We start from the raw sequence: 132,993 nt of genomic DNA, 5'->3' as shown, positions 1-132,993 counted from the left end.
AATTCATGGGGTTGCAAAGAGTTGGACACAACTGAGTGACTGAACTGAACTGAAAGTAAGAAAATAATGATCCCACTTTTTGCTGTGCGATTATTGAGGTATACGTGGTATCTCTTCAACAGATGAGAAATTCCTAAAGGAGACACCCTGTATTTTGGGGGGTTCTCAGTGTCTGCTTATCCATGGATGTGTGAAAAAGAGTAGTTCATTTGTTCACTGTGATTCTTCTCCTCATCTATGGAGAGAAGTTCCACCTGTATCTGAAATGATGCCCACAGTTAGTCCTATGTCTTGTGCTGTTGTATAAATTGTAAGCTGAGTCAAACTACCTATCATTGTGGAGTGAAGATTACATGTGAATGTTGGGACTGGACGTGCATGTGCCATGTGCACATGGAGCAGGTATCTGCAGGTGTGCTTGTCAAGGGAGAAGGAGGGACCTGCTTGTAGATTTAGAGTTTTAGACCATCCTGACCACATTCACAGAACAATGTTCTCTATGACAACATGGCTGATTTAAGAAATGAATCCTTCTTCTCTTTCATTGGTGTTGGTCACCCAGATTATCCATTCTCTGAAGAATATTGACTCTCAGCTCTCACCATGGTTCTTTGAGAATGTCTTGCTTCTAGGGCAGTGGAGAAGATTTTTATACTTTGTGAAGGTGCTTAAATGAAGTCTCTGAAATTTTGAAAGCTTGCTTTTCCTTTTAAAACATTTAACACTTTATGAAACAATAAAGACTTCAAAGTAAGAATACTTCTACTTTTCTGATGATTAAGGTAATACATACAAATTACAGAAAATTAGGAAATAGAGGGCAAAGGATAAAAAATAAAAATAAGCTGTGGCTAAACATTTTAATAATACTTTGGTGCACTTTCCTATGGAGAAGGCAATGGCACCCCACTCCAGTACTCTTGCCTGGAAAATCCCATGGATGGAGGAGCCTGGTGGGCTGCAGTCCATGGGGTCTCTAGGAGTCGGACACAACTGAGCGACTTCACTTTGACTTTTCACTTTCATGCATTGGAGGAAGAAATGGCAACCCACTCCAATGATCTTGCCTGAAGAATCCCATGGACAGAGGAGCCTGATGGGCTACCATCTATGGGGTTGCACAGAGTCGGACACGACTGAAGCGACTTAGCAGCAGCAGCAGCAGCAGCACTTTCCTATACAAATGTGAGTTTTTATTTACAAAGAGAAGGAATCTTCAATCTACAGGATGTATACTTACTTTTTAAACTTAGCATAATTATCTTGGTAAGCTAAAAATACCATTTACAAATCCAGCATTATATTTTGCTTACTATAAGGCAGCAAATCTTATTCACTTAATTACTTAATTGTCTGCCTAGAAATTGTTTTATCAATAGATATTAATAAAAATGAGACATTCTTGAGTTGATAGTCTAGTGGAGGCTGAGCCTGTGAACAAAATCAGGAGTATTTAGCTGTTAGAAATGGGCCAGGGCCTGTAGGAGATATTTCTACACAATCTCTCCTGTTTCTGTACAGCTGTTGGGCAGAGGAGCCAACTACACTTTATCCCACACAACTTCTCATTTGTACAAGAAAGAGCCTTGAAACACAGAGATAGTACTCCCTGCATTTCTCTGGAACAGAAATTGCTAGTCAAGGAAGTATGAGTATTCATGTAACATTTAAGGGCCAGCAAGTCAGTTGATGTGGGTGGAGTTTAGTGAGGTGGGGAGAGAGGAGTTGAAGAGAAGGCCAGAGAGCCAGTGGGGCCAGGGGGCTTGTGTCATGTAGATTTTTGAAAAGACTTTATTCTGAGAGAAATGGAGATTTACATTTTTGGTTTTGAGCATAGTAGTTACATGAGCTGATGTTTTTTGAAAAGTCACTGTAGAGGAACAAGATGGCAGATGAGTAGTTGGATGGGGAGTACATCTCTCTCCTCAGATACAACAGGAATACACCTTCAGACACAGAAGTGCATACAGAACACCAGCTGAGAGCAGACAGGAGGACTGGATCAGTGGAAAAGAATATAAGAAACTAGGGGGAAAAACTGGAGTGTTAGTAGGACTGGACCTGCCCTCAGCACGTGGGGGAACTGAAGCAGGTGTCCAATCCCCACAGCGGGGCAGTTGTCTGAGTCAAAGGAGAAACATTTAAGGCTGAGTGTGAAACAGTTGATCTGTGGCAGCCTGAATAGAATGAGAATCAGACAGTTTTTGCCGCAGACATACACACCCCGGACAAGGATGCAAGTCCCCTAGAAGGCGCAGTGGCTGGGAGCTGGAGCTTAGGGATTGTGGAGCAATCCCAGGGCAAGAGTTTCTGTGGAGAGACGGATGAGGAGATGTGAGGGAGGAGACTGTAATGGGAAATGCCTGTGGAGGAAAGCCAGGCAGACATGGTAGCAAGGAGATACTGCTGAGTCATGCATAGGGGATGGAGCCATCACTATAGCCTCACTCCCCACACACCAGCATGCGCAGCTGAACAATAGAGAGGCTGACCCATCAAGCACCTGAGGCAGGGACCTACAGAGGAGGACCCCACCCAGAGTGCCCCTTTAAGTGCCTGATTGCTGATCTACAGAGTAGGACCCCGGCCCGGGGCAGGAAGGGGGGCACTGGGAGGGGGGCCTTTTATGTGTCTGATGCATGGAACAACAGAGAAGGACCCCAGGTAAGGGAGCCCTCTAAGTGCCTGAATGGGCAGAGCTATGGACAAAGACTAGCCGAAGAGGCCTTCTGATCATCAGGTACCAGAGGCTTGAAAAAAGACTCTGATAGGGCCAATACTCCAGTGGCTGAGGCAGTCCGTTTCCCTGCACAGTTGGCGCCACCATGGTCCCCACAACCCAAGCAGCTCTGTCACCTTCATGCTCAACCCTCATTGGGGCAGAGCTGTCACAGGCAAAAAAAAGTCTTGTATCTACGCATATGGGGTCCCTTTGGTCGTGTCCAACTCTTTGTGACCCAGTGGACTGTGGCCTGCCAGGTTTTTCTATCAGCGGGTTCTCCAGGCAAGAATACTGGAGTGTATTGGACAATACTGATTGACATACCCTTCTAGAGCACTCTATTTTCTGATGCCCTGGCTGCCAGCTCTCCTGAGTACCTGGTGCTGCCAGAACCCCTGCAACCCAAGCAGTTGCACTACCTCCACACCCAGCCCTCCCTACAAACCCAATTCCTACAGGGCAGCCTCAGGAGCAAATCCCAGTGGATGACCCACATGCAGAGGTGGAAATAAAACCACAATTGAAACCCAGGGGCAGTGTGGCTAAGGAAAAGACCCAAAACCTTCTCACCAGCTGTATAAGCTGCAGATTAAGTCCACACAATCAACTACTCAGACTCTGTGTCTATGGAATATATAAAAGGACATTGAGAGCTCCCACAAAAGAAAACACACTAGCTCTGATAGCTGAGGACATTTGAGGCAAGAACACACAGGAGTAGGAACAGATTAGAATCTGAACTGCCCCCACAGCAGGTCCAGAGACCGGCACAGTGTTGGGGGGGCATCCTAGGGAGGTGAGGTGGACTGTGACTCAAAGTGAAGGAAAGGATCCTGATAGCAGTGACTTAAGAAAAACATTTATTATTCTTATGTTTTGACTTGTTCTGTGGTTTCTTTTGGATCTTGTTGATTTTATTGGCATTATGAAATCTAATTAAGCTTTTGAGTTTTTGTTTTGTTTTGTTTTGTTTTCAATCTCACTCTTTATTGTTCTTATAAACCTCTGCTTCTATGTTGGGCTTTTTCAGTTCTTTTCAGTTTTCCTTTTTTTTGTTTTTTTCTTCCTCTTCCTTTTTGTGTTTTTTCTTTTTAATTTTAATTTTTAAAAACCTTCCTTTGTTTGCTTTTCCTACTGTTCTTTTCCCCTTGCAGTTAAACTTTAATGTATATAAATCTTCTTCATCTATATCTATTTAACTTTGCATACCTATTCTTTCTTTCTTTTCTTTCTTTCCTTTCCTCTCAACATATTTGTTAGTTTTGTTTTCATTGCTTTATTCCCCACTTGGCACCTTGCTTTAGTTTAGTTTTCCAGTTTGTGCTTTTGTTAGTTTTGTTTTTAACTGGTAGATATAATTTTTCGTTTCCTTTGTTCACTGGGTCAATCGATCATACTTTATTTTTGTTGGACTCTCTTGATTTTGCTTATGGATGTATGTGTATATGTGTATAGTCCATCATTTTAATTATTATTTGCCTGATTTTGTAACTCCCATTTGTCTAGAGTTCATCTTTAGTTTCTCATTTTTGAGTATGTGCTTTAATCTCACTTAATGCTGTAACAAACCACTTGTGGAATCTTTGTTCCTGACCAGAGATCAAGCCCTGAGCCTTTGCCATGGAAGTCCTGATCCAAGACCCTAGACTACCAGAGAACTAACCTTAGGGAGTATCAAATAGTGAGAATTTCCACAAAGGAAACCACTTGAATACAAGACTTGGCATCACCCAACCACCAGTAGCACTCTGTGCAGGACACCTCATCCAAACAACAAACGAAACAAAAATACAAACCTAATCATCAGCAGACAGGATTACCACCTCACTCACCCTTGCCCAACAGAGGAAAAATAAACAAACAACAAAAAATAGCATAAATCTCACCCTATATGAAGCTTACACAAACCACTGCACCAACCTTTGGGGGGGTGGGGTAGGCAGAAACCAAAAGGAAGAAAGAATTCAACCTTGAAGCCTGGGAAAAGGAAACCTCAAGAACAGTAAGTTAAAAAAAAAAAAAAAAGAATGAAAAGGCAGAGAAACAGTGCACCAATGAAGGAACAAACTTTCACAGAAGTCCAAATAAATGAAGAGGAAATAGGCAAACTACCTACTAAGGAATTCAGAATAATGATAGTAAAGATGATAAAAAAAAACCCTTGAAAACAGAATGGAGAAAATGCCCAAATCAATTAATAAAGACCTAGAAGAATTAAAGAATAAACATATAGAGACAAACAACACAATTACTGGAATTAAAAATACTATAGAAAGAATCAATAGCAGAATATATGAAGCAAAAGAACGAATCAGTGAGCTGGAAGATAAAATGGTGGAAATAACTCCTGAAGAGCAGAATAAAGTAAAAAGAATAAAAAGAACTGAGGATAGTCTCAGAGACCTCTGGGACAATATCAAAAGCACCAACATACAAATTATAGTGTTCTGAGAAGAAGAAGAGAGAAAGAAAGGGTATGAGAAAATTTTGAAGAGATTATAGTTGAAAATTTCCCCAGCACAGGAAAGGAAATAGTCCAAGAGGCACAAAGAGTCCCATACACAGGATAAACCCAAGGAGAAACACATCAAGACACATACTAATCAAACTAACAAAGATTAAACACAAAGAAAGTATATTAAAAGCAGCAAGGGAAAAGCAACAAGTAACATAAAGGGAAACCCCATATGTTTAACAGCTGATCTTGCAGCAGAAACTCTGAAGGCCAGAAGGGAATGGCAGAATATTTTTAAAGTACTGAAAGGGAAAAATCTACAATCAAGATTACTCTACATGGGAAGGATCTCATTCAAAATTGATGGAGAAATCAAAAGCTTTTCAGACAAGCAAAAGTTAAGAGAATTCAGTACCACCAAACCAGCTTTACAACAAATGTTAAAGGGACTTACATAGTCAAGAAATATAAGAGAAGAAAAAGATCTACAAAATCAAACCCTAACAATTAAGAAATTGGCAATAGGAACATATATATCAATAATTACTTTATGTGTAAATGGATTAAATGCTCCACCAAAAGACACAGATTGGCTGATGGGATACAAAACAAGACCCACATATATGCTGTCTACAGGAAACTCACTTCAGACCTCAAGACACATATAGACTGAAAGTGAAAGGATGGCAAAATATATTCCATGCAAATGGAAAGCAAATGCAAGCTGGAGTAGCAATCCTCACATTAGACAAAATAGACCTTAAAATAAAGAATATTTCAAGAGATAAGGAAGGACACTACATAATGATCAAGGGATCAATCCAAGAAGAAGACATAACAATTGTAAATATCTATGCACCCAGCATAGGAGCACCTCAGTACACAAGACAAACAGTAACAGACATAAAAGGAGAAAGTGACAGTAACAGAATAATAGTAGGAGACTTTAACACCCCACTCACACCAATGGACAGATCATCAAAACAGAAAATTAATAAGGAAACATGAGTCTTAAATGATACATTAGATGAGATGGATCTCATTGATATCTTCAGGATATTCCATATAAATGCAGAAGAATACACCTTCTTCTCAAGTGCATATGAAACATTTTCCAAGATAGACCACATCTTGGGTCACAAATCACATCTCAGTAAGTTTGAGAAAATTGAAATCGTATCAAGAATCTTTTTGGACCACAATACTATGAGACTAGATATCAATTACAAGTAAAAACTGTAAGAAACACAAACACATGGAAATTAAATAATACATTTCTAAATAACCAACAGAACTGAAGAAATCAAAAGGGAAATCAACAGATTTCTAGAAACAAATGACAATGAAAACATGACAACTCAAAACCTATGGGATGCAGCAAGAGCAGTTCTAAGAGGGAAGTTTACAGCAAGTACAGCCCTACCTCAAGAAACAAGAAAAACATCGAATAGACAACATAACTTTACACCTAGAACAACTGGAAAAAGAAGAACCCCCCCCCTCCAAAAAAAAATTAGTAAAAGGAAAGAAGTTATAAAGATCATAGCAGAAATAAATGAAAAAGAAATAAAAGAGTCAATGTAACTGGGTTGTTAACTTTTCTAAGAATCTGTCCATTTCTTCCAGGTTATCTGTTTTATTGCCATATAGTTGTTCATAATAGTCTCTTACAATCCTCTATATTTCTGCACTGTCTGTTGTAACCTTTCCTTTTTCATTTCTAATTTTGTTGATTTGATTTTTCTCTCTTTTTTTCTTGATGAGTCTGGCTAAAGGTTTGTCAATTTTGTTTATCTTCTCAAAGAAACAGCTTTATAAACAAAATTGACAAACCTTTAGCCAGACTCATCAAGAAAAAAAGAGAGAAAAATCAAATCAACAAAATTAGAAATGAAAAAGGAAAGGTTACAACAGACAGTGCAGAAATATAGAAGATTGTTAGAGACTATTATGAACAACTATATGGCAATAAAACAGATAACCTGGAAGAAATGGACAGATTCTTAGAAAAGTTAACAACCCAATTACAAGCACTGAAATTGAAGCTGTGATCAAAAATCTCCAAAATAACAAAAGCCCAGGACCTGATGTCTTCACAGGAGAATTCTATCAAATATTTAGAGAAGAGCTAATGCCTATCCTTCTAAAACTCTTTCAAAAAATTGCAGAGGAAGGAACACTTCCAAATGGATTCTATGAGGCCACAATCACCCTGATCCCAAAACCAGACAAAGACAACACACAAAAAGAAAACTACAGGCCAATATCACTGCTGATCATAGATGCAAAAATCTTCAACAAAATTTTAACAAACAGACTTCAACAACAAATTAAAAAGCTCATACACCATGATCAAGTTTGGTTCATTTCAGGGATGCAAGCATTCTTCAGTATATGCAAGTCAATCAACGTGATACACCATATTAACAAATTGAAAGATAAAAAACACATGATCATCTCAATAGATGCAGAAGAAGCCTTTGACAAACTTCAGCATCCATTTATGATTAAACTCTTCAAAAAATGGACATAGAAGGAGGCTATCTCAACATACTAAAAGCCATATATGATAAGGCTTCAGCAAACATTATTCTCAATGGTGAAAACTGAAAGCACTCAGTTTTCCTAAGATCAGGAATAAGACAAGGGTGTCCACTTTCACCACTATTATTCAACATAGTTTTGGAAGTCCTAGTTACAGCAATCAGAGAAGAAAAAGAAATAAAAGTAATCCAGATCAGAAAAGAAGAAATAAAGCTCTCATTGTTTGCTGATGACATGATACTGTACATAGAAAGTCCTAAAGATACTATCAGAAAATTACTAGAGCTAATCAGTGAATTTAGCAAAATGAACACACAGAAATCACTTTAATTTCTATATACTAACAATGAAAAATCAGAAGGAGAAATTAAGGAATCAATCCCACTCTCTATTCCAACAAAAAGAATAAATTATCTAGGAATAAACTTACCTAAGGAGACAAAAGAACTGTACACAGAAAATTATAAGACACTGATGAAAGAAATCAAAGATGACATAAACAAATGGAGAGACATTCCATATTCCTGGATAGGAAGAACCAACATTGTGAAAATGACTATACTACTAAACACAATCTACAGATTCAATGGAATCCCTATCAAATTACCAATGGCATTTTCCACAGAACTAGAAGAAAAAAGTTCACAATTCAAATGGAAATACAAAAGATCCCAAATAGCCAAAGCAGCTAGGAGAAAGAAGAATGGAGCTGGAGGAATCAACCTTCCTTACTTCAGATTATACTACAAAGCTACAGTCATCAAGACAGTATGGTGCTGGCACAAAAACAGACATATATACTAATGGAACAATATGGAAAGTCCATAAATAAACCCATGCACCTGTGGGTACCTTATTTTTGACAAAGGAGGCAAGAATATACAATGGGGCAAAGACAGCCTCTTCAATAAATGGTTCTGGGAAAACTGGACAGGTACATAGAAAAGAATGAAATTAGAACATTTCCTAACATGGTACAAAAAGATAAATTCCAAATGGGTTAAAGACCTAAATGTAAGGCCAGAAAACATAAAACTCTTAGAGGAAAACATAGGCAGACACTCAATGACATAAATCAAAACAAGATCCTGTATGACCCACCTCCTAGAGTAATGGAAATAAAAACAAAAGTAAACAAGTGGGACCTGATTAAGCTTAAAGGCTTTTGCACAGCAAAGGAGATTATAAGCAAAGTGAAAAGCCAACCCTCAGAATGGGAGAAAATAATAGGAGATGAAACAACTGACAAAGGATTAATTTCCAAAATATATAAACAGCTCATACAATTCAATACCAGAAAAACAAACAACCCAATCAAAAAGTGGGAAAAAGACCTAAGCAGACATTTCTCCAAAGAAGACATGCAGGTGGCTAACAAACAGATTAAAAGATGCTCAACAGCACTCATTATTAGACAAATGCAAATAAAAACTACAATCACCTCACACCAGTCAGAATGGCCATCATTGGTGATGGACAGGGAAGCCTGGCGTGTTGCGATTCATGGGATCACAAAGAGTCGGACATGACTGAGTGACTGAATTGAACTGAACTGATGCTGGCTTGGGCCACACAATGAACAATAAAAGTGGTCAGTGTTGTTAGAATAGGGATACACTTTAAGGGCAGCATCCACTAGAGTTTCTAACATATTGGATGAATGGTGAAAGGAAAAGGGGAATCAAAGTTGACTCCTGACGTTTGTGATTAAGGGACATTTTCTCAGATGGATACAATGGTGGGAGAGCACATTTTTTGTGGGATGATTATGAGTTCAATTATAGACATGTATCTTTGAGATGCCTTCAGGTACTGAAGTGAAGATGCACACATACAGTTGGACATAGAAGTCTGTTAGAGCGAAGATTTAGACAAAATATTTATATTTGTGGTTTGTCAAAGTTAGTTGCCATCTAAAGCCATGAAAGTAGACAATCAGAGATATTATATTATACAGTGAGTGATGTAGACAGGGAAGTCAAGTTTCATGAGGAGCCAGCATTAAGAAGTTGGGTTTTTACAATGAGGTACCATCTCATGCCAGTCAAAATGGCTGCTATCAAAAAGTCTACAAACAATAAATGCTGGAAAGGGTGTGGTGAAAAGGGAACCCACTTACTGTTGGTCGGAATGCAAACTAGTACAGCCACTATGGATAACAGTGTGGAGATTCCTTAAAAAACTGGAAATAGAACTGCCATATGACTAAGCAATCTCACTGCTGGGCATACATACCAAGGAAACCAGAATTGAAAGAGACACATGTACCCCAGTGTTCATCACACACTGTTTACAATAGGTAGGACATGGAAGTAAGCTAGATGTCCACCAGCAGATGAATGGATAAGAAAGCTGTGGTACATATACACAATGGAATATTCAGTTCAGTTCAGTTCAGTCACTCAGTCGTGTCCGACTCTTTGCGACCCCATGAATCACAGCACGCTAGGCCTCCCTGTCCATCACCAGCTCCCAGAGTTCACCCAAACTCATGTCTATCGAGTCGGTGATGCCATCCAGCCATCTCATCCTCTGTCGTCCCCTTCTCCTCCTGCCCCCAATCCCTCCCAGCATCAGACTCTTTTCCAATGAGTCAACTCTTCGCATGAGGTGGCCAAAGTATTGGAGTTTCAGCTTCAGCATCAGTCCTTCCAAAGAAATCTCAGGGCTGATCTCCTTTAGGATGGACTGGTTGGATCTCCTTGCAGTCCAAGGGACTCTCAAGAGTCTTCTCCAACACCACAGTTCAAAAGCATCAATTCTTTACTCAGCTATTAAAAAGAATGCATTTGAGTCAGTTCTAATAAGGTGGATGAAACTGAAGCCTATTATACAGAGTGAAGTAAGTCAGAAAGAACAACACCAATACAATATATTAATGCATATATATGTAATTTAGAAAGATGCTAATGATGACTCCATATGCAAGACAGCAAAAGAGACACAGATATAAAGAACAGACATTTGGACTTCGTGGGAGAAGGTGAGGGTGGGAGGATTAGAGAGAATAGCACTGAAACATGTATATTACCATATGTGAAATATATGATGAGTCCAAGCTTGATGAATGAAACAGGGCACTCAAAGCTGGTGCATTGGGATAACCCAGAGGGATGGGATGGGGAGGGTTGTGGGAGGGGGTTCAGCACAGGGGGACATATGCATACCCATGGCTGATTCATGTCAATATATGGCAAAAACCTTTACAATATTGTAAAGTAATTAGTTTCCAATTAAAGTAAATAAATTAATAAAAAAGGAAGCTAGGTATTTTTTTTTAAGTGAAAGAACCATCAAAAGAGGCTGAAAAGGCAAGGCTAGTGAGGTGCGAAGGACTGTTCTTAGAAGGCATGTGAAGTAAATGAGTGGAGGAAAGAAGAGTCCAATGCTTCCAAAGGGACAAGTAAGAGAAGACTGAAAAATGACTACTGGATTTGGCAGTTAACCTTGGCAAGGTCAAGTGCAGCTTTGATAAGAGTGGTAAAGGCAAACCCTGAGTAGAATGGATTTAAGAAATGGCGTGAAGAGACCAATGATAGAGTATACACAGTTTTCAAAGACTTTGCTGTATTGAGGACCAAGAAATTGGGCAGTTGCTGAAGAAAGTGGAAAAGGCTCCTAGTTGGGGGAGATGATCACCTGGCTCTGAGGTCAGAGGAATGATCTAGCAGAGAGAATAAAACCTATGATGCAGCAGACGGAGGTGGGTTGACTTGAACCACGTCTGTATTAGTTACTTCTGCTGCTCCAACAAATGGCCAAAAATTTTGTGGCTTGACACATCAATTTGTTATTTTACATTTGTGGAGGTCAGAAATTCGAAATCAATGGGCTAAAATCAAAGGCCAGCAGGCCTGCATTCTTTTCTGGAAGGTGTAGGGGGCAATCTATTTTATTACCTTTTCCAGTCCCTAGAGAACAGGTCTTGTGTTGTTGGAAGAGGGTTTTTGCTATGACTAGAGTGTTCTCTTGACAGAACTCTGTTAGCCTTTGCCTTGCGTTGTTTGCACTCCAAAGCCAAACTTGCCTGTTACTCCAGGTATCTCTTGACTTCCTATTTTTGGATTTCAGCTCCCTATGATGAAAAGGACATCTTTTTTTGGTGTTAGTTCTAGAAGGTCTTGTAGGTCTTCACAGAACCTTTCAACTTTAGCTTCTTCAGCATTTGTGGTTGGGGCATAGAATTCAATTACTGTGATGTTAAATGATTTTCCTTGGAAGTGAACCAAGATCATTCTGTCATTTTTGAGACTGTACCCAAGTACTGCATTTTGGAATCTTTTTTGACTATGAGGGCTTCTCCTTTTATTCTAAGGGATTCTTGCCCACAGTAGTAGATATAATGACTATCTGAATTAAATTTGCCCATTTCTGTCCATTTGAGTTCACTGATTCCTAAAATGTCCATGTTTCCTCTTACAATCTCCTGTTTGGCCACATCCAGTTTATCTGTATTAGAGACCTAACATTCCAGGTTCCTAGGCAATATTATTCTTTACAGCATCAGACTTTACTTTCACCAACAGATACCTCTACAACTGGGCATTAATTCTGCTTTGGCACAGCCTCTTCATTCTTTCTGGTGCTATTTCCCCCTCTTCCCTAGTAGCACATTGGGCACCTACTGACCTGGGGAGTTCATCCTTCAGTGTCATATCTTTTTGGCCTTTTCATTCTATTCATGGGGTTCTCACAGCAAGAATGCTGAAGTGGTTTTCCATTGCCTTCTCTAGTGACCACATTTTGCCGGAACTCTCCACCATGACTCGCCCATCTTGGGTGGCCCTGTATGGCATGACTCATAGTTTCATGAGTTACAGAAGACTGTGATCCCATGTGATCATTTTGGTTAGTTTTCTGTGATTGGGTTTTTCATTCTGAGGGCCATAGGATTGAAATTCTTGCTCCTCTGTCTGCCATGTGATGGATTTTCAAGCTTCCTGAAGGGAGGGACTGACTGTGGGGAAAACTGTGTCTTACTCTGGTAGGTAGGGTCATGCTCAGTAAATCTTTTATCCAATTTTCTGTGGATAGGTGGGCCTGTATTCCCTCCCTGTAGTAGGAAAATCACTAGACCATTCACATATGACCTAAATAAAATCCCTTTGATGGTATAATAGAAATGATTAATAGACTCAAGGGATTAAATTGATCGAGTGCCTGAAACTATGGGTGACGTTTGTAACACTGTACAGGAGGTGGTGACCAAACCATCCCAAAGGAAAAGAAATGCAAGAAGGCAAAAAGGCTGTCTGAAGAGACCTTGCAAATAGCTGAGGAAAGAGGAAATGGGAAAGGCAAATGAGTGAGGGAAAGATATACCCAACTGAGTGCAGAATTCCAAGAAATAGCGAGGAGAGATAAGAAAGCCTTCTTAAGTGAACAGTGCAAAGAAATAGACTAAAACAATAGAATGGGAAAGACTAGATGTCTCTTCAAGAAAATTAGAGATACCAAAGAAACTTTTAATGTAAAGATGAGGACAATAAAGGAAAAAAATGGTAAGGACCTAATAAAAGCAGAGGAGATTAAAAAGAGGTGCAAGAATACACAGAAGAACTGTACAAAAAAGGTCTTAATGACCTGGATAACCACGATGGTGTGGTCACTTACCTCTAGCCAGAATCCTGGAGTGTGAAGTCTAGTCATCCCAAGGAAGCATTACTATGAACAAAGTTAGTGGACATGATGGAATTCTAGCTGAGCTATTTCAAATCCTAAAAGATGATGCTGTTAAAGTGCTGCACTCAATATGCCAGCAAATTTGGAAAGCAAAGCAGTGGCCACAGGACTGGAAAAAGTCAGTTTTTATTCCAATCACAAAAAAGGGCAATGCCAAAGTATGTTCAAACTACTGCAAATTGCACTCATTTCACATGCAAGCAAAGTAATGCTCAAAATCCTTCAAGCTAGACTTTAGCAATATGTGAACTGAGAACTTTTACAAGTTGGATTTACAAAAGTGGAGGAAGCAATGATCTAATTGCCAATATTTCTTGGATCATAGATAAAGCAAGGGAATTCCATAAAAACATCTACATCTGCTTCCATGACTGCTTTAAAGTCTTTGACTGTGTGGATCACAGCAAACTGTAGAAAATTCTTAAAGAGATAGGAATAACAGAAAACCTTACCTGCCTCCTGAGAAACCTGTATGCAGGTCAAGAAGCAACAGTTAGAACCAGACATGGAACAATGAACTGGTTTAAGATCAGGAAAGGAGTATGTCAAGGCTGTATATTGCCACCCTGCATATTTGACTTATATGTGGAGTACATCAAGCTAAGTGCAGGGTTGGATGAATCAAAGGCTGGAATCAAGATTGATGGGAGAAATATCAATAACCTCAGTTATGCAGATAACTCCATCTTTTGGGCAGAAAGTGAAGAGGAACCAAAGAGCCTCTTGATGAAGGTGGTAGAGTGAGTAAAAAACCTGGCTTAAATTTCAGCATTCAAGAAAATAAGATCATTGCAATCAGTCACATCATGTGCGAATGCATGTTAAGTCGCTTCAGTCATGTCTGACTCTTTGCGACCCTATGGACTGTAGCTGGCCAGGCTCCACTGTCCATGGGATTCCCTTAGCAAGAGACTGGAGTGGGTTGGCATGCCCTCCTTCAGGGGATCTTCCTGACCCAGGTGTAGAACCCATGTCACTTATGTCTCCTGCATTGGCAGGTTCTTTACCAGTAGTGCCACCTGGAAGCCTATCCAGTCCCATCACTTTATGACAAATAGATGGGGAAAAAAAATGGAAACAGTGACAGACTTCATTGTCTTGGGCTCCAAAATTGCTGTGAACCATGACTACAGCCAGGAAATTAAGACACTTGGTCCTTGGAAAAAAAACTATAACACACCTAGACAGCGTATTAAGCAGAGACATCACTTTGCCCACCAAGTTTCATATGGTCAAAATTATGATTTTCTCAGTAGTCATGTATGGATGTGAGAGTTGAACCATAAAGAAGGCTGAAGAATTGATGCTTTTGAACGGTGGTGTTGGAGAAGATTCAGTCCCTTCAACGGCAAGGAGAACAAAGCAGTCAACCCTACAGGAAAACAACCTTGAATATTCATTGGAAGGACTGATGCTGAAGCTGAAGCTCCAATATTTTTCACCCTAATGCAAAGAGCTGACTCACTGGAAAAGACCCTGATGCAAGAAAGACTGAGGGCAGGAGGAGAAGGGTGCGACAGAGGATGAGCTGGTTTGATGGCATCATTGACTCAATGGACATGAGTTTGAGCAAACCCCAGGAGATAGTGAAGGACAGGGAATCCTTGTGTGTTACAGTCCATGGGGTGCAAAGAGTCGTCCTCGACTATGTCACTGTACAACAAGAGAACGCTTCATTTTCTGTCTTGGACACTCTTCCAACATCTTCAGAGACAGCATATAGTGTCTTTGATTCTCTTATCTAACGCTCCTATCTTGCCACCTTCTCTTCGACTACAGCCCTCCCAGGTCCCACATATAAGGACTCTGTGAATATACCAGAGTGATCTAGGTAATCCAGGAATATCCCCCATCTCATGATTTTAATCACCTTTGATAAGTGGTTCCCCAACCAGGTTCGGAACCTGTGCCCCGTGCAGTGGAAGCACAGAGTCCTGACTGTTGGACCACCAGGGAAGTCCTAGGTTAAGAGAATTTTAGCCATACTTTCATCAGATACATTTTCTGCCCCTTTCCTCCTCTCTTCTGCTTCTGGAACCCCTACACTGTGAATGTTAGTATGCTGCATTCCCTAGTTAAGGTAACATTCTTCTTATGTTTCTCAATTCCTATAAATTATTGGTAAACTATCAATGTCTATCTCATAGCTGATTTTTTTTTCAGGTGTTTATTCTTATTGTTTCATTTGACAAAAATTCCTCTCTCATTAACTTCCTCTCTCCCTCTGAAGTGAAAGTCGCTCCGTCGTGTCCAACTCTTACAGTCCATGGAATTCTCCAGGCCAGAATACTGGAGTGGGTAGCTGTTCCCTTCTCCAGGGGATCTTCCCAACCCAGAGATTGATCCAGGTCTCCCACACTGCAGGCAGATTCTTTACCAGTGAGCCACCAAGGAAGAATCCTTATGAAATTAGGTGAAAAACTTACCTGTTCTGGTCTTGCAGGCGTGTCCATGTGTGGACAGGACCCTGTGCAGTCTTTGTGCCTGGAGGATCTGGGGCAGAGCTGGAGCTGATGCTGACAGGGTCCAGGGTCCACACTTCCCCAGGGAATGCTGGCAGCTTGGTGGGAGGGGAGAGAGGCTACACCAGAGCTAAGTGTGAGCAGAGGCTTCTGGACCGTGTGGGTCCCAAGGTGCTGGAGCAGAACTCTGATGGCTGCGTCCAAACTCATTCCATCCCTTATAAGTGTGCACTGCCCCATCCAGATGTGTGTGTGTATGTTCCTGTGTGTGTTGCTGTGTGTGTGTCTGTGTGTATTCCTGTGTGTGTTCCTGTTCATCACTGGGTACTTGAAACAGCAGGTAAAAATTTGCTCTTGGCAGATTTGTTTCTTGTCATGATTTCTTCATTAGTTTGCTCATCATGCTCCTAGTCCTGGGATCAGCCCAACAGGAAAGCTAAGGGGTCTGTCATTTCTGAGTCATCATTGTGCCTGGCCCAAGAATTGCTTTCTGATTCAGGTAAATTTATGACTGTTTTTGAATGCCCTATGTCCCCCAAAGCCACACCTCAGTTCTATTCAGGGTTTTATTAATACATGGTCTAGTCTATGTCTCCACCTTTATTCCTTTGTCCTTGAGTCCCTGTGTGTGTACATATATATATATTCCGCCTGTAGCTGTAATAGCCACTCTAGCTGCTCTTCAGTTTAAGTTTAGAGTTAAGTGGAACAGACACCAGTCTCCAGACAGTCCCCAGGTAGGTTGGAACATTGCACATAAGGTTTTCTCTGATCATTCTGGTTTGAGGGAGGCAACTGGAACTGATCAAGACTGCACTGCCCCAGGCAGGAAGAGGGTACAGGTGAGTAATACATGATGAAATTTTCTGTCATTCTGTTCTGGACTTTTCCTAGTTCCTGTTCACTTTTTTGTGCTATAGATCTTTGTTTGACTGTTTTCCAGAGCTCTTATGAGGTTTTCAGCTGCCTTCTCTTTCTTTTCTTGTTTTCCCATGGGAGTCTTCTGTCCTCCCATCTCACCATTTATCTGACATCACTGCACATGTTAAATTTTATTTGTCTTCACAATATCCTTGTCTATAAGTGCATCACAATTTTCATTACTCTTTCCAAATTTGTTGTATTTTAATTTGTTTATAGGTTTTTCTTTTATGAATAATGTGGAACAGTTAGTAAATTATGTAAAATATGTGTCAGTTACATTATGAGAGTACTATTAAAGTTACATAATTAAGTACAAGGTATGATCACTCAGAGTTTGCACACTGCACATGATATCCTAAAACTATTAATAATTAACCTCCAATAAGCACTTTGGCAAAATGTCTGGTTTCCATATCATGTTCAGGATTTCACCAGTCAGGTCTGTAAAGCATAATAATCTTGCTGGCGGAAAATGAAAAAAGGCAAATTTATTTTCATTTGAAGTTTTGATTCTTTATTAAAGGGTAAAATTTTCAGAAATGCTTATTAAACACTTTTGGATTGTGTAATTTGAGTATGCATATATGTTTGTACTGTAAGACTTGTTTCAACTGATGTTTGATCGAGATTGGCTTTGTAATAGAAAAATAAAAAATATTGCTCTTGTGGAAGTTTCTAGTCTAAAATATGGTCAATAATTATTCAGCACATATCATCATTATATAATAGTGTTTTACTGCTAAAAAAAAAAAAGCAAACAAGCTAACTGATTTCAATCCTGTTCTTACTCAATGGGCACTGGTTTAATCATGCTCCTCCTACAATATATCTGCTAACACTGGATGGTGCAGCTGGGGTGTTACCTTCCTGTTATTCCTAACCTGTGAAGGAAGAAGAAAAACATCAGTCTTCTTACTCCAAGGAGAAATAGGCAATGGATCCCAAAAGCCAGAGAGTGAAACTTAATGACGGCCACTTCATTCCTGTCCTGGGGTTTGGAACCTATGCACCTCCAGAGGTAACAGTAGCAGTTGTAGGTCGAGATATAAGCAGTAGTGGATGCAACATGAGTGAAAAGGACTTGGGTTGTCAAGCACTGAGCTCCTGTGCAACTCTGGGAGGATCACATTGTTCCATTAACCAGGCCAGAACCATGCCCTATGAAAGAGGAGAAAACATTCAGTCTTCACTCTGCATCAGGGTATGAAACTGTGCTCACCTGTAGATTACTCTGGGTCTGGGTTCCCCTCCAGTTTCTGTCTCTTTTCCAGCTTGACACAAGAGGTGAGACTTGGCTGTCAAGATCACTGTCAGCTGCTTTCCTTTGTGGGTGACTGCAGTTGCAAGGTTTCTCTGTACGTTTTATTAGTTCAAGAGCTCTTTCCTGCTTCCAATAATACATGACCCAGAGAAGTATTTGAGGTGGAAGATCCTGAAGATGAAGTGACTGAAAACTAATGGGAGAGAATTGCTTTTCTACTGTGGGATACCTGCTTGGTGCCAGGCAAGAAACACTCCAGCTGTGTTTTGCCTTGTGCTTCTGTTTCTGCTTGAAAACTTCTGATGGGAATCTTAGTATCACTTGAGGGGATAAGATACAACCTTATAGGCCAGGTTTTGTAATGTATCCTGGGGTTTTGTAATGTGTTTTTATTAGAGTATAGTCTGCAGTGCTTGGTCAAAGAGGGGTTAATGGACAAGTCTCTGGACTGCAAGCCAGAAAGTTTTCTATTTTGTCTTTAGAATAGATGTGACAAGGGACTGGACTTATACTTTGAGGCTTACTATGCTAATTTATAAAATGAAAAAATTATTAAGAGACATTTTGCAGACAGAAGACAGAATTTGTTTACTTCATAGAGCACATTGGGTTGAGGGGAGGAAAGGGACAGGGCTGTTACTGAAGCTCATGGGCTCATTCCCAGATACATCCCCGAAAGTGAACATCACTCAGTCGTGTCTGACTCTTTGCGATCCCATCTACTGTACAGTCCATGGAATTCTCCAGGCCAGAATACTGGAGTGGGTAGCCTTTCCCTTCTCCAGGGGATCTTCCTATCCCAGGGATCGAACCCAGGTCCCCTGCATTGCAGGCAGATTCTGTACCATCTGAGCCACCAGGGAAGCCCATTCCCAAATGTCCATGCATTTAAGAAAAATCAGAACTAGACTCAGCAGAACTGTGTTATACCAATTATCTACCTCCTTGAAATGGGAAAGATTCTGAATCACATAAAAAGAAATGGAATATTATTGAGCACTGAAGACAAAGTTAATCCATTTGCAATCACAAGTGAAGTAAGCCAGAAGTAGAAAGACAAATACTGAATGATCTCTTTGTAGGTGGAATCTAAAATAGTGGTACTCATAGAAGAGAGAGTAGAGGTATGGTGAGCAGAAGCTGGTGACAAGCCTGGGAATAATGGAAAGATGTTGGTCAAGGGTACAACCTTTTGTTATAAGAGGCATAATTCTGGAGACCTGATGTACAGCAAGTTGACTATAGTTAAAAATAATGGGCTATATCTTGAGATTTTGTAGAGACTAGATCTATATCTTCTTACAAGCACTTCTAAAAGGTAGCTATGTGAGGTGATGGTGTTAACTAGCTTGCTTGTGGTAATTGTTAAGAATGGATACTTATATGAGTAAGTACAATCCAGAGAAATGCCAGGCTGGATGAAGCTTAAGCTGGAATCAAGATTGCCTTGGGAAATATCAGTAACCTTATATATGCAAACGACACCACCCTAATGGCAGAAAGTGAAGAGAAATTAAACAGCCTCTTGATGAAGGTGAAAGTGGAGAGTGAAAAACCTGGCTTACAACTCCACATTTGAAAAACTATGATCATGGCATCCTGTCCCATAACTTTATGGCAAATAGATGGGGAAACAATGGAAACTGAGAGACTCTATTTTTTTTTTGTCTCCAAAATTACTGTGAATGGTGTGTAGCCAGGAAATTAAAAGACACTTGCTCCTTGGAAGAATAGCTATAACAAACTTGGACAGTGTATTAAAAAGCAGAGACATTACTTTGCCCACAAAGGTCCATATTGTCAAAGCTATGGTTTTTCCAGTAGTCATGTTTGTGTATGGATGTAAGTGCTGGACCATAAAGAAGGCTGTGCACCAAAGAATTGATGCATTTGAACAGTGATGTTGGAGAAGACTCTTGAGAGTCCCTTGGACAGCCAGCAGATCAAACTAGTCAATCCTTGAGGAAATCAACCTTGAATATTCCTTGGAATGACTGATGCTAAAGCTGAAGCTCCAGTACTTTGACTACTTGATGCTAGTGACAACTCATGGGAAAACACCCTGATTCTGGGAAAGATTTAGAGCAAGAGGAGAAGGAGGGGACAGAGGATGAGAAGGTTTGATGGCATCACTGTTTCAATGGACATGAGTTTGAGCAAACTCTGGGAGATGGTGAAGAACAGGGAAACCTGGAGTGCTGCTGTCCACGGGGTTGCAAAGTCAGACATGTGAATAACAAGAATAACTTATATGAGAATATCACATTGTACACCTTGAAAAGATACATTTTTTTGGGGGTGTATTCTGTGTGGCTTCATTGGTAGATAGACGTCTCAGAAGCTTTCACCTTGGTTCTTGATACTTTTACCAGGCACCTTGTAACTTTGAGCATTTTGCTTCAAACACCTAACATTATAAATCATATTCATGACTACAACATTTTGTTGAGTCCTTTGAGTTCTTTCATCAAGTCACTGAACCTAAAGGTGATTTTGCCATCCTCTGATACCAGCAATCAGCCACTGATCACCTGAAGTTGAAGGGTTCCTGGGTAGTGTTCATTTAATTACTTATTAGGAATGTTAAGGGAAACTGTCAGGGGTTCATCACTATACATACAGAACTAACCAAGGACACAGAAAAAAGTTGATTTTTGGAAAGATCAAAGCTTGTGCCTAGCCATATCTTATGTGGATGTTCAACTTCTACCTTTGTTGCTTATGTAGGTTGCTAAGAAGGAAGCTCTGGAATTCACCCCATTCGCTATAGAGGTTGGGTTCCGCCATATTGACTGTGCTCATGCCTACCAAAATGAAGAGGAGATTGGCCAGGTCATTCGAAGCAAGATTGCAGATGGCACTGTGAAGAGAGAAGACATATTCTGCACTTCAAAGGTACTGTGTGTATTGTGTGTGTGCACGTGTGCAAGTGATTGTGCCCAGATGACAATTACATAATAGGATCCTTTGGTGGAGTTGTTTGGGGAACTATGCTTACTGGTATATTCCCAAAGTGTTAGAGTTCCCTGGTGGTTCAGTGTGCTTGGTGCTTTACTGCCATGAGCCGGGATTCCATCCTTGGTAGGGGAAGTAATATCCCACAAGCCTCAAAAAAAAAAAAAAAAAGAAAGAAAGAAAGAAAGAAAAAAATTACCTTGTGTATTATTAATGCAACTTTCATTCTTTAACCTCTACAGCTTTGGTTGACTTCCCTTCGACCAGAGTTGGTCCGACCAGCCTTGGAAAAGTCACTGAAAAATCTTCAACTGGACTATGTCGATCTCTATATTATGCATTATCCAATGGCTCTGAAGGTTAGAAATTTGTGTGATCACATCAATGTTATATCTTGTGTTAGAATGTGTATCAACTTGCATGGATAGTTGAATAAAGATTTCCCTTAGTAGGTTGAAAGGATGATTATACTAGAGTAGAATCCCCCAAATAATCCTTTGTGATATTTTTACTGAGTTTTTTTGAAAGGAGTTAATAATCTGAGGCTCTGCCTGAAAAGTTAAAGGAAATAAAAATCGGCCAGTTCTGCACACAGTCCTTGTTATGACTCCTGAGTGTCTGGGGATTTCATGAACCAAGAGTTTGGTACAGCTGTGGTGAGCATGACACTGCCTTACATTGAACATGATGAGTTAATCTTGTCTTTTACTCTTTTGAGTTGAGCAGATTTGGTGGTGCTTCCTCTGGGTGAGTCAAACCTCTTAACTGTATAGGAAATTGGGAGACATTGCCTACACTCTTGCCTGTCTTCACGATGAGGTTTGTAGACTGCACTTAGCCATTAAGAATGATGGTTTACTTAGAACTGTTGATTTCAAGTTACAGAAATAAACTCAAGCTATTAATGCAGAATCACTTAGTGGACTATGTAGATGGCAAGTCTCAGACACAGAGAGTTTTGAGGATTTGCAGCAGTGTTCAGAAATGTCTCCTTTCTTCTATCCCTTATCAGGACATTACTCATGATTTAGTTTATTTTTTACTGAACATTTTCCATTGGAAGCAAATATGACCTTGGGGCGGTTTGAGGCTCATGGTCATGACTATTTGAGAGCATGTGTGGATTGTCCACATTCCATATCCACCTGAAGATAGCCTTGCTGGTTCCCATGCCTGCCCTAGGGCGCCTGATGCTCAGAGGGGAAAGAAAGTCTGATATCTAGCCATATGAAGACTGCAGTTTTTATTCTGGAAATTATGTCATGTAACTTGCTGCCATTCCCAGTCCAGAAAAGGATTTCAAAATAGGCAAGTACAAGGAGCAGACAAAATTCAGAGAAGTCACTATGAGTCCCTTTTAGGACCTAGAAAAATTGTATTTATTACAACATATATTGAGTGTAAGAGTTTGGAATAAGCCTCCTTCCTAAAGGAGGCTGACAACTCTATATGTGCAAATCACTTTGCAAATATTAATATTTAGAAATTTGTGAACCTACCTGATGGGGGTTTACTCCCTGGTGCCTGGCAGTCTGTAAATGCAGAGAAATTATTTTGTGACATGTCTAAAATGACTTCTTCTATTCCAGCCAGGGGAGGAATTATTTCCAAAAGATGAAAATGGAAAACTGATATTTGACTCAGTGGATTTCTGTCGCACGTGGGAGGTGAGTCTGGGGAGGAGAGAACCAGGGGAGGAGCCAGAAGAGGGGGAACTCCCTTTATTTCTTCCACCTGTGAGAATGGGCTGTGGACCATCAGACTCAGCAGTTCATGAATCTAAGGGCATGGATGCTGGGGTTGTGTGGAGGAAACCATTGCTTAAATGGTCACAGAGAGGAATGGAGGAGGAGAATTTGGGACAGTGTAGACAGGTATCTTTTCCCTCCCGTGTGATATATCTTCTCTGGAGTTTTTCTAAGGCGGGGGCAGTAGTTTTTCTTTTTATATCATGACCTTCTTCCCAGTTTTTCTTCTTGATAGTCAAAGGTAATTCTTGATGGATGAGTGTGATTACTGATGCTTTTCAGCATTTATTCTTATTCTATTGCCCATTCCAAGTGACTGTTCATGACTGTTCACCACCCCTCCCTCCCAGGCCCTGGAGAAGTGTAAGGATGCAGGGCTGGCCAAGTCCATCGGGGTGTCCAACTTCAACCACAAACAGCTGGAGAGGATCCTGAACAAGCCAGGGCTAAAGTATAAGCCTGTCTGCAACCAGGTGAGCAGCTCTGCTCCTCTCCCTCCTGCTCTTCAGAACCTCCTTCTTGCCCTGGAGCCTGATGTCTGTCTTTCCTCCCCTCCTGTTCATCTGACCTTTGTGGGTCAGAGGATTCTAGAGAGCAGAGCCTCTCTGGATGGTGTGAATAGAATCTGTAGCAGTATCTCTGCTTGACAGTCTGGGTGGAAAAGGTGGGATGCCTTCCTTCTAAACTGTGGGTAGAACTCAGAACTAGAGGAAGGAGGCATTTCCCTGAGATGAAAGGATAAGCCGATGGAGGGAAAAGTGCCCTGAAGAGAACTGCATACAGGAAGGAAGATGATGAAAACATGGAATCAGAAGTAAATTAATAAAGAGTCAAAACAGCTGAGATGGATTTTAAGGGTTTGTGTGGGGTTCTGGTGTCTGAATTCTTGGTCTAGTTGTTTCAGCATTTATGAGTCTTAAACAGGGAGCATGGTTCAGAAAAATGTGTTGGGGGTGATGAAAATCATCCAGGTTAGAGGGTGAAGTTAAAGGTTCAAGGTGATACTAGTAAATTATGAAATATTTACTCAGGAACATCTACTCAAATGTAGAGCGCAGCTTTTGATTACTCAATATTGGACTGGTTCTCCCATCCATGTCTATCATAAAATTAACTGTATAAATACACTTTTCTCTGTTTCTCTGTAAATGTTGACATTTCCCGTTTTCATTTAATGTTCTAGTCTTCCCTTTAGCCTTTGAAAACTTTTAATCTTTCTCTGTCATATTAGTATTGCCTTTGCATATAATCTGACACTCTTCTCTTTGGGCATTCTACAGGTGGAATGTCACCCTTATCTCAACCAGAGCAAACTGTTGGATTTCTGCAAGTCACATGAAATTGTTCTTGTTGCCTATGCTGGTCTGGGATCCCAACGAGTAAAAGAATGGTATTGAATCCTAATGAAGACATCTGGGAGTTTCCCTGAAATTCAATTTTTGATGAAACAATTTAAATAACACAGTACTCAGAAAACTCTCATAGGCAGAGGGGAGAGAGAGGTGGGATGAAATTAATCCTTCTCTTTTATCTTCCCATCACCCAGACAATTTTTATACATTGTATTGACTTGTAGACTCATCAATAACAAATGCCTGCATTGAAATCTATATATAATCCCCCAGTTGAGACCAGGGACCCAAGCTGATGTAATTATTTACTTATTAATTATTAACACATTTGTAAAAATAGATGTTGCAAGCCTCACTTAGCTCATATCTAAAATTTGGATAATATGTAACTGCTTGGTATATGATGATAGAAGAAATTTCAATTTGAAGCATTTCTGTGAACATCCTAAAAAAATAATGATGAAATAAATGTCTCTTATTTTTGAGACTACTCAATTTTTATCAATGCCTTAAAAAGTGAAATTTATAAAGAATTCCTGGGCTTTCCCTACTGTTTCTCTATTCATGCCCTTGCCTGCAGAAGAAAAACATCCCCAGAGAATTAAAGAAAATAATCCACAATTTGGCATTCTGGTCTCAACTCAATAATGCACCCAAATCACCTGCAGAGCTCTGTAAACACAGAATGGGAAGTGACTCAGTTGAGGTTCTGATTCAGTTTGTCTTCAGCTCAGCCATGGAATTTATATTTCTAAAAAGATTCCAAGTGATGCTGATGCTGCTGGTCCCTGGACCAGACTTTGGGAAGCACTGGTCTAGAGTGGACCTACTTGGTCTGTTTGAGGAGCCTCTTTAGAAACTGCTTGGTCTCAGCTCCTCAGCATTTCTGAAATTCCTTCCAGGGTGAACCAGAACCACCCCGTTCTCCTGGAGGACCCGGTTCTCTCTGCCATTTCCCAAAAGCACAAGAAAACGGCAGCTCTGGTTGCCCTTCGCTACCAGATACAACGTGGGGTTGTGGTTCTGGCCAAGGGCAACAACAAGAAGTGGATCAAAGAGAACATGCAGGTGATGAGCAGGGCTGTGGGCAGAGGGCTTCTAAGGAAAATATCATAGTTTCTCTGTTTTCAATTGATAAAATTGCATCATGTGATTTTTCTTAGACTGTTTGAACTGCTCTAAGAAAACACTACAGGATGAGTGGCTGTGAAAAAAATTAAATTTGTTTCTCACAGTTGTGAAGCTGTATATCTGAGATCAGGGTCCGTGTGCTTGGGTGAGGGCTCTCCTCCAGGTCACAGGCTTCTCCTTGTATCTTTACATGTTGGAGGGGAAACAGAGCTCTCTCAAATCTCTTATATGAATATGATATTCTTGAAATCTCATTTGTGAGGGCTCTGCCATCATAACCTACTCCTCCGTCAAAGGCTCCATTTTTAACACCATAACATGTGAATTTGGGGGCAGAAAAATTATCTTTAACTTCCAAAGCATTGTGGTTTTATTTAGTATTTCCCTGAGTACTAATAGGCTTTCATCTTCATACATTTAATCTTTTTGAGTTTCTGTCTTTGTGAAGTTCCTCTTAATGACTTTGTCCACTTTAGCTAGGTTGTTTCTCTTTTGATTTACTTGTAGGGGACCATTATTGTGCCCTTAGCTGTACAGGAAACTCTCCCCAGTTTCAGGATTTAATGCAGAGTTCATGTATGTATCTCTGAATCTGTGGTTTGAAAATCAGCCTGCCCTCAGCTAAGCTCTTGTCCTCCAGGCTGGGCTCTTTTGTGCATTTGCAGTTCAGTGCTGAGCAGCTCGGGAGTTCTGCTTTAGCAGGTGGATGTGGCTCTTGTTGGAGGAGCCTGAAGACTTCTCTGTATAGTTTTTATTGGCTAGAATAAGGCCACTAACCTAGTCTTCTTTTCAGCACAGTGATATGATTCTCAGTCAGTGAGTGGGGAGAAAAACCTCTTCCTTTGGGGTCACAAAGAGTCAGACATACTAAGTGACTGAATAACAAAAACAACTGTCCATTTCCACATTTTCATTGTCAACTCTGCCACATATCAAGTGTCCATAAGTGCATTTCTGCCCACTCTTTTCTATTTAACGATTTCTGTACTGTGTTACTGAAGTAAAAAATAGGTTTTGCTTTTCAGTATGGTAATTTCTTCTATTTTAAGGATGTCTTGGCTGTTTTTGACTAGCTCTTCTCTTATTTAAAATTCAGTACCACTATACCAACTTTCACAACAGAATATGTGTTTAAGTCTTTGGTTCATGTTGCATTGAAACAAGAGATCACTTCGGAGAAAATGAATTTCTCTACAAAATTAAGCTTTCCATTTCCTTGTTATGATGTGAATTTTTAATAATTTGTTGTTCCTTAATGTTCAAACACTTCTCATAACTTTCTCCAGGAAGGCATATACATAAAGTTTTTTTTAGATTCAGTCATAGATAATGAGTAGTTTGATATCAAATTCCTGAACAGGCTTTCTCAGGGGAGCCTCCTTCCCGCATTGCTTCAGCTGAATGCTGTCACCCTTAGGGTATGTTGGTGAGAGGCAATCAGTCTAATGTCAACTCAGGTTCAGGTATCAAGTCAGGTGTGTCTAAAAGCAGTGTGTTTGGAAAAAAAAACAATTTTAGATTTCTTGTTTTTTGTCTCAAGTGATTCACTTAGAAAGATAAGCGACTGATGCGCTGTAATGTTTGTGAGGTGGACAGAGAAGAAGGTGTGGGAAGGAGAGGTGAGAACTCAGCAGAAGGTCCCAGGCTTATTCATCTGGAAACTGAGGACAAACATGTCTTCCCTGTCCCCTCTTTCTGTCTCCATCCAGCTGGAAAGTCCTCCAGTCCCCAGGGGGAGGCCAGCTCCTTGGGGGAGAGGTCAATGTGATTCTTCTTTTCTTCCAGGTGTTTGACTTTGAACTGACTCCAGAAGACATGAAAGCAATCGATGGCCTCAACAGAAATATAAGATATTACGAACTTCACCTGTAAGTGACTTGCCGATGTTTCCCACAAATACTGTTTTCTGTAGCAGGCAGGTCAGCAGGAGAGCTTAGCTTTTTAAAAGCTTAAACCTAGGAAAACAGTGTTGATTTCTAGAGTAGGAGTAAACTAGGGGCTTCCTGCAGTCCTCAGACCAGAGGTTTCCTCCAGGGCTCTGTCTCTCACCAAGAGAAATGTGATGGGGCCCAGGCCAGCCCATCAATAAAATCACTGAGTTGACATCGTGGTGAATTCACTACTTTGTGCCCCTAATTCCTGTGCCTGGTGTACCTGCTTTCAAGGCTTAGGGACCCAGGAAACACAGAGGGCAAGGTGCCTGCAGCCCTGTATTCTTTCAGGGTCCTGTGAACATGTTTAATCTCTATTTCTTTCTACATCAGTGGAAAATTATTATATTAATAATAACTGTATAGTAATGAATCCATCATGAATTGCATTCAAGTTTTGTTGTTGTTATTTAGTCACTCGGTCATTTCCAACTCTTGGTATCCCATGGACTGTAGCCTGCCAGGCTTCTCTGTCCCTGGGATTTCCCAGGCAAGAATACTGAAGTGAGGTGCCATTTCCTTCTCCAGGTGATCTTGCTGACTCAGGGATCAAACCCATGTCTCCTGCTTTGCAGGTGGATCTTTACCACTGAGCCACCTCGGAAGCCCACAATCATGTTAACCCCAACACAACTCTAAAATGTACTGTAGATGTTTTTTTTTTTTTTTATGGAGGAGGGCCCTAGAAAGGCCAACATCTATCAGTGCTACGATGTCACATGGGCCTGCCCTACCCTGTCCCCTAAGTGTCTGGTGGACATTCTCCCTAATGGACATTTCTTCACCAAGACACCATCTGCTTCCTACAAATCGATCACTTTACTGCCCTTTCTTCCCTATTACAACTCCCATGTCTTCATCTTTGTTATCCACAAAACTGAATTACAACTAGATCATGAGCTTAATTGACCCTCCAGTGAGTGACTGCTTAGCAGGACACACTCAGGTAAGATCATCTGAGTCTCTGCGATTTCTTGAGTCAAGACTCACGCCATTGTTATATTTGTCCATCAGGTGTCCATCCCCTGGGGAGCCCCTACCCTCTTGATTTTGAATTAGTCACTAACATTGAATTCCAGCTGCCCAGTTACTGCAGGAAGATGTCAGGATTGAAGGGACAGAGGGCTAATCATACAGGGAGATGTTGGAAGGGAGTTTAGAGAGAAGGGAATACAAATTATTGGTGAAACGAAGATTTTGTTTCCAGTGAAAGGTTTCAAAACTCTCCCTATTGTTTTTATAGCTATCATGCTTCTGATAAAAGACATGAAAATTGAGAAAAAGGTGGTTAGTTACTTTTCTGTACTCTGTGTGGGCTCAAGTAATGACCTGAGCCAGGCTCCTCGTACTTGGAATTGCTCAGAAGGCACTCTTTTATGAGTCAAATTGAAAAAGACAAATTCTGAAAGAAAAGTAGAAACATAGGGAAAATGAAAAAGCAGTAATAGTAATTACTGCATAACCAATGTTTGACTAAATTAAAAAGGTAATGATCCCACTTTGAACTGTATGCTTATTCAGGTGCGCATGGTAGCCTCCTATAGATGACAATTTCCTTACTGGAGGTACTCTGTATTTTTGGAGTGCTCAGTATTTGCTTATCCATGAATGTGTGGTAAAGGGCAGCTAATTTGTTCACCTTTTCATCAACTAGGGACTGAAGAAGTTCTATCTGTGTTTGAAAGGACCTCCACAGTTAGCCCTAAGTCTTGTGCTCTCATATAAATTGTAACCTGAATCCAACTACCTGTCACTGTGGAGTGAATATCACACGTGAATGTTGGGACTGGATGTGCAGGTGCCGTGTGCACATGGAGCAGACACCTGCAGGTGTGCTTTTCGGGGGAGAACGAGGGACATATTTCTAGATTTAGAGTTCTAGCCCACCCTGACCACATTCACAGAATAATGTTCTTTATGACAACAAGGCTGATTTAATAAATGAATCATTCTTCTCTTTCAGTGGTGTCAGTCATCCTGAGTTTCCATTCTCTGAAGAATATTGATTCTCAGCTCTCACCATGGTTCTTTGAGAATGTCTTGCTTCTAGGGTGGTGAAGAAGATTTTGTACTTGGTGGAGGTGCTTAAATGAAGTGTCAGAAATTTTGAAAGGTTGCTTTTCCTTTTAAAACATTTAACACTTTATGAAACAATAAAGACTTCAAAGTAAGAATACTATTTTTTCTGATAATTAAGGTTATACATATAAATTACAGAAAATTAGGAAATAGAAGGCAAAGGATTGAAAACTAAATAAGCTGTGATTAACCATTTTAATAATACTTTTGTGCATTTTTCTGTGCAAATGTGAGTGGTTTTTTATTTACAAAGAGAAGTAGTCATCAATCTACACGTTGTATATTTATTTTTTAACTTAGCATAATTATCTTGGTAAGCTAAAAATACCATTTACAAATCCAGCATTATATTTTGCTTACTGTAAGGCAGCAAATCTTATTCATTTAATTTCTTAATCATTTGCCTAGGAATTGTTTTATCAATAGATATTAATTAAAATGAGACATTCTTGAGTTGATAGTCTAGTGGAGGCTGAGCCTGTGAACAAAATCAGGAGTATTTAGCTATAAGAAATGGGCAAGTGCCTGTAGGAGATATTTCTACACAATCTCTCCCATTTCTGTACAGCTGTTAGACAGAGGAGCCAACTACACTTCATCCCACACAACTTTCATTTGTACAAGAAAGAGCCTTGAAACATAGTAATAGTGCTCCCTGCATTTCTCTGGAACAGAAAATGCTGGTCAAGGAAGTATGAGTATTCATATAATATTTAAGGGCCAGCAAGTCAGCTGATGTGGGTGGAGTTTAGTGGGGTGGAGAGAAGGCCAGAGAGCCAGTGGGGCCAGGAGGTCTGTGTCATGTAGATTTTTGAAAGGACTTTACTCTGAGAGAAATGGAGAATTACATTTTGGGTTTTGAGCATAGTAGTTACATGAGCTGATTTTTTTAAAAAGTCACTCGGTAGAGGAACAGGATGGCAGATGAGTAGGTGGACATGGAGTATATCTCTCTCCTCGGATACCCCAGGAATACACCTTCAGACACAGAAGTGCATACAGAACACCAGCTGACAGCGGACAGGAGGACCTGACCAGCGGAAAAGAATATATGGAACCACACAAAACTCCGTAGGATGAAGGAACTAGAGGGAAAAACTAGAGTGTTAGTAGGACTGAACCTGCCCTCAGCGAATGGGGGAACTGAAGCAGGAGTCCAATCCCCACAGCGGGGCAATTGTCTGAGTCAGAGGAGAAGCATTTAAGGCTGAGTGTGAAGTAGTTGATCTGTGGCAGCCTGAATAGAATGATAATCAGATAGTTCTTGCTGCAGCCATACACACCCTGGACAGGGATGCAAGTCCCCTAGAAGATGCAGTGGCTGGGAGCTGGAGCTTAGGTATTGTGGAGCAATCCCAGGGCAAGGGCTGCTGTGGAGAGACACATGAGGGGATGTGAGGGAGGAGTCTGTGGTGGGAAATGCCAAGTCACGCACAGGGGATGGAGCCATCACCATAGCCTCTCTCTCCCCACACACCAGCATGCGCAGCTGAACAATAGAGAGACTGACCCATCAAGCACCTGAGGCAGGGAACTACAGAGGAGGACCCCACTCGGAGTGCCCCTTTAAGTGCCTCATGTGCCGATTTACAGAATAGGACCCCACCCTGGGGCAGGGTGTGGCACCGGGAAGGGGGCCCTCTATGTGGCTGATGCATGGAACAACAGGGAAGGACCCCAAGCAAGGGAGCCCTCTAAGTGCCTGAGAGGGCCGGAGCTATGGACAAAGAGTCGCCAAAGAGGCCTTCTGATGGCTAGGTACCAGAGACTTGAAAAAAGACTCTGATAGGGTCAATACTCCAGTGGCTCAGGCAGTCCGTGTCCCTGAACATTTGGTGCCACCATAGTCCCCATGACCCAAGCAGCTGTGCTACCTTCATGTTCAACCCCCACTGGGGAAGAACTGTCACAGGCAAAAAAAAAAGTCTTGTGTCTATGCACATGGGGTCTCTTTGGTCGTGTCCAACTCTCTGCCATCCTGTGGACTGTGGCCTGCCAGGCTTTTCTATCAGGAGGCTCTCCAGGCAAGAATACTGGAGTGTATTGGACAATACAGGTTGCCATACCCTTCTAGAGCACTATATTTCCTGATGCTTTAGCTGCCAACTCCTCTGAGTACCCGGTACTGCCAGAATCCCTGCAACCCAAACAGCTACACCACCTCCACACCTGGCCCTCATTGGGACAAACCCAAGTTCTCCAGGGCAGCCTTAGGAGCAAACCCCAGTGGATGACCCACATGTAGAGGTGGAAATAAAACCACAATTGAAACCCAGGGGCAGTGTGGCTAAGGAAGAGGACCCAAAACCTTCCCACCAGTTGTACAAGTTGTACAAGTTAAATCCACACAATCAACTATGCAGAATCTGTGTTTATGGAATATATAAAAGGACATTGAGAGCTCCCACAAAAGAAAACGCACTAGTTCTGATAGCTGTGGACATTGGAGGCAAGAACACACAGGAGTAGGAACAGATTAGAATCTGAACTGCCCCCACAGCAGGTCCAGAAACCGGCACAGTGTTGGGGGGGGATCCTAGGGGGGTGAGGTGGACTGTAATTCAAAGAGAAGGAAAGGATCCTGACAGCAGTGACTCAAGAAAAACATTTATTATTCTCGTTTTTACTTGCTGTATAGTTTCTTATGTATCTTTTGTATTTTTTTCCTCCCCCCCACCCCCATTGTAGTTGCTGATTTTATTGGCACTATGAAATCTAGTTAAGCTTTTGAGGTTTTTTTTTTTTTTTTTTAATCACACTTTTTATTGTTGTTATAAACCTCTGCCTCTATGTTGGGCCTTTGCAGCTCTGTGGAGTTTTCTTTTTTGTTGTTTTGTTTTTTCATTCCTCTTCCTTTTTTGTTTTTCTCTTAAAATTTTTTTTAACTTTAATTTTTTAAAACCTTCCTTTGTTTGCTTTTCCTACTGTTCTTTCCCCCTAGCAGTTAATCTTTAATGTATATAAATCTTTTTTATCTACCTCTGTTTAGCTTTGCATATCTATTCTTTCTTTCTTTTCTTTCTCTCCTTTCCTCTCAACATATTTGTTAGTTTTGTTTTCATTGTTTTATTCCCCACTTGGCGCCTTGCTTTAGTTTAGTTTTCCAGTTTGTGCTTTCATTAGTTTTGTTCTTAACTGGTAGATATCATTTTTGGTATCCTTTGTTCTCTGAGTCAGTCGATCGTACTTTATTTTTGTTGGACTCTCTTGATTTTGCTTATGGATGTATATGTATATGTGTATATTCCATCATTTTAATTATTATTTGCCTGATTTTGTAACTCTCATTTGTCTGGAGTTCATCTTTGGTTTCCTATTTTTGACTGTGTGCTTTAATCTCACTTAATGCCATAACAAACCACTTGTGGAGTCTTTGTTCCTGACCAGAGATCGAACCCTGAGCCTCTGGCATGGAAGTACTGATCCAAGACCCTAGACTACCAGAGAACTAATCCTAGGAAGTATAAAATAGTCAGAACTCCCACAAAGGAAATCACTTGAATACAAGACCTGGCATCACCCAACCACCAGTAGCACCCTGTGCAGGACACCTCATCCAAACAACAAACAAAACAAAAATACAAACCTAATCATCAGCAAACAGGATTACCACCTCACTCAGCCTTGCCCATCAGAGGAAAAATAAACAAACAACAAAAAAATAGCATAAATCTCACCCTATATGATGCTTACACAAATCATTGCACCAACCTTGGCGGTGGGTGGGGGGAGGGGTGCGGGGGGCGGGGAAGAAACCAAAAGGAAGAAAGAATTCAACCTTGAAGCCTAGGAAAAGGAAACCTCAAGCACAATAAGTTAAAAAAAAGAATGAAAAGGCAGAGAAACAGTGCACAAATGAAGGAACAAACTAGAAACACAGAAGTCCAAATAAATGAAGATGAAATAGGCAAACCACCTGAAAAGGAATTCAGAATAATGATAGTAAAAATGACACAAAACCTTAAAAACGGAATGGAGAAAATGTACGAATCAATTAACAAAGACCTAGAAGAATTAAAGAATAATCATACAGAGACAAACAACACAATTATTGAAATTAAAAATATTCTAGAAGGAATCAATAGCAGCATATATGAAGCAGAGAACAAATCCATGAGCTGGAAGATAAAATGGTGGAAATAACTCCTGAAGAGCAGAATAAAGTAAAAAGAATGAAAAGAACTGAGGATAGTCTCAGAGACCTCTGGAACAATATCAAATGCACCAAAATTCAAATTATAGGAGTCCCCAAAGAAGAAGAGAAAAGGAAAGTGTAAGAGAAACTTTTTGAAGAGATTATAGTTGAAAATTTCCCAGCATGGAAAAGGAAACAGTCAATTAAATTCAAGAATCACAAAGAGTCCCATACAGGATAAACCCAAGGAGAAACACATCAAGACACATACTAATTAAACTAACAAAGATTAAACACAAAGAAAAAATATTAAAAGCAGCAAGGGAAAAGCAACAAGTAACATACAAGGGAAACCCCATACATTTAACAGCTGATCTTGCAGCAGAAACTCTGCAGGCTAGAAGGGAATGGCAGAATATTTTTAAAGTACTGAAAGGGAAAAATCTACAACTAAGATTACTCTATGTGGAAAGGATCTCATTCAAAATTGATGGAGAAATCAAAAGCTTTTTAGACCAGCAAAAGTTAAGAGAATTCAGTACCACCAAACCAGCTTTACAACAAATGTTAAAGGGACTTCTATAGTCAAGAAATACAAGAGAAGAAAAAGATCTACAAAATCAAACCCTAACAATTAAGAAAATGGCAATAGGAACATATGTATCAATAATTACTTTAAACGTAAATGGATTAAATGCACCAACCAAAAGACACGGATTGGCTGAAGGGATACAAAAACAAGACCCATATATGTGTTGTCTACAAGAAACCTACTTCAGACCTCAAAACACATATAGACTGAAAGTGAGAGGATGGAGAAATATATTCCATGCAAATGGAAAGCAAAAGAAAGCTGGGGTAGCAATCCTCATATCATACAAAATGGACCTTAAAATAAAGAATATTTCAAGAGATAAGGAAGGACACTACATAATGATCAAGGGATCAATCCAAGAGGCAGACATAACAACTGTAAATGTCTATGCACCCAACATAGGAACACCTCAATACATAAGACAAACAGTAACAGACATAAAAGGAGAAATTGACAGTAACACAATAATAGTAGGAGACTTTAACACCCACTAACTCCAATGGACAGATCATCAAAACAGAAAATTAATAAGGAAGCACGAGTCTTAAATGATACATGAGATGAGACGGATCTCATTGATATCTTCAGGATATTCCATATAAATGCAGAAGAATACACCTTCTTCTCAAGTGCACATCTTGGGTCACAAGTCACGTCTCAGTAAGTTTAAGAAAATTGAAATCGTATCAAGAATCTTTTCGACCACAGTGCTATGAGACTAGATATCAATTACAAGTAAAAAACTGTAAGAAACACAAACACATGGAGATTAAATAATACATTTCTAAATAACCAATAGGTTACTGAAGAAATCAAAAGGGAAATCAAAAGATTTCTAGAAAGAAATGACAATGAAACATGCGAACTCAAAACCTATGGGATGCAGGAAAAGCACTTCTAAGAGGGAAGTTTATAGCAAAACAATCCTACCTCAAGAAACAAGAAAAACTTCAAATAGACAACATAACTTTATACCTTTATACTTGAAACAACTGGAAAAAGAAGAACAACCCCCCGCCCCCGCCCCAGTTAGTAGAAGGAAAGAAGTTATACAGATCATAGCAGAAATAAATGAAAAAGAAATAAAAGAATCAATAGTAAAGATTAATATAACTAAAAGCTGATTCTTTGAGAAGATAAACAAAATTGAGGGCTATGGTTTTTCCAGTGGTCGTGTATGGATGCGAGAGTTGGACTTTGAAGAAAGCTGAGCACTGAAGAATTGATGCTTTTGAACTGTGGTGTTGGAGAAGACTCTTTAGAGCCTCTTGGGCTGCAAGGAGATCCAGCCAGTCCATCCTAAAGGAGATCAGTCCTGGGTGTTCATTGGAAGGACTGATGCTGGAGCTGATGCTGGCCAATACTTTGGCCACCTGATGCGAAGAGCTGACTCATTTGAAAAGACCCTGATGCTGGGAAAGATTGAGGGCAGGAGGAGAAGGGGACGACAGAGGATGAGATGGCTGGATGGCATCACTGACTCGATGGACTTGAGTTTGGGTGAACTCTGGGTGTTGGTGATGGACAGGCAGGCCTGGCGTGCTGCAGTTCATGGGGTCGCAAAGAGTCAGACAGGACTGAGTGACTGAACTGAACTTAGCCAGACTCATCAAGAAAAAAGAGAGAAAAATAAAATCAACAAAATTAGAAATTAAAAAGGAAAGGTTACAACAGACAGGGCAGAAATATAGAGGATTATAAGAGACTATTATGAACAATTATATGGCAATAGAATGGATAACCTGGAAGAAATGGGAAGATTCTTAGAAAAGTTCAATCTTCCCAGACTGAACCAGGAAGAAATAGAAATTATGAACAACCCAATTACAAGCACTGAAATCGAAGCTGTGATCAAAAATTTCCAAAATAACAAAAGCCCAGGACCTGATGTCTTCACAGGAGAATTCTATCAAATATTTAGGGAAGAGTTAATGCCTATCCTTCTAAAACTATTTCAAAAAATTGCAGAGGAAGGAACACTTCCAAACTGATTCTATGAGGTCACCATCACCCTGATCTCAAAACCAGGCAAAGACAACACACAAAAAGAAAACTACAGGCCAATATCACTGCTGATCATAGATGCAAAAATCTTCAACCAAATTTTAGCAAACAGACTTCAACAACAAATTAAAAAGCTCATACACCATGATCAAGTTTGGTTCATTCCAGGGATGCAAGCATTCTTCAGTATATGCAAGTCAATCAACGTGATACACCATATTAACAAATCGAAAGATAAAAACCATATGATAATCTCAATAGATGCAGAAAAAGCCTTTGACAAAATTCAGCACCCATCTATGATTAAAACTCTTCAAAAAGTGGGCATAGAAGGAACCTACCTCAACATAGTAAAGGCCATCAGCTTTACATATAGTAAAGCCTTCAGCAAACATTATTCTCAATGGTGAAAACTGAAAGCATTCCCCCTAAGATCAGGAACAAAACAAGGGTGTCCACTTTCACCACTATTATTCAACATAGTTTTGAAAGTCCTAGATACAGCATTCAGAATAAAAAGAAATAAAAAGAATTCAATCGGAAAAGAAGTAAAGCTCTCACTGTTTGCTGATGACATGATATTGTACATAGAAAACCCTAAAGATACTATCGGAAATTACTAGAGCTAATCAGTGAATTTAGCAAAATCAATACACAAAAATCATTTGCATTTCTATATACTAACAATGAAAAATCAGAAGGAGAAATTAAGGAATCAATCCCACTCACTATTCCAACAAAAAGAATAAATTATCTAGGAATAAACTTACCTAAGGAGACAAAATAATTGTACACAGAAAATTATAAGACACTGATGAAAGAAATCAAAGATGACATATCAGATGGAGAGACATTCCACATTCCTGGATGTGAAGAATCAATATTGTGAAAATAAGTATACTACTAAACACAATCTACAGATTCAATGCAATCCCTATCAAATCACCAATGGCATTTTCCTAGAAAAACTAGAAGAAAAAATTTCACAGTTCATATGGAAACACAAAAGACCCCAAATAGTGAAAGCAGTCATGAGAAAGAAGAATGGAGCTGGAGGAATCAACCTTCCTGACTTCAGGTTATACTACAAAGCTACAGTCATCAAGACAGTATGGTACTGGCATAAAAACAGAAATATAGACCAATGGAATAAGATAGAAAGCCCAGAAATAAACTCATGTACCTATGGGTACCTTATTTTTGACAAAGGAGGCAAGAACATACAATGGGGCAAAGACAGCCTCTTCAATAAATGGTTCTGGGAAAACTTGACAGGCACATATAAAAGAATGAAGTTAGAACACTTCCTAACATGATACACAAAGATAAATTCCAGATGGATTAAAGACCTAAATGTAAGGCCGGAAACTGTAAAACTCTTAGAGGAAAACAGGTTGAAGACTCGATGACATAAAACAAAGCAAGATCCTGTATGACCCACCTCCTAGAGTAATAGAAATAAAAACAAAAGTAAACAAGTGGGACCTGATTAAACTTAAAAGCTTTTGCACAGCAAAGGACATTATAAGCAAAGTGAAAAGTCAACCATCAGAATGGGAGAAAGTGAAAGTGAAAGTTGCTCAGTCGTGTCCGACACTTTGCGACCCCATGGATGGTATACTCCATGGAATTCTCCAGGCCAGAATACTGGAGTGGGTAGCTGTTCCATTCTCCAGGGGATCTTCCCAACCCAGGGATCAATCCAGGTCTCCTGCATTGCAGGCTGATTATTTACCAGCTGAGCCACAAGGGAAGCATCCCTATGAAATTAGGTGAAAATTATGTGTCTTGGTCTTGCAGGGGTGTCCATGTGTGGACGGGTCCCTGAGCAGTCTTTTTGCCCAGAGGACCTGGAGCAGAGCTGGAGCTGATGTTGGCAGGGTCACCCCTTCTCCAGGGCGTGCTGGCAGCTGGCAGCTGGCAGCTTGGTGGGAGGGGGAAAGAGAGGTTGCCCCAAAGCCAAGTATGAGCAGAGGTTTCTGTGCTCACTGGGTGTCCCGACCCTACTGGGCCATGTGGGTCCCAAGGTGCTGGGGCAGAACTCTGATGGAGGGGTCCAAACTCATTCCACCCCTTGTAAGTGTGCACTGCCCCTCCTCACCCTTGCCCTGTCCAGATGTCTCTGTGTACGTTGCTGTGTATGTTGCTGTGTGTGTGTGTGTTCCTGTGTGTGTCTGTGTTCATAATTGGGTACCTGAAACAACAGGTAAAAATTTGGCTAGATTTGTTTTTTGTCATGACTTTTCTTCATTAGTTTGCTCATCATGCTCATAGTCCCGGGATCAGCCCAACAGGAAAGCCGAGGGGTCTCAGTCATTTCTGAGTCATCATTGTGCCTGGCCCAAGAATGGCTTTCTGATTCCCGTAAATTTGACTGTTTTTTGAATGCCTTATGTCCCCCCAAACCACACCCCAGTTCTATTCAGGGTTTTATTAATACATGATCTAGTCTATATCTCCACCTTTATTCCTTTGTCCTTGAATCCCTGTGTGTGTGTGTGTGTGTGTATATATATATATATATATATATATTCCTCCTGTAGCTGTAATAGCCACTCCAGCTGCTCTTCAGTTTAAGTTTAGAGTTAAGTGGAACAGACGCCAGTCTCCAGACAGTCCCCAGGTAGGTTGGAACATTGCACATAAGGTTTCCTCTGATCATTCTGGTTTGAGGGAGGCAACTGGAACTGATCAAGACTGCACTGCCCAGGTAGGAGGAGGGTACAGGTGAATAATACACAATGAAATTTTTTGTCATTCTGTTCTGGACTTTTCCTAGTTGCCTGTTCACTTTTTGTGCTATAGATCTTTGTTTGACTGTTTTACAGAGCTCCTATGAGGTTTTTCAGCTGCCTTCTCTTTCTTTTCTTGTCTTTCCATGGGAGACTTCAGTCCTCCCATCTCACCATTTTGCTGACATTGCTGAACATGTTAAATTTTATTTGTCTTCACAATATCCCCGTCTATAAGTGCATCACAATTTCCATTACTATTTCCAAATTTGTTGTATTTTGTTTATAGGTTTTTCTTTTATGAACAATGTGAACAGTTAGTAAATTATGTAAAATATGTGTCTGTTACATTATGAGAGTACTATTAGAGTTATATAACTAAGTACAATGTATAAACACTAGAGTCTCTTTGCACACTGCACACGATATCCTAAAACTATTAATAATTAACTTCCAATAAGCTCTTTGCCAAAATTTCTGGTTTCCATATCATATTCAGGATTTCACCATTCAGGTCTGTAAAGCATAATAATTTTGCTAGTGGAAAATGTAAAAAGGCAAATTTATTTTCATTTGAAGTTTTGATTCTTTATAAAGGGATTACATTTTCAAAAATGCTTATAAATGCTTTGAGATTGTGTGATTTGTGTATGTGTGTATGTTTGTACTGTAGACTGTTGTTTCAACTGATGTTTGATCGAGATTGGCTTTGTAATAGAAAAATAAAAAATATTGCTCTTGTGGAAGTTTCTAGTCTAAAATATGGTCAATAACTGTTCAGCTTATATCATCATTATATAATAATGTTCTACTGCAAAAAAAAAAAAGCAAACAAGCTAACTGATTTCAATCCTGTTCTTACTCAATGGGCACTGGTTTAATCATGCTCCTCCTACAATATATCTGCTAACATTGGATGGTGCAGCTGGGGTGTTACCTTCCTGTTATTCCTAACCTGTGAAGGAAGAAGGAAAACATCAGTCTGCTTACTCCAAGGAGAAATAGGCAATGGATCCCAAAAGCCAGAGAGTGAAACTTAATGATGGCCACTTCATTCCTGTCCTGGGATTTGGAACCTATACACCTCCAGAAGTAACCTGGGTGGTTGTGGGTCAAGATATAAATAGTAGTGGATGTAACATGAGTGAAAGAGACTTGGGTTGTCAAGCACTGAGCTCCTGTGCAACTCTGGGAGGATCACATCATTCCACTTACGGGGCCAGAACTATGCCCTAGGAAAGAGGAGAGAGCATTCAGTCTTCACTCTGCATCAGGGTATGAAACTGTGCTCCCTGTAGATTACTCTGGGTCTGGGTTCCCCTCCAGTTTCTGTCTCTTTTCCAGCTTGGCAGAAGAGGTGAGACTCGGCTGTCAAGATCACTGACTGTCAGCTGCTTTCCTTTGTGGGTGACTGCAGTTGCAAGTTTTCTCTGTACATTTTATTAGTTTAAGAGCTCTTTCCTGCTTCCAATAATACAGGACCCAGAGAAGTATTTGAAGTGGAAGGTCCTGAAGATGAGATGACTGAAAATTAATGGAAGAGAATTGCTTTTCTACTGTGGGATACCTGCTTGGTGCCAGGCAAGAAACACTCCAGATGCTTTTTGCCTTGTGCTTCTGTTTCTGCTTGGAAACTTCTTCTGATGGGAACCATAGTATCACTAGAGGGGATAAGATGCAATCTTACAGGCCAGATTTTGTGATGTATCCTGGGGTTTTGTAATGTGTTTTTATTAAAGTATGGTCTGCAGTGCTTGGTCAAATAGGGGCTAGTGGACAAGTCTCTAGACTGGAAGCTAGAAAGTTTTCTATCTTGCATTTAGAATAGATGTGACAAGGGACTGGACTTATACTTTGAGGCTCACTATTCTAATTTTTAAAATGGAAAAATTATTAAGAGACATTTTGCTGATAGAAGACAGAATTTGTTTACTTCGTAGAGCACACTGGGTTGAGGGGAGGAAAGTGAAAGGGCTGTTACTGAAGCTCATGGGCTCATTCCCAGGTACATCCCCAAAAGTGAATGTCACTCAGTCACGTTTGACTCTTTGCAACCCCATGGACTGTACAGTCCATGGAATTCTCCAGGCCAGAATACTGGAGTGGGTAGCCTTCCCCTTCTCCAGGGCATCTTCCCAACCCAGGGATTGAACCCAGGTCCCCTGCATTGCAGGCAGATTCTGTACCATCTGAGCCACCAGGGAAGCCCATTCCCAAATGTCCGTGCATTTAAGAAAAACCAGAACTAGACCCAGCAGAACTGTGTTATACCAATTATCTACCTCCTTGAAATGGGAAAGATTTTGAATCACATAAAAAGAAATGGAATATTATTGAGCATTGAAGACAAAGTTAACCCATTTGCAATCACACAGAATAACTGGGAGAACATTAAGCTAAGTAAGCCAGAAATAGAAAGACAAATACTGCATGATATCCTTGTAGGTGGAATCCTAAATAGTGGTACTTGTAGAAGAGAGAGTAGAGGTATGGTGAGCAGAGGCTGATGACAAGACTGGGAAAAACGGAAAGATGTTAGTCAAGGGTACAGACCTTCAGTTATAAGATGCATAATTCTGGAGACCTGATGTACAGCAAGTTTGAAAGTGAAAGTGAAAGTGAAGTCGCTCAGTTGTGTCCAACTCATTGCGATCCTATGGACTGTAGCCTACCAGGCTCCTCCCTCCATGGGATTCTCCAGGCAAGAGTACTGGAGTGGGTTGCCATTGCCTTCTCCAGGGCATCTTCCCAACCCAGGGATTGAACCCGGGTATCCTGCATTCCAGGCAGACGCTTTAACCTCTGAGCCATCAGGGAAGCCCATAGTTAAAAATTATGGGTTATATCTTCAGATTTTGTAGAGACTAGATATAAATCTTCTTACAAGCACCTCCAAAAGGTAGCTATGTGAGGTAGTGCTTCTGTTTACTAGCTTGCTTGTGGTAATTATTAAGAGTGGATACTTACATGAGTAAGTACAATCCAGAGAAATGCCAGGCTGGATGAAGCTCAAGCTGGAATCAAGATTGCCGTGAAAAATATCAATAACCTCAGATGTGCAGATGACACCACCATAATGGCAGAAGTGAAGAGAAATTAAACAGCTTCTTGATGAAGATGAAAGTGGAAAGTGAAAAACCTGGCTTACATTGAAAAACTATGATTATGGCATCCTGTCCCATAACTTTATGGCAAATAGATGGGGAAACAATGGAAACAGTGACAGACTCTTTTTTTTTGGTCTCCAAAATTAATGTGAATGGATGTAGCCAGGAAATTAAAAGACACTTACTCCTTGGGAGAAAAGCTATAACAAACTTGGACAGTGTATTAAAAAGCAGAGACATTACTTTGCCCACAGAGGTCCATATTGTCAAAGCTATGGTTTTTCCAGTAGTCATGTTTGTGTATGGATGTAAGTGCTGGACCATAAAGAAGGCTGTGCACCAAAGAATTGATGCATTTGAACAGTGATGTTGGAGAAGACTCTTGAGAGTCCCTTGGACAGCCAGCAGATCAAACTAGTCAATCCTTGAGAAAATCAACCCTGAATATTCCTTGGAATGACTGATGCTAAAGCTGAAGCTCCAATACTTTGGCTACCTGATGCTAGTGATAACTCATGGGAAAACACCCTGATTCTGGGAAAGATTTAGAGCAAGAGGAGAAGGAGGGGACAGAGGATGAGAAGGTTTGATGGCATTACTCTCTCGATGGACATGAGTTTGAGCAAACTCTGGGAGATGGCGAAGAACAGGGAAACCGGAGTGCTGCTGTCCACGGGGTTGCAAACAGTCAGACACGACTAAGCAAGTAAATAACAAGAATAACCTATATGAGAATATCACATTGTACACCTTGAAAAGATACAGTCATTTTTTTGGGGGGTGTATTCTGTGTGGCTTCACTGCTAGGTAGAAGTCTTAGAATCTTTTACCTTGGTTCTTGATACTTTACTAGGCACCTTGTAACTTTGATCATTTTGCTTCAAACACCTCACATTATAAATCATATTCATGACTACAACATTTTGTTGAGTCCTTTGAGTTCTTTCATCAAGTCACTGAACCTAAAGGTGGTTTTGCCATCCTCTGATACCAGCAATCCAGCCACTGATCACCTGAAGTTGAAGGGTTCCTGGGTAGTTTTCATTTAATTACTTATTAGGAATGTTAAGGGAAACTGTCATGGGTTCATTACTACACATACAGAACTAATCAAAGACACAGAAAAAAGTTGATTCTTGGGAAGATCAAAGCTTGTGTCTAGCAATATCTTATGTGGATATTCAACTTCTACCTTTGTTGCTTATGTAGGTTGCTAAGAGGGATGCTCTGGAATTCACCCCATTCGCTATAGAGGTTGGGTTCCACCATATTGACTGTGCTCATGCCTACCAAAATGAATAGGAGATTGGCCAGGTAATTCAAAGCAAGCTTGAAGATGGCACTGTGAAGAGAGAAGACATATTCTGCACTTCAAAGGTACTGTGTGTATTGTGTGTGTGCACGTGTGCAAGTGATTGTGCCAATCACTTTTGACAATTACATAATAGGGTCCTTTGGTTAGGAGTTGTTTGCTGAACTATGCTTATTGGTATATTCCTAAAGTATTAGAGTTCCCTGGTGGTTCAGTGCTTAAGACTTGGTGCTTTACTGCCATGAGCCAAGATTCCATCCTTGGTCGGGGAAGTAATATCTCACAAACCATGCAGTAAGACAAAAAAAAAATTTACCTAGTTTATTATTAATCAACTTTCATTCTTTAACCTCTACAGCTTTGGTTAACTTCCCTTCGACCAGAGTTGGTCCAACCAGCCTTGGAAAAGTCACCAAAAAATCTTCAACTGGACTACGTCGATCTCTATATTATTAATTTTCCAGTGGCTCTGAAGGTTAGAAATTTGTGTGATCACATCAATGTTATATCTTGTGTTAGAATGTGTATCAACTTGCAGGGATGGTTGAATAAAGATTTGTCTTAGTAGGTTGAAGGGACGATTACACTAGAGTAGAATCCCCCAAATAATTATTTGTGATCATCTTTTTACTGGGTTTTGAATCCCTTACATGGATCCCATAGAAAGGCAGTAATAATCTGAGGCTCTGCCTGAAAAATTAAAGGAAACAGAAATCAGCCAGTTCTGAACAAAGTCCTGGATATGACTCCTGAGTGTCTGTGAAATTCATGAACCAAGAGTTTGGTGCAGCCATGGTGAGGTTGACACTGCCTTACATTGAACATTATGAGTTAATCTTGTCTTTTACTCTTTCAAGTTGAGCAGATTTGGTGGTGCTTCCTCTGGGTGAGTCAAATCTCTTAACTGTATAGGAAGTAGGGAGACATTGCTTACACTCTTGCCTGTCTTCACGATGAGGTTTGTAGACTGCACTTAGCCATTAAGCATGGTTTACTTAGAACTCTTGATTTCAAGTTACAGAAATAAACTCAAGCCACCTAATGCAAAATCGCTTAGTGGACTATGTAGATGGCAAGTACCAGACACAGAAAGATTTGAGGATTTGTAGCAGTGTTCAGAAATGTCTCCTTTCTTCTATCCCTTAGAGGATACTACTCATGATTTACTTTATTTTTTACTGAACATTTTGCATTGGTGGCAAATATGACCCTGGGGCAGTTCAAGGCTCATGGTCATGAATATTAGAGTGCATGTCTGGATCGTCCACATCCCATATCCACCTAAAGATAGCCTTGCAATTCACATGTCTGCCCTAGGGCACCTGATGCTCAGAGGGAAAAGAATTTCTGATATCTAGCCATATGAAGACTGCAATTTTTATTCTGGAAATTATGTCATGTAACTTACTGCCATTTCCAGCCCAAAAAGGCATTTCAAAATAGGCAAGTACATGAAGCAGACAAAATACAGAGAAGTCACTGTGAGTCCCTTTTAGGACCTAGAAAAATTGTATTTATTACAATGTATATTGAGTGTAAGAGATTGGGATAAGCCTCCTTCCTAAAGGTATTGCTGACAACTCCATATATGCAAATCACTTTGCAAACACTGGTATTTAGAAATTTGTAAACCTACCTGATGGAGGTTTGATCCCTGGTGCCTGGCAACCTGGCTAAATGCAGATAAATTATTTTGTGACATAAATGACTGCTTCTATTCCAGCCAGGGGAGGAATTATCCCCCAAAGATGAAAATGGAAAACTGATATTTGACTCAGTGGATCTCTCTCGTATGTGGGAGGTGAGTCCAGGGAGGTGAGAACCAGGGGAGGAGTCAGCAGAGGGGGAACCTCCTTCATTTCTTCCACCTGTGAGAATGGGCTGTGGACCATCAGACTCAGAAGCTCATGAATCTAAGGGAATGGATGCTGGAGTTGTGTGGAGGAAACCATTGCTGAGATGTTCACAGAGAGGAACGGAGGAAGAGAATTTGGGACAGTTTAGACAGCCATCTTTTTCCTTCTATGTGATATGACTTCTCAGGAGTTTTTCTAAGGTGGGGCAGTAGTTTTTCTTTTTATATCATGACCTTCTTCCCAATTTTTCTTCTTGATAGTCAAGGGTAATTCTTGATGAATGAGTGTGATTACTGATGTTTTTCAGCATTAATTCTTGTTCTATTGCCCATTCCATGTGACTGTCCACCACCCCTCCCTCTCAGGTCTTGGAGATGTGTAAGGATACAGGCTGACCAAGTCCATTGGGGTGTCCAACTGCAACCACAAGCAGCTGGAGAAGATCCTGAACAAGCTGAGACTCAAGTACAAGTCTGTCTGCAACCAGGTGAGCAGCTCGGCTCCTCTCCCTCATGCTCTTCAGAACCTCGTTCTTGTCCTGGAGCCAGATGTCTGTCTATCCTCCCCTCCTGTTCATCCGACCTTTGTAGATAGATGATTCTAGAGAGTAGGGCCTCTATGGTGGTGTGAATAGAATCTATAACAGTATCTCTGTTTACAAAATTCTGGGTGCAAAAGTGGAATGCTTTCCTTCTAAACTGTGGGTAGAACCCAGAACTAGAGGAAGGAGGCATTTCCTTGAGATGAAAGGATGACCAGATGGAGGGGAAAGTGCCCTGGAGCAATCTGCATACAGGAAGGAAGATGAGGAAAACATGGAATCAGAAGTAAATTAATAAAGTAACAAATCAGCTGAGATGGGTGTTAAGAGTTTGTGTGGGGTTCTGATGTCTGAATTCTTGGTCTTGGTGTCTCAGCATTTAGGAGTCTTAAACAGGGAGCACAGTTCAGAAAAATGTGTTGCAGGTAATGAAAATCATCCAGTTTAGAGGGTGAAGTTAAAAGCTCAAGGTGATACTAACAATCTATGAACATCTACTCAGGAACATCTACTCAAATGTAGAGCCCAGCTTTTGATTATTCAATCTTGCACTGGTTCTGCCATACATGTCTATCATAAAATTAACTGTATAAATACACTTTTCTCAATTTCCCTGTTGATGTTGACATTTCCAATTTACATTTAATGATGTAGTCTTTAGCCTTTGAAATCTTTTCGTCTTTCTCTGTTATATTAATATTGCCTTTGAATATAATCTGACATTCTTCTCTGTGGGTGTTCTACAGGTGGAATGTCACCCTTATCTCAACTAGAGCAAACTGTTGGATTTCTGCAAGTCACATGGAATTGTTCTTGTTGCCTGTGGTGCTCTGAGATCCCAACGAGTAAAAGAATGGTATTGAATCCTATTGAAGACACCTGGGAGTTTCCATAAAATTCAATTTTTGATGAAATATTTTAAATTATATGGTACTCTGATAACTCTCATAGGCAGAGGCAAGAGAGGGGAGGGATGAAATGAATCCTTCTTTTTTATCTTCCCATTACACAGCCATTTTTTCTATGTTGTATTAGATTGTCAACTTATCAATAACAAATGTCTGCATTGAAATCTATATAGAGTCCCCCAGTTGAGGCCAGAGACACAATCTTATGTCATGATTTACTTATTGACTACTGAACATATTTCTAAAAATATATATTGCAATCCTCACTTATCTCATATCTAAAATTGGGATAATAATATGTAACTCCTATGTCTATCATGTTATAAAAAATTTCAATTTAAAGCATTTCTTTGACATCTATAGAAATATAATAATAAAATAAATGTCTCTTATTTTGAGACTACTCAATTTTTATAAATACTTTGAAAAGTTAAATTTTAAAACAATTCCTGGTCTTTTCCATCTGTTTTTCTATTCATGCCCTTGATTTTAGAAGAAAAGCAATCCCTGAGAATTAAAGAGAATATACGAAATTTGGCAATCTGGTCTCTACCCAATAATGCATCTGAGTCACCTGCAGAGCTTTGTAAACACAGACTGGGAGGTGACACAGTTGAAGTTCTGTTCAGTTTGTCTTCAGCTCAGCCATGGAATTTATATTTATTACTACATCCTAGTTGATAGTGATGATGCCAGTCCTTGGACCACACTTTCAGAAGCTCTGGTTTAGAGTCTACCTATCTGGTCTGTATGGGAAGCCTACCTACAAACTGAGTATTCAGTCTCAGCTCTTTGGCATTTCTGGATTTCCTTCCAGGGTGAACTTGGACATGCCCATTCTCTTGGAGGAACCAGTTCTTTGTGCCATTACCAAAAAGCACAAGAAAACGCCACTCTGGTTGTCCTTTGCTACCAGATACAACGTGGGGTTGTGGTTCTGGCCAAGGGTAACAATAAGAAGTGGATCAATGAGAACATACAGGTGATGAGCAGGGCTCTGGGCAGAGGGCTTGTAAGGAATATCTTTCCTAAGGGTCATTCTTTGTCCAGCTCTCAAGACTATACTTGAGTCAAGACAAGTTATTTGTTCTTCCCTGTACATGAATACCTTGTGTATATTCCTGATGGTTTTCTCCTCCAGATTTGGCAACAGGAGAGACAGTATGGCTAGATAGGGTTAAGGTTGGACAGAAAATAGAGATCTTAGTTTCAGAGTTATATAAACAATTTATTCTGTTACCTCATGTAAATGATATCTTATTTTCTCTGTTCTCAATTGATAAAATTTCATTATGTGGTTTTTAAAGACTGTTTGAACTACTGTAACAAAATACTACAGATTGAGTGGCTGGGAAAAATACTAAATTTGTTTCACACAGTTCTGAAGCTGGAGGTCTGAGGTCAGGATGCCCGTGTGATCAGGTGAGGGCTCTCCTCTAGGTCACAGGCTTCCCTTGTATCTTAACATGGTGGAGTGGACAACAGCTCTCTCCAACATGTCCTTTATGAGTATGATATTGTTGAAATCTCATCCATGAGGGCTCTGCCATCATGATCTAATCACCCCCAAAGTTTCTATTTATAACACCATCAACATGTAAATTTGGGGACTCAAAAATTATGGCAGCATTCTTTAACCTCCTAATCATTATGGTTATATTTTGTATTTCCCTGAGTACTAATATATTTTCATCTTCACACATTTAATATTTTTGAGTTGCTGTCTTTGAGAAATTTCTCTTCAAGACTTTGTTAACTTTAGCTATGCTGTTTCTCTTTTGACTTCTGTGTAGGAGACTATTATTGTACTTTAGCCATAGCTGTAGAGGAAACTCTCCCCAGTTTCAGGATTTAATGCAGAGATCACTTCTGCATCTCTTGATTCTGTGGTTTGGCAAACAGCCTGCACTCAGCTCTCTTGGCTGGGCTCTCTTGTGCATTTTCAGTGCAGAGCAGCTTGGCAGTTCTGCTTTAGCAGGTGGATGTGGCTCTTGTCAGAGGATGCTGAACACCTCTCTGTGTAGTTTTTCATATACAATTGGCTAGAATAAGTCTCCGTCTCAGCACTGTCATAAGATTGCCAGTCAGTGAGTGGGGGAATATCTCTTCCTTTGGGGTCGCAAAGAGTTGGACACACTGAGCGACTGAATAACAGCAAGTGCCCATATTTCCCACAGATTTTCATTGTCAATTCTGTCATATATAAAGTGTCCATAAGTACATTTCTGCCCACTCCTTTCTATTTAACTACTCAGCTTTCTGTACTGTGTTACTAAAGCGAAAATAAGTCTTGCTTTTCAGTATGGTATGTTCTTCTATTTTAAGGATGTCTTAACTGCTTTTGACTAGCTCTTCTCTCATTTAATATTAGTATCACTATACTGACTTCCACAAGAGAATATGTGTTTAAGTCTTTGGTTCATGTTGCATTGAAACACGAGATCACTTTGGAGAAAATTAATTTCTTTATAAAATTGAGCTTTTCATTTCATTATTATGATGTGAATTTTTAATAATTTGTTGTTCCTTAATGTTTAAGTACTTTTCATAGCTTTGTCCACAAAGGCATTTATATAGTTTTTGTTAGATTTCTTCATAGATAATGAGTAGTTTGATATCAGATTCCTGAACAGGCTTTCAAGGGGAGTCTCCTCCCCAAACTGCTTCAGCTGAATGCTGTCACCCTTAGGGCGTGTTGGGGAGAGGCAATCAGTCAAACGCCAGCTCAGGTTCATTATCGAGTCAGGAGTGTCTAAAGCAGTGTGTTTGGAAAAAAACGAGTTTAGATTTTTCGTTTTTTGTCTCAAGTAATTCACTTAGAAAGATAAGCAACTGATGCGCTGTAATCTTTTTGAGGTGGACTGAGAAGGAGAAGGTGTGGGAAGGAGAGGTGAGAACTCAGCAGAGGGTCCTAGGTTGCTCACCTGGAAGCTGAGGACAGACATGGCTTCCCTGTCCCCTCTTCTTGTCTCCATCCAGCTGGAAAGTCCTCCAGTCCCCAGGGGGAGGCCAGCTCCTTGGGGGAGGTGTTTGACTTTGAACTGACTCCAGAAGACATGAAGGCGATTGATGGCATCAACAGAAATATGAGATATTATGAATTTCTACCCTCAGTGACTTGCAGGTGTTTCACACATACACTGTTTTCTGTAGCAGGCAGGTCAGCAGGGGAACTAAGCTTTGTAAAAGTTTAATTCTAGGAAGCCAGTTCTGATTTCCAGCTTAGGAATCTACCAGGGGTTTTCTACAGACCTCAGACCAGAGGTTTCCTCCAGGGCTCCATTTCTCACCAACAGAAATGTGATAGGGGCTCAGGACAGCCTATCAGTAAAATCCCCTGGTTGACATCATGGTGATTTCACTACTTTGTACCCTAATCCCTGTGCCTGGTGTACCTCCTCTTAGGTTTGAGGGACCCAGTAGACACAGAGGGCACAGTGCCTGAGCTCAGTATTCTTTCAGTGTTCTTTGAACATGTTTAATCTTTATTTCTTTTTATACCAGGGGAAGATTATTGTATTAATAATAACTGTATAATAATGAATCCATCATGAATTGCATTCAAGTTTTGTTGTTGTTTTTAGTCACTCACTTGTTTCCAACTCTTGGTACTTCATGGACTATAGCCCACCAGGCTCTTCTGTCCCTGGGATTTCCCAGGCAAGAATACTGAAGTGAGTTACCATTTCCCTCTCCAGGGGATCTTGCCCCCCAGGGATCAAACCCATGTCTCCTGCTTTGCAGATGGATGGTTCCTTTACCACTGAGCCACCTAGAAAGCCTGCAATCATGTTAACCCCAACACAACTATAAAATGTATGTGGATGTTTTTATGGAGGAGGGTCCTAGAAAGGCCAACATCCATTAGTGCTACGATGTCACATGGGCCTGCCCCAGCCTGTCCCCTAAGTGTCTGGGGACATTCTCCCTAATAAGAATTTATTCACCAAGACACTATCCATTTCTTTCAAATTAATCTCTTCATTGTCCTTTCTTCCCTATTACAACTCCATGTCCTCATCCTTGTTATCTCACAAAACTGAATTACAAGTAGATCTTGAGCTTAACTGACCCTCCAGTGAGTGACTGCTTAGCAGGACACACTCAGGTAAGATCATCTGGGTCTCTCTGGTTTCTTGAGTCAAGACTCACACCACTGTTGTATTTGTCCATCAGGGGTCCATCCCCTGGGGAGCCTCTACCTTCTTGACTTTGATTTAGTCACTGACATGGGATTCCAGCTGCCTATTTACTGCATGAGGATGTCAGGATTGAAGAGACAGAAGGCTAATCAAACAGGGAGAATTTGGAAGGGAGTTTAGAGAGAAGGGAATACCAATTATTGGAGAAATGAAGATTTTGTCTCCAATGAAAGATGTCAAAACTCTCCCTATTGTTTGTATAGCTGTATCATGCTTCTGATAAAAGACATGATAATTGGAAAAAAAGGTGGAAAGTTACTTTTCTGTACTTAAAGAGTTTTACTTATAGTTGTATGTTTTCCTTCATTAGGCTGTGAGTGCCTAGACTTATTTATCTTTGTGGGCTTGGGTCCACAGCCAGGCCCCTGGTGCCTGGAATCTCTTAAAATGCATTCTTTAATGAATTGAATTGAAAAAGACAGATTCTGAAAGAAAAGTAGAAACATGGAAAAAAGGAAAAAAGTAGTAATAGTAATTAGTGAGTCACCAGTGGTTTCCTCCATTATAAATAAAAAAAATAATAATCCCACTTTGAGCTATCTGATTGATTATTCAGGTGCATATGGTAGTGCTCTGATTGATGACAAGTTCCTTAGTGGAGGCACTCTGTATTTTGGGGGCTGCTCAGTATCTGCTTATTGATAGATGTGTGAAAAAGAGTCAGGCGTTCCACCTGTGTCTGAAATGACTTCCACAGTTAGCCCTAGGTCTTGCGCTCCCATATAAATTGTAAACTACCTGTCACCATGGAGTGAATATCACATGTGAATGTTGGGACTGGACGTGCGGGTGCCGTGTGCACATGGAGCAGACACCTGCCTGTGTGCTTGTCAGGGGAGAAGGAGGGATGTGTTTATAGATTTAGACAAATATATCCTGACTGCATCTATAGAGTAGCAGCTTTTGACAACATGACAGATTTGATTAATTAACCCTCCTCTTCTCTTTCAGTGGTGTTGGCCATCCTGAGTATTCATTTTCTGAAGAATATTGACTCTCAGCTCTCACTCTGATTCTTTGAGAATTACATGCTTTTAGGACTATAAAGAGGATTTTTGTACTTGGTGAAGGTGCTTAAATGAAGTGTTTGAATGTTTCAGAGCTTGCCTTTCCTTAAAAAAATAAAAAGTTTATGAAACAATAAAGACTTCAAAGTAAGAATACTATTTTTTTCAAAATTAAAAAATACAAATTGCAGAAAATTTGGAAAACAGAATGGAAGTGATAGAGTATAAAGATAAGCTGTGATTAACCCATTTAATAATACTTAAATTTGGTGCCTTAACTTTATGATTTTCCTGTAGAAATACGTGTGTATTTTGATTTACAAAGAGAAAAGATCTTTAATCTACAACTTGTCTACTTGTTTTTAACTTAACATAAGTATCTTGATAAAATAAAAATATGACTTAAAAAATCCAGTATTATATTTTGCTTACTATAAAGCAGCACATCTTATTAATTTATTTAACTTTTTAATTGTTTGCCCATGTTTAGCGTTTTGATGAGTTTTTATATATTTTGCCATTGATTCACTTGTTGCAATTCATTCATTAATTCAGCAAAACTTTACTGAATATTCTTTAGAAACACATGGTTTTATCAATAAATATTATTTTAAATGAGAAATTCTTGAGTTTATAGTCTAGTGGACCAAAGCTGTGAATGACATCAGAAGAATTAAGCTGTTAGAATTGGGTAAGTGCCTGTTGGAGATACTTCTGCACAATCTCTCCCACTTCTGTACATCTGTTAGGCAGAGACACCAACTACTCTTCATCCCACACAACTTTTCATTTGTACAAGAAACAGCCTTGCAACATAGAGATAGTGGCTCACTTCATTACTCTGGAACAGAAAACACCAAGTTCAGGAAAATCGAGCGTTTATGTAACATTTAAGGTCCAGCAAGTCAGCTGATGTGGGTGGAGCTTACTTAGTGAGGTGGGGAGACAGGAGCTGAAGAGAAGGCCCAGAGAGCCACTGGGACCTTGGGTCTGTATCATGTAGGTTTTTGAAAGGATTTTACTCTGAGAGAAATGGAGAATGATATTTTGGGATCTGAACAGAGTAGTTACATGAACAGAGATGCTTTTAAAAAAAAATTACCCTGGTTGCTATATTGAGAAGAAAGAGAGAAAAAAGAGCCCTCTTTTAGGACTCTACAGGAATCTAGGTGAGAGATGATGCTTGCGTGGACCACAGAAGGAATAGTAAGTGTGGTCAAAGTTGTTAGAGTAGGGATATATTTTAAGGGCTGCATCAACCAGACTGTCTAACGTATTGGGCATAAAGTGAAAGGAAAAGGGGAATCAAAGCTGAACCCCAACATTTGTGCTTAAGGGATAGGAAAAGGAGATGCCATTTTCTCAGCTGGAGACAATGTGGGGAGAACACATTTTTGTGGGAAGATTAGGAGTTCAATTATATATATTCAATTATAGGTATCTTTGAGATGCCTTTAGGTACTCAGTGAAGATGCATGCATACAGTTGGACATAGAAGTCTATCAGAGAAAAAGGTCAGCTAAAATATTTGTATTTGTGGTTTCTCAAATTTAGTTGCCACTTGAAGCCAAGAAACTAGAAAATTGGAGATAATATGTCATACAGTGAGTGAGTATAGACATGGATGTTAAGCTTCATGACAACTCAGTATTGAGGAGCTAGTTTTTCCTTAAAAAAAGAAAAAGTGGAGGAACCAGCAAAAGAGGCAGAGAAGGAGAGGCTAGTGAGGTGGGAGAGACTGTTCTTAGAAAGCACATGAAGGGTATGATTGGAGGCGAAAAGAGTCCAGTGCTTCCAAGTGGACAAATAAGAGAAGACTGAAACGGACCATTGGATTGGGCAGTTAACCTTGGCAAGGTCAAGTGGCGCTTTGATAGTGGTGAAGGCAAACCCTGAGTAGAGTAAGTTCAAGAAATGGTGTGAAGAGACCAATGAGAAACAGAGTATATACGGTTTTCAAAGACGTTGCTGTAATGAGGACCATGGAATTGGGCAGGTGCTGAAAGAGAAAGTGGAATTTAAGACAAGGTTCCCTGTTATGGGAGATGACCACCTGCGTCTGAGGTCAGAGGAACAGTCCAGCAGAGAGAGGAAAACCTATGATACAGCAGATGGAGGTGGGATTGATTTGAACCACATTTTAGTTAATACTGCTGGTATAACAAATGACCAAAAATTTGTGCTTTGAAACAACAGCAATGTATTAGTTTACATATCCTGAGGTCAGAAATTCAAAATGCGGTTCAATGGGCTAAAGTCAAAGTGCCACCAGGCCAGCATTCTTTTCTGGAGGTTATAGGGGAAAATCCATTTCCTTGCCTTATACAGATACTAGAGAACAGATCCTGTGTTGTTGTAAGAGGGTGTTTGCTAAGACCAGAGCATTCTCTTGAAAAAATTCTGTTAGCTTTGGCCCTGCTTCATTTGTATTCCAAGGCCAAACTTGCCTGTTAGTCCAGGTATCTCTTGACTTTCTACTTTTGTATTCCAGTCCCCTAAAATGAAAAGGCCATCTTTTTTCAGTGTTAGATTTAGAAGGTCTCTTAAGTCTTCTAAGAACACATCAACTTCAGCTTCTCTGGCATTTGTGGTTGGGGCATAGACTTGGATTTCTGTAATGTTGAATGGTTTGCCTTGAAAATGAACCAAGATCATTCTGTCATCTTTGAGATTGCACCCAAGTATACTGCATTTTGGACTCTTTTGTTGACTATGAGGGTTACTCCCTTTCTTCTAAGGGATTCTTGCCCACAGTAGGAGATATAATGGTCAGTTGCATTAATTTCAACTATTTCCCATCCATTTTAGTTCACTGATTTCTAAAATGTCCATGTTTACTCCTGCGATCTCCTGTTTGACCACATCCGATTTACCTGGATTCAGAGTTCTAACATTCCAGGTTCTTATGCAATATTATTCTTCATAGCATCAGATTTTACTTCCACCACTAGACACATCCACAATTGGGTGTTGTTTCTGCTTTGGCTCTGCCTCTTCATTCCTTTTAGAGCTATTTCTCCACTCTTTTCTAGTAGCACATTGGACACCTACCAACCCAGGGGGTCTCATCCTTCAGTATGATATACTTTGGCCTTTTCATACTGTTCATGGGGTTCTCAAGGCAGGAATGTTGAAGTGGCTCACCATTCCTTCTCCATCATCAGATCTCTCCATCATGACTTGTCCATCTTGGGTGGCCCTGCATGGCATGATAGTTTCATGAGTTACACAAGGTTTGTGTAACTGATAGTTTCATGAGTTACACAAGGTTTGATCCATGTGATCACATTGTTTAGTTTTCTGTGATTGTAGTTTTCATTCTGGAGGCCATAGGATTGAAATTCTTGCTTCTTCTGTGTTGCCCTCTGATGGACGAGGATAAGAGGCTTGTGCAAGTTTCCTGATGGGAGGGACTGTCTGTAGGGAAAGTCTTTCTCTGGTTGGCGGGGCAATGCTCAGTAAATCTTTAACCCAATTTTTTGCTGATGAGTGGTGAAATGAAGCAGAATCTTTTGTTCCTTGCCCCTGTACCATGTCCTTTCCCTGCTCTTTGTGGAAAACTTCAAAGAATAAGTTTAATCAGAGAATTGAGAAATGTAGACACAAAGGAAAAAGGTCAAAAGAGACTAAATAATAACCGTGTGGTCATTAAGCATAATCAAGGACCTTCAGCTCTTTCTCAAGGGCTAGAGATAATATTGTGAACCATATCCTGTGAGCTGCCATATAGATCCTAGAACACCAGGTGGAGAAGTTAACCACATGATGACCAGAATATATCCATGACATAAGCTGCCACACTTCTGAATAATGGCCTCAAGAAATGCAAACAAATGGGTCCTGGAACTGAAGACTAATGTACATAAAACAGTCAAGATGACACGGGTCAGACCACTGATGACCAATTTGAAGATGACTGTCAGAGCTGACTGTGCTGTTTCTGCATATAGCACCACTATCACTTCTGTCTATAAGGGCTCTGGCCCCACTGGGTGAAGTGGAGGGGGGTCGGGCTTTGGATCGATGTCTGCCACACCAACAGCTCAGTTGCTGGAATCTGAAATCAAACAAACTTTCCTTTCCACCAGCCTGGCCTGATTATTGGATTTGAAACAACGAGCAGCTGCACCCCACCGACACACACACCGTTTTGGTAACAGTGGGACTGCTCCCTCCAGTAGAAGGGAAAACCACTAGGCCATTCTGGAATGACCTAAATGAAATTCTTTATGATTATACAGTGGAAATGATGAAAAGATTCAAGGGATTAGATCTGAAAGATTGAGTGCCATAGAGTGCCATAGAAAAGAACTAAGGGTGGAGGTTTGTAACATTATATAGGAGGGGGTAATCAAGACCATCTCAAGAAAAGAAATGCAACAAGGCAAAATGGTCATCTGAGGAGACCTTAAAATAGCTGAGAGAAGAGGAAAAGCAAAAGGCAAAGGAGAAAGGGAAAGATTTACCTATCTGAATGCAGAGTTCCAAGGAATGCTGGGAGAGGTAAGGAAGTCTTCTTAGATGATCAGTACAAAGAAACAGAAGAAAACAATATAATGAGAAACACTAGAGATCACTTCAAGAAAATTAGAGATACCAAAGGAATATTTCATGCAAAGATGAGGACAATAAAGGACAGAAAGGTATGACCTAAGATAAGCAGAAGAGATTAGGAAAAAGTGGCAAGAATACAAAGAAGAACTATACTAAAAAAGGCCTTAGTGACAGGGATAACCATTATGGTGTGATCACTCACATAGAGCCAGACATCATGGAATGCAAAGTTAAGAGGGCTTTGCATGAACAAAACTAGTGGAGGTGATGGAATTCCAGCTGAGCTATTCAAATTCTAAAAGATGATGCTGTAAAAGTGCTGCACTCAGTAGCCCAGCAAATTTGGAAGACTCAGCAGTGGCCGCAGGACTGGAAGAGGTCAGTTTTCATTCCAATCCCAAAGAAGGGCAATGCCAAAGAATGTTCAAACTGCTGCACAATTGCACTCATTTCACATAGTAGCAAGGTAATGCTGAAAATCCTTGATGCTAGGCTTCAATGGTATGTGAACCAAGAACTTCCCGATATACAAGCTGGATTTAGAAAAGGCAGAGGAACCAGAGATCAAATTGCCAACATCCATTGGATCATAGAAAAAGCAAGAGAATTCCAGAAAAAACATCTACTTCTGTTTCATTGACTACACTAAAGCCTTTGACTCTGTGGATCACAGCAAACTGGGGAACATTCTTAAAGAGATGGAAATCCCAGACCACCTTACCTGGCTCCTGAGAAACCTGTATGCAGGCCAAGAAGCAACAGTTAGAACTGGACACGAAACAATGGATTCATTCCAAATTGGGAAAGGAGTCCATCAAAGCCATATATTGTCATCCTGCTTATTTGATTTATATGCAGAGTACATCATGTGGAACATTGGGCTCGATGAATCACAATGTGGGCTGAAGATTGCTGGGAGAAATATCAGTAACCTCAGATATGTAGATGACATCACCTTAATGGCAGAAAGCAAAGAGGAACTAAGGAGTCTCTTGATGGAGGTGAAAGAGGAGAGAGAAATAACTGGCTTAAATCTCAATATTTGAAAAATTAAGTTCATGGCATCTGGTTCCACCCCTTCACAGCAAATAGATGGGGAAAACTTGGAAACAGTGACAAAGTTTATTTTCTTGGCCTCCAAAATCACTGCAGATGGTGACTGTAGCCATTAAATTAAGATGCTTGCTCCTTGGAAGAAAAACTATGATAAATCTAGATAACCTGTTTAAGAACAGAGCCATTACTTTGTCGACAAAGTTCTGTAGAGTCAAAGCTATGGCATTTCCAGTAGTCATGTATGAATGTGAGAGTTGGACTGTAAAAAAGGCTGAGCCCTGAAGAACTGATGTTTTCAAACTTGGTTCTAGAGAAGACTCTTCAGAGTCCCTTGGACAGCCAGGAGATCAAACTGGTCAATCCTGAAGGAAATCAATCCTGTATATTCATTGGAAGGACTGATGCTGAAGCTGAAGTTCAATATTTAGCCTCCTGATGCTAAGTGCCAACCCATTGGAAAAGACCCCGATGCTGGGGAAGACTGAGGGCAAGAGGAGAAGGGGATGCCAGATGGTGAGATGGTTGGATGGCATCACAGACTCAGTGGACATGAATCTGAGCAAACTCTGGGAGATAGTGAAGGACAGAGAAGCCTGGTGTGTTGCAGTCCATGGGGTGGCAAAGAGTTGGACACAACTGAGAAACTGAACAGGAGAACTCTTCCATCTTCATCTTGTAGACTCTACCGAGATCTTCAGAGACAGACTATAGCATCTTAGAATCTTTTATCTAATGCTCCTATCTTCCCACCTTCTCTTTGACTACAACTCTCCCAGGTCACACATGTAAGGACTTTGTCATTATATTAGGGTTACCAGGGAAACCAAGAATATCTTGCATCTCAAGATTTTAATCACCTTTACAAGATTGTTCCCAAACCAGGTTCAGAATCATACCCCCTGCAGTGGAAGCACAGAGTCCTCACCACTGGACCACCAGGAAAGTCCCAGGTTAATGGAAAATTTTAGCCACAATTTCATCACACCTACATTTTCGACTCTCTTCTCCATCTCTTCTGCTTCTGGAACCCCTACACTGTGAATGTTAGTATGTTCTATTCCCTAGTTAATGTAGCATTCTTCTTATGATTCTGTATTCTGGTAAATTATTTTGGTAAATTATTAATCTCTGTCTCAAATCTGATTTTTTCATGTTTTGTTTTTTTCTTATTGTTTCATTTGACACAATGAAAATATCATTCCTCTCTCTCCTCATTTTGCTTAGCTTCCTCCTTCTCTATGAAGTTAGGTGATAAAAGTTACCTGTTCTGGTTTGTAGGGGTGTCCTTGTGTGGACCTATCCCTGTGCAATCTGTGTGCCCAGAGGCTTTGGGGCAGAGCTGCAGCTGAGGAGGGCAAAGCCACCCCTTCCCAGGGCATGCTGGAAACTGTCACCTCGGAGGGGCAGGCTAGAGCCAGAGGCTCTCCTGTGCTCAGTGGCTGTCCCCACACTACTGGGCCAGGTGAGTCCCAAGATGCTGGAGCAGAACTCTGAGAGTTGGGTCCAGATTGGTTCCTCCTTGTAAGTGCGCACCCCCCCCCCCCCATCCTCCACACTGGCACCTTTGCCCCAGAGGGTGGCAGAGCTGGAGGAAGGTGTGCAGGAGCAGCCCCTGGTGTGGGCAGCTGTGCATGTGGTGCAGCACTGGCACACCGTCAGAGCCCCAGACCCTGCTCCTAGGGCCTCTCTCTGAGGCCGCCCTGCCCCGTCCAGATGTGTGTGTGTTCCTATGTGTGTGCATTCAGATGGATCCTTGAAACAGGCAAATGCTCACTCTTGGTAGAGTTGTTCCTTGTCATGACTTTTACTAGTTGGCTCGTCATGCTCCTAGTCCTGGGATCAGCCCAACAGGAAAGCTCAGGGTGGCTCATTTCACTTTTGAGTCAACAGCTTATCTGGTCGAGACTGGCTATCTGATTCTGGTGAATTTATGACTGTTTTTGAATGCACTATGTCCCCCAAAGCCACACCCCCATTCTATTCAGGGCCTTTTAATACATGGTCTAGTCTATGTCTCCACCCTTATTCCTTTGTCCTTGGCTCCATATGTATGTATATATACATATATATATATACACACACACACACACACAAACATATATATATATATATATATTTCCCCTGCAGCTGCAATAGGCATTCCAGGAACTCTTCAGTTCAAGCTTAGAATTAAGTGGAACAGATACCAGTCTCCAGGCAGCCCCCAAGTTGGTTGGAACCTCGCACATAAGGTTTCCTCTGATCACTCTGGTTTGAGGGAGGCAACTGGGAGCTGATCAAGACTGCAGTGCTCCAGGCAGGAGGAGGGTACAGGCAAGTAATACATGATGAAATTTCCTTCTACTCTGTTCTGGATTTTTCCTAATTGCCTGTTCACTTTGTTGCTGTCAGTCTTTGTTTGACTGTTTTCCAGAACTTCTACGAGGTTTTAAAATTAATTTCTCTTTCTTTTCTTGTCTTTCCATGGGAGAATTCAGTCCTCCCATCTCACCAGTTTGCTGACATCACTGAACATGTTAAATTTTATTTATCTTCACTACATTTTTGTGTATCAGTGCATCACAACTTCTGTTTTCTTTCCAAATTTGTGGTATTTTAATTTGTTTATAGTTTTTCCTTTTATGAATAATGTGGAACAGTAAATTATGTAAAATGTGTACCAGTTATATTATGAGACTACTCTTTTTAAAAAAGTTAATTTACTTATTTTAATTGGAGGTTAATTACTTTACAATATTGTGGTGGCTTGTATGTGTCCCCTTGTCCCGAACTGCTGTTCCACCTCCTTCCCTATCCCATCCCTCTGGGTTGTCCCAGTGCACCAGCTTTGAGTGCCCCATTTCACACATCGAACTTGGACTGGTCATCTATTTCATGTACAGTAACATACATGTTTCAATGCTAATCTACAAGAGTACTCTTAAAGTTACATAACTAAGTACAATGTATAAACACTCAAGAGTCTCTTTGCACAGTTCATATGGTATCCTAAGGCTATTAATAATCTCCAATAAGTATTTTGCCAAATGTCTGGTTTCTGTATACTGTTCTGGATTTCACCAGTCAGGTCTATAAAGCATAATAATTTTCCTGGTGGGAAATATAAAGAGACAAATTTATTTTCATTTGAGGTTTTGATTCTTTATTAAAGGGTAACATTTTAAAAAATGCTATTAAACACTTTCAGATTGTGTGATTTGTGTATGTGTGTCTGTTTGTACTGTAAGATAGCTTTTTCAATTGATGTTTGATTGACATGGTGGTCATAATAGGAAAACAAAAAAGATTGTTGTTGGAAGTTTCTAGTCTAACTAATGGTCAATAATTGCCCACCCAATTTCATCAGTATATAATACTTGAGGTTATGCTAATAAAAAAAAATCAAACAAGTTGACTGTCTTCAAGCCTCTCCTTATTCCACGGACACTACTTTAATCACACTTCTCCTACAATATATCTGCTAATGTTGGACAGTGCAGCTAGGGTGTGAACTTCCTGTTATTTATAACCTGTGAAGGAAGAAGAAAATATCAATCTGCTTACTCAGAGGAGAAACAGGCAATGGATCCCAAAGGCCAGAAGGTGAAGCTTAATGATGGCCACTTCATTCCTGTCCTGGGATTTGGAACCTATGCACCTCCAGAGGTAACAGTAGTGGTTGTGGGTTGAGATATAAAGAGTAAGTGAATGTAATATGAGCAGAAGGGACGTGGGTTGTCAAGCACTGAGTTCCTGGGTGACTCTGGGAGGGTCACGTGGTTCCACCAACCAGGCTAGAACCATGCCCTGTGAAAGGGGAGATAGCATCCTGTCTCCACTCTGCATCAGGGTCTGAGGTTGTGCTCACCTGCAGATTACTCTGGGTTCCCCTCCAGTTTCCATCTCTTTCCCAGCTTGGCAAAAGAGGAGACTTGGCTGTCAAGAAAATTGTCAGCTGCTTTGCTTTGAAGGTGATTGCAACAGTGAGGGTTATCTGTACATTTAATTATTTCTAGAATTCTTTCCTCCTTCCAAAAAGTCATGACACAGAGAAGTATTTGAAGTGGGAGGTCCTATAGATGAGGTGAATGAAAAATAATGGGAATGAATTGTTTTTCTACTGTGGTGTGCCTGCTAGATGGCAGGCAAGAAACATTCAAACTGTGTTTTGCCTCATATTTCTGTTTTTGCTTGGAAACTTATTATTAGGGAAAATATAATCTCATTTGAAGGGAAAAGGTACTCTCTTACAGGCCAGGTTTTGTAATGTTTTCTTGGGCTTCCCTGGGTAGTTCAAATCGTAAAGAATCTGCCTGCAGTGTGGGAGATCTGGATTTGATCCTTGGGTCAGGAAGATCCCCTGGAGAAGGAAATGGCAACCCACTCCAATGTTCTTGCCTGGAGAATCCCATAGACAGAGGAGCCTGATGGGCTATAGTCCATGGGGTCACAAAGAGTTGGACACGATTGAGCGAATTTCACTTTCAATGTTTTTTTTTTTTTTTTTAAATTAAAGTACGGTTTGCAGTGCTCAGGCATAAGATGGGCTGGTAAGTCTCTAGTCTGGAAGGGAGAAAGTTTGCTGTCTATCTTGTCTTTAGGGTAGACATGAAAAGAGATTGGTCCTTAAACCTTGAGTCTCATTATTCTAATTCATAAAATGGAAAAACATATTCAGAGACATTTTGTAGATAGAAGACAGGATTTTTATACTTTGTAGAGCAAAGTGGGGTGAGGGGAATGAAGGGGCCAGGATGTTACTGAAGCTCACTGGCTCATTCCTTGGTGGTGGTGGTGGTTTAGTCGCTCAGTTGTTCTGACTTGTGTGATCCCATGGACTGTAGCCTGCCAGGCTGCTCTGTCCATGGGATTCTCCAGGCAAGAATGGAGACGACACCACCCTAATTTCAGAAAGGGAAGAGGAACTAGAAAGCCTCTTGATGAAGGTCAAAGAGGGAGTGAAGAAGCTGGCATAAAACTCAGCATTAAAAATACTAAGATGATGGCATTCAGTCCCATCACATCATGGCAAATACATGAGGGAAAAATGGAAACAGTGGCACACTTTATTTTCTTGGACTCCAAAATCATTGTGGGTGGTGACTATAGCCAGGAATTTAAAAGATGCTTGCTCCTTGGAAGAAAAGCTATGAGAAGCCTAGACAGTGTATTAAAAAGCAGAGACATTACTTTGATGACAAAGGGCCATATAGTCAAAGCTATGGTTTTCCAGTAGTTATGAACAGATGTGAGAGTTGGATCATAAAGAAGTCTGAGTGCAAAGAATTGATGCTTTTGAACTGTGGTGTTGGAGAGGACTTTTGAGAGTACCTTGGACAGCAAGGAGATAGACAAAACCTGTCAATCCTAAAGGAAATCAACCCTGAGTATTCCTTGGAAGGACTGATGCTGAAGTTGAAGCTCCAATATTTTGGTCACATGATGCAAAGAGCCAACCTATTGGAAAAGACCCTGATTCTGGGAAAGATTGAGGGCAGGAGGAGAAGGAGACAATAGAGGATGAGATGGTTGGATGGCATTATTGACACAATGGACATGAGTTTGAGCAAACTGCAGGAGATAATGAAAAACAGGGAAACCTGGAGTGCTGCAGCCCATGGGGTCAGAAAGAGTTGAACAGGACTGAGCAACCAAACAGAAACAACAACTTATATGAGAACATCACTTTGTACACCTTGATTGCATACAGTTTTTATGTGGTGTATTGTTTGTGGCCTCACTGGTAGACAGAGGTCTTAGAAGCTTTTACTTTGTTTCTTGATGCTTTTACCAGGCACCTTACACCTTTGTTCATTTATCTTCAAACATCTCACTATATAAATAATATCCATGACTACAACTTTATGCTGAATTCTTTGGGTTCTTCCAGAAAATCAATGAACCTGCATGTGGTCTTGAGGTCTCTGATGCCAACAGTCAACCATTGATTGCCTCATGTTGAAGGGTTCCTGTGTTTCCACTTAACCACCGACCAGGAATGTTCAGGGAAATCGTCAAGCATTCATCACCACACATACAGAACTAACCAAAGGCACAAAGAAACGTTTATGTTGGGAAGGTGAAAGCTTGTGTCTAGCAATCTCTTATGTGATATTCAGCTTCTATCTTTGTTGCTTATGTAGGTTGCTAAGAGGGAACTCTGGAATTCACACCATTTGCTATAGAGGTTGGATTCTACCATATTGACTGTGATCATGTGTACCAAAATGAAGAGCAGATAGGCCAGGCCATTCAAAGTAAGGTTGCAGATGGTACTGTGAAGAGAGAAGACATATTCTGCACTTCAAAGGTACTGTGTGCGTTGTGTGTGTGCACATGTGTGCAAGTGATTGTGCCCAGGTGAAAATTATATAATAGGATCATTTTTTCAGTGAAGAGTTGTTTGGTGAACTATGCTTATTGGTATATTCCTAAAGTATTAGCATTTCCTGGTGGTTCAGTGCTTAAGACGTGGTGCTTTACTGTCATAAGCTGGGATTCCATCCTTGGTAGGGGAAGTAATATCCCATAAGCCACATGATATGCCCCCTCCCCCAAAAAAAAATTAACTGAAGTTTTATTATTACAAATTTTATTTTTTAACCTCTGAAGCTTTGGTGCTCATCCTTTTGACCAGAGTTGGTCTGACCAGCCTTGGAAAAGTCACTGAAAAATCTTCAACTGGACTATGTCGATCTCTATATTATGCATTATCCACTGGCTCTGAAGGCTGGAAATTTGTGTGATCACATCAATGTTATATCTTGTGTTAGAATGTTCATCAACTTGCATGGATGGTTGAAGTAAGATTTGCCTAGTAGGTTGAAGGGATGATTACACTAGAGTAGAATCCCCCAAGTAATCATTTGTGATCATCTTTTTTTTTTTTTAATTTTATTTTATTTTTAAACTTTACAATATTGTATTAGTTTTGCCAAATATCGAAATGAATCCGCCACAAGTATACCTGTGTTCCCCATCCTGAACTCTCCTCCCTCCTCTCTCCCCATACCCTCCCTCTGGGTCGTCCCAGTGCACCAGCCCCAAGCATCCAGTATCGTGCATCGAACCTGGACTGGCGACTCGTTTCATACATGATATTATACATGTTTCAATGCCATTCTCCCAAATCTCCCCACCTTCTCCCTCTCCCACAGATTGATCATCTTTTTACTGAGATTCTTTGAATTCCTTACACGCCTCCCAGAAAAAGGAGTTAAATAATCTGAGAGTCTATGCTTGAAAACTTTCAGAAATAGAAATAAGCCAGTTCTGCACCCAGTCCTGGTTATAACTCCTGAGTCTCTGGGAATTTCGTGAACCAAGAGTTTGGTGCAGCTGTGGTGAGCATGACACTGCCTTACATTGAACATGATGAGTCTATCTTGCCTTTCACCCTTTCTAGGTGAGCAGATTTGGTGGTGCTCCCTCTGTGTGGGTCTAAGCCTCATACCTTTACAGGGACTTGGGAGACCTTGCCTACACTCTCTCCTGTCTTCAGATGAGGTCTGTAGCCTGCACTTAGCCTTTAAGAAAGGTTTACTTAGAACAACCGATTTCATGTCACAGAACTCAAGCCATCTGATGCAAAACAGTTTCATGGACTATGTAGATGGCAAGTTCCAGCCACAGACAGAATTGAGGGTTGCAGTACTCTTCAGAAATGTCTCCTTTTTCCTATTCCTTGTCAGGGTACTACTCATGGTTTGCTTTATTTTTACTGAACATTTTCCATTAGTGGCAAATATGGCCTTGGGGCAGCTCAAGGCTCATGGTTATGAATATTTGAGAGCATGGCTGGATCTTCCACATTCCATATCAACCTAAGGAGAAACTTGCTGGTTCATATGCCTTCCCTAGGGCACTTGATGCTCAGAGATAAAAGGAAGTCTGATTATCTAGCCCAGGTCAAGATTGCAATTTTTATTCTAGAAATAAAGCCATGTAACTTATTGTCATTCCCAGCTCACAGTAGCACTTCTAAAGAGGCAAGTGCAAGAAGGGACAAAATTCACAGAAGTCACAGGAAGTCCGTTTTAGAAAGTAGAAAATTTGTACTTATTGCAACATATATTTAGTATAAAAGAGTAGAGTAACCCTCCCTCCTGAAGACATTGCTTACATAGACAAAATCACTTTGCAAATATTAGTATCTAGAAAGTTGTAAATATACCTCATGGAGGTTTAATTCTTGGGAGCTTGGCTAAATATGGAGAAATTACTTTGTGCTATCTCTAAAATGACTGCTTCCATCCCAGCCAGGGGAGGACATTTTGCAAACAGATGAAAATGGAAAACTAGTATTCGACTCAGTGGATTTCTGTCACACATGGGAGGTGAGTATGGGAAGGAGAGAGACCAGAGGAGGAGCCAGGAGAGTGGGGACCTCTTTCATTTCTTTCACCTGTGAGAATGGGCTGTGGACCATCAGACCCAGCAGTTCATAAAGTCTAAGGGCTGTGAGGCTGGGTTGTGGGGAGGAGACCATTGCTGAAATGTTCCAGAGAGGAAAGGAGGAGGAGATGTATGGGACAGTGCAGACAGGAATCTCTTTCCTTCCATGTGATATGTCTTCTCCAGGGTTCAAAGAGGAGATGATAATTCTTTTTGCATAATGTCTTCCCCTCTTTTCTTCTTGATAATCAATGTTAATTCTTGATGGATGACACTTTTTACAGATTTTTTTCCCAGCTTTTATTCTTGTTCTATTGCCCATTCCAAGTGACTGTTCACCACCCCTCCCTTCCAGGCACTGGAGAAGTGTAAGGATGCAGAGCTGACCAAGTCCATTGGGGTGTTCAACTGCAACCACAAGCAGCTGGAGAAGATCTTGAACAAGCCGGGGCTCAAGTACAAGTCCGTCTGCAACCAGGTGAGCAGCTCAGCTCCTCTCCCTCCTGCTCTTCAGAACATCCTTCTTGCCCTGGAGCCAGATGTTTGTCTGTCCTCCCCTCCTGTTCATCCTACATTTGTGGACAGAAGGTTCTAGAGAGTAGAGCCCCTGTCTGGATGGTGTGAATAGAACCCATAATGGTATCTCTGTCTGATAAATTTGGATGGAAAAAGTGCACAGGGCTTCCTGGTAAATTGTGAATAGAACCCAGCAGTAGAGGAAGGAAGCATTTCCCTGAGATGATAGCATGACCAGTTTGGAGGTTGAAAGTGTCCTGGAGCAAGCTTTGTACAGGAAGGAAAACCATGAAAACATGGAATCAGAGGTAAATTAATAAAGCGTTAAATCAGTTGCGATGGGTATTAAGGGTTTGTGTGGGGTTCTGATGGCTGAATCCTAAATCTTGGTGTCGCAGCATTTATAAGTCTTTAGCAGTGAACACAGTTCAGAAAATTGTACTGGACATTATGAAAATCATCCAGGTTAGAGGGTGAAGTTAAAGGCTCATGGTGATGCTAACAGTCTATGAAATATTTATTCATGAATGTCTACTCAAATGTACAGTCCATCTTTTGATTAGTCAATCTGGGACTGGTTCTCCCATCTATGTCCATCATAAATTAACTGTATAAACCCACTTTTCTTTGTTTCTCTGTTGATGTTAATATTTCCAGTTTACATTTAATGTTATAGTTTTTCCTTTATCATTTTTTAAACTTTTTGTCTCCCTCTGTCATATTAGTATTACGTTTCCATAATATCTGACCCTCTTCTCTATTGGTTTTCTACAGGTGGAATGTCACCCATATTTCAATCAGAGGAAACTGTTGGATTTCTGCAAGTCACATGATATTGTTCTTGCTGCCTATAGTGCTCTGGGATCCCAAAGAGTAAAGGGATGGTACTGAAGTATAATGAAAAAAACAGGGAGTTTATGTAAAATTAAATTTTTGATGAGATAGTTTAAATCATACAATACTCAGATAACTCTCATAGGCAGAGAGGAGAGAGCGGAGTAATGGAATGAATTCTCTTTTATCTTCCCATCACTGAGCCAATTTTCCTAGATTGTATTAGCTTGTTGACTCATGAATAACAAATGTCTGCATTAAAATCTATATATGACCCCCAGTTGAGACCAGAGACACAGCTTATGTCATAATTTACCTATTAACTAATGAACACATTAAAAAAATATGTGTTTCATTTCTTTGTGTTGATTTTATATCCTGCAACTTTAATATATTCATTGATTAGCTCTAGTAATTTTCTGGTGGAGTCTTTAGTGTTTTCTATGTAGATGATCATGTCATCTGCAAACAGTGAGAGTTTTACTTCTTCTTTTCCAATTTGGATTCCTTTTATTTCTTTTTCTGCTCTGATTGCTGTGTCCAAAACTTCCAAAACTATGTTGAATAGTAGTGGTGAAAGTGGGCACCCTTGTCATGTTCCTGACTTTAGGGGAAATGCTTTCAATTTTTCACTATTGAGGATAATGTTTGCTGTGGGTTTGTCATATATAGCTTTTATTATGTTGAGGTATGTTCCTTCTATTTCTGCTTTCTGGAGAGTTTTTATCATAAATGGATGTTGAATTTTGTCAAAGGCTTTCTCTGCATCTATTGAAATAATCATATGGCTTTTATTTTTAAATTTGTTAATGTGGTGTATTACATTGATTGATTTGCAGATATTGAAGAATACTTGCATCCCTGGGATAAAGTCCACTTGGTCGTGATGTATGATCTTTTTAATGTGTTGTTGGATTCTGATTGCTAGAATTTTGTTAAGAATTTTTGCACCTATGTTCCTCAGTGATATTGGCCTGTAGTTTTCTTTTTTTGTGGGATCTTTGTCAGGTTTTGGTATTAGGGTGATGGTGGCCTCATAGAATGAGTTTGGAAGTTTACCTTCCTCTCCAATTTTCTGGGAGAGTTTGAGTAGGATAGGTGTTAACTCTTCTCTAAATTTTTGGTAGAATTCAGCTGTGAAGCCGTCTGGACCTGGGCTCTTGTTTGCTGGATTTCTGATTACAGTTTCAGTTTCTGTGCTTGTGATGGGTCTGTTAAGATTTTCTATTTCTTCCTGGTTCAGTTTTGAAAAGTTATATTTTTCCTATGCAATAATAATGAGAAAATAGAAAGAGAAATTAAGGAAACAATTCCATTCACCATTGCAACGAAAAGAATAAAATACTTAGGAATATATCTACCTAAAGAAACAAAAGACCTATACATAGAAAACTATAAAACACTGGTGAAAGAAGTCAAAGAGGACACTAATAGATGGAGAAATATACCATGTTCATGGATCAGAAGAATCAATATAGTGAAAATGAGTATACCGCCCAAAACAATCTATAGATTCAATGCAATCCCTATTAAGCTACCAACAGTATTTTTCAGAGAGTGAGAACAAATAATTTCACAATTTGTATGGAAATACAAAAACCTCGAATAGCCAAAACAATCTTGAAAAAGAAGAATGGAACTGGAAGAATCAACCTGCCTGACTTCAGGCTCTACTACAAAGCTACAGTCATCAAGACAGTATGGTACTGGCACAAAGACAGAAATACAGATCAATGGAACTAAATAGAAAGCCCAGAGATAAATCCACGCACCTATGGACACCTTATCTTTGACAAAGGAGGCAAGCATATACAATGGAAAAAAGACAATCTCTTTATCAAGTGGTGCTGGGAAAACTGGTCAACCACTTGTAAAAGAATGAAACTAGAACACTTTCTAACACCATACACAAAAATAAACTCAAAATGGATTAAAGATCTAAATGTAAGGCCAGAAACTATAAAACTCCTAGAGGAGAACATAGGCAAAACACTCTCTGACATAAATCACAGCAGCATCCTCTATGACCCACCTCCCAGAATATTGGAAATAAAAGCAAAAATAAACAAAAGGGACCTAATTAAACTTAAAAGGTTTTGCACAACAAAGGAAACTATAAGCAAGGTGAAAAGACAGCCTTCAAAATGGGAGAAAATAATAGCAAATGAAGCAACTGACAAATAACTAATCTCAAAAATATACAAGCAACTCCTGCAGCTCAATTCCAGAAAACTAAATGACCCAGTCAAAAAATGGGCCAAAGAACTAAATAGACATTTCTCCAAAGAAGACATACAGATGGCTAACAAACACATGAAAAGATGCTCAACATCACTCATTATCAGAGAAATGCAAATCAAAACCACAATGAGGTACCATTTCATGCCAGTCAAAATGGCTGCTATCCATAGTCTACAAGCAATAAATGCTGGAAAGGGTGTGGGGAAAAGGGAACCCTCTTACACTGTTGATGGGAATGCAAACTAGTACAGCCACTATGGACAACAGTGTGAAGATTCCTTAAAAAAATAGAAATAGAACTGCCATACGACCCAGCAATCCCATTGCTGGGCATACACACTGAGGAAACCAGAACTGAAAGATACGTGTACCCCAATGTCCATCATAGCACTGTTTATAATAGCCAGGACATGGAAGCAACCTAGATGTCCATCAGCAGATGAATGGATAAGAAAGCTATGGTATATATACACAATGAAGTATTACTCAGCCATTAAAAATAATACATTTGAATCAGTACTAATGAGGTGGATGAAACTGGAACCGATTATACAGAGTGAAGTAAGCCAGAAAGAAAAACACCAATACAGTATACTAACACATACATATATGGAATTTAGAAAGATGGTAATGATAACCCTGTATGAGAGACAGCAAAAGAGACACAGATGTATAGAACAGTCTTTTGGACTCTGTGGGAGAGGGTGAGGGTGGGATGATTTGGGAAAACGGCTTTGAAACATGTATAATAACATATGTGAAATGAATTGCCAATCAGGCTCGATGCATGATACAGGATGCTCGGGGCTGGTGCACTGGGATGACCCAGAGGGATGGGATGGGGAGGGAGGTGGGAGGGGCTTTCAGGACGGGGAACACATGTACACCCATGGCGGATTCATCTTGATGTATTGCAAAACCAATACAATACAATACAATATTGTAAAGTAATTAGCCTCCAATTAAAATAAATAAATTTATATTAAAACTAGAATAAAATAAATTAATTAAAAAATAAATTCACAAAGCATCTTAAAAAATATGTGTTTCAAGACTCACTTACCTTGTGTTTAAAGTTGAGATAATAACATATAACTCCAAGTTCTATCATGATAGAAAAGAAATTCAACTTGAACCATTTTTGTAAGCATCTATAGTAGAATAATGATAAAATAAATGTCTCTTATTTTGAGACCTCTCCATTTTTATCAATACCTTAGAAAAAGTGAAATTTACAAACTATTCTGGGTCTTTTCCTTCAGTTTCTCTTTTCATGCCCTTGATTGTAGAAGAAAAAACACCCCCTGAAAATTAAGGAAAAAATCCATGAGTTTGGCAGTCCTGTTCTCAACTCAATAATGCCTCTGAATTACCTGTAGAGCTTTGTAAACACAGAATGGGAAGTGACACAGTTGAGGTTCTGATTCAGTTTGTCTTCAGCTCAGTCATGGAATTTGTATTTCTAACAAGATCTCAGATACTGATGATGTTGGTGCATGGACCACACATTGAGAAGCACTGGTCTAGAGTGAACCTCTTGGTCTGTTTGGGAAGATCAGATCAGATTAGATCATATCAGTCGCTCAGTCGTGTCCGACTCTTTGGGACCCCATGAATCGCAGCACACCAGGCCTCCCTGTCCATCACCAACTCCCGGAGTTCACCCAGACTCATGTCCATCGAGTCAGCGATGCCATCTAGCCATCTCATCCTCTGTCGTCCCCTTCTCCTCTTGCCCCCAATCCCTCCCAGCATCAGAGTCTTTTCCAATGAGTCAACTCTTCACATGAGGTGGCCAAAGTATTGGAGCTTCAACTTTAGCATCATTCCTCCCAAAGAAATCCCAGGGCTGATCTCCTTCAGAATGGACTGGTTGGATCTCCTTGCAGTCCAAGGGACTCTCAAGAGTCTTCTCCAACACGACAGTTCAAAAGCATTAATTCTTTGGCGCTCAGCATTCTTCACAGTCCAACTCTCACATCCATACATGACCACTGGAAAAACCATAGCCTTGACTAGACGAACCTTTGTTAGCCAAGTAATGTCTCTGCTTTTGAATATGTTATCTAAGTTGGTCATAACTTTCCTTCCAAGGAGTAAGCGTCTTTTAATTTCATGGCTGCAGTCACCATCTGTAGTGATTTTGGAGCCCAGAAAAATAAAGTCTGATACTGTTTCCACTGTTTCCCCATCTATTTCCCATGAAGTGATGGGACCAGATGCCATGATCTTAGTTTTCTGAATGTTGAGCTTTAAGCCAACTTTTTCATTCTCCACTTTCACCCTCATCAAGAGGCTTTTCAGTTCCTCTTCACTTTCTGCCATAAGGGTTGTGTCATCTGCATATCTGAGGTTATTGATATTTCTCCCGGCAATCTTGATTCCAGCTTGTGTTTCTTCCAGTCCAGCGTTTCTCATGATGTACTCTGCATATAAGTTAAATAAACAGGGTGACAATATACAACCTTGACGTACTCCCTTTCCTATTTGGTACCCGTCTGTTGTTCCATGTCCAGTTCTAACTGTTGCTTCCTGACCTGCATACATATTTCTCAAGAGGCAGGTCAGATGGTCTGGTATTCCCATCTCTTTCAGAATTTTCCACAGTTCATTGTGATCCACACAGTCAAAGGCTTTGGCATAGTCAATAAAGCAGAAATAGATGTTTTTCTGGAACTCTCTTGCTTTTTCCATGATCCAGCGGATGTTGGCAATTTGATCTCTGGTTCCTCTGCCTTTTCTAAAACCAGCTTGAACGTCAGGAAGTTCACGGTTCACATATTGCTGAAGACTGGCTTGGAGAATTTAAAGCATTACCTCACTAGCATGTGAGATGAGTGCAATTTTGCGGTAGTTTGAGCATTCTTTGGCATTGCCTTTCTTTGGGATTGGAATGAAAACTGACCTTTTCCAGTCCCATGAGTTTTCCAAATTTGCTGGCATATTGAGTGCAGCACTTTCACAGCATCATCTTTCAGGACCTGGAACAGCTCAACTGGAATTCCATCACCTCCACTAGCTTTGTTCGTAGTGATGTTTTCTAAGGCCCACTTGACTTTACATTCCAGGATGTCTGGCTCTAGGTCAGTGATCTCACCATCGTGATTATCTGGGTCATGAAGATCTTTTTTGTACAGTTCTTCTGTGTATTCTTGCCGTCTCTTCTTTATATCTTCTGCTTTTGTTAGGTCCATACCATTTCTGTCCTTTATCGAGCCCATCTTTGCATGAAATGTTCCTTCGATAGCTCTGATTTTCTTGAAGAGATCTCTATTCTTTCCCATTCTGTTGTTTTCCTCTATTTCTTTGCATTGATCGCTGAGGAAGGCTTTCTTATCTCTTCTTGCTATTCTTCGGAATTCTGCATTCAGATGTTTATATCTTTCCTTTTCTCCTTTGCTTTTCGCTTCTCTTCTTTTCACAGCTATTTATAAGGCCTCCCCAGACAGCCATTTTGCTTTTTTGCATTTCTTTTCCATGGGGATGGTCTTGATCCCTGTCTCCTGTACAATGTCATGAACCTCATTCCATAGCTCATCAGGCACTCTATCTATCAGATCTAGGCCCTTAAATCTATTTCTCACTTCCACTGTATAATCATAAAGGATTTGATTTAGGTCATACCTGAATGGTCTAGTGGTTTTCCCTACTTTCTTCAATTTCAGTCTGAATTTGGCAATAAGGAGTTCATGGTCTGAGCCACAGTCAGCTCCTGGTCTTGTTTTTGCTGACTGTATACAGCTTCTCCATCTTTGGCTGCAAAGAATATAATCAATCTGATTTCGGTGTTGACCATCTGGTGATGTCCATGTGTAGAGTCTTCTCTTGTGTTGTTGGAAGAGGGTGTTTGTTATGACCAGTGCATTTTCTTGGCAAAACTCTATTAGTCTTTGCCCTGCTTCATTCCGTATTCCAAGGCCAAATTTGCCTGTTACTCCAGGTGTTTCTTGACTTCCTACTTTTGCATTCCAGTCCCCTATAATGAAAAGGACATCTTTTTTGGGTGTTAGTTCTAAAAGATCTTGTAGGTCTTCATAGAACCGTTCAACTTCAGCTTCTTCAGCATTACTGGTTGGGGCATAGACTTGGATTACTGTGATATTGAATGGTTTGCCTTGGAAACGAACAGAGATCATTCTGTCATTTTTGAGATTGCATCCAAGTATTGCATTTCGGACTCTTTTGTTGACCATGATGGCTACTCCATTTCTTCTGAGGGATTCCTGTCCACAGTAGTAGATATAATGGTCATCTGAGTTAAATTCACCCATTCCAGTCCATTTCAGTTCGCTGATTCCTAGAATGTCTACATTCACTGTTGCCATCTCTTGTTTGACCACTTCCAATTTGCCTTGATTCATGGACCCGACATTCCAGGTTCCTATGCAATATTGCTCTTTACAGCATCGGACCTTGCTTCTATCACCAGTCACATCCACAGCTGGGTATTGTTTTTGTTCTGGCTCCATCCCTTCATTCTTTCTGGAGTTATTTCTCCACTGATCTCCAGTAGCATATTGGGCACCTACTGACCTGGGGAGTTTCTCTTTCAGTATCCTATCATTTTGCCTTTTCATACTGTTCATGGGGTTCTCAAGGCAAGCATACTGAAGTGGTTTGCCATTCCCTTCTTCAGTGAACCACATTCTGTCAGATCTCTCCACCATGACCCACCCATCTTGGGTTGCCCCACGGGCATGGCTTAGTTTCATTGAGTTAGACAAAGCTGTGGTCCTAGTGTGATTAGATTGACTAGTTTTCTGAGTATGGTTTCAGTGTGTCTGCCCTCTGATGCCCTCTTGCAACACCTACCGTCTTACTTGGGTTTCTCTTACCTTGGATGAGGGGTATCTCCTCACTGCCACCCTTCCTGACCTTCAACGTGGGATAGCTCCTCTAGGCCCTCCTGTGCGCGCGCAGCCATGGCATGGGGTTGGTCCTCCCGGCCACTGCCCCTGGCCTCGGGTGTGGGGTTGCTCCTCCCGGCCGCCTACTCACAGAGTACCTGGTCTCAGCTCCTCAGCATTTCTGAATTTCCTTCCAGGGTGAGCCTGAACCACCCTGTTCTCTTGGAGGAACTGGTTCTCTCTGCCATTGCCCCAAAGCATAAGAAAACCCCAGCTCTGGTTGCCCTTCGCTACCTGATACAGCATGGGATTGTGGTTTTGGCCAAGGGTAACAATAAGAAGTGGATCAAGGAGAATATACAGGTGATGAGTGGAACTGTGGGGATAGGGTTCCCAAGGAATATCCTTCACGAGGGTCATTCTTTTTCTGATTCTCAGACTGTCTTTGGGCCAAGGCGAGTTACCTGTTCTTTCCCTGAGCATGAATGCCTTGTGTGTATTCCTGGTGGTTTTCTCTTCCTGCTGTGGCAACAGGAGAGGCATCATGTTTGGAGAGGGTCACAGTTGGACAGATAATGGAGGTTTTAGTTTGAGCATTACGTTTTCAATGTATTCTGTCACTTCACGCAAATGACGTTTTGTTTTCTTTGTTCTCAATTGATGCAATTGAATTATTTGATATTTTTAGAACGTTTAAATCACTCTAACAAAACATCACATATTGAGTGCCTGAGAAAAAAATTAAATTTGTTTCTCACAATTCTGAAGCTGGAGATTTCAGTTCAGGGTGCCCGTGTGGTCAGGTGAGGGTGCTGCTGCAAGTCACAGGCTTCTTTTTGTATTTTAACATGGTGGAGGGGGCAATAGAGCTCTCCCAAATATCTTCTATGAATATGATATTGTGATGCTTTTGAATTGTGGTGTTGGAGAAGACTCTTGAAAGTCCCTTGGACTGCAAGGAGATCTAACCAGTCCATTCTGAAGGAGATCAGCCCTGGGTGTTCTTTGGAAGGAATGATGCTAAAGCTGAAACTCCAGTACTTTGGCCACCTCATGTGAAGAGTTGATTCATTGGAAGAGACTCTGATATTGGGAGGGATTGGGGGCAGGAGGAAAAAGGGAAGAGAGAGGATGAGATGGCTGGATGGCATCACCGACTTGATGGATGTAAGTTTGAGTGAACTCCGGGAGATGGTGATGGACAGGGAGGCCTGGTGTGCTGCGATTCATGGGGTCGCAAAGAGTTGGACACGACTGAGTGACTGAACTGAACTGAAATCTCATTCATGAGGGCTCCACCATCATTACCTAATCGCCTCTCAAAAATTTCACTTCTAACACCATCAACATGTGAATATGAGGGCAGAAATATTATGGCAGTGATCTTTAACCTCCAAAGCATTGTGTTTTTATTTTGCATTTCACTGAATTCTAATAAGGTTTCATTTTCATATATTTAATCTTCATGAGTTTCTGTCTTTGTGAAGTTCTTCAATAGTTTGTCCATTTTTGCTAGGTTGTATTTTGTTTTCAGTGTAGGAGACCATTATTGTACCTTTAGCCATAGCTGTACAGGAAACTCCTCAGTTTCAGGATTTAATTCAGAGATCATTTATGTGTCTCTTGCTTCTGTGGTTTACTATCAGCCTTTACTCAGCTAAGCTGTTGTCCTCTTGGCTGGGTTCTTTTATGAATTTGAGGTTTGGCTCAGAGCAGCTTGGCAGTTCTGCTTTAGCAGGTGGATATGGCTCTTGCCAGATGGGCCTTCATGTTTCTCTGTATAGTTTTTCATGAATATTTGACTTGACTGTGCCAACTAACCTACTCTTCATTTCAGCACAGGGCTATGACCTCAAGTCAGTGATTAGGGAAAAAGTCCTCTTCCTGTCTGGGCTCAGATCTGGCTTACCACTTCTGGGACATATCACTATTCAATGCAGGTTACAGGTCAGGCCAAGTCAAAGGGAAGGGAAATTGTCCCCTGATCAATTGTTTCCATGTTTCCATTTAAATTTGGTTCTGTAATCTAGCTGGAACTGATTATCTAAGATAATATGAAAATGGATACATACATGTTTATGTACATGCTAATGCTAAGTCACTTCAGTCGTGTCCGACTCTGTGCAACCCCATAGACAGCAGCCCACTGGGCTCCCCTGTCCCTGGGATTCTCCAGGCAAGAACACTGGAGTGGGTTGCCATTTCCTTCTCCAATGCATGAAAGTGAAAAGTGAAAGTGAAGTTACTCAGTCGTGCCCGACTCTTAGCGACCCCATGGACTGCAGCCTACCAGGCTCCTCCGTCCATGGGATTTTCCAGGCAAGAGTACTGGAGTGGGTTGCCATTGCCTTCTCTGATGTTTGTGTATATTTAAATGTAAATCTAAGGTTCCATATTTCCTCACAGATTTTCATTGTCAGCCCAGCCACATATCAAGTTTCCATAAATACATTTTTTGGTGTCTCTTTTCTATTTAAATATTCAGTTTTATACACTGTGTTCTTAAAGTAAAAACTCAGTTTTGCTTTTCAGAATGGTAATTTTTTATTTTTTAAGAATGTCCTGACTGCTTTTGATTAGCTCTCTTTTATTTAGAATTTAGTATCACTTTACCAACTTCCAGGAAAGAATATATGCTCAAGTCTTTGGTTCATGTTGCATTGAAACACTAGATCACTTTGGTGAAAATGAATTTCTTTACAAAATTGACCTCGCAATTTCATGATTATGATGTGAATTTTTAATTATTAAGGCGTTCTTTAATGTTTTAACAATTTCATTACTTTCTGCACAAAAGCATTTACATAAATTTTTAGTTAGGTTCAATCATAGATAATGAGCAGTTTGATATCAGATTCCTGAACAGGCTATCATGGGGGAGCTTCCTTCCCACACTGCTTCAGCTGAATGCTGTCACCCTTAGGGTGTGTTGGGGAGAGGCAATCAGTCTAATGTCAGCTCAGGTTCAGTATCGAGTCAGGCGTGTCCAAAGGCAATGTGTTTGGAAAAAGAAGATTTTAGTTTGTTTTCTGTCACAAGTGATTCACTTAGAAAGATAAGGGACTGATGCACTGTAAAGTTTGTGAGGTGGACAGAGAAGGGAAAGGTGTGGGAAGGAGAGGTGAGAACTCAGCAGAGGGTCCCAGGCTTATTCACCTGGAAGCTGAGGACAGACATGGCTTCCCTGTCCCCTCCTTTTATCTCCATCCAGCTGGAAAATCCTCCAGTTCCCAGGGGGGAGGCCAGCTTCTTGAAGGAGAGGTTAATGTGATTCTTCCTTCATTCCAGGTGTTTCACTTTGAGCTGACTCCAGAAGACATGAAAACAATCGATGTCCTCAATAGAAATATAAGATATAATGAGATACTATTGCAAGTGACTTGCAGATATTTCACACATACACTGTTTTCTGTACCAGGCAGGTCAGTAGGGGAGTTATGCTTTTCAAAAGCTTAATTCTGGGAAGACAGTCCTGATTTCCAGTGTAGAAGTAAACCAGGGGCTTCCTGTAGACCTCAGACCAGAGGTTTCCTCCAGGGCTCTATCTCTGACCAACAGAAATGTGACTGGGTCCCAGGAAAGCCCAGGAAAGAGTGGGCATTGTCTAGGCTGGCCAGAGTGGACATTGTGGTGAATTCAGTATTTTGTGCCCCTAATCCTTGGGCTTGCTGCACCTCCTCTCAGGGTGGAGGGACCCAAAAAACACAAAGGGCACGGTACCTGTAGCCCACTATTCCTTCAGGTACCTGTGAACATGTTTCATCTTTAATTCTTTTTGCATCAGGGAAAATGATTATGTTAATAATAACTATGTAATAATGAATCCATCATGCATTACATTTATGCTTTTTTGTTGTTCAGTTGTGAAGTCTCTTTTGCAACTCCGTGGACTGTAGCCTACCAGGCTCTTCTGTCCATGGGATTTCCCAAGCATTTCCCTCTCCAAGGCATCTTCCCAACCCAGGGGTTGAACCCATGTCTCCTGCATGGGCAGTGGGGTCCTTTACCACTGAACAACCTGGGAAGCCCACGGTGATGTTTGCCCACGTACAGTCGTAAAAGGTCATGCTAATGTTTTTCTGGAGGGGATCCAGGCAGGCCAATGTGCATCAGTGCTCAGAAGTCACAAGGGACCTACTTCCACCCCTTTCCCAAAGTGTCTGGTGGGTGTCCTCCCTAATGGGCATTTCTTCTCCAAGACATTACCCATTTATTTCCAATTGATCTCTTCTTTGGTCTCTTTTCCCTATTCCAACTCCCATTTCCTCATCCTTATAATTTCACAAAACTGAATTACAAATAGGTCATTAACTTAACTGACCCTCCAGTGAGTGACTTCTGTGTTGTTAGCAGGACATGCCCAGGTAAGATCGGTCGGGTGTCTGGTTTCATGAGTCAACACTAACCCCACTGTAGCTTCTGTCAATCAGGAGTACATCCCCTTGGAAGCCCCTATCACCTGGACTTTGACTTAGTCACTAACATGTGACTCCAGCTGCCTAATTACTGAAGAAGGAGATCAGGACTGAAGAGACAAAATAGAAATTTGGAAGGGAGTTTTAAGAGGAAAGAATACAAATTATTTGTAAAACGAAGATTTAGTTTCAGTGGAAAATCTCAAAACTCTCCCAATTGTCGCAAAGCTGTATCTTGATTCTAAGAAAAGATATGATACATGGAAAAAACACGAAAAGTTCCTCTTTTGTACTCAATGGCTTTTTTTTTCCTTTTTTTTTTAATTTTAATTTTTTTAATTTAATTTAATTTAATTTTTAAACTTTACATAATTGTATTAGTTTTGCCAAATATCAAAATGAATCCGCCACAGGTATACATGTGTTCCCCATCCTGAACCCTCCTCCCTCCTCCCTCCCCATACCATCCCTCTGGGTCGTCCCAGTGCACTAGCCCCAAGCATTCAGTATCGTGCATCGAACCTGGACTGGCATCTCGTTTCTTACATGATATTTTACATGTTTCAATGTCATTATCCCAAATCTTCCCACCCTCTCCCTCTCCCACAGAGTCCATAAGACTGTTCTATACATCAGTGTCTCCTTTGCTGTCTCGTACACCGGGTTATTGTTACCATCTTTCTAAATTCCATATATATGCGTTAGTATACTGTATTTATGTTTTTCCTTCTGGCTTACTTCACTCTGTATAATAGGCTCCAGTTTCATCCACCTCATTAGAACTGATTCAAATGTATTCTTTTTAATGGCTGAGTAATACTCCATTGTGTATATGTACCACAGCTTTCTTATCCATTCATCTGCTGATGGGCATCTAGGTTGCTTCCATGTCCTGGCTATTATAAACAGTGCTGCAATGAACACTGGGGTACACGTGTCTCTTTCCCTTCTGGTTTCTTCAGTGTGTATGTCCAGCAGTGGGATTGCTGGATCATAAGGCAGTTCTATTTCCAGTTTTTTAAGGAATCTCCACACTGTTGTCCACAGTGGCTGTACTAGTTTTCATTCCCACCAACAGTGTAATAGAGTTCCCTTTTCTCCACACCCTCTCAAGCATTTATTGCTTGTAGACTTATGGATTGCAACCATTCTGACTGGCGTGAAATGGTACCTCATAGTGGTTTTGATTTGCATTTCTCTGATAATGAGTGATGTTGAGCATCTTTTCATGTGTTTGTTAGCCATTTGTATGTCTTCTTTGGAGAAATGTCTATTTAGTTCTTTGGCCTATTTTTTGATTGGGTCATTTATTTTTCTGGAGTTGAGCTGTAGGAGTTGCTTGTATATTTTTGAGATTAGTTGTTTGTCTGTTGCTTCATTTGCTATTATTTTCTCCCATTCTGATGGCTGCCTTTTCACCTTGCTAATAGTTTCCTTTGATGTGCAGAAGCTTTTAAGTTTAATTAGGTCCCATTTGTTTATTTTTGCTTTTATTTCCGATATTCTGGGAGGTGGGTCATAGAGGATCCTGCTGTGATGTATGTCGGAGAGTGTTTTGCCTATGTTCTCCTCTAGGAGTTTTATAGTTTCTGGTCTTACGTTGAGATCTTTAATCCATTTTGAGTTTATTTTTGTGTATGGTGTTAGAAAGTGTTCTAGTTTCATTCTTTTACAAGTGGTTGACCAGTTTTCCCAGCACCACTTGTTAAAGAGATTGTCTTTAATCCATTGTATATTCTTGCCTCCTTTGTCAAAGATAAGGTGTCCATATGTTAGCACTGCTTTTACAGTGTCCCATAGGTTTTGGGTTGTTGTGTTTTCATTTTCGTTCATTTCTATGAATATTTTGATTTCTTTTTTGATTTCTTCTGTGATTTGTTGGTTATTCAGCAACGTGTTGTTCATCCTCCATATGTTGGAATTTTTAATAGTTTTTCTCCTTTAATTGAGATCTAATCTTACTGCATTGTGGTCAGAAAAGATGCTTGCAATGAAGAATTGATGCTTTTTAATTGTGGTGTTGGAGAAGATGCTTGAGAGTCCCCTGAACTGCAAGGAAATCCAGTCAATCCTAAAGGAAATTAGTCCAGAATATTCATTGGAAGGACTGATGCTGAAGCTGAAACTCCAATACTTTGGCCACCTGATGTGAAGAACTGACTCATTTGAAAAGACCCTGATGCTGGGGAAGATTGAATCACCAACTAGATGGACATGAATTTGAGTAAACTCTGGGAGTTGGTGATGGACAGGGAAGCCTGGTGTGTTGCAGTCCATGGGGTTGCAAAGAATCAGACATGACTGAGAGACTGAACTGAACGAAATTGGCTGATGTGGGTGAAGCTTAGTGAGGTACAGAGACAGAAGCTGACGATAAGCCAGAGAGATAGTGGCGCCATAGGGTTTGTGTCACAAGAGGTTTTGAAAGGACTTTACTCTGAAGGAAATGGAGAATGATATTTTGGGTTCTGAGCAGAGTAGTTACAGAAATAAACATGCTTCAATATAATTACTATTGTTCTTATTTTGAGATGAAATAGAGAAAAAAGAGCCCTCTTTTAGGACTCTACAGCAATCTAGGTGAGAGATGCGGCTGGCTTGGACCATAGAAGGAACAGTAAGTGCAGTCAAAGTTGTTAAAATAAGGATACATTTTAAGGGCTGCATCAACTAGATTGTCTAACACATTGGACATAAAGTGAAAGGAAGAGGGGAATCAAAGCTGACTCCCAACGTTTGTGCTTAAGGGATAGGAAAAGGAGATGCCATTTTCTTAGATGGAGACAATGTAGGGGAGCACATTTTTGTGGGAAGATTATGAGTTCAATTATAGACATGTATCTTTGAGATGCCTTTAGGTACCCAAGTGAAGATGCATGCATATAGTTGGACATTAAGTCTATTAGAGAAAAGGGCTAGGTAAAATATTTGTATGTGTGGTTTCTCAAATTTAGTTGCCACTTAAAGCCATGAAACTAGAAAATCAGAGATAATATGGTATATATTGAGTGAGTGTAGACAGGGACATCAAGCTTCATGAGAACCCAGCATTGAGAAGTTAGTTTTTTCTTTAAAAAAAAAAAATGTGGAGGAACCAGCAGGAGAGGCAGAGAAGAGGCTAGTGAGGTAAGAGTGACTGTTCTTAATAGTCATGTGACGTAAATGATTGGAGGAGAAAAGAATCCAATTCTTGCAAGGAGATAAGTAAGAGAAGACTGAACCTGACCATTGGATTTGGCAGTTAACCTTGGCAAGGTCAAGTGCAGCTTTGATAGAGTGGTGAAGGCAAACTCTGAGTAGAGTGGGTTCAAGAAGTGGTGTTAAGAGATCAGTGAGAAACAGAGTAAACACAGCTTTCAAAGACTTTGCTGTAATGAGGACCACGGAACCGGCCAGTTGCTGAAGAAGAAAGTGGAATTAAGAGACAAGTACACTGTTGGGGTACCCTGAAGAGGACCGCCAGCCTTTGAGGTCAGGGGAACAGTCCAGCAGAGAGAGGAAAACCTATGATGCCACAGACGGAGATGGGCTGATTTGAACCATGTCCGTATTAGTTACTGCTGCTGCTACACCAAATGACCAAACACTTTGTGCCTTGAAACAACACCAATGTATTAGTTTACATATCCTGAGGTCAGAAATTCAAAATCCGGTTCAATGGGCTAATTAAAGTGCCAGCAGGCCTGCATTCTTTTCTGGAGGTTGTAGGGGGAAATCCATTTTTTTGCCTTTTCCAACTCCTAGAAAACAGGTTTTGTGTTGTTGGAAGAGGGTGTTTGCTAAGACCAGAGCCTTCTCTTGACAAAATTCTGTGAGCCTTTGCCCTGCTTCATTTGTACTCCAAAGCCAAACTTGCCTGTTAGTTCAGGTATCTCTTGACTTTCTACTTTGAAAAGGACATCTTTTTTTGGTGTTAGATTCAGAAGGTCGCTTAGGTCTCCAGAGAACCAGTCAACTTCAGCTTCTCTGGCCTTTGTGCTTGGGACATGGACTTGAATTACGGTGGTGTTGAATGGTTTGCCATGGAAGTGAACTGAGATCATTCTGTTACCTTTGAGACTGTACCCTAGTATACTGCATTTCAGACTCTTTTGTTGACTATGAGGGCTACTCCCTTTCTTCTAAGGGATTCTTGCCCACAGTAGGAGATATAGTGGTCATCTGAATTAATTTCAGCCATTCCCGTCCATTTTAGTTCACTGATTTCTAAAATATCCATGTTTACTCTTGCCATCTCCTGTTGGACCACATCCAATTTACCTGGTTTCAGAGACCTAACATTCCAGGTTCCTATGCAATATTATTTTTTACAGCATCAGATTTTACTTCCACCACTAGACACATCCACAATTGGGTGTTGTTTCTGCTTTGGCTCTGCCTCTTCATTCCTTTTAGAGCTATTTCTCCACTCTTTTCTAGTAGCACATTGGACACCTACCAACCCAGGGGGTCTCATCCTTCAGTATGATATACTTTGGCCTTTTCATACTGTTCATGGGGTTCTCAAGGCAGGAATGTTGAAGTGGCTCACCATTCCTTCTCCATCATCAGATCTCTCCATCATGACTTGTCCATTTTGGGTGGCCCTGCATGGCATGACTGATAGTTTCATGAGTCACACAAGGTTTGATCCATGTGATCACATTGTTTAGTTTTCTGTGATTGTAGTTTTCATTCTGGAGGCCATAGGATTGAAATTCTTGCTTCTTCTGTGTTGCCCTCTGATGGATGAGGATAAGAGGCTTGTGCAAGTTTCCTGATGGAAAGGACTGTCTGTGGGGAAAGTATTTCTCTGGTGGGCAGGGCAATGCTTAGTAAATCTTTAACCCAATTTTTTGCTGATGAGTGGTGAAATGAAGCAGAATCTTTTGTTCCTTGCCCCTGTACCATGTCCTTTCCCTGCTCTTTGTGGAAAACTTCAAAGAATAAGTTTAATCAGAGAATTGAGAAATGTAGACACAAAGGAAAAGGGTCAAAAGAGACTAAATAATAACAATGTGGTCATTAAGCATAATCAAGGACCTTCAGCTCTTTCTCAAGGGCTAGAGATAATATTCTGAACTATATCTTGTGAGTTGCCTTATAGATCTTAGAACACCAGGTGGAGAAGTTAACCACATGATGGCCAGAATATATCCATGACATAAGCTGCCACACTTCTGAGTAATGGCCTCAAGAAATGCAAACATATGGGTCCTGGAACTGAAGACTAATGTACATAAAACAGTCAAGATGACACAGATCAGACCACTGATGACCATTTTGAAGATGACTGTCAGAGCTGACTGTGCTGTTTCTGCATATAGCACCACTATCACTTCTGTCTATAAGGGCTCTGGCCCCACTGGTTGAAGTGGAGGGGGGTCAGGCTTTGGATTGATGTCTGCTACACCAACAGCCCAGTTGCCGGAATCTGAAATCAAACAAACTTTCCTTTCCACCAGCCTGGCCTGATTATTGGCTTTGAAGTGAAGAGCAGCTGGCCCCGCAAATGCCCTTTTGGTAAAAGTGGGACTGTGCTCCCTCCAGTAGAAGGGAAAACCACTAGGCCATTCTGGTATGACCTAAATGAAATTCCTTATGATTATACAGTGGAAGTGACCAAAAGATTCAAGGGATTCAATATGATAGACAGAGTGCCTGAAGGACTATGGGTGGAGATTTGTAACACTGTACAGGAGGTGGTTACCAAACCATCACCAAGAAAAGAAATGCAACAAGGCAAAATGGTTGTCTGAGGAGACCTTACAAATAGCTGAGAGAAGAGCAAAAGCAAAAGGCAAAGGAGGAAGGGAAATATTTACCCATATGAATGCAGAGTTCCAAGGAATAGCTAGGAGAGGTAAGGAAGTATTAAGTGATCAGTGCAAAGAAATAGGGGAAAACAATATAATGAGAAACACTAGAGAGCACTTCAATAAAATTAGAGATACTAAAGGAATATTTCATGCAAAGATGATGACAATAAAGGACAGAAAGGGTATGACCTAAGATAAGCAGAAGAGATTAGGAACAGATGGCAAGAATACAAAGAAGAACTATACAAAAAAAAAAAAAAAAGCCTTAAATGCCCAGGATAACCATTATGGTGTGATCACTCACATAGAGCCAGACATCATGGAATGCGAAGTCAAGTGGGCCTTAGGAAGAATCACTATGAATGAAACTAGTGGAGCTGATGGAATTCCAGCTGAGCTATTCTAAATCCTAAAAGATGGTGCCGTGAAAGTGCTGCATTCAATAGCCCAGCAAATTTGGGAAACTCAGCAGTGGCCCCAGGACTGGAAGAGGTCAGTTTTCATTCCAATCCCAAAGAAGGGCACTGCCAAAGAATGTTCAAACTAATGGACAATTGCACTCATTTCACATAGTAGCAAGGTAATGCTGAAAATCCCTGATGCTAGGCTTCAATGGTATGTGAACCAAGAACTTCCAGATGTACAAGCTGGATTTAGAGAAGCCAGAGGAACCAGAGATCAAATTGCCAACATCTATTTGATCATAAAAAAAAGCAAGAGAATTCCAGAAAAAATATCTACTTCTGTTTCAATGACTATGCTAAAGCCTTTGACTCTGTGGATCACAACAAACTGGAAAATTCTTAAACAGATGGAAATACCAGATTACCTTACCTGGCTCCTCAGAAACCAGTATGCAGGCCAAGAAGCAACAATTAGAACTGGACATGAAACAATGGACTGGTTCCAAATTGTGAGAGGAGTACATCAAGCTGTATATTTTCACCCTGCTTATTTAATTTATATACAGATTACATTATGTGGAATGCTGAGGTGGATGAATCACAAGGTGGGTTGAAGATTGCTGGGAGAAATATCAGTAACCTCAGATACGCAGATGACATAACCTTAATGGCAGAAAAGGCTTCCCTGATGGCTCAGACGGTAAAGCGTCTGCCTACAATGCAGGAGACCCAGGTTCAATCCCTGGGTTGGGAAGATCCTCTACAGAAGGAAATGGCAACCCACTCCAATACTCTTGCCTGGAAAATCCCATGGGTGGAGGAGCATGGTAGGCTACAGTCTATGGGGTCGCAAAGTGTTGGACATGATTGAGCAACTCACTTTCTTTCTTTCTTTTAATGGCAGAAAGTGAAGAGGAACTAAAGAGTCTCTTGATGGAGGTGAAAGAGGAGAGAGAAATAATGGACTTAAATCTCAATATTTGAAAAATTAAGATTATGGCATCTGGTTCCATCCCTTCACAGCAAATAGATGGAGAAAAAAAGGGAAACAGTGACAGAGTTTATTTTCTTGGCCTCCAAAATCACTGCAGATGGTGACTGTAGCCGTTAAATAAAGATGCTTGCTTCTTGGAAGAAAAACTATGACAATCTAGATAACCTGTTTAAAAGCAGAGCCATCACTTTGCTGACAAAGATCTGTAGGGTCAAAGCTATGGCATTTCCAGTAGTCATGTATGAATGTGAGAGATGGACTGTAAAGAAGGCTGAGCCCTGAGGAATTGATACTTTCAAACTGTGGTTATGGAGAAGACTCTTGAGAGCCCCATGGACAGCCAGGAGATCAAACCAGTCAATCCTGAAGGAAATCAATCCTGAATATTCATTGGAAGGACTGATGCTGAAGCTGAAACGCCAATATTTTGGCCACCTGATATGAAGAACCAATTCATTGACAAAGACCCTGATGCTGGGAAAGATTGAGGGCAAGAGGAGAAGGGGAGGATAGAGGATGATATGGTTGGATGGCATCACAGACTCAGTGGACATAAATCTGAGCAAACTCTGGGAGATAGTGAAGGACAGAGAAACCTGGTGTGTTGCAGTCCATGGGGTGGCAAAGAGTTGGACACAACCGAGAAACTGAACAAGAGAACTCTTCCATCTTCATCTTGTAGACTCTACTGAGATCTTCAGAGACAGACTATACCATCTTAGAATCTTTTATCTAATGCTCCTATCTTCCCACCTTCTCTTTGAATACAACCCTCCCAGTCACACATGTAAGGACTTTGTCATTATACTAGGGTTACCAGGTAAACCAAGAATATCTTGCCTCTCAAGATTTTAATCAGCTTTACAAGATTGTTCCCAGACCAGGCTCAGAACCATGCCCCTGCAGTGGAAGCACAGAGTCCTCACCACTGGACCACCAGGAAAGTCCCAGGTTAAAGGAAATTTTTAGCCACAATTCATCACACCTACATTTTCGGCTCTCTTCTCCATCTCTTCTGCTTCTGGAACCCCTACACTGTGAATGTTAGTATGTTCTATTCCCTAGTTAATGTAACATTTTTCTTATGATTCTGTATTCTGGTAAATTATTTTGGTAAATTATTAACCTCTATCTCAATATCTGATCCTTTCAAGTTTTTTTGTTATTGTTTCATTTGACACAAATTCTTCTCTCTTCTCATTTTGCTTAGCTTCCTCCTTTTCTATTAAGTTAGGTGAAAAAGTTACCTGTCCTGGTTTTGTGGGACTGTCCTTGTGTGGACCTGTCCCTGTGCAGTCTGTGTGCACAAGGTTTTGGGGCAGAGCTGGAGCTGAGCTGGTCTGAGGTCACCCCTTCCCAGGGTGTGCTGGCAACTGTCACCTCGGTGGGAGGGGGCAGGGCAGGCTGGAGCCAGAAGCCAGTGTGAGCAAAGGCTTCTGTGCTCCTGGCTGTCCCCACCCTACTGGGCCAGGCAAGTCCCAAGATGCTGGAGCAGAACTCTGAAGGTTGTGTCCAGACTGGTTCCACTCTTTGTAAATATGCACCCTTGTAAGTGTGCACTCCCGTTCCCTGCACTGCACCTTTGCCCCAGCGGGTGGCAGAGCCGGAGGAAGGTGTGCAGGAGCAGCCCCTGGAGCGGGCAGCTGTGCATGTGGTGCAGCACTGACACACCGTCAGAGCCCCAGCCCCTGCTCCTTGGGGCCCTCTGTGATGGCCGCCCTGCCCTGTCCAGAGTGTGTGTGTTCCTGTGTGTGTGTGTGTTCCTATGTGTGTGTGTATTCCTGTGTGTATGTGTGTTCCTGTGTGTGTGTGTTCCTGGATGTGTGTTCCCATGTGTGTGTGTTCCTGGATGTGTGTTCCTGTGTGTGTGTATATTCCTGTATGTGTGTTCCTCTGTGTGTTTCTGTGTGTGTACATTCAGTTTGGTACTTGAAATAACAGGGAAAATCTCACTCTTGGTAGATTTGTTCCTTGTCGTGACTTTTACTAGTTGGCTGGTCATGCTCCTAGTCCTGGGATCAGCCCAATAGGAAAGCTACAGGTGGCTCAGTTCATTTCTGAGTTAGCATCTTACCTGGCTGAGACTGGCTATCTGATTCTGGTGAATTTATGACTGTTTTTGAACATACTATGTCCCCCAAAGCCACATCCTCATTCTATTCAGGGCCTTTTAATACATTATCTAGTCTATGTTTCCACCCTTACTCCTTTGTCCTTGGTTCCTTATGTATATATATATACATGTGCTTAGGTGTGCTTAGTCGCTCAGTTGTGTCCGACTCTTGTGACCCCATAGACTGCAGCACTGACAGGCTTCTCTGTTCATGGGATTCTCCAGGCAAGAATACTGGAGTGAGTTGCCATTTCCTTCTCCAGGGGATCTTCCTGACCCAGGAATCGAACCTGGGTCTCCTGCATTGCAGGCAGACTCTTTACCAATTGAACTATAAGGGAAGCCCATATATATGTATATGTATATATACACACACACAAACATATATATATATATATATATATATATATATATAGTTCCCCTGCAGCTGCAATAGGCATTCCAGGAACTCTTTAGTTTAAGCTTAGAGTTAACTGGAACAGACACTAGTCCCCAGACAGCCCCCAAGTAGGTTGGAATACCACACATAAGGTTTTCTGTTATCACTCTGGATTGAGGGAGCAACTGGGAGCTCATCAAGGTTGCACTGCCCCAGGCAGGAGGAGGGTACAGGTGAGTAATACACGATGAAATTTCCTTCCATTCTGTTCTTGATTTTTCCTAATTGGCTGTTTACGTTGTTGCTGTCGATCTGTGTTTGACTGTTTTCCAGACTCCTATGAAGTTTTCAGGTGATTTCTCTTTCCTTTCTTGTCTTTCCATGGGAGAGTTCAGTCCTCCCACCTCACCATTTTGCCGACATCACTCTACATGTTAAATTTTGTCTTCACAACGTTCTCGTGTATCAGTGCATCACAATTTCTGTTACTCTTTCCAGATTTGTTGCATTTTAATTTGTTTATAGGTTTTTCATTTATGAATGATGTGGAGCAGTTAGTAAATTATGTAAAATATGTATCAGTGACATTATGAGAGTACCCTAAAAGTTATATAACTAGCTACAAGGGTTCAACACTCAAAGTCTCTTTGAACACTGTGCATGGTATCCTAAGGCTATTAATAATTAACTTCCAATAAGCACTGGCCAAAATGTCTCATTTCTGTTTTCTGTTCAGGATTTCAGTAGTCAGGTCTGTAAAGCATAGTAATTTTGCTGTGGGAAATATAAAAGGGGAAATTTATTTTCATTTGAAGTTTTGATTCTTTATTAAGGGGTAACATTTTGAAAAATGCTATTAAACACTTTCAGATTGTGTGATTTGTGTATGTGTGTGTGTTTGTACTGAAAAGTAGTTTTTTCAATTGATGTTTGATTGAGATTGGGCTTCATAATAATAGAAAATTAAAAATATTTATGTTGGAAGTTTCTAGTCTAACAAACAGTCAATAATTGCTCACCCAATCTCATCATTATATACTACTTGAGGTTACGTTGATAAAAATAATCAAACAAGTTAACTGTGGTCAATCATCTCTGACTCCATGGGTACTGGTTTAATCATGTTTCTCCTACTATGTCTCTGCTAACACTGGACAGTGCAGCTTGGGTGTTATGTTCTTGTTATTTATAACATTTGAAGGGAGAAGAAAAAAATCCCAGTCTGCTTACTCAGAGGAGCAACAGACAATGGATCTCAAAGGCCAGAAGGTGAAGCTTAATGATGGCTACTTCATTCCTGTCCTGAGATTCGGAACCTATGCACCTTCAGAAGTAACTGTACTGGTTGTGGGTTGAGATATAAATAGTAGTGGATGTGACATGAGCAGAAGGGATTTGGGTTGTCAAGCACTGAGCTCCTGTGTGACTCTGGGAGGGTCATGTGGTTCCACCAACCAGGCTAGAACCATTTCCTCTGAGAGAGGAGAAAGCATTCAGCCTTCATTCTGCATCATGGTCTGAAGCTGTGCTTACCTGCAGATTACTCTGGGTTCCCCTCCAGTTTCCATCTCTTTCCCAGTTTGGCAGAAGAGGTGAGACTTGGCCATCAAGATCACCGACTGTCAGCTGCTTTGTTTTGAGGGGGATTGCTATGGTGGGGTTTCTCTGTATATTTCATTAGTTCCAGAACACTTTCCTTCTTCCAAAAAGACATGATCCAGAGAAGCATTTGAGGTGGAAGGTCCTGAAGATGAGGTGACTGAAAAATAATGGGAGAGAATTGCTTTTCTACTGTGGGGTACCTGCTCAGTGCCAGGGCAGAAACACTCCAGCTATATTTCCCCCTGTACTTCTCTTTCTGCTTGGAAACTTCTTCTGATGGGAACTATAGTATCATTTGAGTGGGGAGGAGGATATAACTGAGGGGATATCACTGAAGGGATAAACCACACTCTTACAAGCCAGGTTTTGCAATGTATTCTTGGGTTTCATTGTGTGTTTTTATTAAATATAGTCTGAAGTGCCTGGGCATAATTCAGGCTAGTGGACAAGTCTTTAGACTGGAAGGCAGAAAGTTGGCTGTCCGTCTTGTCTTTAGAGCATGTAATTGTCTTTAAACTTTGAGTCTTGTCTTTAGAGCATGTAATTGTCCTTAAACTTTGAGTCTCACCTTTTTCATCTATAAAACAGATAGAAATATCCAGAGACATTTTGGAAACAGAAGACAGGACTTTGTAGGACTCAGGGGGTGAGGGCAAGGAAGGGTCCAGGCTGTCAATGAAATTCACTGGTTCATGGCTCAGTACATCCCCAAATGTCCGAGCATTTAAGAAAAACCAGGAGCAGACACAACAGAGGGAAGTTAGACCAAATATCTGTCTCCTTGAAATAGGAAAGATTCTGAATCACATAAAAAGAAACGGAGGACTTGTACTGGAGAAGGATTCCAAATGGGTCACAGCCGCAGCCGTGCCCCACGGAGGGAGCGGAGGTGGTCCCGGCCCACATCCTGGGAAAGAGAACACAGGCGCCTAGAAAGGTCCCGGTTCCGGGAGCAAGATCAGAGAAGCCGCTCTCGCACCCCACCCCGAAGGCGTTCCAGGTCCCCAAGACGACATAGATCTACATTTTCTCTTCTCAACTGAAAGAGGAGATGAGGAGAAGAAAGAAAGAAAGAGCAAAGAACGTCAGATAACTGAGAAGGACTTAGAGGGCAAAACAGAGGAAGAAATAGAAATGATGAAGTTAATGGGATTTGCCTCCTTTGACTCCACAAAAGGGAAAAAGGTGGATGGCTCTGTAAATGCCTACGCCATAAATGTGTCTCAGAAGAGAAAGTATAGGCAGTACATGAATCCATAAGGTGGATTAATCACTGAACCTGGAGGTGTTCTTGGGTCCTCTGAGGTCAGCAATCAACCACTGGTTGCCTGGGGTTGAAGGGTTCCTGGGTGTTCATGGAAAAACTCACCAGGAATGTTCAGGGAAACTATCATGGGTTCATCACCACAAATATAGAACTAACCAAAGGCACAGAGCAAAGTCAATCCTTGGGAAGATCAAAGCTTGTACCTTAGCAATCTCTTAATCATGTGCATATTCAACATTTTTGTTTATGTAGACTGCTAAGAGTGAATCTCAGGAAGTCACCCAATTTGCTATAGAGGTTGTGTTCCGCCATATTGACTGTGCTCGTGTGTACCAAAATGAGGAGCAAGTTGGCCAGGCCATTCGAAGCAAGATTGCAGATGGCACTGTGAAGAGAGAAGACATATTCTACACTTCAAAGGTGCTATGCATGTTGTGTGTGAACATGTATGAAAGTGATTGTGCAAAGGTGACAATTATATAATAGGATCATTTGTTTGGTGATCTATGCTTATTGGTAAATTCCTAAAGTATTAGAATTCCCTGGTGGTTCAGTGGTTAAGACTTGGTGCTTTAATGACATGAGCCCATATTTGATCCCTGGTCAGGGGAGTAATATCCCACAAGCATCACAGTAAGGCAAAAAAAAAAAAAAAAAAAAAAAAAACACCTGAAGTATTATTAATAAAACTTCCATTCTCTAATCTCTACAGCTTTGGTTAACTTCCCTTCGACAAGAGTTGGTCTGACCAGCCTTGAAAAAGTCACTGAAAACTCTTCAACTGGATTATGTCCATCTCTATATTATTCATTTTCCACTGGCTGTGAAGGTTGGAAATATATGTGATCACATCAATTTTATTTCTTGTGTTAGAATGTGCATCATTGCATGGATTGTTGCATTAAGATTTGTCTTAGTAGGTTGAAGGGATGATTACAGTAGAGTAGAATCTCCCAAACAATAATTTGTGATCATCTTTTTACTGAGTTTCTTTGAATCCCTTACAAGCCTCCCAGAGAAAGGAGTTAATAATCTGAGAGTCTCTGCCAGAAAACCTTGAGGAAGTAGAAGCAGGCCAGTTCTGCACACAGTCCTGAATATGACTCCTGGGTCCCTGGGGATTTCAAGAACCAAGAGTTTGGTGCAGCCGTGGTGAGCATGACACTGCCTTACATTGAACATGATGAGTTTCTCTTGTCTTTCACCCTTTCAAATGAGCATATTTGGTGGTGCTCCCTCTGGGTGCATCTAAACTTTGTTCCTTTACAAGGACTTGGGAGGGATTGCCTCCTCTCTTGCCTGACTTCATGATGAGGTTTGTAGACTGCACTTAGCTGTTAAGAATGGTTTACTGAGAACTCTTGATTTCAAGTTACAAAAAGCAGTTCAAACCATCTGATGCACAATAGCTTAGTGGACTATGTAGATGACAAGTCATAGCCACAGACAGATTGGGGATTTGCAGTACTCTTCAGGAATGTCTCCTAATTTCTACTAATTTCTACGCTTTACCAGGATGTTACTCATGGTTTGCTAATTTTTTCTGAAAATTTTCTACTGATGGCAAATATGACCCTGGGGCAGCTCAAGGTCCATGGCCATGAACATTTGAGACCCTTGATCTTCCACAATGGTCTCAAAGACCACTGATTTTTGAGACCTTGATCTTCCACAATCCGTACCAACTTAAGGAGAGTCTTGCTGGTTCATGTGCCTGCCCTAGGGTGTCTGATGCTCAGAGGGAAAAGGAAATCTGATTATCTAGCCCAGGTCAAGTTTGAAACTTTTATTCTGGAAATAAAGCCATGTAACTTACTGCTATTCTCAGATCAGAGATATTTCAAGAGGGAAGTACAAGAACTGACAAAATTCACAGAAGTCACTTGAAGTCCTTTTTTAGGACCTAGAAAAATTGTACTTATTACAACATGTATTGAGTGTAAAAAAGTAGAATAAGCTTCCCTCCTAAAGACCTTGCTTACATCTCCATATGCAATCACTTTGCAAATATTAGTATCTACAAAGTTGTAAACCTACCTCATATAGGTTTAATCCTGGGTGCCTGGAAGCCTTGCTAAATGTGGAGAAATTATTTTGTACATATCTAAAATGACTGCTTCTATTCCAGCCAGGGGAGGAATTATACCCAAAAGATGAAAATGGAAAACTGATACCTGACTCAGTGGATCTCTGTCGCACATGGGAGGTGAGTTCCAAGAGTAGAGAGTTAAAGGAGGAGCCAGGAGAGGGGAAACCTCCATCAATTCTTCTGCCTGTGAGCATGGGCTGTGGGCCATCAGACTCAGCAGTTCATGAACTCTAAGGGATGTGATCCTGGGGTTTTTTGGGGAGGAAACCATTGCTGAAATGTTCACAGAGAGGAACAGAGGAGGAGAATCTGGGACAGTGAGACAGATATCTATTTCCTTCCATGTGATATGTGTTCCCCAAGGAGGAGATGGCAATTCTTTTTGTGTCATGCAGCAGTTCATGAACTCTAAGGGATGTGATGCTGGGGTTGTGGAGAGGAAACCATTGCTGAAATGTTCACAGACAGGAACAGAGGAGGAGAATCTGGGACAGTGATTTCCTTCCATGTGATATGTGTTCTCTAGGATTTTCCAAGGAGGAGATGGCAATTCTTCTTTTTGTGTCATGCCATTCTTCCCCTCTTTCCTTCTTGATAATCAATGCTAATTCTTCTGGATGACACTTTTTACAGATATTTTTTCAGCTTTTATTCTTGTTCTATTGCTCATTCCAAGTGATTTTTCAGCACCCATCCGTCTCCAGGCCCTGGAGAAGTGTAAGGACGCAGGGCTGACTAAGTCCATCAGGGTGTCCAACTTCAACCACAAGCAGCTGGAGAATACCCTAAATAAGCCGGGGCTCAAGTACAAGCCTGTCTGCAACCAGGTGAGCAGCTTGGCTCCTCTCCCTCCTGCTCTTTACAACCTCCTTCTTGCCCTGGAGCCTGATATCTGTCTGTCCTCTCCTCCTGTTCATACGACCTTTGTGGGTCAAAGGATACTAGAGAGCAGAGCCTGTCTGGACTTTGTGAATGAAATCCATAACGATATCTCTGATAAAGTCTGGGTAGATAGGTGTGGAGGATTTCCTCGTAAACTGTGGGTAGAATCCAGAGCTAGAGGAAGGAGGCATTTCCCTGGGATGGAAGGATAACCAGACTGAGGGTGAAAGTGGCTTGGAGCGAACTGCAAGCAGGAAGGAAGACCATGAAAACCTGGAATGGATTCATGTTGAGGTTTGACAGAAACCAGCAAAATCCTGTAAAGCAAACATTCTTCAGTTAAAAATAAATTAATTAAAAAAAACTGGAATGGGAAGTAATAAAGATACAAATCAGCTGAGATGGGTGTTAAGCGTTTGTGTGGGGTTCTGTTGGCTGAATCCAAAATCTTGGTGGCTCAGCATTTATGAGTCTCAACAGGGAGCACAGAACAGAAAAATGTGCTGGAGATGATGGAAATCATCCAGGTTAGAGGGTTAATTTAAAGGCTCATGGTGATGCTAACATTACATGAAATATTTACTCAGAAGCATTTACTCAAATGTAGAGCCCACCTTTTGATTATTCAGTCTTAGACTGGTTTTCCCATCCATGTCTATCATAAAATTAACTGTATAAACACACTTTTTTCTATTTCTCTCTTGGTGTTGATATTTCCAGCTTACATCTTTTTCTGTCACATTAATAATACCTTTCCATATAATCTAACACTCTTCTCTGTTGACATTCTACAGGTGGAATGTCACCCTTATCTCAACCAGAGGAAACTGTTGGATTTCTGCAAGTCACATGATATTGTTCTTGTTGCCTATGCTGCCCTGGGTTCCCAAAGACTAAAAGAATGGTATTGAACCCTAATGAAGACAACAAGTAGTTTATGTAAAATTCAATTTTTGATAAATAGTTTAAATCATATATTACTCAGATAACTCATAGGCACAGGGGATAAGCAGGGAAGGATGGAATGAATCCTTCTCTTTTATCTTCCCATCACCCAGCCAATTTTTCTACATTGTATTAGATTGTTGACCCATAAATAACAAATCTCTGCATTAAAATCAATATATAATCCCCCAGTTGAGACCAGAGACACAAGCTCATATCATGATTTACTTATTTATTCAACAATGAACATATTTCTAAAAATACATGTCTAAACCTCACATATCTTTTATCTAAAATTGGGATAATAATATGTAACTTCCAGGTCTATCATGATAACAAATTTCAATATGAACCATTTTTGTAAACATCTATAGAAAATTGCATAATATAAATAATATATATAAATAATGATGAAATGAATAGTTTTGGACTATTCAACTTGTATCAATACCTGTGAAAAGTAACAATTAAAAAAAAAAATTTCCCAGTCTTTTTCCATCACTGTTTCTTTTTGTGCCATTGTACAAATTTTAGAGCTATGAATGGAGAAAAACAACAAATGAGAATTAAAAAAGGAAAAAAAAATCCATGAGTTTGGGAGTTCTGGTCTCACTCAAACATGCATCCAAATGACTGGGAGAACTTTGTAAACACAGATTAGGAGGTGCCACCATTGAAGTTCTGATTCAGTGTGTCTGCATTTAAGCCGGGAATTTGTACTTCTAACAAGATCCCCAGTAAAGCTGATGGTTTTAGTACATGGACCACGGTTTGAGAAGCACTGGTATAGAGTGGACATACTTCGTCTGTTTGGTGAAACTACTCACAAACTGAGTACTTAGTCTCAGCTCCTCAGCATTTCTGAATTTCCTTCCAGGGTGAACCTGAACCTGCCCGTTTTCTTGGAGGACCTGGTTCTTTGTGCCATTGCCAAAAAGTACAAGCAAACCCCAGCTCTGGTTGTCCTTCACTACCAGATACAACGTGGTGTTGTGGTTCTGGCCAAGAGTTACAAGAAGAAGCAGATCAAAGAGAACGTACAGGTGATGAGTTGGGGCTGTGGGCAAAGGGGTCCTAAGGAATATCCTTCATTCTTTGTCTCTCTCTCAAGACTTTCCTTGAATCAAGACAAGTTACCAGTTCTTCCCCATGCATGAACATGTTGTGTGTGTTCCTGGTGATTTTCTCCTCCTGATGTGGCAACAGGAGAGGTGGCATGGCTGCAGAGGGTTCAGGTTGGACAGAAAACAGAGATTTTAGTTTCAGAGTTATGTTAGCCATTTCATCTGTCATCTTCTGCAAATGACATCTTATTTTCTTTGTTATCAGTTGATGAAATTGCAATATGTGATTTTTTTTTAGACCATTTGAACTGCTCTAACAAAATATCACAGATTGAGTGGCTGAGAAAAATTGAAATTTATTTCTCACAGTTTTGAAGCTGGAGATCTGAGTCAGGGTTCCTGTGTGGTCAAGTGAGGGCCCTCATCCAGGTCACAGGTTTCTCTTTGCATCTTAATATCATGGAGAGGGCAACAGAGCTCTCCCAAGTCTCTTACATGAATATGCTATTTTAAAATCTCATTCGTGAGAGCTCCACTATCATGACCTTTCAAAGGCTCCATTTCCAACAACATCAAAATGTAAATTTCAGTTCAGTTCAGTTCAATCGCTTAGTCATGTCTGACTCTTTGTGACCCCATGGACCACAGCATGCCATAGCTCCCTGTCCATCACCAACTCCCAGACTTTACCCAAACTCATGTCCATTGAGTCGGTGATGCCATCCAACCATCTCATCCTCTGTTGTTCCCCTCTCTTCCTGCCCTCAATCTTTCCCAGCATCAGGGTCTTTTCAAATGAGTCACCTCTTTGCATCATGTGACCAAAGTATTGGAGTTTCAACTTCAACATCAGTGCTTCCAATGAACACTGAGGACTGATCTCCTTTAGGATGGACTGGTTGGATCTCCTTGCAGTCCAAGGGGCTCTTAAGAGTCTTCTCCAACACCACAGTTCAAAAGCATCGGTTTTTCGGCACTCAGCTTTCTTTATAGTCCAACTCTCACATCCATACATGACTACTGGAAAAACCATAGCCCTGACTGCTGCTGCTGCTGCTGCTAAGTCGCTTCAGTCGTGTCTGACTCTGTGCAACCCCATAGACGGCAGCCCACCAGGCTCCCCTGTCCCTGGGATTCTCCAGGCTAGAACACTGGAGTGGGTTGCCATTTCCTTCTCCAATGCATGAAAGTGAAAAGTGAAAGAAGTCACTCAGTCATGTCCAACTCTTAGCGACCCCATGGACTGCAGCCTACCAGGCTTCTCCATCCATGGGATTTTCCAGGCAAGAGTACTGGAATGGGGTGCCAGTGCCTTCTCCGATGGCCCTGACTAGACGGATCTTTGTTGACAAAGTAATGTCTTTGCTTTTTAATATGCTGTCTAGGTTGGTCATCACTTTCCTTCCAAGAAGTAAGCGTCTTTTAATTTCATGGCTGGAATGACCACCGGCAGTTACTTTGGAGCCCAGAAAAATAAAGTCAGCCACTGTTTCCCCATCTATTTGCCATGAAGTGATGGGACCAGATGACACGATCTTAGTTTTCTGAATGTTGAGCTTTAAGCCAACTTTTTCACTCTCCTCTTTCACTTTCACTATAGTTGGACAGAAAACAGAGATTATAGCTCCAGTGCTATGTCCCCAATTTATTCTGTCACATTGTACACATGATATCTTATTGTCTTTTTCTCAATTGATGAAATTGCATTATGTGATTTTTTTAGGCCATGTTGTGTGTTTTAACAAGATACTACACACTGAGTGACTGAGAAAAACTTGAAATTTGTTTCTCACAGTTCTGAAGCTGGAGGTCTGAGATCCGTGTGGTTGGGTGATGGCCCTCCTCCAGGTCACTGGCTTCTCCTTGTATCTTAACATGGTGGAGGGGTCAACAGAGCTGTCCCAAGTCTCTTACATGATATTATTTAAATCTCATGCATGAGGGCTCTATGATTATGTCCTAATCACCTCTCAAAAACTCCTTTTCTAACACCATCAAGATGTGAATTTGGGGGCACAAAAATTATGGCAGTGATCTTTAACCTCCTAATTGTGGTTTTATCTTGTATTTCCATGAATACTATAAGGTTTTACTTCACACATTTAATCTCCTTGAGTTTCTGCTGTTGCAAAGTTCCTGTTCAAGACTGTGCCTATTATTGCTAAGATGTCTGTGTTTTGATTTCTGTGTAGGAGACCATTATTGTACCTTAGCATAGCTGTACAGGAAACTCTCCCCAGAGAGTTAATGCAGAGATCATTTCTGCGTCTCTTGATTCTGTGGTTTGACAATCAGCCAGCACTCAGCTAAGCAGTTGTCCTCTAGGCTGGGCTTTCTTGGGCATTTGCAGTTCAAGGCTTTACCAGCTGGATGTGACTCTTGTTAGAGGAGCCTGCATGCTTCTCTGTATATTTTTTCATATATATTTAGCTAGACTGTGACAACTATCTCAGCACAGCCCTATGATCCCAAGTCAGTCAGTCAGTTCAGTTACTCAATCACGTCTAACACTTTGCAAACCCATGGACCTCAGCACGCCAGGCTTCCCTGTCCATTACCAACTCCTGGAGTTTACTCAAATTCATGTCCATTGAGTCGGTGATGCCATTCAACCATCTCATCCTCTGTTGTCCCCTTCTCCTCCTGCCTTCAATCTTTCCCAGTATCAGGGTCTTTTCCAGTGAGTCAGTTCTTTGCATCAGGTGGCCAAAGTATTGGAGTTCCAGCTTCAGCATCAGTCCTTCCAATGAATACTCAGGAATAATTTCCTTTATGATTGACTGGTTTGATCTCCTTGCAGTCCAAGGGACTCAAGAGTGTTCTCCACACCATAGTTCAAGAGCATCAATTCTTCAGCACTAAGCTTTCTTTATAGTTCAACTCTCACATCCATACATGACTATTGGAAAAACCATAGTTTGACTAGATGGACCTTTGTCAGAAAAGTGATGTCTCTGCTTTTTAATATGCTGTCTAGGTTTGTCATAGCTTTTCTTTCAAGGAGCAAGTGTCGGCAGCAGCCTTTGGGAGTGCGGCTGTGCGCCTGCGCTACGCCGAGTTCGGGAGTGCGGCTGTGCGCTTGCGCGGCACCGAGTACCAGCGGGCAGTTTGAATTTCGCTCCCGGAGGAAAAAAAAAAAAAAAAGGAGCAAGTGTCTTTTAATTTCCCAATTATGATCCCAAGCCAGGGAGTAGGAAAAAATCCTCTTCATGTCTAAGCTGAAAATGCACCATTTCTTCTGGCAAATTTCACTGCCCAATGCAAGTTATGGGTCAGGCCAAGTCAAGGGTCAATTATATAGTCCCCTGAAAAATTGTTTTGTGTTTGCATTCAAATTTGGTTCTGAAATACACCTGGAACTGATTTTCTAATATGATATAAAATGATTACCTTTTTTTTTTTATTTAAATGGAAATCTAAGTGTCCATGTTTTCCACAGATTTTTCACTGCCAACTCTGTCATATATCAAATATTCATAAATACATTTCTGGCCTCTCCCTTATATTTAACTATTCAGTTTTCGGTACTCTATTACAAAAGTATAAATTAAGTCTTGCTTTTCAGAATGGCATATTTTTCTTCTTTAAGGCTATCTTGATTGCTCTTGACTAGCTATTTCTTATTTCAAACTTAGTATCACTTTACTGAATTTCACAAAATAATACGTGTTTAAGTCTTTGGTTCATATTGCACTGAAACACATCACTTTGGAGAAAATGAATTTCTTAACAAAATTGAGCTTTCCATTTCAAAATTATGATATGAATTTTTAATTATTTAGGTGTTCTTTAATGTCTTAAACATTTTTCATAACTTTCTCCACAAAGGCATTTACATAAAGTTTTTTATATTCAATCATAGGGAATTACTTTGCCAACAAAGGTCCCTCGAGTCAAGGCTATGGTTTTTCCAGTGGTCATGTATGGATGTGAGAGTTGAACTGTGAAGAAAGCTGAATGCTGAAGAATTGACGCTTTTGAACTATGGTGTTGGAGAAGACTCTTGAGAGTCCCTTGGACTGCAAGGAGATCCAACCGGTCCATTCTAAAGGAGATCAGTCCTGGGTGTTCTTTGGAAGGAATGATGCTAAAGCTGAAACTCCAGTACTTTGGCCACCTGATGCGAAGAGTTGACTCATTGGAAAAGACTCTGATGCTGGGAGGGATTGGGGGCAGAAGGAGAAGGGGACAACATAGGATGAGATGGCTCGATGGCATCACCAACTCGATGGACATGAGTTTGAGTGAACTCCGGGAGTTGGTGATGGGCATGGAAGCCTGGTGTGCTCCAATTCATGGGGTTGCAAAGAGTCAGACATGACTGCGCGATTGAAATGAACTGAACTGAACTGATAGGTAATGAGTACGTTTGATATCAGATTATTGAATAGGTTTTCATGGAGGAAGCTCCTTCTGACACTGCTTCAGCTGAATCCTGTCACCTTTAGGGCGTGTTGGGTGGAGTTAATTAGTCTAATGTTGGCTCAGATTCAGTATCGAGTCAGGAGTGTCCAATGACCATGCTTGGTAAAAGATTTTAATTTGATTGTTTTTTCAAGTGATTCACTTAGATAAGGGACTGATGCACTGTAATGTTTGTGAGGTAGACAGTGAAGGAAAAGGTGTGGAAGGAGAGGTGAGAACTCAGCAAAGCTTCCCAGGCTTGTTCACCTGGAAGCTGAGGACAGACACAGCTTCCCTGTCCCCTCTTCTTGTCTCCATCCAGCTGGACACTTCTCCAGTCCCCAGGGGGAGGCCAGTTCTTGGGGGAGTAAACATGGTTCTTTCCTTTCTTCCATGTGTTTGACTTTGAACTGACTCTGGAAGACATGAAAGCAATTGATGGCCTCAACAGAAATAGAAGATGCTATGAATTTCTACCATCAGTGACTTGCAGATGTTTCACACATATGTTATTTTCTGTAGCAGGCAGTTCAGTAGGGGAACTAAGTTTTTTAAAGCTTAATTCTGGGAAGACAGTCCTGATTTCCAGCGTAAGAATAAACCAGGGGCTTCCTGCAGACCTCACACCAGAGGTTTCCTCAAGGGCTTCATCTCTGACCAACCAAAATGTGGCTGGAGCCCAGGACAGCATATCAATAAAATCCCAAGTTCACATCATGTGAATTCACTACTTTGTGCCCCTGAACCCTGTGCCTGGTGCACCTCCTCTCAGGGCCGAGAGACTCAGCAAACAGAGGGCACAGTGTCTGCAGCCCAGTATTCTTTCAGGGACTTGTGAACATGTTTCATCTTTAATTCTTTTTACATCAGGGGAAAATAATTATATTAATAATAACTATATAATAATGAATCTATCATGCATTACATTCATGTTTTGTTGTTGTTGTTTAATCTCTAAGTCCTGTATAACTGTCTACCATCCCATGCTCTATAGCCCAACAGGCTCCTCTGTACTTGGGATTTCCCGGGCAATAGTACTGGAGTGGATTGTCATTTCATTCTCCAATGGATCTTGCTACCCTAGGGGAAACCTGGGTCTCCTGCTTGACAGGTGGATCCTTAACCATTGAGCAACCTGGGAAGAAGGCATTCATATTATGCCTAACAAAATTACAAAATGTATTGTTGATATTTTTTATGAAGGATGGTCTCATGAAATCCAATGTGCATCTGTGCTACGAAGTCACAGGGGGCCTGCATTCCACCCTGTCCCCTAAGTTTCTGGTGGATTTTCTCCCTAATGGGCATTTTTTCTCCAACACATCATCCATTTCTTTCAATTTGGTTTCCTCATTGGCCTTTCTTCCCTGTTACAACTCCCACATCCTCATCCTTGTTATCTCACAAAGCTGAATTACCAGTAGATCATGAGCTTAACTGACCCTCCAGTGAGTGACTGCTGTGTCCTTAGCAGGACACACCCAGGTAAGATCATCTGGGTCTTCTGCTTTATTTTTTTTTTAATTTTATTTTATTTTTAAACTTTACAATATTGTATTAGTTTTGCCAAATATCGAAATGAATCCACCACAGGTATACCCGCGTTCCCCATCCTGAACCCTCCTCCCTCCTCCCTCCCCTACCCTCCCTCTGGGTCGTCACAGTGCACCAGCGCCAAGCATCCAGTACCGTGCATCGAACCTGGACTGGCGACTCGTTTCATACAAGATATTATACATGTTTCAATGCTATTCTCCCAAATCTCCCCACCCTCTCCCTCTCCCACAGAGTCCATAAGACTGATCTATACATCGATGTCTCTTTTGCTGTCTCGTACACAGGGTTATTGTTACCATCTTTCTAAATTCCATATATATGCATTAGTGTACTGTATTGGTGTTTTCCTTTCTGGCTTACTTCACTCTGTATAATAGGTTCCAGTTTCATCCACCTCATTAGAACTGATTCAAATGTATTCTTTTTAATGGCTGAGTAATACTCCATTGTGTATATGTACCACAGCTTTCTTATCCATTCATCTGCTGATGGGCATCTAGGTTGCTTCCATGTCCTGGCTATTATAAACAGTGCTGCGATGAACACTGGGGTACACGTGTCTCTTTCCCTTCTGGTTTCTTCAGTGTGTATGCCCGGCAGTGGGATTGCTGGATCATAAGGCAGTTCTATTTCCAGTTTTTTAAGGAGTCTCCACACTGTTGTCCATAGTGGCTGTACTAGTTTGCATTCCCACCAACAGTGTAATAGAGTTCCCTTTTCTCCACACCCTCTCCAGCATTTATTGCTTGTAGACTTATGGATTGCAGCCATTCTGACTGGCATGAAATGGTACCTCATAGTGGTTTTGATTTGCATTTCTCTGATAATGAGTGATGTTGAGCATCTTTTCATGTGTTTGTTAGCCATCTGTATGTCTTCTTTGGAGAAATGTCTATTTAGTTCTTTGGCCCATTTTTTGATTGGGTTATTTATTTTTCTGGAGTTGAGCTATAGGAGTTGCTTGTGTATTTTTGAGATTAGTTGTTTGTCTGTTGCTTCATTTGCTATTATTTTCTCCCATTCTGAAGGCTGCCTTTTCACCTTGCTAATAGTTTCCTTTGTTGTGCAGAAGCTTTTAAGTTTAATTAGGTCCCATTTGTTTATTTTTGCTTTTATTTCCAATATTCTGGGAGGTGGGTCATAGAGGACCCTGCTGTGATGTATGTCGGAGAGTGTTTTGCCTATGTTCTCCTCTAGGAGTTTTATAGTTTCTGGTCTTATGTTGAGATCTTTAATCCATTTTGAGTTTATTTTTGTGTATGGTGTTAGAAAGTGTCTAGTTTCATTCTTTTACAAGTGGTTGACTAGTTTTCCCAGCACCACTTGTTAAAGAGATTGTCTTTAATCCATTGTATATTCTTGCCTCCTATGTCAAAGATAAGGTGTCCATATGTGTGTGTATTTATCTCCGGGCTTTCTATTTTGTTCCATTGATCAATATTTCTGTCTTTGTGCCAGTACCATACTGTCTTGATGACTGTGGCTTTGTAATAGAGCCTGAAGTCAGGTAGGTTGATTCCTCCAGTTCCATTCTTCTTTCTCAAGATAGCTTTGGGTATTCGAGGTTTTTTGTATTTCCATACAAATTGTGAAATTATTTGTCCTAGCTCTGTGAAGAATACCGTTGGTAGCTTATAGGGATTGCATTGAATCTATAGATTGCTTTGGGAACTATACTCATTTTCACTATATTGATTCTTCCGATCCATGAACATGGTATATTTCTCCATCTATTAATGTCCTCTTTGATTTCTTTCACCAGTGTTTTATAGTTTTCTATATATAGGTCTTTTGTTTCTTTAGGTAGATATATTCCTAAGTATTTTATTCTTTCCGTTGCAATGGTGAATGGAATTGTTTCCTTAATTTCTCTTTCAGTTTTCTCATTATTAGTGTATAGGAATGCAAGGGATTTCTGTGTGTTGATTTTATATCCTGAAACTTTACTATAATCATTGATTAGTTCTAGTAATTTTCTGGTGGAGTCTTTAGGGTTTTCTATGTAAAGGATCATGTCATCTGCAAACAGTGAGAGTTTTACTTCTTCTTTTCCAATTTGGATTCCTTTTATTTCTTTTTCTGCTCTGATTGCTGTGGCCAAAACTTCCAAAACTATGTTGAATAGTAATGGTGAAAGTGGGCACCCTTGTCTTGTTCCTGACTTTAGAGGAAATGCTTTCAATTTTTCACCATTGAGGATAATGTTTGCTGTGGGTTTGTCATATATAGCTTTTATTATGTTGAGGTATGTTCCTTCTATTCCTGCTTTCTGGAGAGTTCTTATCATAAATGGATGTTGAATTTTGTCAAAGGCTTTCTCTGCATCTATTGAGATAATCATATGGTTTTTGTTTTTCAATTTGTTAATGTGGTGTATAACATTGATTGATTTGCGGATATTGAAGAATCCTTGCATCCCTGGGATAAAGCCCACTTGGTCATGGTGTATGATCTTTTTAATGTGTTGTTGGATTCTGATTGCTAGAATTTTGTTAAGGATTTTTGCATCTATGTTCATCAGTGATATTGGCCTGTAGTTTTCTTTTTTTGTGGGATCTTTGTCAGATTTTGGTATTAGGGTGATGGTGGCCTCATAGAATGAGTTTGGAAGTTTACCTTCCTCTGCAATTTTCTGGAAGAGTTTGAGCAGGATAGGTGTTAGCTCTTCTCTAAATTTTTGATAGAATTCAACTGTGAAGCCATTTGGACCTGGGCTTTTGTTTGCTAGAAGATTTTTGATTACAGTTTCAATTTCCATGCTTGTGATGGGTCTGTTAAGATTTTCTATTTCTTCCTGGTCCAGTTTTGGGAAGTTGTACTTTTCTAAGAATTTGTCCATTTCTTCCACGTTGTCCATTTTATTGGCATATAATTGTTGTAGTAGTCTCTTATGATCCTTTGTATTTCTGTGTTGTCTGTTGTGATCTCTCCATTTTCATTTCTAATTTTATTGATTTGATTTTTCTCCCTTTGTTTCTTGATGAGTCTGGCTAATGGTTTGTCAATTTTATTTATCTTTTCAAAGAACCAGCTTTTGGCTTTTTTAATTTTTGCTATGGTCTCTTTTGTTTCTTTTGCATTTATTTCTGCCCTAATTTTTAAGATTTCTTTCCTTCTACTAACCCTGGGGTTCTTCATTTCTTACTTTTCTAGTTGCTTTAGGTGTAGGGTTAGGTTATTTATTTGATTTTTTTCTTGTTTCTTTAGGTATGCCTGTTTTGCTATGAACTTTCCCCTTAGGACTGCTTTTAAAGTGTCCCACAGGTTTTGAGTTGTTGTGTTTTCATTTTCATTAGTTTCTATGCAAATTTTGATTTCTTTTTTGATTTCTTCTGTGATTTGTTGGTTATTCAGCAGGGTGTTGTTCATCCTCCATATGTTGGAATTTTTGATAGCTTTTCTCCTGTAATTGAGATCTAATCTTACTGCATTGTGGTCAGAAAAGATGCTCGGAATGATTTCAATTTTTTTGAATTTATCAAGGCTAGATTTATGGCCCAGGATGTGATCTATCCTCGAGAAGGTTCCATGTGCGCTTGAGAAAAAGGTGAAATTCATTGTTTGGGGATGAAATGTCCTATAGATATCAATTAAGTCTAACTGGTCTATTGTATCGTTTAACGTTTGTGTTTCCTTGTTAATTTTCTGTTTAGTTGATCTATCCATAGGTGTGAGTGGGGTATTAAAGTCTCCCACTATTATTGTGTTATTGTTAATTTCTCCTTTCATACTTGTTAGCATTTGTCTTACATATTGTGGCGCTCCCGTGTTGGGTGCATATATATTTATAATTGTTATATCTTCTTATTGGATTGATCCTTTGATCATTATGTAGTGACCATCTTTGTCTCCTTTCACAGCCTTTGTTTTAAAGTCTATTTTATCTGATATAAGTATTGCTACTCCTGCTTTCTTTTGGTCCCTATTTGCATGGAAAATCTTTTTCCAGCCCTTCACTTTCAGTCTGTATGTGTCCCCTGTTTTGAGGTGGGTCTTTTGTAGACAACATATGTAGGGGTCTTGTTTTTGTATCCATTCAGCCAGTCTTTGTCTTTTGGTTGGGGCATTCAACCCATTTATGTTTAAGGTAATTACTGATAAATATGATCCCATTGCCATTTACTTTATTATTTTGGGTTCGAGTTTATACACTGTTTTTGTGTTTCCTGTCTACAGAATATCCTTTAGTATTTGTTGGAGAGCTGGTTTGATGGTGCTGAATTCTCTCAGCTTTTGCTTGTCTGCAAAGCTTTTGATTTCTCCTTCATATTTGAATGAGATCCTTGCTGGGTACAATAATCTGGGCTGTAGGTTATTTTCTTTCATCACTTTAAGTATGTCTTGCCATTCCCTCCTGGCTTGAAGAGTTTCTATTGAAAGATCAGCTGTTATCCTAATGGGAATTCCCTTGTGTGTTATTTGTTGTTTTTCCCTTGCTGCTTTTATTTTATTTTATTTTATTTTTTTAAGAAACGTGTTCTGCTTAAGAATCTCCTGGAGAACTTTACAAAACGCGGACCGCTTCATCCCATGTTGTACCTTCCCCGGGCAAAGCTGCAGGTTTGCATCTCCCTTGCTGCTTTTAATATTTGTTCTTTGTGTTTGATCTTTGTTAATTTGATTAATATGTGTCTTGGGGTGTTTCGCCTTGGGTTTATCCTGTTTGGGACTCTCTGGGTTTCTTGGACTTGGGTGATTATTTCTTTCCCCATTTTAGGGAAGTTTTCAACTATTATCTCCTCAAGTATTTTCTCATGGTCTTTCTTTTTGTCTTCTTCTTCTGGGACCCCTATGATTCGAATGTTGTAGCATTTAATATTGTCCTGGAGGTCTCTGAGATTGTCCTCATTTCTTTTAATTTGTTTTTCTTTTATCCTTTCTGATTCATTTATTTCTACCATTCTATCTTCTAATTCACTAATCCTATCTTCTGCCTCTGTTATTCTACTATTTGTTGCCTCCAGAGTGTTTTTAATTTCATTTTTATCCTCTCTGATTCATTTATTTCTACCATTCTATCTTCTAATTCACTAATCCTATCTTCTGCCTCTGTTATTCTACTATTTGTTGCCTCCAGAGTGTTTTTAATTTCATTTATTGCATTATTCATTTTATATTGACTCTCTTTTCTTTCTTTTAGGTCCTTGTTAAACCTTTCTTGCATCTTCTCAATCTTTGTCTCCAAGCTATTTATCTGTGATTCCATTTTGATTTCAAGATTTTGGATCAATTTCACTATCATTATTTGGAATTCTTTATCAGGTAGATTCCCTAACTCTTCCTCTTTTGTTTGGTTTGGTGGGCATTTATCCTGTTCCTTCATCTGCTGGGTATTCCTCTGTCTCTTCATCATGTTTAAATTGCTGAGTTTGGGGTGTCCTTTCTGTATTCTGGCAGTTTGTGGAGTTCTCTTTCTTGTGGTGTTTCCTCGCTCTGTGTGGGTTTGTACAGGTGGCTTGTCAAGATTTCCTGGTTAGGGAAGCTTGTGTCAGTGTTCTGGTGAGTGGAGCTGTATTTCTTCTCTCTGGAGTGCAATGAAATGTCCAGTAATAAGTTATGGGATGTCTATGGTTTTGGGGTGACTTTGGGCTGCCTGTATCTTGGAGCTCAGGGCTGTGTTCCTTGCTGCTGGAGAATTTGCTTGGTATGTCTTGCCCTGAAACTTGTTTCGCCCAGAGAGGTTTACAGGGTTATATGGAGAAGAGAAGAGTGAGGAGGGAGTTAGAGGTGACCCAAATGAGATGAGGTGGAATCAATAGAGGAGAGAGTGGGCTATTCGGTAATCTCTTCCTTATGTGCACTCCACAACTGGACCGCTCAGAGTTGTTCACAGAGTTATACAGAGAAGAGAAGAAGGAAGAAGGTGGCAGAGGTGGCCAGGAGGATAAATGGGGGGAATGAAAAGGAGGGAGACAGATCCAGCCAGTAATCAGTTCCCTAAGTGTTCTCCACTGTCTGGAACACACAGAAATTCACAGAGTTGGGTAGAGTAGAGAGGGGTTAGGGAGGAGACACAGGCAACCTAGTGAAGAAAAAGGAGAGTCCAAAGGGCAGTTAAGCCAGTAATCTCTCTCCCTAGTGAAAAACGGGTACTGAAGATTGGGTTCTTAAAGGTATAAAATTGGTAACAAATACATAAAAGCAAAAATTTTAAATCTAGAGTAGAGTTTGGAATTTCAAAAATATGATGTTAAAGAAAAGAAGAAGGAAAAGAAAGAGAGAAAAAACAAACAAACAAAAACAAACAAGGTCGCAAAAATTATAAAGAAAATATAGGTACAAAATTGATAACTAATACCAAAAAGCAAAAGTTAAAAATCTAGAGTAGAGTTTGGAATTTCAAAAATACAATGTTAAAAAAATAAGAAGAAAAAGAAAGAGAGAGAGAGAAAAAAACAAAAAAGAACAAACAAGCTCGCATAAATTATATAAAAAAAATACAGGTACAAAATTGATAACAAATACCAAAAAGCATAAATTAAAAATCTAGAATAGAGTTTGGAATTTCAGATATACAATGTTATTTAAAAGAAGAAGAGAAAGAAACAGAGAAAAAGAAAAAAAAATAAAAAAGGGTCACAGAAATTATATAAAAACAAAAACAAAAACAAAACTATAGGTACAAAATTGATAACAAATACTAAAAAGCTAAAATTAAAAATCTAGAGTATAGTTTGGAATTTCAAAAATACAATGTTAAAGAAAAGAAAGAAAAAGAAAAAAAAAGGTCAAAAAATTATTAAAAAAAAATATATATATGAAGTTTGCTTTAAAAAAAATAGGGTCTTTTTTTTTTTTTTGCAAAGTAATCGGTTATAAAAGTGGAAATTAAAGGAATAATAGAGGACTTAATATATATATATATATATATTTTTTTTATAGGCTCACTTGTTCAGTCGCACTGAGGGGAGGTAGGGAGGGATGCTGCAAACAAATAACACTGGCGTGTGCTCGCAGTGCCTCAGCCACACTGGGTCTGCCCCCCGTTCACAGCGCATGTAGCCTCTCTGCCCACGCTGCTCAGGCTCTAGGTTGCTCCGCCGCGAACCATCCGCCGCCGGCCCTGGGCTGCCTGTACTTCCCAGGTCCAAGCCGCTCAGGTTCAGGCACTCGGGTAGTCCTCAGAGGCGCAGACTCTCGGTTGGGCCTACGTTTTGTGCCCTTCCCAGATCTGAGCAGCTCAGGTAATGAGGTGTTTTGCGCGCGCGATTGCTGCGACTTATTGCCTCCCCGCCGCTCGGTTATCTAGTTGTGCACCGGCACACCTTCTCAGGCAGATGTTGACCGTCCAGACCCCCAAGAAGTTTTAGTTAGCAAAGAAGCCTGCTTACAGTTTTATAGATAATGTCTCTCTGGGGCTGCGATTGTCCCCTTCCAGCTCTGGCTGCCTATCACCGGAGGGGGATGGTCTGCCTCCGGCTATCTCTGTTCAGTCCTTTATTCCGTGCGCGGGCCTGGCGGTGTCATAGGTTAGGGCTGGCTTTTTGCGTGGTAGATATCCCACAGTCTGGTTTGCTAGCCCAAATTATTTCGCTCAGATAGTGCTCGGGGTATTCAGGCCAGATTCTTGCGATGCAGCCCGCGCCGCACCTCCCTGCCCAGCCCCTGCTTGCTAATGGCGTATGCAGGCGTCTGCGCTGCTTCTCCGCTGGGGGAGTTACCGTAGGGCTCTCAATGTGCGGGTTTTAATTATTTATTTTTCCTCCCTGTTATGTTGCCCTCTGTGCTTCCAAGGCTCGGCACAGATTCGGCAGTGAGAAGGTTTCCTGGTGTTTGGAAACTTCTCTCTTTTTAAGACTCCCTTCCCGGGACGGAACTCCGTCCCTCCCTCTTTTGTCCCTTTTTTTGTCTTTTATATTTTTCCCTACCTCCTTTCGAAGACTTGGGTTGCTTTTCTGGGTGCCTGATGTCCTCTGCTGGCATTCAGAAGTTGTTTTGTGGAATTTACTCGGCATTTAAATGTTCTTTTGATGAATTTGTGGGGGAGAAAGTGTTCTCCCCGTCCTACTCCTGCGCCATCTTAGCTCCTCCTCTCTCCTGCTTTCTTGAGAAAAGACTCACACCTGTGTTGTATTTGTTCATCAGTGATCCATCCACTGTGGAGTCCCTACCTCCTGTACTTTGACTTAGTCACTAACATGGGATTCCAGCTGCCTAATTACTGCAGGAAGATGTCAAGACTGAAGACACAGATGACTGATCAAACAAGGAGAAGCTGGAAGGGAGTTTAGAGAGAAATGAATACAAATTATTGGTAAAATGAAGCTTTTTTTTTTTTTTTTTCCAGTGAAGGATCTCAAAACTCTCCCTATTGCTTGTAAGCTGTATCATGCTTCTGAGAAAAAGCCATGATGAAAGAAAAAATGTGGAAGGTTATTTTTCTGTACGTAGGAGCTCTTAAGTATAATTCTATGTTCTTCATTAGTCTGTGAATGCCTAGATTTACTCATCTTTGTGGGCTCAGGTCAGCAGCACAGCTCCTGGAACTTGGAATCGCTCAGAGTGCACTTTTTAATGAATTGAAAAGGACAAGTTCAGAAAGAAAAGTAAAAAGATGGGAAAAAAAAAAAAGGAAAACAGCAGTAATACTAATTTCTGAGTAACAAGTGTTTTAATATATTATAAATTAAGAAAGGAATATTCCCTCTTTGAGCTGTGTGATTATTCAGGTGCTTGTGGTAGCTCTCCAATAGAAGACAAGTTCCTTAATGCAGGCCCTCTGCATTTATGGAGTGTTCACTTGCTTATCCATGGGTGTATGAAAAAGGGCAGCTAATTTGTTCACTGGGCACCTTTTCATCATCTAGGGGCAGAAGTTTCACCTGTGTCTAAGATGGTCACTACAGTTACTGCCAGGTCTTGTGGTCTCATATAAATTGTAACGAGTCAAACTACCTGTCACTGTGGAGTGAATATCACATGTGGATGTTGGGACTGGACCTGCAGGTGCCGTGTGCACATGGAGCAGACACCGCATGTGTGCCTGTTGGGGGAGAACGAGGGATATGTTTGTAGATTTAGAGTTTTAGCCCATCCTGACCACATCATAGAGTAATGCTCTATGACAACATGACTGATTTAATAAATGAATCCTTCTCCTTCTCTCTCAGTGGTGTTGGTCACCCTGAGTATCCATTCTCTGAAGAATATTGACTCTCAACTCTCACTGAGATTCTTCAAGAATTTCTTGCATCACTTTTGTACTTGCTGGAGGTACTTAAATGAAGTGTCTGAACTTTTGAAAGCTTGCCTTTCCTTTTTTAAAAATAAAAAGTTTATGAAACAATAAAGACTTCAAGTAAGACTCTTGTTTCTGATCATTAAAGTAATACCTCCAAATTGTAGAAAATTTGGAAAATAGAAGGGACATGATAGAAAATAAAGATCAGTTGTGTTTACCCATTTAAAAATACTTACCTTTGGTATATTTACCTTGTGGTTTTCCTAGACAAATATGTGCATTTGTTTACTTACAAAGACAAATCAACTTCAATCGACAGGTTGTATACTTCTTTTGAAACTTAGCATAAGTATCTCGGTAAGCTAAAAGAATGATTTTAAAAAATCAGGTGTTGCATTTTGCTTCCTATAAAGTAGCACATTTTACTCATTTATATAATTTCTTAATTGTCTGCCCATGCTTAGCATTTTGATGAATTCTTACATATTTTGAGTTTGTTCATTGGTCATTCAGCAAAACTTTATTGAATATTCTTCAGAAAGACATTGTTTCATCAACAAATGTCAATAAGTGAAATAAATTCTTGAGCTTTTGGTCTCGTGGAGAATGAGACTGTGAATGGTATCAGGAGAATTTAGCTGTTAGAAATGGGTATGTGTCTGTTGAGATAGTTCTGCATAACATCTTGCATTTCTGTATGTCTATTAGGCAGAGACATCAACTACCCTTCATCCCACACAACTTTTCATTTCTACAAAACAGCCTTGAAGATAGAGACAGTGGTTCCTGCATTTCTCTGGAACAGAAAATGCTTATTCCAGGAAGGAAGAGTGTTCATGGAACATTTAAGGGCCAGAAAGTCTGCTCATGTGTGTGAGTTTAGTGAGGTGGGGAGATCCCTATGGGGCAGGGGGTCATTGTCACATAGGCTTTTAAAGGACTTTACTGTGAGGGAAATGGAGAAGGATACTTCCAGAACCACTGCTCCTCGGGCCACTCTCTGATAGCTGATGGCCACACTGGCCTGTCCAAATGTCCTGCCTGTCTGAGCTGGCTCTGTACCCTACACTGCACACTCTGCCCAGCATGGGTGGCCCTCACCCTGGGGGGAGTAAACGGGATCCAGAGGCCCTGAGGGGGCATCTGTGGGCTGGGGGACACACGGGCTGCCCAGTAAACTGGCCAAGTCCTGAACAATGTCCAGCTGCCTCCTTAGCCTGTTCCAGGAGCATAAGCGGGTGCGTGTCTCAGGAGAGGAGTCAGGTTCCCGGGCCTCCTGTGCGTCCACCTGGGTTCACAATAGCTGCGGGGCTGCGACCTCACGGGGTCGTCCCAGGGCTGCAGTGCCCAGTTTGTGGTGTGCACGGGTCTCTCCAGGGAGGACCTCTGAGTCCCTGTCCCCCCTTCTCATCTGGGGCCCTCTTGTGGGCTCAGTCCTGGTCTGCAGGCTTCTCTTCCCTTCCCACCCAGCTCCATGGGGATGGTTCTTTACAGCCTTGGTGTGGAGGAGTCTTCCTGCTTGTGTTGTGTGTTTTCAAGAGATGGGACCCACTAATGTGCTTCTGGGGGAGCTGAGCTCAGCGTCCTCTTGCCCACCTGGAGCTCCTCCCCAGGACAGTGTGTGAAACTCACTATGCTCTAAGTGTGGCCCCTGTGATTGTGCAGGAAGAGTCGGTGCTGATTTCTTTTCTTCCTTTCATGGATCAGGCTTTTCTAGTAGGGCAGTGGTAAAGAATCTGTCTGACAGTGCAGGAGATACGGGTTGCATCCCTGATCCAGGAAGATCCACTGGAAAAGGAAATGGCAGCCCACTCCAGTATTCTTGCCTGGAGAATACCATGGACAGAGAAACCTGTGGGGTCCATGGGGTCACAATAGAGGGGTCTTGACTTAGCGACTAAACAGTAACAAAACAGTTTCATGGCTCATGTTTTTCTCTCTTTTTTCCCTCTCTGTCTCTTTTTTTAGCTTTGTTGTTTCACCTTTCTTTATTGTATGCCTTTTCTCTCTCTCCCTCTGTGTGTTCATGACTGGGTACTTGAAGTACAGCACACCCACTGTTTGCATATTTGTACCACATCCAGTTTGTCCTTCACTAGCTGATGTGGTATGTCCCTGTTCTGGGGTCAGCCCAACAGGAATCTAAGGGAAACTCAGGTCATTTCTGAGTCACAACTTACCTGGCCCATGAGTGGCTTTCTGATTCTGGGAAATTTATGATTGTTTTTGAATGCCTTACTATACCCCAAATCCACACCCCAATTCCATCAGGGCTTTACATGGTCTTGTGTGTGTCTCTACCCTTAGTCCCTGGCCCTGGCCCCATGCATATCTATTCCCCCTGCAGGTGTAATGAGCCACTCCAGCTGCTTTTCAGTTCAAGCTCAGAGTTAAGTGAAACGGACACCATTTTCCTGGCAAACTCCAAGTAGTGGAGAATATTGCACATAAGGATTTCTGCAATGAGTCTGCTTTGAGGGAGGCAGCGGGGTGCTGCACCGCCACCCTTTACAGATCAAGATGGCCCTGCTCAAGTCAGGGGAGAGGTGAGTGTGAATAAAAACATACAGAAATATCCTTCCAGTCTTTTGGCTCTTCCCTAGTTGTACGTTCACTTTGTTGCTGTAGATGTTTTTTTGACTGGTTCCCAGAACTCCTACGACATTTTTCAGCTGCTTTCTTTTTCCATACTTCCCTTTGCAAGGGAGACTTCACTCCTCCTAGCTCACTATTTTGCTGACATCACTCTATGTGTTAAAATGAATTTTCCTTCACAACATTTGCTTGTACCAGTGCATCATCGTTTCCCTTACTCTTCCTAAATTTGTTGCAATTTCAGTTGTTTATCGGTTTTTCTTTTATGAATAATGTTTAGCATGATAACAAACTGTGTAAAATATGTATTGGTTACATTATAAGAGTACCCTAAAAAGTTGTGTAACTTAGTTCAAGGTATAAACACTCAAGAGTCTGTTTGAACCTGCACATGGTATCCAAAAACTGTTAATAATTGACATCAATAAACACTTTGCCAAAATGCCTGGTTTTGGTATCCTTTTCAGAATTTCACCTAAGGGCTTCTCAGGTGGCCCAGTGGTAAGAAATCGCCTGCCAATGTAAGTGACTCAAGAAACTTGGCTTTGATCCTTGGATCAGGAAGATACTGTAGTGTAGGGAATGGCAACCCACTCTAGTATTCTAGCTGGGAAATTCCATGAACTCTGGAGCCTGGCAGGGTACAGGCCATGGGGTTGTAAAAGAGTGGGACATGACTTACTGACTATACCTTGACCACCATAGGTGTATAAAGCAAAATAATTTTGCTGCTGGAAAATTTAAAAGGCAAATTTGGTTTGTTTCACATTTCGATTCTCTATTAAGAGATTATATTTTGGAAAATGCTTAATAATCAACACTTCTTAATTGTGTGATTAGTGTGCCTTCCTATACTATGAAATACTTGTTTCAATTGATGTTTCATCAAAAGTGGGCTCCATAATTAGAAAAGTGAAATGACTGGTATGTGGAGGTTTCTGTGTAACATTTGGCCAATAATTGTTTGGCACATTTCATGATTATATAACTGAAGTTATTCTGATTAAAAAATAAACTACCAAAGTAATTGGCTTCATTTCTCTTCTTACTCTATGGGCATTGGTTTAATCCTCTCCTCCTCCAATGTATCTGCTAACATTGGACAGTCAGCTGGGGCGTTAACTTCCTGTTATTTATAGCCTGTGAAGGCAGAAGAAAAGATCAGTCTGCTTATTCAGAGGTGAAACAGGTAATGGATCCCAAAGGCCAGAGAGTGAAGCTTAATGATGGCCACTTCATTCCTGTCCTGGGATTTGGCACTGCTGAAGCTAAAGAGGTGACAGAGGTGGTTTGGGGTTGAGATATAAATAGTAGTGGATGTAACATGAGTGGAAGGGACTTGGGTTGTCAAGCACTGAGCACCTGGCTAGCTCCTCTAGCCACTAACCAGGCTAGAACCATGTCCTGTGAAAAGAGAGAGAGTATCCAGTTTTCACTTTGCATCAGGGTCTGAGGCTGTGCTCACCTGCAGATTACTCTGGGTTTCCCTCCAGTTTCTGTCTCTTTCCCAGCTTGGCACAAGAGGTGAGACTCGGCTGTCAAGATCACTGACTGTCAACTGCTTTGCTTTGAGGGCGATTGCAATGGCCGGTCTCTCTGTGTATTTCATTAGTTACAGAACTCTTACCTCCTTCAAAAATGATGTGACCCAGAGAAGTATTTGAGGTGGAAGTTCCTAAGGATGAGGCGAATAGGAACTAATGGGAGAGAACTGCTTCTCTACTGTGGGGTGCCTTGTAGGTGCCAGGCAAGACACTCCAGTTGTGTTTTGCCTTGTACTTCAGTTGCTCCTTGGAAACTTCTTCTAATGGAAAATATGGTGTCACTTGAGGGGATAAGCTACCATCTTACAGGCCATGTTGTGTAATGCATCCCTTGGGTGTTGTAATGTCTTTTTATTAAAGTGTAGTTTTCAGTGCTTGGACAGAAAAGGGACTAGCAGACAAATCTCTAGACCTGAAGCCAGAAAGTTTGCTGTCCATCTTGTCTTTAGAGAATGTAGTTGTGACAAATTCTGATCCCGAAACTTTGGGTCTCACTTTTATCATTTGGAGAACAGAAGGAAATATTCAGAGGCATTTTGGAAAGAGAAGACAGGACATTTTAGTGCCAAGTAGGGTGCAGGGAGTAAAGTGTCCAGGCTAGTACTAAAGTTTACTGGTCCATTCCTAGTATATCCCTGAATACCCAAGTGTTTAAGAAAGACCAGGACTGAACCCAACAGAGAGCAGTTGCACCAATTATCTACCTCCTTGAAATAGAAAAGATTCTGACACATGAAAAAGAAATAGAATATTATTCAGCATTTTAAACAAAGTTAATACTGCCATTTGAAATTACACAGGTGAACTGGGAGAAGTTTAGCTAGGTGAAGTAAGCCAGAAATAAAAAGACAAATACTACATGATGTCTTTGTGAAAAGTGAAAGTGAAATCGCTCAGTCGTGTCCGACTCTTTGCGACCCAATGGACTGTAGCCTACCAGGCTCCTCTGTCCGTGGGATTTTCCAGGCAAGAACACTGGAGTGGGTTGCCATTTCCTTCTCCAGGAGATCCTGACCCAGGGATCAAACCTGGGTCTCCTTCATTTTAGGCAGACACTTTACTGTCTGAGCCACCAAGGAAGTCTCTTTGTAGGTGGAATCTAAAATAGTGGAACTTATAGAAACAGAGAGTAGAGAAATGAAGACCAAAAGCTGGAGATAAATCTGTGAAAAATGGAAAGATGTTTGTCAACAGTCTAGACCTTCAGTGATACAATGAATAAGTTGGTGACCTGATGCACAGCACCGTGACTATAGTTATAAATAATGGGTGATACCCTGAGATTTTGTAGAGATTAGATCTGAAGTTTTCTTATAAACCCCCTAAAGTAAGGTAAGTGGAGTGATCTGCTAAATAGCTTGATTTTAGTGATCATCAACAATGAACACTTATATGAGAACATCACTTTTTATACCTTGAATAGATACAGTTTATATTTGGTGTATTCCATGTAGCTTTACTGGTAGACAGTGGTCTTAGAAGCTTTCACCTTGCTTCTTGATGCTTTTTGTTATTTAGTTTTTCAGTTACTAAGTCATGTCTGACTCTTTGTGATCCTATGGATTACAACAGTCCAGGCTCCCTGTCTCTCACTATCTCCTGTAGTTAATGTCTTTACCATGTACCTTATACCTTTTTTATTTTGCTTCAAGAATCTTATAGTATAAATCACATTCATTACTACAACTTAATGCTGAGTCCTTTGGGTCCACTGAACCTGGACGTGGTCTTGGAGTCCTCTGATGCCTGTGATCGACCATGGATCATTTGGGATGTAAGGGTTACTGGGTGGGTATTTAAAATCTGACCAGGAATGTTCAGGGAAACTGTCATGGGTTCAGCACCAGACCAGAACTAATCAAAGATATGAAGAAAAGTTGATTCTTTGGAAGATCAAAGCTTGCGCTAGCAATCTCTTAATCATGTGGGTATTCAACTTCTACCTTTGTTGCTTATGTAGGTTCCTAAGAGTGAAGCTCTGGAAGTCACCAAATTTGCTATAGAGGTTGGGTTCCGCCATATTGACTGTGCTCATGTGTACCAAAATGAAGAGCACGTTGGCCAGGCCATTCGAAGCAAGATTGCAGATGGCACTGTGAAGAGAGAAGACATATTCTACACTTCAAAGGTGCTGCATGTTGTGTGTTGAATGTGTGTACTAGTGAGTGTGCCCAGGTCACTATTATATAATAGGATCATGTTTGGTGAAGAATTGATTGGTGAACTATGCTTCTTGGTATAGTCTTAAGGTATTAGAAATCCCTGGTGTTCAATGTTTAAGACTTGGCACATTACTATTATGGGCTCCCATTCCATCATGTGTCAGGGAAGTAATATCCCATAAGCCATGCAGTAAGACCAAAAGAAAATTTCCTAAATTTTTATTAATAAAATTTCTATTTTTTAATATTTCAGCTTTGGTGCACTTTCCTTCGACCAGAGTTGGTCAGACCAGCCTTGGAAAAGTCACTGAAAAATCTTCACCTGGACTATGTTGATCTCTATATTATTCATTTTCCACTGGCTATGAAGGTTGGATATATGTGTGATCACATCAATTTTAAATCTTGTGTTAGAATGTGCGTCAACTTACATGGATGGTTGAATTAAGATTTTTCTTAGTAGATTGAAAGGATGATTACACCAGAGTAGAATCCCCCAAATAATCATTTGTGATCATCTTTTTACTGAGCTTCTTTAAATCTGTTACATGCCCCCCCAGACAAAGGAGTTAATAATCCAAGACTCTCTGCCAGAAAAACTTGAGGCAGTAGAAACAGGCAAGTTCTGTACACAGTCTTGATTATGACTCCTGAGTGTCTGGGGATTTCATGAACCAAGAGTTTGGTGCAGCTGTGGTGAACATGGGACTGCCTCATATTGAACATGATTAGTTTATCTTGTCTTTCACCCTTGAAAGGTTAGCAGATTTGGTGCTGTTCCCTCTGGGTGTGTCTAAACTTTGTACCTTTATAAGGAGTTGGGAGATATTGTCTAGTCTTGCTTGACTTTATGATGAGCTTTGTAGACTACACTTAGTCATTAAGAATGGTTTACTTAGAAATCTTGATTTCTAGTTATAGAAATCAACTCAAGCCATCTAATGCAAAATAACTTAGTGGAGTATGTAGGTGGCAAGTCCCAGACACAGAGAGTTTTGAGGATTCTCAGGACTCCTCAGAAATGTCTCTTTTTTCTATCCCTTATAAGGGGATTACTTTATTTTTACTGAACATTTTCCATTGGTGGAAAATATGACCTTGGGGGCATTTCAAAGCTCAGGGTCATAAGCATTTGAGAGCACATCTGGATCTTTCACATTCCATATCATCCTAATGAGAGCCTTGCTGGTTCACATGCCTGTCCTAGGGCATCTAATGCTAGAAGGGTAAAGGAAATTTGATTATCTAGCCCAGGTCTAGTTTACAAGTTTTATTTTGGAAACTATGGCATGTAAGTTACTGCCATTCTCAGATCAGAGATATTTCAAAAGAACCAAGTACAGGGAACAGAAAAAATTAACAAGAAGTCACTGGAAGTCCCTTTTAGGACATGGAAAAATTATTGCAACATATAATAAGTGTAAGAGATTAGAATAAGCCTCCCTCAAAAGACATTGCTTACAACTCCATACACAAATCACTTTGCAAATATTAGTATGTAGAAAGTTGTAAAGCTACCTCATAGAGGTTTAATTCTTAGTGCCTGGCAGCCTGGCTAAATGTGGAGAAATTATTTTGTCACATCTCTAATATATCTGCCTCTGTTCCAGCCAGGGGAGGAATTATTGCCAAAAGATGAAAATGGAAAACTGATAGGTGATTCGGTGGATCTCTGTCACACGTGGGAGGTGAGTCCAGGGAGGAGAGAAACAGAGGAGGATCCAGGAGAGGGGGAAACTCCTTCATTTCTGCTACCTGTGAGAATGGGCTGTGGACCATCAGACTCGGCAGTTCATGAATCTAAGGGCTGGGATGCTGGGTTTGTGGCGAGGAAACCATTGCTGAAATGTTCATAGAAAAGAACGGAGGAGGAGAATATGGGACAGTGTAGACAGGCATCTCTTTCCTTCCTTGTGATATGTCTTCTCCAGGGTTTTCTAAGGAGGAGTTGGTAATTCTTCTTCGATCATGACCTTCTTCTCCTTTTTCCTTTCTTAAAATCAATGTAAATTCTTGACATGAGACACTTTTTACAGGTTTTTTCCCCAGCATTTATTCTTGGTCTATCACTCATTTCAAACGACTGTTCACCACCTCTCCCTCCCAGGCCCTGGAGAAGTGTAAGGATGCAGGGCTGGCCAAGTCCATCGGGGTATCCAACTTCAACCACAAGCAGCTGGAGAAGATCCTGAACAAGCCGGGGCTCAAGTACAAGCCAGTCTGCAACCAGGTGAGCAGCTCGGCTCCTCTTCCTCCTGCTCTTCAGAACCTCCTTCTTGCGCTGGAGCCTGATGTCTGTCTGTCCTCCCCTCCTGTTCATCCAACCTTTGTGGGACAGAGGATTCTAGAGAGTAGAGTTGCTGTCTGGATAGTGTGAATAGAAGCCCAAATCTGATGTAGTCAGATTTGATGTATCTATCTGATGTAGTCTGGATGGAAAAGGTAGGGAGGGCATCCTGCTAAATTGTGGGTAGAACCTAGAACTAGAGGTAGGATGTGTTTTCCTGAGATTAAAGGATGACAAGATTGGACGGGAAAGTGCCCTGGAATGAACTTTGTGTACGAAGGAAGCCATGAAAACATTGAATGGGAAGTAAATTAATAAAGTAACCAATCAGCTGAAATGGGTGGTGAGGGTTTGTGTGGGGTTCTGATGACTGAATCCTTAGTCTTGGTGTCTCAACATTTATGAGTCTCAACAGGGAGCACAGAACAGAAAAATGTGCTGGAGATGATGAAATTCATCCAGGTTAGAGGGTGAAGTTAAAGGTTCAAGGTGATGCTAACAGAAGATAAAACATTTACCAGGGAATATCTACTCAAATATAGAGTACACCTTTTGATTACTCAACTTGGACTGGTTCTCCCATCCATGGTCTGTCATAAAATTAACTGTATAAACACACTTTTCTCTATTGTTCTCTAGATGTTGATATTTCCATTTTACATTTAATGTTGCAACCTTTCCTTTAGGCACTTAAAACTTTTAATCTGCCTCTGTCATATTAATATTACCTTTTCAAATAATCTGACACTCTTCTCTGTTGACATTCTGCAGGTGGAATGTCACCCTTATCTCAACCAGAGCAAACTGTTGGATTTCTGCAAGTCACATGATATTGTTCTTGTAGCCTATGGTGCTCTGGGATCCCAACGAGTAAAAGAATGGTATTGAATCCTACTGAAGACAACTGGGAGTTTCCTTAAAATTCAATTTTTGATGAGCTATTTAAAAATACAGTACCCAGATAACTCTTATAAGCAAAGGGAAGTGAGGGGACAGATGGAATATTTTCTTCTATCTTCCTATCACCCAGCCATTTTTCTACATTGTATTAGCTTGTAGACTCATCATTAACAGATATCTGCATTAAAATCTATATATAATCCCCTAGTTGAAACCAGAAACACAAGCTTATGTCATGATTTATATAGATATTAACTAATAAAACATTTCTAAAAATAGAAATTCCAAGCCTCACTTACCTTATGTCTAAAATTGGTATAATACTATGCAATTCTCAGGTCTATTATGATAGAAAAAACTAAACTTGAACGATTTTTGTATATATCTAAAGAAGAGTGGTGACAGAATAGATTTCTCTGATTTTGAGAGTACTCAGTGTTTATCACTTAGGACTATTCACTTAGGAAAGTGAAAAATTTTAAAAATCCCTGTTTTTTTCCTTCTGTTCTCTGTTCATGGCCTTGATTATAGAAGAAAAACAACCTCTGAGAATTAAAAAAAAAAAAAAATCCACGACTTTAGCACTCCTGGTCTCAGGTCAATAATGCATCCAAATAACCTGCAGAGCTTTGTAAACACAGAATGGGATGTGACACAGTTGAAATGCTGATTTAGTTTGTCTTCAGCTAGCCATGGAATTTTTATGTCTGACAAGATCCCAGGTGATACTGATGATGCTGGTACACTTTGAGAAGCACTGGTATAGAGAGGACCTACTTAATCTGTTTGGGAAAACTACTCACAAACTGCATACTTAGGCTCAGCTCCTCTGGATTTCTGAATTTTCTTCTAGGGTGAACTTGAATCTCCCCGTTCTCTTGGAGGACTCAGTTCTTTGTGCCATTGCCAAAAAGCACAAGCAAACCCCAGCTCTGGTTGTCCTTCGTTACCAGATACAACGTGGGGTTGTTGTTCTGGCCAAGAGTTACAACAAGAAGCGGATCAAAGAGAACATACAGGTGATGAGTGGGGCTCTGGGCTGAGGGCTTCTATGGAATATCCTTCATGAGGGTCATTCTTTGTCTGTCTCTCAAGACTTTCCTTGAGTCAAGATGAATTACCTGTTCTTCCCTATGCATGAATGACTTGTGTGTATTCCTGATGGTTTTCTTTTCCTGCTGTGGCAGCAGGAGAGGTGGCCTCCCTGAAGAGGGTTCAGTTCTGTTCAATTAAGTCACCCAGTCATGTCTGACCCTTTACGGCCTATGGATTTCAGCATGCCAGGCTTCCCTGTCCATTACCATATCCTGGAGCTTGCTGAAACTCATGTCAATTAAGTCGGTGATGCCATCCAACCATCTCATCCTTTGTCATCCTCCTTTCCTCTTGCCTTCCATCTTTCCTTTTGATGATTGTAGGGGAGCAAGTGGTCTCCCCATCCTATTCCTCCACCATCTTAGGACTGCCTCGGCCCTTCTCTTCTATTTAACTATTCAGTCCTTTGTACTGTGTTCTTAAAATTGAAAATAAGTGTTCTTTCTCAGAATGGTACATTCATCTTTAAAGATGTCTTGACTGCTCTTGACTGTTCTTTTATTTAAAATTTAGTATCACTTTACTGATTTCCACAAAAGAATATTGTTTAACTCCTTGGATCATGCTGCACTGAAATACTAGATCACTCTGGAGAAATGTATTTCTTTAGAAAATTGAGCTTTTCTTTTCATGACTGTGATGTTAATTTTTAATAATTTGCTGTTCTTTAACATTTTAAACACTTTTCATAACTTTCTCCACTAAAGTGTCAGTCGCTTCAGTTGTGTGTGACTCCTTGTGACCCCATGGACTGTAGTCTGTCAGGCTCCTCTGTCCATGCAATGCCCCAGGCAAGAATACTGAAGTTGGTTGCCATTTCCTTCTCCAGGGGATTTTCTCAACACAGAGATCTTCTCCACTAAGGCACTGACATATAGGTTTTGTTAGATTTATTCATAGGTAAGAAGTAAGTTTGAAATCAGATTCCTGATAGGCTTTCAAGGGGGAGCCTCCACCCACGCTGCTTCAGCTGAAAGCTGTCACTCTTAGGGCGTGTTGGGAAGACGAAATCAGTCTAATGTTAGTTCAGGTTCAAGTATCGAGTTAGGAGTGTCCACAGCAGTTTGTTTGGAAAAAGATTTTAGTTTGTTTCCTGTCGCAAGTGATTCACTTAGAAAGATAAGGGATTGATACACAGTAATGTTAGTGAGGTGGACAGAGTAGGAGAAGGTGTGGGAAGGAGAGGTGAGAACTCAGCAAGGGTCCCAGGTTGTTCTACTGGAAGCTGAGGACAGACACGGCTTCCCTGTCCCCTCTGTCTCCAGCCAGCTGGAAAGTCCTCCAGTCCCCAGGGGATGCTGGCTCCCTGAGGGAGAGGTTAATGTGATTGTTCCTTCCTTCCAGGTGTTTGACTTTGAACTGACTCCAGAAGACATGAAAGCAATCGATGGCCTCAATAAAAATAAAAGATATTATGAATTTCTTGTGTAAGTGACTGTTTCACAAACACAGTCGTTTTTGTTTTTGTTTTTTGTAGCAGAGAGGTGAGCAGGGGAACTAAGATTTTTAAAAGCTTAAGTCTAGAAAGACAGTCCTTATTTCCAGAGTAGGAGTGAGCCAGGTACTTCCTGCAGACCTCAGCCCAGAGGTTTCCTTCAGGGCTCCATCCTCGATCAACAGAAATTGATTGGGGACCAGGAGAGCCCATCAGTAAAATTCCCACAGTTGACATTGTGGTGAATAAATTCACTACTTTGTGCCCCGAATCCCTGAGCCTAGTGTACCTCCTCTCAGAGCCCAGGGAGCCAGGAAACACAAAGGGCACAGTGCCTGCAGCCCACTATTCTTTCAGGGACCAGTGAACATGTTTAATTGTTAATTCTTTTTACATAAGGAAAAAGAATTAGTTATTATATAAGAATAAAATAAGACAGTTATTATTATTAATAATAACTATATTATTATGAAGCCAGATTTCATAAATGAGTCCATCTCTTTGTCTTCCAGTGGTGTCGGTCACCCTGAGTATCCATTCTCTGAAGAATATTGATCAACTCACTGTGGTTCTTCGATAACTCTTTACTTCTGTGGGGTGGTGAATATTTTTATGCTTGATGAAGAAATTTAAATAAAGTGTCTGAACTTCTGAAACCATGCCTTTCTTTTTAAAAATAAACAGTTTATGAAACAGCATAGACTTTAAAGTAAGAATGCTCTTTCTTTCCTGTCATTGAAATAATACATATATATGACAGAATATTTAGGTAGAAAAGGGAAAGGTTAGGAAATAAAGATCAGTCATGTTTACCCATTCGATAATACTTACCTTTTGTGCATTTACCTTGTAATTTTCCTAGGCACATATGTGCATTTTTTTATTTACAAAGACAAATAAACTTCATTCTACAGATTGTATACTTCTTTTGAAACATAGCCTAAGTATCTTGGTAAGCTAAAAATATGATTTAAAAAATCCAGTATTATATTTTGCTTCCTGTATAGCAAGTAGCACATCTTAGTCATTTATGTAATTTCTTATTTGTCTGCCCGTGCTCAGCATTTTGATGAATCCTTACATATTTTGAGTTTATTCAGTGGTCATTCTGAAAAACTTTACTGAACATTCTTTAGAAAGACATTGTCATATCAACAAATGTAAATAAGTGAAATGAGAAATGTCTTGAGTCGTTAGTCTCGTGGAGAATGAGACTGTGAATGAAATCAGAAGAATTTAACTGTTAGAAATGGTTAAGTGTCTGTTGAGATAATTCTGCACAATCTCTCCCATTTCTGTACTTCTGTTAGAGGTATTAATTACACTTCATTATACACAACTTTTCATTTGTACAAAACAGCCTTGAAACACAGAGAAAGTGGCTCCTTGCATTTCTCTGGAACAGGAAACACTTATTCCAGGAAGGAAGAGTTTTCATGGAACACTTAAGGGCCAACAAGTCTGCTGATGTGGGTGGAGTTTAGTGAGGTGGGGAGACAGGAGCTAAAGGCAAGTCAGAGAGCTGGTGGGGCAGGGGGTCCTTGTCATACAGGCTTTTAAAGGACTTTACTGTGAGGGAAATGGAGAAGGATATTTCCAGAACACTGCTCCTCAGGCCCCACTCTGATGGCCACCCTTGCCGGGGACCAGCCCCGGCTGATCCAGGGAATTCGAAGCGGGGACGGCGTCGGCGAAGATCAGGAAACAATTGCTTAATTAAACGTTAATTAAGGATATAAAGAGTAATAGAATGAGGATAGCTCAGTAGGAAAATTCAGTGGAGAAAAGAGGCTGAAATAAGGATAGCTCAGTGAGGAAATTCAGTGTAGAAAAGAGGCTGAATAATTCAGCCAGAAGGTAAGAGAAAGAACGACATGGTGAGACCAAGTTTCGGTGAACAAGGCCCGCACTTTATTTTCCAAAGTAGTTTTTATACCTTAAGTTATGCATAGAGGATAATGGGGGAAGGGGTAGAGTCATGCAGTAAGCCAGGCTTTCTTCCTGCAAACATATCATATGCAAAAGTTTAGGTGATTTGCATCATCTTCTGGCCCGGAGGCCTTTTTCTCTAAAGGTGATTATTCTCAAGTCAGGCGCCAGCCTCCAAAAAGCATTAGATAAAGTTGCTTCCTACAGAGCAAAGGTGTGGTGGGCTATAACAAGAAAAAGAATTAACTCAAGGGTCCCAGGTTACAAACATTAAAGCTACTACTTACACCAACTATATTAATCAATACACTGCCAGGGACACAGCAGGTAAGGGATATGGAAACTTAGCAGCAAACATTGGCCCAACAAGTGAAAATCCCTTCACCAATACAATTTCTAATCAATCTTTTAACTACTCAAAAGAATCTGTGTTTAGACAGTTTAGAACATCTCCTGCCTCTCACAGTTGGGAGGCTCTGAACAATCACATGTGGCCGGAAAAACCTATTCAGGCAGGCTAGAGGATTTCCAAAGGAGTTTGTAGGTTAAACACTGTCACACCCAGGAATTATTAACTGGAGCTGTAAGCTAACTCTTTTTTCAGAGAGGTCGTGGGGGACAGCCCCCCGTAAAGTCAGAGGTGTAGGTGAAAGCACAAAGCAGAAAGTAGGCAGACTCTGGCTTTGGGGGTAGATTGCTCGAGAATTTCCAGGGAGACTCCTGAGGCTTGATCCCGCCTTTGCGTATGCCAAGCCTCCTTCCTCATGACCTTTGCCAGAGGCGCTCGCTCCCCACACACCCTGCCCTATCCAGACATCCTGCTGGTCTAAGCTGGATCTGTACCCCCCAACTGCCCACTCTGCCCAGCATGGACGGCCTTGCCCCAGGGGGAGTGAACTGGATCCAGTGGTGCTAAGGGGGCATTTATGGGCCAGGGGGCGCATGGGCTGCCCAGTGAACTGGCCGAGTCCTGGGCAGCATCTGGCCGCCGCCTCAACCTGTTCCTGGAGCAGGAGTGGGTGCATGTCTCAGGAGAGGAGTCAGGTTTCCAGGCCTCTTGTGGGTCCCCCTGGGTTCACAGCAGCTGTGGGGCTGAGACCACTCAGGGTTGTGCCAGGGCTGCAGTGCCCAGTGTGTGGTGTGCATGGGTCTCTCCAGGGAGGACCTCTGAGCTCCTGTCCTCCCCTCCTCATCTGGGGCCCTCCCAGGGGCTCAGTCCTGATCTGCTGGCTTCTCTTCCCTTCCCACCCAGCTCCATGGGGATGATTCTTTACAGCCTTGGTGTGGAGGGGGCTTCCTGCTGGTGTCGTGTGTTATTAGGAGATGTGACCCTGATGTGCTCCTGGGGGAGCAGAGCTCAGTGTCCTCTTGTCCACGTGGAGCTCCTCTCAGGACAGTTGTGACACTCACTGTGAGCTAAATGTGGCTCCTGTGATTGTTCAGGAAGAGTTGGTGCCGATTTCTTTTTTTTCCTTTCATGGATCAGGCTTCCCAGGTAGGGCAGTGGTAAAGAATTTGCCTGCCAATGCAGTAGATGCGGGTTGGATCTCATCCAGGAAGATCCACTGGAAAAAGAAATGCAGCCAACTCCAGTATTCTTGCCTGCAGAATCCCATGGACAGAAAAGCCTGTGAGGCTACCGTCCATTGGGTTGCAATAGAGGGGTCTGACATAGCGACTAAACAGTAACAAAAACTGTTTCATGACTCATTTTTTTCTCTCTTTTTTCCTCTCTGTCTTTTTTTTTTTTTTTTTAAAGCTTTCTTGTTTCACCCTTTCTTTGTTGTACGCCTTCTCTCTGTCTCCTTCTGTGTGTTCATGACTGGGTACTTGGAAAAGCACAGCACACCCACTGTTTGCAGATTTGTATCACACCCTGATTGTTCTTCACTAGCTGACGTGGCATGTGCCTGGTCCTCGGCTCAGCTCAACAGAAAACTAAGGGAAACTCAGGTCATTTCTGAGTAAACAACATGCCTGGAGCGTGAGTGGATTTCTGATTCTGGGAAATTTATGATTGATTTTGAATGCCTTACTATTCCCCAAATCCACACCCCAGTTCTATCAGGGTTTTACATGGTCTTGTGTGTGTCTCCACACTTGGTCCCGGCCCTGGTCCCATATTATATCTAGTCCCCCTGAAGCTTTAATGAGCCACTCCTGCTGCTCTTCTGTTCAAACTCAGAAATAAGTGAAATGGATACCAATTTCTAGGCAAGGCACAAATAGGGGAGAATATTGCACTCAAGGATTTCTGCAATGAGTCTGCTTTGAGGGAGACAACAGGGTGCTGAGCCACTGCCCTTTATAGATCAAGATGGCTCTGTTCAAGTCAGGGGAGAGGTGAGTGTGAATAAAAACATACGGGAATGTCCTTCCACAGTTCTGGATCTTTCCTAGTTGTGCATTCACGTTGCTGCTGTAGATGTTTTTTTGACTGTTTCCCAGAACTCCTACGACATTTTTCAGCTGCTTTCTCTTTCCAAGAGGTACTTCACTCCTCCTAGCTCACTATTTTGCTGACATCACTCTATGTGATAAAATGAATTTTTCTTCACAACATCCCCTGTACCAGTGCATCATGATTTCCCTTAATCTTCCCAAATTTGTTGCAATTTCAGTTGTTTATAGGTTTTTATTTTAAGAATAATATTTAGCATGAAAACAAACTGTGTAAAATATGTACTGGTAACATTATAAGAGTACTCTAAAAAGTTATGTAGTGTAGTACAAGGCATAAATACTCAAGAGTCTGTTTGAACCTGCACATGGTATCAAAACATTGTTAATGATTAATGCCAATAAACACTTTGCCAAACTGTCTGGTTTTAGTGTCCTTTTCAGAATTTCACCCTAGTCAGGTCTGTAAGGGCTTCTCAGGTGGCCCAGTGGTAAGAATTCACCTGCCAATGTAAGTGACACAAGAGACTTTGGTTTGATCCCTGGATCAGGAAGATACTGTGGTGTAGGAAATGGCAACCCACTCCTGTATCCTAGCTGGGAAATTCAGTGAACTGTGGAGCCTGGCAGGGTACAGTCCATGGGGTTGTAAAAGAGTCAGACATGAGTTACTGACTGTACCTCTACCACCATAGGTGTGTAAAGCAAAATAATTTTGCTGCTGGAAAATTTAAAAGGCAAATTTGGTTTGTTTCACATTTTGATTCTCTACTAAGAGATTACATTTTGGAAAGTGCTTAATAATCAACGGAGAAGGCAATGGCACCCGACTCCAGTACTCTTGCCTGGAAAATCCCATAGACGGAGGAGCCTGGTAGGCTGCAGTCCATGGGGTCGCTAAGAGTCGGACACGACTGAGCAACTTCACTTTCACTTTTCACTTTCATGTATTGGAGAAGGAAATGGCAACCCACTCCAGTATTCCTGCCTGGAGAATCCCAGGGATGGGGGAGCCTGGTGGGCTGCCGTCTATGGGGTCACTCAGAGTTGGACACGACTGAAGTGACTTAGCAGTAACAGTAATAATCAACACTTTTAAATTGTGTGACTAGTGTGTCTTTCTGTACTATGAAGTAGTTGATTCAACTGATGTTTGATCAAAAGTGGGCTTCATAATTAGAAAAGTGAAATGACTGGTGTGTGGAGGTTTCTGTGTAAAGTTTGGTCAATAATTGTTTGGCACATTTCATCTTTATATAAGTTAAGTTTTTCTTTCTGATAAAAAAAAATGTAACTGGCTTCAATTCTCTTCTTACTCAGTGGGCACTGGTTTAATCCTTCTCCTCCTCCAATGTATCTGCTAACATTGGACAGTCAACTGGGGTGTTAACTTCCTGTTATTTGTAACCTGTGAAGGCAGAAGAAAACATCAGTCTGCTTATCAGATTAGAAACGAGCAATGTATCCTAGAGGCCAGAGAGTGAAGCTAAGTGACAGCCACTTCATTCCTTTCCTGGGATTTGGCAGCGCTGAAACTAAAGAGATAACAGAGGTGATTTGGGGTTGAGGTATAAATAGTAGTGGATGTAACATGAGCAGAAGGGACTTGGGTTGTCAAGCATTGAGTTCCTGGGTGACTCTGGGAGGGTCACATGATTCCACTAATCAGGCTAGGACCATGCCCTGTGAAAGGGGAGAGAGCACCCAGTCTTCACTCTGCATCAGGGTCTGAGGCTGTGCTCACCGGCAGATTACCCTGGGTTCCCCTCCAGTTTCGACCTCTTTCCCAGCTTGGCAGAAGTGGTGAGACTCGGCTGTCAAGATCACTGACTGTCAACTGCTTTGCTTTGAGAGCTTTTGCAATGGCCAGGTTTCTCTGTATGTTTTATTCCAGAACTCTTCCTCCTTCCAAAAAAGCATGACCCAGAGAAGTATTTGAGGTGGAAAGTCCTAAGGATGAGGTGAATAGGAACTAATTGGAGAGAATTGCTTCTCTACCGTGGGGTACCTTGTAGGTGCCAGGCAAGACACTCCAGCTGTGTTTTGCCTTGTACTTTGGTTGCTGCTTGGGAAACTTCTAATGCAAAATATAGTGTCATTTGAGGGGATAAGCTACCATCTTACAGGCCAGGTTTTGTAATGCATCCCTTGGGTGTTGTAATGTCTTTTTATTAAAGTGTAGTTTTCAGTGCTTGGACAGAAAAGGGACTAGCGGACAAGTTTCTAGACCTGAAGCCAGAAAGTTTGCTGTCTATCTTGTCTTTAGAGAATGTAGTAGTGACAAGGTCTGATCCTGAAACTTTGCATCTCACTTTTTTCATTTGGAAATTAGAAGGAAATATTCAGAGGCATTTTGGAAAGAGAAGACAGGACTTTCTAGTGCAAAGTAGGGTGCAGGGAGTAAAGTGTCCAGGTTAGTACTGAAGCTCACTAGTCCATTCCTCAGTACATTCTCCGAATGCCAGAATGTTTAAGAAAGACCAGGACTGAACCCAACAGAGGGTGGTTACACCAATTATCTAACTCCTTGTAATAGAAAAGATTCTACACATGTAAAATAAATGGAATATTACTCAGCATTTAAACTGTTAGTCCTGCCATTTGAAACCACACAGGTGAACTGAGAGAACTTTAGCTAAGTGAAGTAAGCCAGAAATAAAAAGACAAATAGTACATGATCTCTTTGTGAAAAGTGAAAGTGAAGTCACTCAGTCGTGTCTGACTCACTGGGACCCCATGGACTGTAGCTTACCAGGCTCTTCTGTCCATGGAATTTTCCAGGCAAGGTACATGAGTGCGTTGCCATTTCCTTCTCCAGGAGATCTTCTCGACCCAGGGATTTAACCCGGTTCTCCCACATTGTAAGTAGACGCTTTACCATCTGAAACACCAGGGGAGTCTCTTTGTAGGTGAAATCTAAAATAGTGTAACTTATAGAAACAAAGAGTAGAGAAATGAAGACCAGAAGCTGGAGATAAATCTGCGACAAATGGAAAAATATTGGTCAACAGTCTAGAACTTTGAGTGATAAGATGAATAAGTTGGTAACCTGATGGACAGCACCATGACAATAATTAAAAATAATGGGTGATACCCTGAGATTTTGTAGAGAGTAGATGTGAAGTCTTCTTACAAACCCCCTAAAGTAAGGTAAGTGAAATGAGGGATCTGCTAAATAGCTTGATTTTGGTGATCATAAACAATGGATCCTTATATGAGAACATCACTTTGTACACCTTGAATAGATACAGTTTATATTTGGTGTATTCCATTTGGTGCTTCAGTGGTAGACAGTGGTCTTAGAAGCTTTCACCATGTTTCTTGATGCTTTTTGTTATTGTTGCTTTTCAGTCACTAAGTCATGTCCAACTCTTTATGATCCTATGGATTGCAACAGACCTTACTCCCTGTCTCTATCTCCTGTAATTTAATGTCTTTACCATGTATCTTATACCTTTGTTGATTTTGCTTCAACTATCTTATAGTATAAATCATATTCATGACCACAACTTTATGCTGAGTTCTTTGGATCCACTGAACCTGGAGGTTGGCTTAGGGTCCTCTGATGCCAGTGATCAATCATGGATCATTAGGGATGTAAAGGTTACTGGGTGTGTATATAAAAATAAATAAATAAAAAATAAAATCTGACCAGGAACATTCAGGTAAACTGTCCAGGTTCAGCACCACACATACATATCTAATCAAAGACATGGAGAAACATTGATTTGGAAGATCAAAGCTTGTGCTAGCAATCTCTTAATCATGTGGATATTCAACTTCTACCTTTGTTGCTTATGTATGTTCCTAAGAGTGAAGCTCTTGTAGTCACCAAATTCACTATATTGACTATGCTCATGTGTACAAAAATGAAGAGCACATTGGCCAGGCCATTCGAAGCAAGATTGCAGATGGCACTGTGAAGAGAGATGATATATTCTACACTTCAAATGTGTTGTGTGTTGTGTATGTGAACATGTGTGCTAGTGAATGTGCCCAGGGGACTGTTTTTTATATAGGATCATTTGTTTGGTGAGCAGTTGATTGGTGAACTATGCTTCTTGGTATATTCTTAAGGTATTAGAAATCCTTGGTGTTCAGTGTTTAAGAATTGGCACATTACCATCATTGGTCAAGGAAGTAATATCAGAAGCCAAATGGTAAGACCAAATGAAAATTTACTAAGAATGTTTTATAAAATTTCCATTCTTTACTATTTGCAGCTTTGGTGTACTTCGCTTCAATCAGAGTTGGTCAGATCAGCCTTGGAAAAGTCACTGAAAACTCCTCAACTGGACTATGTCGATCTCTATATTATTCATTATCCACTGGCTGCAAAGGTTGGAAATTTGTGTGATCAGATCAATGTTATATCTTGTGTTAGAATGTGTGTCAGGAGGGGGCGGTCCTAAGATGGCAGATGAATAGGAAGGGGAGACCACTTTCTCCCCCACAAGTTCATTGAAAGAACATTTGAACGTTGAGCAAACTCCACAGAACAACTTCTGAACGCTGGCAGAGGACATCAGGCACCCAGAAAAGCCTCCCGTTGTCTTCGAAAGGAGGTAGGACAAAAAATAAAAGATAAAAAGAGAGACAAAAGAGTTAGGGATGGAGATCCATCCCAGGAAGGGAGTTTTAATAGAGGAGAAGTTTCCAAACACCAGGAAACCCTCTCACCAGCAGGTCTGGGGGAAGTTTTCGAATCTTGGAGGGCAACATAATCAGGAAGAAAAATAAATAAATAAAACCCACAGATTACATGCCTAAAGGCAACTCTGAGCAGAGAAGTACCCCAAACGCTCACATCCACCACCAGCAAGCAGGGGTGGGGTGGGGTGGGTGGGGTAGGGGTGGGGGGGTGTGAACGGAGAGGAGCAGGTGGCATTGCTTAGGGTAAGGACTGGGCCTGAATGCCTTGAGGGCAATCTGAGAGAGCTAACATGAGATAGCAACCTAAACTGTGGGATAGCCAGAGAGAGAGAGAAAAAGAGGAAGAGAGAACTATCCTACAAAAAGCCCTAACCTAAGGCACTGCCAGGCTGCTCACAGAACAAAGGACTGAGCCAATATCAGAGAAGAGCTAGTCGGCTGTGGACTGACCCATCCCCCGCCGGAGGCAGGGGCCAGGCGGGCACCTGCCAGAGCCGGAAAGGGGCAAACTCGGCCCCAGAGAGGGCATCCCCTACCAAAATGGGAACAGGCTTCCAGTTTTTAGCCGAAGACTTCCTGAGATTCTGGACGGTTAACATCCACTGGGAGGGTTGCAGCCAGAGATCAGTTCCCCAGAAGAGACACAGGGCACATGGGAGATGGGTGCAGCTGGAAACCGGAGCAGCTAGGACCAGGGAGGTGATAAGATGCACTGTACCTAAGGAGAGTGTGCTCCCCACGCACCTGGTCACCTGAGCTGCTCAGACACGGAAACGGGACAAAACGCAGGCCCAACTGAGTCTGCGCTTTTGTGGAGTACCCGAGAATCTGAA

General features: G+C 40.8%; 4 protein-coding genes, 1 non-coding gene and 2 pseudogenes across 12 annotated transcripts; all 7 read left to right on the top strand.

Moving 5' to 3' along the window:
* The first annotated feature begins 17,610 nt into the window (after positions 1 to 17,610).
* LOC113903412 (dihydrodiol dehydrogenase 3-like) lies at positions 17,611 to 52,055 on the top strand. 6 transcript variants are annotated; one of them, XR_003514104.1, is made up of 10 exons: positions 17,611 to 17,807; positions 20,778 to 20,945; positions 21,248 to 21,364; positions 21,732 to 21,752; positions 22,595 to 22,672; positions 23,104 to 23,226; positions 24,034 to 24,143; positions 25,008 to 25,173; positions 49,463 to 50,544; positions 51,590 to 52,055. XR_003514104.1 is itself a non-coding variant. In XM_027559500.1 (10 exons), exons 1-10 carry the CDS (start codon positions 17,856 to 17,858, stop codon positions 29,171 to 29,173), a joined length of 1,044 nt encoding a protein of 347 aa, XP_027415301.1. In that variant the 5' UTR covers positions 17,849 to 17,855; the 3' UTR covers positions 29,174 to 29,346. The 6 variants fall into 6 exon arrangements, 3 of the variants coding, with proteins under 3 accessions (XP_027415304.1, XP_027415301.1, XP_027415303.1); XM_027559500.1 differs by lacking the exons at positions 17,611 to 17,807; positions 49,463 to 50,544; positions 51,590 to 52,055 and adding exons at positions 17,849 to 17,990; positions 27,022 to 27,104; positions 29,131 to 29,346; XR_003514105.1 differs by lacking the exon at positions 21,732 to 21,752 and having other exon boundaries at positions 17,613 to 17,807.
* Positions 39,538 to 49,206, top strand: LOC113903421 (annotated as a pseudogene).
* A 7,269-nt stretch (positions 52,056 to 59,324) lies between the features above and the next one.
* LOC113902847 (dihydrodiol dehydrogenase 3-like) lies at positions 59,325 to 87,103 on the top strand. The gene is given in 9 exon segments (XM_027558198.1): positions 59,325 to 60,912; positions 63,389 to 63,544; positions 63,847 to 63,963; positions 65,493 to 65,570; positions 65,984 to 66,106; positions 66,919 to 67,028; positions 74,264 to 74,429; positions 77,355 to 77,437; positions 86,974 to 87,103. Coding segments are annotated over 9 exon segments (1,059 nt in total). The 5' UTR covers positions 59,325 to 60,816.
* Positions 85,366 to 85,437, top strand: TRNAC-ACA. Its single transcript has one exon. It is a non-coding gene; the product is annotated as a tRNA-Cys (tRNA).
* LOC113903418 (dihydrodiol dehydrogenase 3-like) lies at positions 86,909 to 98,330 on the top strand. Its single transcript, XM_027559518.1, has 8 exons — positions 86,909 to 87,209; positions 89,371 to 89,438; positions 91,291 to 91,458; positions 93,167 to 93,244; positions 93,832 to 93,954; positions 94,804 to 94,913; positions 95,832 to 95,997; positions 97,742 to 98,330. The coding sequence occupies exons 1-8, from the start codon at positions 87,161 to 87,163 to the stop codon at positions 97,784 to 97,786; spliced, it is 807 nt and encodes a 268-aa protein (XP_027415319.1). The 5' UTR covers positions 86,909 to 87,160; the 3' UTR covers positions 97,787 to 98,330.
* A 16,571-nt stretch (positions 98,331 to 114,901) lies between these two features.
* On the top strand, positions 114,902 to 123,876 carry LOC113903413 (dihydrodiol dehydrogenase 3-like). 3 transcript variants are annotated; one of them, XM_027559505.1, is made up of 10 exons: positions 114,931 to 115,031; positions 116,952 to 117,087; positions 117,260 to 117,427; positions 117,715 to 117,831; positions 119,072 to 119,149; positions 119,569 to 119,691; positions 120,520 to 120,629; positions 121,502 to 121,667; positions 123,088 to 123,170; positions 123,691 to 123,876. In XM_027559505.1, the coding sequence occupies exons 2-10, from the start codon at positions 117,058 to 117,060 to the stop codon at positions 123,731 to 123,733; spliced, it is 918 nt and encodes a 305-aa protein (XP_027415306.1). In that variant the 5' UTR covers positions 114,931 to 115,031; positions 116,952 to 117,057; the 3' UTR covers positions 123,734 to 123,876. The 3 variants fall into 3 exon arrangements, 2 of the variants coding, with proteins under 2 accessions (XP_027415305.1, XP_027415306.1); XM_027559504.1 differs by lacking the exon at positions 116,952 to 117,087 and having other exon boundaries at positions 114,905 to 115,031; XR_003514106.1 differs by lacking the exons at positions 116,952 to 117,087; positions 120,520 to 120,629 and having other exon boundaries at positions 114,902 to 115,031; positions 123,691 to 123,874.
* A 5,090-nt stretch (positions 123,877 to 128,966) lies between these two features.
* Positions 128,967 to 132,993, top strand: part of LOC113902816 — a 24,612-nt pseudogene continuing 20,585 nt past the window's right edge.

The sequence above is a fragment of the Bos indicus x Bos taurus genome, chromosome 13 (assembly GCF_003369695.1).
Source record: "Bos indicus x Bos taurus breed Angus x Brahman F1 hybrid chromosome 13, Bos_hybrid_MaternalHap_v2.0, whole genome shotgun sequence".
In the NCBI taxonomy this organism is placed as follows: domain Eukaryota; kingdom Metazoa; phylum Chordata; class Mammalia; order Artiodactyla; family Bovidae; genus Bos; species Bos indicus x Bos taurus.
The sequence above is the reverse complement of the archived record's forward strand: the minus strand, read 5'-3'. Positions and strand labels throughout refer to the sequence as shown.

Excerpts from the sequence above, each read along its gene's own strand:
- LOC113903413 (XM_027559504.1), top strand. The coding sequence starts at position 114,948 with ATGGATCCCAAAGGCCAGAGAGTGAAGCTTAATGATGGCCACTTCATT. Across the intron at positions 117,832-119,071 it reads ATTTTCCACTGGCTATGAAG|CCAGGGGAGGAATTATTGCC; the intron begins GTTGGATATATG and ends CCTCTGTTCCAG. Across the intron at positions 121,668-123,087 it reads GGATCAAAGAGAACATACAG|GTGTTTGACTTTGAACTGAC; the intron begins GTGATGAGTGGG and ends CCTTCCTTCCAG.
- LOC113903412 (XM_027559500.1), top strand. The coding sequence starts at position 17,856 with ATGAGTGAAAAGGACTTGGGTTGTCAAGCACTGAGCTCCTGTGCAACT. Across the intron at positions 20,946-21,247 it reads ACATATTCTGCACTTCAAAG|CTTTGGTTGACTTCCCTTCG; the intron begins GTACTGTGTGTA and ends TAACCTCTACAG. Across the intron at positions 25,174-27,021 it reads GGATCAAAGAGAACATGCAG|GTGTTTGACTTTGAACTGAC; the intron begins GTGATGAGCAGG and ends CTTTTCTTCCAG.
- LOC113903418 (XM_027559518.1), top strand. The coding sequence starts at position 87,161 with ATGCTGGAGCAGAACTCTGAAGGTTGTGTCCAGACTGGTTCCACTCTT. Across the intron at positions 93,245-93,831 it reads ATCTCTGTCGCACATGGGAG|GCCCTGGAGAAGTGTAAGGA; the intron begins GTGAGTTCCAAG and ends ATCCGTCTCCAG. Across the intron at positions 93,955-94,803 it reads ACAAGCCTGTCTGCAACCAG|GTGGAATGTCACCCTTATCT; the intron begins GTGAGCAGCTTG and ends GACATTCTACAG.